This window comes from Punica granatum, chromosome 4 (assembly GCF_007655135.1).
Source record: "Punica granatum isolate Tunisia-2019 chromosome 4, ASM765513v2, whole genome shotgun sequence".
In the NCBI taxonomy this organism is placed as follows: Eukaryota; Viridiplantae; Streptophyta; class Magnoliopsida; order Myrtales; family Lythraceae; genus Punica; species Punica granatum.
In genome coordinates this window covers 30577092-30720006 of record NC_045130.1, presented here as the reverse complement: position 1 = coordinate 30720006, position 142915 = coordinate 30577092, and the positions used below count along the sequence as shown (strand labels likewise).

Sequence of the window (142915 nt, the reverse complement as noted above, 5' to 3'; positions counted from 1 at the left end):
ACTCCAAAATTAAATCGCAAAGTATCCACGAATGTCAGCTATCACTTTACAAGTCCGTGATTTACAAAATGATAAAAACGAAGCTAACTTAAACACTGAGGACCAAATGGTTACCAAGATGATCTCAAAAAGGCTTCTACACAATAAGATGGCAAGCAGAATTAGGAACTCACAAACCGCAGCATCGATCAAACAAATGATCTCAGGACTGCTTATCTTTTTCTTGAATCATTTTAGACATGGCTGGGAAAATCATTTTCAAAGGCCCACCTTGCTCTAAGTAGATGGACTAATGGACATATAAAAGCAATGAATAACATGAAGCACTAGGTTAATATTCTTTCCTCCATACAAAGATTTGTTTTACATAGTTCTTGCCAGTATATAGATAAAAATCAAGGTTAACTAAAGCAAGCACTAGTTTTCTGAACTAACAATGATTAAGGAAGCCTCATGTCATGTTCATCGTGAAATCTTTCAAAGCTACTGCAGAACGACATCTTAAAATCACTGTTATCCTTTATATGAATGTAATGGTGATAAACATTGTGATCATCAAATCCTCAACAGACGTAAACTATCACAACCATCAACTAGAGGAAAAGAGAAGAAAAGGATAAAAACACCATCAAGATTGACAAGATCATCACCTTCATGCTTGTGCATCAATCTCTTTATCCACCACCTCAGTTGTTACGCCATTTGCTTCGCCACCCTGAGCATCCTCTGTGGGAGGCTGTACTTGCTCTTCTTCAGGCAATGGCTCTTCCACATAATCATTCTCAAACGCATCAGCTGGAACCTCATATATCCTCACTTGTGGCTTAGATGGATCCTTCACCAGAACATACTTCCCTTCATTCAATTTCATGCACAGGTCAACGATAGACTTCACAATACCCCACATGTTAGATGTATTCAGATTGATCTGCGATGCAAAGTCTCTTGGCTTATACTGTTGAACAGCTAATATCACATGGTTGAAGTGGTCACGAGGGTGAACTCGAGAAACAAATCCCAGTTTCATATAGTCCGCACTAGCCAAGAGCGCCTGGGCAGTCCACTTCGCCAACTTATTTGCATTGTTCTTAAGCTCAGTAGCCAAGACAGCACCCCTTTGTGTCTCCAGCTTCTGCCTCCAGTCAACCCCAGAATATTTTGAATCAAATTCATTGAGAGCATTAAGGGTCAAGAACGATCTCTGCTTATTGACCTCATTGACACTCTGAACTTCACATCGTGCAACAAGATGCATGTCATCGTCAAGTTTCCAACGCCTGTATCTATACGCCACAGAAGCAACCTCCTCCCCCTCATTCGCAAATGGGTTAGGCTCATCAAAGGTAACCTTATCCCCATCCCTGATCAACACTTGCTGTGAGAAATTCTGGTTTATGTATGCTGCCTCGACACTCAAAGAATATGCTGAGTTGATATCCTCCTTAGCCTCAGGCAGTGGCTCCTGAGAGGTCTCATGCACAGAAAGCAAATCAAGCTGCGAGCCATCTCTCTTGTCAAAGAACAGCTTGTTCCCAACCCTCTGAATGACAATATCCCAAGAGTAAACCGACCTAGGAGCACACATCAATGTAGACAGGATAGTGTCCGTAGCAAAAACAGTGGCTTTGTCCTCGTTTGCCAAGCGCCTGATCACAGGATCATCAGTGGTAGTAACCTTGAAGAAGTTCCTATTCTTGAACCTGCATTTTCAGTGGGAAAGTATAAGCAACAAAATCGTGCCCCGATTGAATTATATTCGTCATCACAAGTTTCCCTAGAAAATGTTCTCTAATCAATATCTAAGGACAAGACAAACTTTAGCATTCGCAACTTCATCTCAATCTCAAGATGAACCTCACAGCTCAGAACCTATGTTCGCAATCCGATATATCTCTGATTAATGAATTGTATCGAGAGTATATTGCCATTTTAATTCTACGATCAACTTCAGCAAGAAATTCTCAGCACATACAAAACGAATTCGAGAACAAGGAAAAGACTGAGACTGGAAATACCTCTCGAGGCGACGCTCGTTCTTCGGCGTCACACGATCATAAGTACGATCATAGTACTCAAGAGCACCACAAAGGAGCAGGTCTTCAGGCTCTGGTACAGAGAACGACAGCTTCGAGAATGTGGAGAATGGAATCTGGTCGAGCATGTTCCACTCCGGCTGTATATCGACAGACGACTTGAAAACCGCCGCCTCCCGGCGCTGAGAATTGGCGTTGGGCCTGTTGAGGTGGTACAGCCTGTCGCGGCGAGCGCGCTCCTTCTCCGCCTCGCGCTTCCGTGCCTCCACCTCCTCGTCACGGCGCTGCGGGAGCTGGTTGCGATTCTGGTTGAATCGCCACTTGGGGCCGAACTTGGGCCGCGGTGCAGGCTTCGAGTCCACCAGGCGGAAGGTGGAGTCCTCGTCGCCGGGGCCGAAGGAGTCGTCGGCGGTGAAGTCGAAGATCGAGTCGGATCCGCCACCTTGCTTCGGATTCTTCGCCGGATGGTTCATGCTCCGGGTCCAATCAGCGATCCGGCCGAGCTTGTCCGACCGAGAGAAGGGCGCAAAGGGGACGTCGAAGGGAAGGTTGGTGGCGGTGGCCGTGGTGGCCTCCGGCGGGCCCCAACCATCGGGGTTGAACGGTACAGCGCCGACCTCGAAGCCTCCTACCATGGCCGTGCCTGAGACTCTCACGACGGATCTGATAGGGATAGAAGAAACTGAGAAGACGCAGTGCGAGAAAACCCTAAGCGCTGCACCGACTAGGGCTTTTGGACGGGGAATTCAAGTAAACTGACGATTCTGCCCCTGGGCCCATGAATGAACCTCCGAGGGCAGAAGCTATTGGATCAATAGCCCATGCGTATATCGGCCCAGCATGAGCTAGACGTGGCCCAAAGGCCTGATGTGGGCCTGCTACATGAGTCCCAACAGATATCTGTTCGTCCAATGATTCTATATCGACTGTGCTTTTTCTATTCATTAATTTCAATTTTGGCTGTATAAGAATCTATATCTATCTATTATATAAAGTTGTATCTCATCGTATTAAATTGGGTTAAAATATTAAATACTAAAATAATGTTTAAATAACTATTATAATATATAAATCTATATATATATATAAAGTTGCATCACACTCTATTAAATAGGGGTAGAATTATAAATATTTAATAAATTAGTATGTTATACAAAAATTGAATAGTATTAATTATTATTGTAATTAAAGAAATATATTCAAAAGAACCATTAAAGAAGAATTCTAATCATTCCTTGTTATTGTATAAGCAATTGCTATTTTATTAGTAAATATATATACATAATTTTAAAGATGCTAAGAATTATTAAATTTTACTTAATTAATTTTAATAATCATTATTAGCCTTATAGAAAGTTAAATTAAGTAAATTTCCAATTGAAGTGATTAGTCATTTTACAAAACTTAGTATATGAAATATGAGCAAGAAAAAGACAAATTGGGAGTACTTAATGTTAAAATTTTATAGACTCTATGACAATTATTTTTTTTATTAATTGAATTGATAATTAAGATCATTTCTATAAATTATTTTATATGAATTATTTGCTTATAGCTCTTTAATTAATATTATCTAACGTGGGTATGAAATTTATTGTATTAAAGTTTATATAAGAAATTTTATTTTATTTTCTATATGTTAATATAAACTATAAATCAATATTAATAATTGTCATAATATCTAATGTTTTATAATAAATTTTCTTTAGAAAATCCGTGCAACGCACGGGTTAAATAGTAACTTTATATATAGTATAATGTCATAAAGGTAAATGTTTAAATAAACAATTATAATTGTATTATATAATTTGGTCTAAATTAGTAAATGCATATAAATCATTACTAATTTTATTATACTAGCACATTCTTGATTTAAAATATATAATCTCAAAATTCATTTATAAAAAATAAAATTTCTTAAAATAAATAACTATTAAAAGCTTTTCGACATAATTAGTAACTAAAAGAATAATCCACTATATGCAATAATTATGTTTCAATATTGAACACTTTTTAAATAGTAATTTAAAAATCTATTTAAAAATTATTAAAAACATATGATTTGCACTTCTTCCAATTTAAGAATATATACAACTTAATAAAAATTTCAATTGTGATATCAAAAATTTTAAAAATACATCTACAAATAATCATTCTAAACAATAACTCGTTCATCACACGCACAAAACAACTAGTATTTAGATAAAGTTGTATCCTACCCTACTAAATAAGAGTAGAATAGTAAATGTCTCTATTTAATAGGGGTAGAATGGTCAATATATTAAACAATGAGTATGTTATATAGAAATTGAATTATTGTAATTAAAGAAAATATATGCAAAAGAAACATTAAAAAAGAATTCCAATCACTTATTGTTATTTTATAAGAAATTTTAATTTTTGATTAAATACGTATACATAATTTTAAAGAAATGAAGTGTTATTAAGCTTTAGCTAATTAATTTTAATAATCATTAATACCTTATAAAGTGAAATTAAATAAATCTCTCATTGAAATAATTAATCATTTTATCTAAAATTATTCAAATTTATAAAACTTAATATATGAAATTTGAGTGAGAAAAACACAATTGCGAATACATAAATGTTAAAATTTTATATACTCTATAATTATTAATCTATTTTTCATTAACTAAAGCTAGGAATTTTGTATTTTCTAGATTTTATAAATATTTTCTTATAAATTAGATTGATAATTGGGATAATGTCTATAAAATATTCTACATGAGTTATTTGCTTATTGACGCAGTGGAATTAATTGTAATTTGTTGACTCGCGATACTAGAAAACAATTTTCTATAACTTGTTGATTCTACGAATACCAGAGTATAGACATCAAACTCGAATCAGATCCGAGAATTGGGCGAAAAAGCGAGGTAGCTCCAAAACTTTATTAAAACAAATATCAATCATCTTAACCCTAGGGTTTATAACGCTTAAATAGGAATTAAAGCGTCTAAATTACACGAAAGACATAAACTTTTCCTAAAATTGTAAAAACGCCCAAATAACATAAAAATACATGTTTGAAGCCATAAACGATGTAATTCGGTCTAAATATCGTCTTTTCATGGGCGAAGGCCGTGAGTTGTGCTCCGAATGCCGTTTTCCCTCAAAACTGGATCGTCAAAACCTGTTTTTCTCAAGGTACCGATTTGCCACTTCTTCTGCCCCATCATTCTCCTATGGGTAAAGAGAATTCACCATCGAATCGTTATCGTACGAGCTATCACTTGTGTAAGGAATCAAGTGCTTCACATTAAACACATCAGCAGTACGAAATGTGGCTGGGAAGCTTAAGCCGATAAGCATTCTAATTGATCTTCTCCACGACCTCCACAGGCCCAATTTTCCTTGCCAAAAGCTTGTTGTACTCTTCAACATGATAACGATCTTTAGTAAGGATAGCCCACACAAAATCACTCACTTCAAATTCCACAAAACGTCGCTTTTTATCCGCAGCTTGCTTATACTTGGCGTTGGTTGTTGTCAAGTGATCATACATAGCTAAATGGATCTCTTGCAAGCTATTAACAAAATCTCCCTACGAAGCACTCACAGAACCGCTCGCAAGTGCTGGAAATGCTCTGCTTTGTTAGCACTATAAATCATAATATCATCGAAATAAACAACAACACACTTGCCAATGAATGGTTGCAAGGCCTGGTTCATCACACGCATAAAGATGCTTGGTGCGCTAGACAACCCAAAAGGCATCACCATCCACTCATACAATCCTTCGCGTATCTTGATAGTTGTCTTCTACTAGTCGCCGGGCCTTATTTTGTATCTGATGGTATCCACTCTTTAAATCCAATTTGGTAAACACCGTTGCACCGCTGACCTAATCAAGCAAATCATCCAATCGTGGATTTGGAAGTCTGTATCGCACCATAATTTTATTAATGGCTCGACTATCCACACACATGCGCCACGAGCCATCTTTCTTGGGTGTAAGCAAAGCTGGAACTGCGCAGGAACTTAAGCTTTCACAGACATGTCCCTTGGCCAGCAACTCCTCAACCTGCCTCATCAACTCCTCCTGCTCCCCAGGACTCATCATGTAATGGGGTCTCTTTGACAGTGCTGCTCCTAGCTCCAGGTCAATTCGGTGCTAAATATCACGCAAAGGTGGTAACCCATCAGGAAGCTCATCGGGGAAAACTTCAATAAACTCAGCCACTACGGATGCGGCTGCGGTTGGGAATCTCACTTCAGCAGCCCCTTCTTTTCCAATTAGCATATAAACTAGCTGTGACTCGCCCAACTCTTCTTCGAACCTAGCCAATGACAAGAGCTTCGTTTCTCCACCTATAGATGTCGGCTTCTCCGTCTCTTGGCTAGGCACTAGCACAATCTTTACATTCTCAAACATAAAACTGTATGAGTTAGTCCGCTCGTCATGAATTACCCGGCGGTCATACTGCCAATGCCTCCCCAACAATAAATGACATGCATCCATCGCCACTACATCACACCACACAGCATCTTTATATCTCATGCTAATAGAGAAAGAAATGAATGCACGTTGTGATAAGTTTACCTCGCCCCCTTTTTCAGCCAAGCCAGTTTATAAGGCTTAGGATGTTTTTCCGTTTTGAGGCCCAATTTTTGCACTCTCTACAAAGACAATATTCTCAAAGCTACCAGCATCAATAACAAAACGACACACCTTTTCGAGGACAGTGCACGTGGATTGGAAAATATTGTGCCTCAGCCAATTGTCGTCAGTAATCTTAGGCGTTAAGCATGAACGCCCAACAACTAGTGTTGTTCATGTGTCTCCAATCACTACTTCCTCGTCGACGACCTCCTCACAATCAAATATAAGATCTTCGAATTCCTCCACATCCTCTTCTTCGCCCTCCTCTGTGTCAACGAAGAATGTCTTTTTGCCAGCGGTTTTCCTACACTCGGATTGCCTATGACTAACCTCGCTACATCCAAAGCATCTCATCCCACTACCTGTTGGTCTATTTGTTTGGCTTGTGCTGGCAGTATTTCTGTTAGCTCCCCCTCCAAGGTGATTCACTCCGCTACTACCACCACCACCTCCAGAACAACTCGCACCACTACTGCTCCCTACACTGGAGGAATTCCCGAAATTGTTGTTGCGTCGGGACTGCTTCTTAACTTGTAGAGCCCTTTATTGTGCTGTCGAAACACTTGGTGGATCAAACATATTAACGGTGTCTTGAATCTACACCCGCAACCCTCCAATATACCTCGCTACCAATTGGTCTCTAGTCTCGTGTACCTCATTCCAGACTATAAGTTGGAAAAACTCTGTGGTATACTCATTCACCGTTCGAGTTCCTTGCCGTAAGTTTTGCAGTCGCTAGTACATCAATCTCTAAAAATTGTATGGTAGAAAACTGGCTCACAAGTGTTTTTTCATCTTCTCCCATGTCACAATTTTTGGCTTGCCCAATCTGCTTTTGGTTAATTTGACCTGTTACCACTATGTTGTGGCTCTGTCTCGCAATCTGATTGCACCAAAGGTACCCTTTTATCTTCGGGCACTCCTTTAAATTCCAAGATCTCCTCGACTGTGGCCAGCCAATCAAGAAACTCCTCGGGTTTAAGGCTGCTATGAAATTCTAGAATTTCACTACGCATCACAAACTCCCAACACCTCCTGTCATCCTCAATAGGACGCCTCCTATCATCCTCGATAGGACCCCTTTGCTGCCTACGTGGAATATCCGCAAAATAATTCTCTCACTCTGACCTATCACCAGATTCCTCCTGATCAGGGTTAGGGTTCGAATTAGGGTTTTTTCGATTCTGGTTCCCCATAAGTGCAGTCATCCTCTGTGTCGGCTGCTCCATCATACGATCTATCCTCTGATCCACGATTTGCTCCAGTCTCTGTTCTAGGTGTCGTAGGTTGTCACAGTCAAGAACATCGTCCACACAATCCCTTCTGCTGAGTGGCATGGTTGTTCAAGATCAAACCGTAGGCTCTGATACCAACTGACGCAGTGGAATTAATTGCAATCTATTGACTCGCGCACAAGTAGCAAAAACCAATCTTCTATAACCTGTTGATTCTACGAATACCAGGGAATAGACATCCAACTCGAATCGGATTCGAAAATTGGGCGAAAGAGCACGGTAGTTCCAAAACTTTATTAAAAAAAATCAATCGTCTTAACCTTAGAGTTTACAACGCTTAAATAGGAATTAAAACGCATAAATTACACGAAAGACATAAACATTTTCTAAAATTGCAAAAACGTCCAAATAACATAAAAATGTCCGTTTGAAACCCTAAACGATGGAATTCGGTCTAAATATCATCTTTTCACGGGCGAAGGGCGTGAGTTATGCTCCGGAGGCCATTTCCCTCGAAACATGATCGTCAGAACATGTTTTCCTGAAGGTATCGATTTGCCACTTCTTTTGCCGCATCAGTTATGAGCTCTAAAATTTATATTATATAACGTGGATATGAAATTTTTCGTATTACATTTTACAAAATATAAAATCATCTAAATCAATACTAATAATTGTCTTAATATTTAACATTTAATAATCAACTTTTATAATAAATTTATTTACAAAATCCGTGCAACACATGGGTTTATAAGCCTAGTCTATGTATCTATATCTATATCTATATCTATCTATGTATATCCTTTAGCCAAGTGTCATCATGAGAATTTTTGTAATAAATAATTTAAAACTCTCGTATCTTTCCTTTCTTCACATGGTCGATTTATATAGATTAGGTAGTAGGAATGTTAGAGGACATACCTTTATCCTTTTACATACTTATGTTTATGTTTATGTTTATGTTTATATTTATATCAATATATCGATATATTTGTATCATACTCTTAATAATACAAACACTAGGATATATTTCAAGAATTTCGTACTTTTTTATTAAAATGAATTTTTCAAAGTACAATATATTATTTCATTCACATTTTTTAAAGAGTTGCACATTACTTATGGAAAAACAATATTGATTTTCCTAATTATATTTGGATTGTTCTTCATTTTTTGTTTTCTATACTTCGGAATCTTCTATTTTGTTTTGCCAACTTTACAATGTCCTACAAGAAATTCTTTTATGTGGAATTATGTTTATTTTATCATATACATATTTATCAAATTGAATGTGTTAATATGCATTTATATTCTCATTGATCACTTAAAAGTTTCGTTAAAAATAAGTTTATCCTTTAATCTAGCTATACATATATCTTATTATTATAGGTTAGTGTAATTTATGACATTGTAAAATTAATAAAAAAATAAAAGCTAAAATTCTTGTGCATCGCATGGGTGTATTAATCTAGTATATATATAAAGTTGTATTCTACCCTATTAAATGGGGTTAGAATAGTAAATATAAAAATCAAATTTAATTTAATTTTTATTAAAAATTCAAAAAGAAAAGGCAAAATTTATATTTTTCTCCCACCCAATTAAATAGGGTTAGAATATAGTAAACGAAGTTGTCTCTTACACTACTCTAACCCTATTAAATGGGGTTAGAATATTAAATACCAAAATAAATTTTAAGTTATTTTTATTAAAATTTTAAAAAGAAAAGAAAATTTTATATTTATCTCCCACCCAATTACATAGGGTTGAATAGTAAATATTAAATAAAGTTTTGGTTAAATTTTATGAAAATCTTAAAAATAATAAAAAGTCAATATTTTTATTAAAATAGAGTTTACGTAAAAATTTATTAATAAGAAAACACACTAAATAAAACACGCCAACTAAAAACCCGTGAATCGCATGGACTTAAAAATCTAGTATATATATAAAGTTGTATCCACCCTAATAAATAGGGGTAGAAAGGTAAATGCCTTAATAAATAAATATGCAATATAGATTTTATGTCACAACAACAACAACAACAACAACAACAACAAATAATAATAATAATAATATTATTATTATTATTATAAATAATAAATATATCCAATAATAAATGTCATAATAAAATTAATATGCAATATAAAAATTAAATAATACTGTGTTCTTTTTATTCTTTCACAAATTCAACATTACAATCATTAATATTTTGTCTTTTTCTTTCTTTTAATAATGACATCTTACTCATATTTTTTTCTAACCATTTTTATAATCAATTTTTTAATAATAAATTCTCTATCTACTTTACATCTTTATATACATACATATATATATATATTTCTCACACATCCATATATTTTTCAACATTTGTAATAATTATTTTTTGTCTTTTCTTATTTCCCAAAATTGAGTTGAGTTGAGTTAAAATATCAACTCAAAAACCAAATACACCACAAGTATTCATAATTTTAAGGAAATTGGGAATTATTCTTAATTTCTCCACCTCGAATCTCGCGCCCAACACCTTCAACAACTCTAAGATCTGCGCTCTGATATCACTTGTTGTTTCAGGACGTCTAAACATTATCAAAATAATAAGAAATTGAGATGAAGACACCAAATATACGTGGTAGAACTCTTAAACGGAGGGAAAAATCCATGGGTAGAGCAAAGTATCCACTAGATTGAAAAATCGATGATTACAATTGAGATACTCGTGTTTCCCAAGCCTCCTCACCAACCTGAACCTAAGCAAGAAGAGTCTTACTAATCTCCCAGTTCTCTCCCTTTTTTCACTCTAAAACCCTAGAATTATAGATAAATAAACTCAAGAGAATTCCCTAAAGATCTTACCCTAACACTCTTGCAACTATCTCTCATAATGTCATGTGTTATACAAATTCTTACTCCCTATTTATAGATACAAGACTCCCGTCCTCTCGAAGATATTCTAAGGTCCCGTTAGAATATTGGCCAAATTACGTCATATATTCCATAATTTCACATTTTTTTCAAATTTATCATATACTTTTAAAATTATCAAAATTATCCTATGGTTTACATATTTTTTCCAAATCTATCTCGCCGTTATATCTTCCGTCAATATTTAACGGTCTTGCCTCTGTGGCCCTTTACCCGGGATAGATTTGAGACAATAATTAAAATCATGGGATAGAATTGGGAAAAAAAACCGTAGGATAGATTTGAGAAAAAAATTAAAACTATGGGATATATTTGGAACCTAGTTACATTTCATTAACAAAAAATATAACGCCGTGATAGATTTGGAAAAAAATGTAAACCATGAGATATTTTTGATAATTTTAAAAGCATAGAATATATTTGAAAAAAAAATGTGAAACAATGGGATAGGAGTAAAAACCCTTACAATATTTTTTTCCTTTGATATATAAATAAATTCTCCGTTTTAAATAATTTAAAGATATCCAAGAAATATTCTCAATATCCCCTAGGCATATTTCCCTCTTCAATAATTTAAAAGACTAGTGAATTTACACCTGCATTGCACGTGAAACCTTCTTTGATAAAGGATAAAATACATAATACTCGAACGACATAATATATAAGAGAAAACTATTAATATATATATATATATATATTATAAGTAAATTAATAATATCTCCTTTTGATTAGATTTGTTACCATTTCCAGTTAGAATGTTGTTCTTACTTTAAGTTTTAAACAAATAAAATAAAAAATAGTTAATAATATATATGAGAGTTGATGACAAAAAAAAACAAAAATTTGGTCTTTTTATTATTTCTAGCATGAATTTTTTTATGGAAAAAAATTACAAATTATGAGTTTTTTATCACGCCTAGGGTGCCATCACTTTTCTATCAATTTTAACGGATTTTTCTAACATGACACTACTATTATAAACATGACACATGAAAATCTACTAAGTGGACCCCATGGTATTTAAATATTAAATTAAAAATGAGAATTATTAAAGGAAGCTAATAATATTCACAAAAATATTTCATTTAATTAAACAATAAATAATATTAAATTCAACGGAAACATATATATGTATATATATTAACAATAGTATTTACATAGGTGTAAGACAAAAAAGTATACACAAAGTTAACATACTAATGAAAAATCATACTATCTAAATATGTGTATCAATTTTTGCACAATTTTACGAAATTGTCCCCATTACTTTTCACTTTATTGAAAGAAAGTAAAATTGAAAGCAATAATAAAACTACAAAATTGCTCAAATTTTAAATTCATTTATCCTATCTCACTCCCCATTAATTCACACATGGTCATCTTTCACTCTACTTTTTACTTATTTCTCTTCAACCCCACTCTATCTTTATCTCAATCTAAATTATTTTTTCTTTTCTTTCACTAAAAAAATATTTTTTTTCAATTTTCATCACAATTGTTTTTAACCTTTTAATAATAACATAACTATGTAGAATTACAAATGGTATATAATGATAAAAATACAGAGGCAACATTTTAAACTATTTTTTCATATTGCGCAGAGCTCCAATGCATAATATAGTATATGAATAATAAAAATTTGACAAGTACGATTAAAATATTGAAAACGATTTTTAAAAAATGAAATTACTGCAATTTAAAAATAATTTTTTTCAAGAAATTTTTTTCAATTGACATATTTTTTTGACTTGATCATTCATTTCAATAGAATATCCTAAAAAATTGAAGAAATGAATTTAAATTTTTAATAAAAGTTTACAAAATAATTAATAGAAATATTATTTTCACTAATAATCTTGCAATGACCCCCACAACTCAAAAGTTTAGGAAAAACCAACCTAGATAGATCGAAAAATTACGAAAATTAAGGACCTTAAGGGTCAAGTTTTAGTTTTAAAGAAAGAAAATTGGAAGGAAGTTGATCGGACCCGATTTTATGTATATAAATTTATTTTAGTAGTTCAAATTATATATTATAATTTATACTTATCAAATAAAATAAGAAAATACACCTTGGATCCCACCTAAAGCACAAGAGTAAATTTAATTTCAGTTATAAACTGATAAGTTAAATTGATAATCGATATTAGATTTATATTGGAAGCAACTTATCTCTCCCTTTTTATACATGTATCCTTGGGAAGTAAGAATGAAAATGTCCCTAGAGCTCTTGAAGGAGGACATTGATAGAATGAGACCTTCAAGCTTGAGCAACATTGTTAGTAGGGGGTGGCGGTAGGCATTACTATGATAATGGATAAAATGGTAACCGATATATGTGAACAAAAGAAAACGAATAGAATATGAATGGGGAGAGAAGAAGAAACCTAAGATAAGAGAAAATAAAAACTAATAAAAAAGAAATTAATGATATGGTATCTCGTTTCTTTGAAACTCTTCTTCTCTTTCTTTCTTTTTTATTATCCCAAATGCGTACTTTTGTATCAATAGAATCCTATAAAAAAAATTTTGATTGGGACTTTGAAAACAAATTACCGATAACATAATGTCTTAAATATTTTTTTAAATAAATTAATATAAATTTTGAGAAATTCATCAAAAGATAATTGTTTTAACCAAATGATATATGTCAGTAACTCTTCAGAAATATCCATCTATAAAATAATTTTTAAAAATTCTTAATATAAATTTTTGAAATCCATCAATACAAATGTAAATGGGAAACTGGAGAGTGGAACCTTGAGCATTTAATGGATCAGTTATTTCATATTTAATACGTATATCGGAGTGAATAATTATGGAAAAGAATATGCTATGTAGTTTTTATAGTAAAAAAGTAGGAAATGGTACCTTGAAATCGAAAACTCATAGAAAGAATAAGTATAAGTTGGTTTTTGAAACTTAAAAAAAATAAAAGGATTATAGCCGAAGAAAGAGAATACAAGAAATTTGTTTCCAACGATTAGCAAAGTCAAAAGAATAATTAAAAGGAGAAGTAATTGAAAATCAAAAGAGAAAATAGAAAATATACAAATGGGAGAGAGGGACCGTAAGCGTTGAATGGAGATATTATTTCATGTTTGATGATAATTATTAGAAAAAAAAACATGTTAGATAGTTTTTATGGTGAAAAAGTATGAAACGATGCGGGTCTAGCGGTAAGGGATACACCCAGTTTGCTAAGACATTGGTCTTGTAGAAACGGAAATTCCGGATTCAGGGGTTCTGTTATGTGCGGGCCAATATCCCGCACATCATATCGGTACACTATTTGCCTAAGGCTTGCCACTTTTATTTATTTACCCTGTGATTAGGCTGTGCTCGTCTTACCCCATTTTAACACCGTAAATTCGAGGAAAACAGTCGATTCGGACTAAGAGCCCGAGAGATGAGTAGGCCCACACATCGAGGAGTCGGTTCGCTATCCTTGCGTAACGGTTCGCCTGACCGTGATGGTCGACATCTGGCGCGAACCGAAACCGCGAAGCATTGGGTTTACTCATCTCTAGGTACGTAGATCGACTCGACCGATTCAGCACTCGGACCGTTCACTCACCGACCGGGATTCTTACATGAATAAATATACAAAATAAATCATTACATTGTTCTCTCAAATAAATAAAAATACAAATTACAATGACTGCATCCCAATCGATTCTCGTTCGATCATTATTCCACTCAGACTTACCATGTGTTTAGGAAAAACTGAAACTGAAATTAAAGCGACGCGGGCTCATGAGTCAGAGATAGGATCTGACCGGACCAACATATTTTCAAGAGGATGGAACAGTCCTCGAGATAGCCGTGGGACCGATCGAGTTCTCGGATGATTGTCTAAACTCGTTTCACGTGCCTTGATCCGAGTCATTCCCTACAAGGATACTAAATGAGTCAAGATGGTGACCCAAGGCAAGACCCCATATTGCACTCGGGTCGCGCGCACTCAGGTGTGTGGGGGCGTTGGACCCCGTGTGAATCGTATCCTAAAGGATCAGGTTCGACCCGCAAAAAAAAGACAAAAACAAACATTGAGTGTTATTATCGATTTTACGTGATTTATCAAGTTATGAATCGGGATTACTTGGCAAGCAAATTCCTACACTAAACTGAAAAACGGAACGATGTATTTGGTGTAAATCGGTCATGGATCGCCCTGGGAGGGTATGTAGCATTAGACAGTACTTTAAAGGATCTGACAGACATGATGTCTGTGGCCAGGTCTCGAATGTGTGTATTGTTTTTAAATTGTTATGTATTGTAACAATACAACTTTCACAGGTTATGACAAAAATGTGTTTTTGCCTAAAACCCGAAACCTAACCATTTGCTTACCTATTTGCCCGTGTTTGATTAAGTCGGATTTGAGATTAGTCTGTTTTTCATGTTTTGACCCGTTCTAAGCACAAACTTTGAGAAATGGGAGCACGAAACACCATAAGGGTCCCAAGATCTCTGCACATCAACTAAAATGATTCTAAAAATCACCTCAAATCAAACCAAAAACTACTAAAAACTCCTAAACTATTTAATAATGCAAATAAATTAAAAACATACTCAAACTAACCTAATCTCGATAAACTAAGCCCAATAATACCCATAAAAATTGCCGAATAACTCTATTTCCATAGAGTTATGAGCCCTCACATATGAATCTCCATGATAGCCTGCCCTGAACTCTCCTTCCCATTAGTAAGGACCATGAGGTTATCCGTAAAGTATAGATGGGTAAGTTGCATCCTCTTGCGTCTTGGATGATAACCCACTCTGCCTTCTTCAGCTGCTTTATTAAGGAGTTGAAAAGAAATTTCCATTGCCTAAAGTAAGGGGATAGGGGGTCCCCTTGTCTTACTCGTTTACCTCCTCTGAAACATCCTGCAAGATACTCGTTCATAGCCACAAAATAACAAGGAGAGGTAACCGCGCCGTCATCCAATTTTATATATTTTTGGGACAACTAATAATGCTCAAGATTAGCACAACGAGTAGTAATTCCCTTAAAATGACATTCCTAAGTGACTCGTGGGCTAACAGAAAGTTATCAGAAATGTTTCTCCCTGCTACAAAAGCAGTTTGGCTTTTGCTGACTAAAGAAGGGAGTACAACTTTCGATCTATTGGCCAACAGTTTAGTAATACACTAAAAATAATGCGTTACAACTAGATACTGGTCTATATTCTTCATGGTTTCTGCATTCAGTTTCTTGGGAAGAAGGGTGATAACTATAGAATTCACCTGCCTAGGATGACCTCAGAAGATATTAACTCCATGATTGCTTCTTGGATAGAGCTCCCCATAGTTTCCCATGCAACCTTTTAAAATTGTAATGGTGGATTTGATTTCAGAGTTAAAGTAACTTTGATTTTAATTGTGGAACATGACAAATGATTGTATAATATGTTGAGTTAAAGTTAAAGTTAAAATTTTTTACTTGGGAAATGTGTTTTTTTGTTGTGTAGTGTGTTGAATTAAAGTTCAAATTAAAATTTTTGTGATTTTAATTGCGAAACCAAATGGAGCGTAAAATTCCCACTTGGGCCTACGCGAACTTAAACCAATCTGTAAAACTCAAAAGTTTAAGATGATTTATTGCTGAATCCAAGTATCATATAAGTTTGTAGTTTCTTTCTCAATTTTTCCGTGTGAGACAACATATCTCAACACCAGCTCTCACGTTGCCCTCAACAATCGACCACGAACCAGACATCCTCTTCTATGGTCGAACGGGGTGGGGGGGTGGTGGGCAAATACTAGACTAACCTCGAGCTCCACGCTTAGGCCTATAACTAGAGGTGCATCTTTAGCTACCTCTGAACTGGACCGGGCCACCTTTGGGTCTGACTAACATAAGGCGCACTTTTGGCTACCTCAAAATCGAATTTGACATGGTGAGAGCCCGCACTTGCACGCGAAAGCGTAATAGGCCCTTATACCATGCAAAATTCTCACTTGATTCTACATAGACTTGAGCCAATCTGCAACTCAAAAGTTTAAGCTGATGTATTGCTGGACCCAAATCTCATATAAGCTTATAGTTTCTTTCTCAATTTTCTCGTACAGGATAATATATCTCAACTATTAATAAAACATTGTGCTTATTTAATAAAACTAATTCTCATTGAAACATCGGTTTATAAGAGATTGAGCCAAAGCAACTTAAGTTCTATAATTATTGGTATAATCACCCAATGTTTGTGGACATCATGAGGAAAGTATGTGGACAACAATATGATTCTACTCCCATGGGGACATTTTGCAGGAAGTTGAAAAAGATGGAGGAGGAGATTAGGAGCATAGTAGCAAAGCAGAGGCGAAGTACAGAATGTCTTGGGGTTTTGCAAAATGAACTCCATGCTATTTAGGAGTGTATTTCGGCAGAGAACATGGATGAAGAGATCTTATCTGCAGAAAAAGAAAAGAAAAAAAAAAAGAAAACCAAGGAAGTTTTGGTTGCCGAGGAAGCAAATCCTTAGACAGAAGTTGAGAGTATACTGGTTATGTTTGGGAGATGATAATACTGCATATTTCCTACGATTCTTGCAAAGCTGAACATGCCAAAAGCACTATAAAATCTCTTGTAGTTGAGAATGAGAGAAAGTTAGAGGAATTCAAAATATCAAGGATGCTGTAGCGGATATTTTACAAAGCTGCTGGGCCATGCAAATCAAGAGGTGTCCTCCAATTTAGATCAGCTAAGGGGTATTCTAAAGTATGAATTTTCAGCACCTGCTATTTAAGGTGTTGCAACAGAAATCACCATGAAGGAAATTAAGTTAGTTATGTTCTCTATCAGGAAACAAAGTGTCAGGATCCGATGGTTTTACTGTATAATAAAACTAATAATTAGTTTTATTGGCCACTGCAAACCGATGTTTCAATGAGAATTAGTTTTATTAAATAAGCAAGAACTACTTGGTCTCATCGAAAAAAAAAACAAAACAAAAGAAAACAATTTGGTGGGAAGAGTAGATAAGGGACTTGTGAAACATTATAGCAATGGAAATTATCTTACTTTTTTCAGTTCTAAGGGAGACTTATTAGTTTAATATAATTAAATAGAAATTATATCCTAACAGTTAATAAAAGGGTACGGATAGTCTCGCAATGAGTATTAAACCTGAAATATTTTAGACACCACTACGTTGCACTATCTTTGATAATAATTTTATTTTCTTTTTCAGTTAAGAAATCTTACTTTTTAGTTTTAAGTAATATTGATATGAATATGAGATACTCTTTTTTTTTTATTCGCCTATGAGAAAGGATTGTAGATGAAACATAACATCATCAGAATTTGGAGCTTCAGTGGGAGCCTCTAAGGCTTTAGACACGTAAAATATATGACATCATCAAAATTTGGTCTCAAAGAAATCTCAACTCATATGATTACTTATCAAAAAAGGGAAGTCCAAGGATAAATGTTTCTTCTTCAAGAGATAAATAAAGCATAGGGAAATGAGGGAAATTCCATCGTTAACATACTCTTCAATATGCATAATCGAGCTCTGCATTATCTGTGTAGAAAATTTTATGTAATCTCTCTGAAATTCTCGCCTCTGTGGACAGGAGTGCTGAGTCTCGAACCTGTACACGGAGATATCAGAATGTGTCTCAATCAATCAACTCAATCATAATTAAATATGTAAAGAATTAATGAAAATGATTGTCTATTTGTTTCAAAAATCATCCCCAGATTTGATTATGAGTACGACAAATATCAGGTAATTTATTGAGTTTTTTTTTCCCTCTTTAAGATTGCTAATTAAGCCATTTGATTAATACATAATCACATTTAAATGAATACATCTCAAGAAATGATAAATGGAAAGGGTTTCGCAATAGTTGGAGCTCTCTGGAGTTGATACAGTCGTGTGTCTATCATATGTAATATACTATTTTTTCTTCACAAAACAGACATAATTCGAACAAATTGCGAAAAAATTGAACTTTAGAGAGCCAAATCCGAGCTGAAAAGCACCTACTTATAGTCAAATAGCATGGCTACCCTATTTTTCATTATAGAGCTTATAACCACCAAAAATATAAAAAAAAAAAGTACGCAGAATGAATTAGAATTGAGCACTAAATTATCAAAAAAAAATATTAAAAAAAAATCTGCGCTAGTACCTCGGAATGAATCGTGGAGAAAATTCTATCACCAACAATGGAGAAGCTGCCATTGATGACTTCAGCTCCCCCTTCATGCAAAGCTCGAATGGTTTTGTTGAACAGCGACTGATAGTTATAACAACTCCTCCACCCGTTGACAAAATTTACCACAAGAGCCGATCCTGTTTGGTGAATGTCAATGTGGGGCATCGAGGACTCTGAATCCATCACCATCCCGCTTCTCATGCTCGAGTTTAGGCTTTCAATTCGAAGCAAGTTTTGTTTCTTCTCCCTCAGCTTCTCCACGTTTATCTGCAATCTCTTAATGTACTTTGCAGCTTCATCAAGTTGATCCGGGAGCGGTGCCACATCCTGCATCGAAACGTCATGATAACAATGCCAAATAATATCTAAATTGTTAATCACTTAAATTTTGGGACATAATTAGGAATGTATCAGCTGCTAAAATATATGAAATTCTTTTAAAATCATGAGAAGTTTTCTGGACTAGATTAGTCGAAGCTCATTGGGATTCCGTATACCAGATTTCACATCCAAAAAACTTTTGTTGATAGCATCTTCATTCTGCAATTAGCAGAAAACAAAAAAATTGAACAACAGTAATAACATATCATAATCATAAAATACTGATAAAATGATCGAGAGAGGATCAAGGACAATTTCGGGTGAAACCAATGTCAGATAAATTTCAACCTCCATGTTAAAGAGAAAAAACAGTATCCTTAATCATATGTTGTTTTCTCAATTCCGATATAAAATCTGAAACGAATTGTCCGACTTAGATGACATATGATAGAAAAGAGATGAGAAATTTGTTATTTTTGTAGCCGAAAGTATGTAGAAACTTAAATTATGTATGTTGCATGATAAAAGAAAGGAAGAAAAAAATAAAATCGATTAACCTCCTAACATATTAATTCAGAAATATTAAGATCCATAATAATATATTAGTAAGAGGGAGAAGAGAAAGAAAGAGACCCTCGAGCTTTGATGCGGAACAAGAGAATAGAGCTCGGAGAAGAGGGACTTCATGTGATTTCTTCGGTTTCTCTCGATTGTTTTCCGGTCAGCTCTCGACGATGAAGAAGATACGGTAGGGTTTCTTCTCTCCATATTGATCTCTCACCTAATCTAGCACACTACACTAAGAAATATAAGTAAAGAAGAGAAGCAATTTTCCACTAATTAGATACAGTCCTGAGTTTGTAAAATTGTTCGATATATGTGGTTTTGATTTCGGGGAAGCTTTAAACGTAAGAGAGGGGAGAAAAGACGACAGAACAAGGAAAAGCAAAAGTTAATAATAACACACTGGATGCTACAGCCAAAAAACAGGGGAAAAAAAAAAGAAGCAATTCCTCTTGATTTGTGGATAGCGCATATTTTGCCCTTTTCTTTTAGCGTTCCATGGGGACCAACTTTGACCATTGATTTCTCTCTGCTCTGGTGCTGATCGATGATGATTGGAAAATCCACTGTGAAGGTTGCGGCTTTAACTGTACGTCGTGCTTTTAGACGAGGTAATGGGAATCCAAATTAAGGCTCTTCTCTAATTTTCTGGAAATTTCCATGCATGCAATCGAACTATAGCTATATCATCATTTATAATTTTAACCTGAAAAACAACATTTTCTACATATATATGTACACTTTTGCATTACCACGAACTTTTTCGTCAAGAGAAGGTCGTCATGCAATTGCAAATTGAACCATTATATAAGTTTCACCTCCCCCCCCGCTCTGAAGTTTCAGCTTTCTAATTACTTTCCAATTTATAAATCATATATAGAGAAGCTTCAGTGTGAATGAGATTTTCATGAATGATTTTCCAGGTAGTTTTTCTATTGTAAAAACCAATATAAAACAATTTTAAAAACCAAATGGATGACGTAATATGTGTGACGTTCTGAGGGTGATTTACACTCAATCTCTGTTCCATCACAGGTGGCACGGTGGGACGAAAATAATATTTTTAAAAGCCAAGGCCATATATGTGAATGGGACATATGTACGATTGGTGGGAGTTAAAAGTTCTCTCCGGAAAATTATTAGTCTCTTTGCTTGCGAACCAATTTTTTGAGATCCATTCACATGCCAATGTTTCTTTCGATATGTATAGGAAATCGCTCATTCCAGTCTACCCCGTAAAAGAATTGTATTCGTAGTGCATTCACAACTGTATAAAATTTTTTGCTTGATTGAAAGACTAAATCAAAATATCCAAACCAATAACCTCCTTCACCTTATAAAATCAAAAGACTCGAGTCAATCAATTTGATCTTTGAAAGTAAGAAGTCTTGAGTCAATAGCTAATCCTAAACCACTGAAAGCATTTTACTATGCAACATACTTTCACTTTAGAGAGAGCATTAAAGATAATATTCCAATCATTGTGAAAATATAATATTTGAAATAATATCTTTAGTCTCGCTAGATATTATATTTATTTTTTTTCATATTATCAGAGTTAGGTCAAGTCTATATCTTATCTTTTATAGGTACACCTATGTGCCCATGCTCCTTGACTAATATACGGGCACCAAGATAGATATCTTCATATAGGGAAATGCCGGGTATGACCCTTGTAATAATTAGGTGAATGGATGTCCGACCAACCCAAGTTCTTTTAGTGAGGGCAATTTGCTAATATTTAGTGACGGTAACGGCTCTCATTGCATCCTTAATTTTCTGTAGTGTGTGTCCAATCATGACTCTGACCATGCTAAATGCGCGAGCTAGTTTAGATAGAAGAATCCCCCCGTCAACATCCTCACGCTACGCATGAGGGTAGGCATTTAGAAGAAAGTTCCCACATCGACCAAACGGAAAGAAACCCTCGAATTAATAACACATATAAGTTTTACCGCTCAACGATTTAAATATTTGAGATTTAGAGGCTAATGATTTTTTTAAAAATACGGTAGTTTATTTTTTCGGTGTGTACCCTGCTATCGGAAGTTCAATAGGCTCCGACTCATCCACTTCGAGCCTAAAAGTAAAGCTCTTTTAGCGAGATTTTTTTTTTCATTCATAAGACTTGAACTCGAGATTTTACTTAAGGGAAATAAGTTGTTCGGTGTGAACCCCGCTATCGGAAGTCCAATGGGCTCCGACTAATCCACTTCAAGTTTAAAAGTAAAGCTCTCTTAGCGAGATTTTTTTTTTCATTCATAAGACTTGAACTCGAGATTTTGCTTAAGGGAAATAAGTTGTTCGGTGTGAACCCCGCTATCGGAAGTCCAATGGGCTCCGACTAATCCACTTCAAGCTTAAAAGTAAAGCTCTCTTAGCATGAATTTTTTTTTTCCATTCATAAGACTTGAACTAGAGATTTTGCTTAAGGAAAATAACTTCTGAAATGCTTGAACTAACCAATATTGTAGTTTACTTTACATATATATATATATATATATATACACATATATGTATATGCATATATATGTTGTGGAGAGGAACATTTCAACAATATATATCATGGCTATAAGAAAAGGAGAAAGCCAAAGCAATGCAAGATATTCACAGAATATACATATAGAAGTCTCCCCTCGCAGTATCACTAGAAATTAAAAACTGTCAAGCCCATTTGAGACATTGCTAATTATGAAAACTAGGTGCAGTTGCAGGTGTATGAAAAATTAATAAAATATAATTTATTTGGTATTTATGGATAAATTTTTTATTTACTAAAACAATTTTTTTCAGAATGTTTTAATATTTATTTGTTCATCAGAAAAATATTTTTTTTCATTTTTCAATATAATAATTAAGCGCAATGATAATTTCGTTAAAGATATTATTTATCCAAGCTGCTAAAAAAGATCAACATATAAGCTGAGGGTTTTAAAATTTGGGCAATGTGGTGCAATCGCATCTTACATTTTGGCTTTTATATATTATAATTTGTCTATATATATATATATATAAAACTTGACTACATAGTAATAAATAGGGGTAGAATAGTAATTAACTCATTAATTCATAGTTTAATTGCTATATAGAAATTACTAAAGTATAATAATTATTATTATTGTGATTAATAATACTATGTAGTATGTAATACGAAAAAAAATTCAAAGAAGTATTAAGAAAAAGTATTCATATTTCCTGAGTAAATGAATATTCATAAATTCTTAGAAGTATTGTATAGCTAACATTATTAAAATTTAATTAAGTATTTTTTCATCGCAGTGATTGGGTCATTTTATCTAAAATTATTCAAATGCATGAAACTCATTTATGTAATGTGAAAAGAATAAAATACAAGTATATACTAATTAAAACTTTGAATATTCTATAATTATTTTTCTTTCATCAAATAAAATTAAAGATTTTGAATTTTTAGGATTTTCTTAAATTATTTTTATAGAGAGACTTATAGTAGAAACTAGAATGCTTGGGTTTATTTACGTATAGTAATTATTCACAATTTTTAAAGATGAATTTACTTCTTATGAATGGTAAGAATTTTCAATGATTAATGTCTAATTTTGAACAATAATTTCTAATATCTTAGACTTTAGATTGATTTTAAACTGTCTAGTGATGATTTTTATAATATTATTTGCAATTTTCTCATTTAAAATACATAATTTAAATTTTTTGATAATTTTTTACTAAAATTACTTTTAATAACATATACTTTAATTCTATATGTGGTATTGCATATATAATATGAGAACTTTGTTGTATTGATATAATCATTTATATTTTATTAATTATAATATTTATTTTTTAGTATATTGTTAGCATTTGTTAGACTCATTTATTACTTAGTGTAGATTGTTTTACTTATATATATAGATTGACTATTCTAACCCCAATTATTATACCCCTATTTATTTCAAAAAGTAGTTTGTTTTGCTATATATATATATAGATAGATAGATAGATATAGATATAGATATAGATATAAATATGGATATAGATATAGATAGATGATGTATATGAATTTATTACATAAATTCTTTGCTTATGGATTGAATATATATTTAAAATTGTACATTAAAGTCTACTGTGTTAAAATTTATATTATAATAATAAACTTTTTGTAGATTAATATAAACTATAAATTTATATCAATTATTATTTTCATATTCTCATTATAAAATTTTCTTCATAAAATCTGTGCAATGCACGTGTTCAATAACCTAGTTGATATATATACCAAGGAGAAGCAATTAATAGTTATTTGCAAACCAATCAACGCATATATAATTATTAGCAGTCATCAATTCTCACCAGAATCTAATATATTTAAATATTATATGTTCTTTTTACCCGTGCATTGCACGGGACTTTTACTCTAAATATAATTGTACTTACCTGATTCAAACGTTAATTGTTTTTAGTTAAATTTCAAAAAAATTATAGATAATTAAATTTTTATATAGTATATAAAATTTCTAATAGTTAAATTTAAGTATCTCAATGAATTATGATTAACTCATATATTACTATTATATTAGAGAATGAGTAGTGTTGTAATTTTTTCAGAATTATCATTTCTCCAATTAGATCAAAAATTAATATGCATTAATTTTATAATTATCATAACTTTTGTGAATATATTAAAATAATATATTTCACATCCAAATATATTTAAGCATATACATTAAAATTCTTTAAGTATAATTTATTTAAGAATGAATATTGAAAAACTAACTAAAAACGGATAAAAAACAAAAATTTATCGAAAATTTTAAGAGTGGTTATAAAAATAATTTGCAAATACATATTTAAATTTCTAACTTTTTTTTTTTAAAAAAAAGGTAAAGTGCACTGTTTCCAAATTAACCCGTTCATAAACAATGAGAGTTAAAGTCTTACACCCAATATAATATAATATAATATAATATAATATAATATATAAAACACTGTATAACATCTTTCTTTTCATCGAACTTTAACCTTTTCAAATAGGTTTATATTTCTAAGAAAACAACGACACTCTTCAGATCTTAACTTAATCATATGATGCCATATTCCTGGTAAGATCAAGAAAGGCTCAGCATGTTTAAAAGAAAAAATGTAATAATCGAAGGATAATATAAAATATTGCGACAGTGCAAAGACAACTTTAAAGTCTAAAGTGGCTTTGGGGTTCTTGAAATTTGATAGAAACTCCGCTCATCGGGGAAAAAGAATATAGAGACACTCTTTTTGCTGTCCGAATGCTCGCACGATTTTGTGGACTAAAACGTCCTATCGCAGGTATATAGAAATAAATTTTTAAGCATATTATTTATGAAAGAAGAATACCCTTTTGATGGAAACTTTACTTTCCAAGACTACTCATAGTGAATAGACACTAATTTATGAGATTCCATTGATAAAATCACACAATAACTACTCACTACTCTCTGTTTTCTTTTTTCTTTTTTTCTGAATAAAAAGCTATATCGGATTATTAATTCACTGTGACTGCCCCAACTAAAAGAACTTAAACCTACTTACTACTTTCACTCTCTCCTTTTTTTTTTTGGGGCGTAAGCCTAGTATCCGAACTCCAATTTGGTCCCGGTTACTCCAATCAAGTCGGGTCGACTACTAAGGGGTAAAACTCTCTCAGCGTAATTTTTTGCATTCACCAAGACTCGAATCCAAGATTTTACTTAAGCAGAATAAGCGTCGAACTACTTGAATCAATCAACGTTGATTTTTTTTTCCTCTCATTCTCTCCCCTCCTATTAGGGATGGATTTAGGGGGCGTCGGGAGGCAGTCTCCCCATAGACTTTGGAAAACAAATTACGAAATTTTTGTTAGAATTTGTGAAGTTTATCAATTTTTTAATAAAATTTCCTATTTTGCCCTCCTTTGACTTTATAATCGCCCCCTTGGACAAAACTCCTAGGTTCGTCCCTGCCTCCTGTCCGCTCACAACCATCCCTCCAATTCCTTTTTTCGCCTTTTTCAGCCTTTAATTCCTCCCTCTGAATATGTAATTTTTTAATGCAATCTGAATATTTAATTTTGGTTTCCCATTATAATTAATATTATAAAAAAATACACTCAAGTAAAGAATTCAAAATGAAAAATTCATTTATTTTAGTTCATTTGTATCAATTATGTGATTTACTATATATTGTGCGTAGCACGGGTCAGCATTCTAGTAAATTTAATTTTAAATAAATATTTAGACTTCAATAAAATTACAGTAATACAAATTACGTAGTGTTATAAGCGGAAGGGAGAAATTAAACTCAAAGATCGAAGGAGTAGGTTGAAAGGGAAAGAGAAAATCAACAGAATGATATACATGATAAAGTCCTATTAATCGAGGTGACAAAGAAGACAACATCCATGAACAAATGGGGCTTCAGATCTTCCCTATGAGTTAGAATCAGAGAGTGCACTAAGTGTGGAGAATTAGAAGGACTACGGAACCCAAGTTCCAAGACTACAAGGGCTCTACATCCACAGATTCCCCCAAATATTCTAATGTGAAGAACCAACTTAGGTTGGTTCAAGTGTTTGTTCCGTTTAAATAAGATTTCGGGTTCAAGTTTTTATGGAGAAAATCCACGCCGGAAGAGTTTTACACCATGAATGGACCAAACCGACTCGAGTAGATTAATCGGGGTCCAATTAGACTTTCGAATACCAAAGTTTACCTGCTTTCGATAATTGACCTCGAGTCGGGCTCTTCTTCCATGCTCGGGCAGTGGGGAAGCTAACACGAATCACTCTTTTGACTACACTCGAACATATTAGGCCTACCGTAGTGTGAGCACATGCGCATACATGCGTGGGCGTATATACACGTAACGTGTGCTCTGAAACCATATTAATAATCCATTGGGCTTATGCGGACATTGGCCCATATTCACTTAAAAACTGAAACTGATAAGTGATGGTATTCAATTCTCATATAAATCTATGGTTATTTCCTTATTTTTTTCATCTGGAGTTAACATGCTCAACTGGTGGAAACCCATTTTGCCTAGTGGCTCTTTCCCCATATCCTCACCCTCCCATTAATTTTGCCCAATAGAGATGTCTAACTTCGTTATTAAAACGACTAAATTCATTATAGAGGACTGCATTTTATGGAAAAGATGTCTATAGGTTGTTCCAAGTAATATAAAATAGCATAACTACAGTACTAAATTTGAGAGAATATTTGGTAGTCTTAATAGATTGAAGATCCATAGTCTTATCGAAGATGATATAACGTAGTAGCGCACGTCCTTACCTAATAATCAAGAGGCTCTAGGTTCGATACTTGATTGGTTAATTCGTGCCGTTATTCTCCCTCCCAACAAGTGTTCTTCCCGAGGCTCGAACTTGTGTTTTCCTCCTTATAGGAGTTAAAGCTGTTTACCACTCAATCAACACTTTATTAGTTTTGTGACCTTTATTAGTTATTAAAATTTTTATTTTATTGTACTAGACTCATAGGCCTCTTTTATAACTGAAAAAAAAACGTAATCTTACCTCAAAAATAAATAAAATGAAGTACACAATTATAAATTTTAATAGTAAATATTACTTGGTGAGACGACTTTTCATACTACGATTGTTTGTAGTGGATGGCTTATTAATGGAACACTAATTAAACTAGCGCTTAGCCGTGCAATAGACGGAGTTTTGATATATTTTATTCAATTTAAATTTGTGCTGAAGTATGTTTAAAAAACAAATATATTATAATTGAAGTGAATTCATTTAACTAAATACATTTAATAATTTCAATGGAAAGTTAAGTACAAGATCATAAAAGTAAAATACGGAAAAACATTTATGGGAAATTTAATTTTAATTATTTTACAAAATAATTTTTTAATGATTATACAGTATTTTTTTATTAAAAATTAGACATGTTTTCATAAGTTAATCAGTCACCGCATAAATTACTTTATTTTAATATTTAAATGAATATCATAATAAATAGATACATATACAGTAATAAACTTTTTTGAAATGAATCTCATTCATTCAATGTTTACATTAGAATAGTATTCGTCGATATATTATTTTTAGAAGTTTACACTCAATATTTAAATAACCTTTTATATGTAAATTTGCTATTAAAAATTATAATTTTATATTTCCATGATGAATTATAAAAAGCACAATTAAATAAATTATAATAAAAAAGAAAAATTAAATAAATTATAATACATAAAAAATTTCATTATTATATTAGCAATATAAAAACTATATATATACATATATATACAGATATATATATCTATATGCTTAAATGGCTTACTTTGAAAATGCATATGATTGCACTAGTCTTTTAAAACTAATTCACTACAAGAGTATTAGACTATTGCTACAAAATATTTTGTCCAAATATGGTTGGTATTTGTCTCCAAATGTTTCTCGTGATAATTTTTTTTTGTCACAGCTTTCGTTAGAATAAGCTCATCTTAATAAGTTTGTTGTGACAACATATTACTTTATCACAATATCATATCACATATTGTGACAAAGTTATATTTTGTAGTTATAAATCATTTTATCGTGAAAAAATGAAATGTCACAATATTAAGATGATTTCGTTGCGATAAATGCCTTTTGTTATGAAAAATCGATCTTTAATTTTCGAATGAAATATCTAGTGGTAAAATACATGACGAAATATTCGTCAAAATAACAAAATTAATAAAATTAAAAATTCGAAATTAGGAATAATTAATAATTTTTTGAAAATATTAATTTTCTAAAAATTTATAAAATTAAATTCTTCTTTTCACGAATTCTTTCGTCATAATTGACGAATTCTTTCATCATAATTATTTTATCTATAATTCATACGGTTAATTTGGCGAATGTTACATTTTATCCAATACTGTAATCATAAGCCAAATTGGAGGTACAAAATTAGTGAAAAATGAAAGCAGTACAAACATTTACAAATAGAATCAAGAGCACCAAATAGTTATTAACCTATTAATCCAAAGTTATAATATTAAAATGTCAAAGAAATTCCAAATTATAAGACTAAGAAGAGAACTACTTCTACTTGAACTTAGAAATTAAAAGAAAACATCCAATTAAAAAAAATTACCAGTCGTGACATGAAGGCTTATTTTCTTTTTTTTCAGTGAATAAAGTATTATTTTATTTGTTAAAGCAATGTACAGGATCTCATATAAATATGAATATAAGTATGGAAAATGTAATTTTCTTTTAAAGTTATATATACAACCACATTTACAGATATATCTAATAAAAACTAATTAACAACATAAAAAATCATTATTTATTAAATGAGAATTTAATATTTGAAAACTTAAACATTCAAGATTAATACATCATGAAAATTTTAAAATGCTTTAAAATATTCGCTAAATAATCACATAGTAAAAAAAGGGCAAATTACACAAAAAAACCTAAATTTTGTAAAACGTCTCAGTTTTATCCTAAATTTTATTTTGTAACAAAACAAACCATAAGTTTTCTAAATTGTCTCAAAAATGACATCCGTTATAAATTCCGTCAATTTTGCATATGTGGATTGTTAACTTCATATATAAATCAATAAACAAATAAGATAGGTTAAATAAAAAAATTCAAAATTTCAAAAAAGTCTCAATTTCATCATAATTTTGGGTTGTAATGAAAAAACCATATGTTTTTGCTCCTAAAGTTGGCCCCGGCTAGCATCTCCTCTCATGGACCATTTCTGAGAAATTTTAAAAATATGTATTTTTTTGAATTACTAATCAAAATTTGGAACAAAACTGAGACTTTTCTGCAAACTTATATTATTTTTGTAAAGAAAAGAGAATATATGTAAATTTTGTGGGTCCCGTAAAGTCCACGTAGGCAAATAGACGGCAAACTTAACAGAATGGTAACAGGAGGTCAAATCTGAGACAATTCTCAAAACATGTGTTTTTTTTTGTTACAAAACAAAATTTAGGACAAAACTGAGATATTTTACAAAACTAGGTTTTTTGTGTAATTTTCCCTAAAAAATTCAATTAAATTTAAAAATTAAATATTTGTGATTACTAAATAATATTACTAAAAGGATTTTAAAAATAAAACATTTGACATTTTTGAATGATATCATAAAAAAATGTTAAAAATAGAGACTATATTATTTAAATACCACAATTGACCAGAAAATATATATTTGAAAATTTTAAAAATTAATGCATTTAGATCGTATTATTTAAAAAAAATTAAAAACTTAAGTTTATATTTGGCAGATAACAAATATGAAAAAACAATTATGAAATTATTCTATAGATAATCACATTTTACTAGAAAGTACTTATCTATAATAAAAATTATGAATTTGTGAATACTATAAATTATCTAAAAATAAAAAAAATCAAGGATGCTTCGTAAGTAAATAATAATTCTTTTGATAAAATCATTGGTCACGAAAAATTATACTATATATTGTGAAAAATAATTTGTTGCTATTACTTGAAAAATGAGATTATCGAGACAGAATGCAGTTGTCATGATATAGCATGTCATTAGTGACACATCTTTGTCACTGTATATTCTGGTATTATATTTTGTGATAAAATTTTCGCAATGAAATAATTTTGTCATAATATTACAGCTATGAGTCAAAACGAATTGTCAGGCAAAGCAATCGTGACAAACTATTGTGACAAAATCACTTTTTGTCACTGTAAGTATATTATTTGTGACAATTTAAAATGACAAATTATTTTTCGTCCCGATTGGACAATTACTGTGACAAAATTATCTTTTATCACTATATAACTGTTTCTTCTGAAAATATTTATGTGTGGTGAGAGATTTTGTCATAATAAATGAAATTTCTTGTAACCATACCTTAATTTTGTATACGTATAGCATTTCGTTAGACGGCCATTTGATACAAAAAATCATGAAGTGGAGCACAAAAAGTTCTCTTTGGGTTAAAAAAGAGTACCATTAACTTATAATAATAATAATAATAATAATAATAATAATCAAACGTTAACTTATTGAAATGCTTGTATTTTTCGGAAAAACGTATTTGTTCTGAAACTTTAAAAGCTAATAGTAATAAATTTTATATAATTGCGGCACTTCGTCACTTGAATGGTATTAATAAAAATGCATATTGTACGAAAGGTATGTTTTTCCAATGCTTTTTTTTCATAAAAATTTCTTACCTTAGTCCAATATTTTAGTGCTTATATAAACGTGTTGTGGACAACTGTAATTAATGTAGTAGTCTATCCTAAAGCATATAATATACTAATTTCCAAATAAAGTCTTCAACGGGGGTTGGGTTGGGGGGCTTTACTAGATACTTGAATAACCGGTAATGCTTCCACCCTGTTGGATTTACTTTTGGGGATCCAACCGTGGAAGCACCCGTTGTAATGATAACAAATTTCACAACTAACGACAACCCTGAAATGGTATACATAATAGGAGTCGTTTTGCCCGCACTTTGCACATGCGCTCTCGCATCTTTATGTGAACTCAAGATTGATTGTTTTAAAAAACTAATCCACCTTTAGAGTTTGCTGACTTTTCAAAATGGTCTGTGAATGAAATAGTGAGAGAAATTTGTGAGGGTAATAGAGCAGTGGTATTTCTATTTTTATTTTTATATATTTTTCTTGAAAATAGGAGAGATTTTAGTAATTTGTGTATATGATACGTTTAATTTTAGAAAAAGTGGTGACGATTATAAAATTAATTTTTTTGTAAAATAATAGTTTTAAGATACGATGTACTTTTTGATATGCTTTTTCATTTATATAATGTGAAAACACAAGGTAATCTATAACCATTCCATTTATTTATAAAGAAACTAGACATGCTCTTTTCAAATATTACTTTCAGAAGAAATATATATATATATATATATACATAGTGCATTATAAATAATCAATTGAACAATAACAAATGGTTATAGTACATTTTAAAAAATAACAAAAGTCAAAAAGGAACTGCAGAGTGCAGCCTTAGCAGGGTGGATTGGACCCATTTTGTTCCTGAGAACGGATATATATTTTTTTTTTTTGCTAACGAGTGTGTTCAGGATGACGTACGGAGCGGATAATTACGCCAAAAGCGCTCTGATGGCTCTAAGGGGTTAGAGAACGGATCAGTTGAACAACATATACATGGAAGATGGCCAACAAAAGGACTATATATATATATATATATATATATTAAAAAGATAGACTAATAAAGTAAAAGACGTGCAAGATGAAAATTGAAAAAAAAAATGCATGTACACGATTTGAAGTTCTTTACCCATGAGTGAAAGGGGTAGGTGGGGGCAGTTGCTGCTGTTGGTTGCAAGAGATTCTAGGTGTTCTACTGTATTCTAGTCATCGTAGGAGTCAACTCAAAAAAAAAAAAACTGTTCATTACAAAATTTAAATCAATCAACCTTAAGAATTTTGGTGTTTTCATCCAATTTTCTTGGGGCGGAAAAAAAGAAAAAAAATAGAAACGCCCTTTAAATATTTGTTCATATTTGCCTCTCACAACATATACCAGCCATTAACTGCGCACTGAATATTACCGCGGAGGCTACAGTTGATCAACCGGCTAGAACAGGATATAAAAGGAGAATAGGACGGGATATCTCGCAGGTATCATTATCATAATCCAGTGTTGATATATTTCAAGACTAATGACTGGAATATGAAAGAGAAATAATCAAGATGACCTTAAAATAGAGGAAGTTATTAGTACAGTGATACAGGAAACCGACTCGGAATCAAAAGGTTTTCAGTTCGATTTTTATTAGTAGAACTTATGTGCTCTTTCATTTTGCTTTATTTTCTAGTATGCCCCTAACGGGAACGCCAATGATTTTAGCCAGGCGGTAGCACCAATGTCAGGCCTGGCAAGCCCCTCATTATGGAAAATAAATAAATAAATGTGTAACTACTAGTTGAATATTTGGAAAAAGATTCCCCAGGAGACGATAAAACTTTATGGTCACAATTAGAAGTATGGTTTTTATTTTCCTTGTCTGAATGTTGTAGAGAACAATATATATCAAAACGTGCTCTTATATGTGCCACAAGATGAATTAATTAATTAATCGCATTACTGGACAAAAAAAGCTCGAAGACAATCTTTTTCAGGATGATCAGAAGATTTGATCTGATAGCAAACGAAACGATGTCTTGTCCATGGAGTTTTGCAAAATCTTTGTTCTTGGCCAGATATAGATGCGTTTGTCGAACAAGTTGTAAATAAAACTGTATGTTTGTCAAAAGTAAAACCTCATCTTCTTGCTCGAAATTGCTTTGCGAAAGTATGTATTATGCATTTGCAAAAATCGAACCGGGTGGTTCTTAAAAAAGGTGTCTGGCTTTCTTCGAGTGCCCATCATTTTAAGTATCATCGATTTCAAATTTTATGCATATTCATGACCAAGAATGGCATAATCATTTTGTTTAGTATTGAACAAGAGAAGAACGGCTCTGGTTCGGCGTTTGGCATACCATTCATTATACGACAGGTTTGAAATAACTAATTTGTTTGATTTAGTTCTTGTTTAGGGCTGATTACTCGCTGATGAGTTTGGTCAGTTTCAGTTATCTATGCCAACTATAAACCGCCCATTAATGAATTACTTGTGATGCATTTGGCAAGTATTAATTCGGCCAAAGGTGCTGAAATTTTTTTAAGAATTTAAAAAAAAAATGATATGATGGAGATGTTATAGTAGGGTAAATTACACCGTATATCACGGGTTCTTACTTTTTCTATGAGGCAACACATTTTGCTTCAATCTCCCAAATAGTACGACAAGTTTGAATTTTTTCGTTGTATGACACTATGTCAACTTTCTATAAGAAAATGTAACGGAAAACTAATTTGGTACCATTTTCTTAACACCCTTCCACATGTGCAAGCTAAAATCGTATAAGGTGATGTCAAGTTTTCAAAATTGTGCTAGAACACGCAGAAAGGGTAAAAAAAAAATTATTTTACTTTATTTAATTCTCCAGATAAACGCAGCATTCGCATTTGCCCTCCTCCTGCACAAGTGGGATGCAATGTCTGCCTTTCATTACATTTTTTGGAGAGTTTACGTTGTGTTATATCGTGAAAAATTCAAAATTTCTGTACTACCTAATGAAATTAGGGGAAGCAAAATGTGCTACTTCATTAGTAAAAATTTAAAAAACTGTATTGTACGGTGTAATTTTCTTATTATATAGTATTGTTTGTCGCATTGAGCGGAAGAGGCTCTTTATACACCAAAAGGAAAATAAATTCCTTTAGCTGTGAAGTACTGTTTTTGTGCCTCCAATTTAACAAATTAAGTTTCTATTTGTAAAACTCTTGTTATTACTTAAATACATAGATAATTTAAATTACTACATGAACCAACGTGGACTGGTTTAGCTGTGAAGTACTGTTTTTGTATCTCCAATTTAACAAATTAAGTTTCTATTTGTAAAACTCTTGTTATTACTTAAATACACAAATAATTTAAACTACTACGTGAATCAACATGGACTAATTTAGGTGATTTGACACCTCCTCCCGTTAAGCAAGGCAGGGCAGCGAAAAGAGTTTGGAACCTAAACCCAAATTTTAAAATGAGACATTTAATCTACTTGATAAAATTACCCTTTTTATTAAAAAGTTTTTTATTTTACCTTTTTGAGTGGCGAATTTACTCATTAAAATCTCTTACTTCCTATTAGAATTCTTATGAGAAACAAAACATAATACATATATATATATATATGTACTAATTCTATTAAAACTATGTTTTGAGACAATAAAAGAATCGAACAACACAACTAGTACGGAAGTTGATTAATTTAATTGCAAAAGAAATTTTAAGTGAGTGCTTCAAGGTAATTTTATGGCTTGAATATTTATTATCATAATCCTAATCCAATGGATGCATTAATTAATATTTCACTAAGTACTTTAGAAAACTGAAAGTTACACTAAAGAGGATTTCGCCCTTTATAATAGTATAGATAACAACCTAGAAAAGAAATGGGAAAAAGTCAGATTTGGTTTTCAACCTTTAGCTCTTTTTCTATTTTAGTTCTAAACCTTTTCTTTGACTGGATTTCGTCCTCAATCTTTTCCGCATGGTATGAGTTCAATCCTTCCGTCCAAAATTTCGTCCATTTTCCCTGACTTGTATATTCTTCAAATGAGAGTGCGCTACGTGCGTGACAGATTACTGCTACTCTAAACTAGTTGTTATAGAGCAAATCCGATTCTTTTTTTTTAATCAGACCCGTAAACCGGACTAAAATATTTTCGGTTCTTTTAGAATTCCATTGGCCGCGTGAGACGATGAAAGAGAAGCAATGGCTAGAATCCTAAAAGAATCGAAAATATCTTAGTCCGGTTTACGGCTCTGATTAAAAAAAATCGGATTTGCTCTATAATAACCGGTTTAGAATAGCAGTGATCTATCACGCATGCGGCGCACTCTCATTTGATAAATATATATGTCAAGGAAATTGGACGGAATTTTGGACTGAAGGACTGAACTCATACTGCGCGAAAAAGATTGAGGACAAAATCTAACCAAAGAAAAGGTTTAGGACTAAGATAGAAAAAGAGATAAAGGTTGAGGACCAAAGTTGACCTTTTCCCAAAAAAAATATATGTAACTTGTCCTATTGAATTGGAAATGGTAAATTGCATTGGTGATCTAAAAAGTTTTACAAATGTTAATATGGTACAAAAAGTTTTTTTTGTACTTGATGGTACAAAATGTTTCAAAGTTATTTAAGTATAGTACAAACCGTCATATCGCCATTGACGTCGTCAAACTGACGCTGATGGTGCAAAACCGATTTTTGTAGGATGTTACATGATTGTGCAAAATGTTTTGAAATTGTAACTTAATAGTACAAAATGTTTTGAAATTGTAACTTAATAGTACAAAATGTTTTATGTAAATTACATGATGGTACAAAATTTACAGATTTTGTAAAAGACGGATTGACAACGTCAATGGCGAGATGACGGTTTTTTCGACTTTTTTAGATGCAAAGATGATTCCAAGAAGGAATAGACCAAGAAGAAGTTAGGGAGAAAAAATAACTTCGCCTATAAAATCTGTGATCACGGTACTATATCAATTTTCATTTGAGGTTTATCACCGAAAAAAAAAATTCATTTGAGGTTATTATAGTGGGAGCGCTCTCTTGTGAAAACTAAGCACCATCTGATTTTGACGAACGAAATAAAAAGCAACAAGATTTATCATTTGATGTTTACATCTACTATTTATGACATAAGATTTGGTGTGTGTATATATATATATATATATGCTGTTTTTCTAATTATAGGTAGAATCTTACGATTCACGATTCGATTCTACGATTCACGATTCCACGACCCTCGACCGATTCTAGGTAGAATCGCAATTCTGACAACCTTGTATTTGAAACAACTTTAAAACATTTTGTACCATCAAGGAGCAAAAAAAACTTTTTGTACCATATTGAAACATTTATAAAACTTTTTGGACCACCAGTGCAATTTACACGAATTGAAAATGAAAGATATTGTGTTTTAGTTTTGTATATTATGAAATTTTAAGGAGTAATAATAATTTTTTTTAAACGTTAAAAAAAAAGGTTGGGAATGAAAAACACAATTTCGACTATTGCTTTTATTATGTGTCATTATTTTTGATATGGTGTTATATCTTACCCCTGCTTAAAGATTTTCTAGCTCCGTCCCCATTTGCAGGACTCTCGAACTTTTCGGAATGACCTTTCAAATGTTTAACCATAAGATAGATTCCATGTGATTTTATCTTGGGTTAATCACTTAAAAAAACATGGCATTCACATTTTTTCCTAAATATAGTACGACCTTTTAAAAAAAGCACAAAAATGCACGATCTCTGCATTTTTTCTTAAATATAGCATGACTTTTGGAGAGTAATAAAGAAAGGCATGACCTTTGCACTTTTTCTTAAATACAGCACAACCTTTAAAAAATAGCACAGAAAATGCACGATGTGATTCTAGCACGTTAAAAAAGAAGATCGTGCATGAAGGACATGTCATTATGTGCTATTCTTTAAAAATCGTGTTATATTTAGGAAATAGTGTAAAGATCGTTTATTTTTGTGCTACTCTCCAAAAGTCGTATTATATTTAGGAAAAAATGCAAAGGTCCTGCCTTTATATGCTATATTTTAAAAATCGTGCTATATTTAGGAAAATGGTTAATTGTATCAATGGTCTAAGAAGTTTCATAAATATTATAGGTTGGTCCAAAATATTTTTTTGGTAACTTGTTGGTACATTAAGTTTCAAAACCGTTTCAATGTAGTACATTCCGTCATCTCGTACTTGACGCCGTTAGTTCGACGCTAACGTGGCTCACTACGTATCAGCACATTTCTGATGTGGCCGAGGTGGATTCACAGAAGGGCGCTAAAGCCCGCGAAATATGTACTATATTGTAACATTTGTAAAACTTTTTGGACTACTAGTACAATTTAACCTAAAAAAATCATATCATCATCTTCATCTTCATCTTCTTCTCTCGCCCTTCGTTGAAGAAACCCTAGATCATCATCACATCATTACCATCTCAACCATCTCCGGCTGCTCTTCAACTTCTCTCCCCGGTCTCCTTCTCCAACCTCTCCTTCCAAACTTTGATTCCAAGAGATCTCCCACCCTCGATTAACCCAACAAAAAAAAATCACAGATTATCAGAGGAAGGGAGAGAGCAAAGAAGGAAGAGGGAGCACCGACACCGATAAGCTGCCACCAGGGACCCACCTTCTTCCTTTCATCAAATCTAACTGTCTTTCCGAAAAGAATAATGTATGTCCACTCTTTCACCTCTCTCTCTCTCTCTCTCTCTCATGTCTCTCACTCTTCTCTCCCCACCCAGATCTCTCTATCCACTCTCTCTTCACTCTCTTTTCTCTCTCTATCCCTCTGTTTCAGCTTTTCCCGCAACCCCCAATTTCCCTGCATTTTGCTTCCGCCCCATCATTTCGGAGAACCTATGATTTCGATGGGTCTTTTCTCTCCCCTGATTCTTCCTCCCATTTTCTTTCCCTTTGGTCGAATTGGGCTGGAAGTTGAAAGTCGAGCAGAGGAAGACGACAGAGAAACATGGCCTAAACTCATCCCATCAATCGACCTTCTAATATCGAACTCGATCTAGCCAATCGAGCTGAATTGCCACCACGTCGTTGAGGCCCTTTCTTTGGCTGAAGCACCCCCATGTGGGTGAACTCCCTAGGGGTTAGCTGAGTCGAGGTCGAGCGATCGGGGTTGGCAGGACAAAGAGAAGAGACATAGAGGAGAGAGAACAGAGAGAGAAGGGAGAGATGGGAGAGAGAGGAGAGAAAAGAGACGGATAAGATAGAGACGAAAGAGAGAGAAGAGACGGAAGAGAGAAGAGAGAGAAAATTCCACGTCAGCGTCGAATTAACGACGTCAAACACGAGATGACGGAATATACTACATCGAAATAGTTTTGAAACTTAACGTACCAACAAGTTACTAAAAAAAAATTTTGAACTAACATGCAACCTCTATGAAACTTTTTGAACCATCAGTGTAATTAACTCTTAGAAAAAAAAAAGTACAAAAGTCGTATTTTTTTGTGATTAACCCTTTTATCTTTTCTTTTATTACGTATATTATGGATTTGTTCCCGGTTTGCTCGAGATTTCCTCACCAGCTTTGTACACCATGTAACTTATTTGGTTAGGATATAATTCTCATTTATTATTTTCCTCAGTGAGGGTAGCCTAGATCTGACTCTCTCTTTATCTGCAAGACATGCACATGTGTATATTACAGAATATTGGAATGAACGAATTGGCTTTTTGAGCTCAACAAATATTACATGTTTCAACATTCAGCTCTCTTAGCCAAGAAAAAGAAAAAAAAAATTACATTTACCTCTCCAAATTGGCGACTCCCCAGTTTCCATATCCATTGTAGGTGTCTAATTATTTCAACGTATCTGTCCATGTCTATTTTCTTTTTTGGGTAAATTTTATTCTTGTCTCAATTCATCAAATTTCATCATGCAATATCTTCAAACTTCAATTTATTTTTCTATGATAACAGAGGTTGGTATATCTAGTACGATATAAGAAAGGAGAATAAAGGAGTAAGGAAAGTTTCTTTAATAATAATTAAATCCGCAACCTATTAATTTAAATTCAAGAGCAAGTGTTTTTGCACTAAAACTTATTTTTTATCCTAATATTTAGTTTTAAAGAGATAAACATAACCTAAAACATGCCAGCGAAGTCATGTGATCATCCAATCATCATGCGAAAGATTTTTTATTATGAAACTCCTCACTTGCTAAAAAATCCAAAGGAGGCCGGAGGGGGCTTATTGGTGGAAACCCTTCCCCGCCGGTAAGGCCCCTCATCCTCTAATTGGGAGATCTCAATCCGATCTCCCTCTAGAGGGGCTCACCGGCCGATTCCCCTCCCCATTCGAGGTCGCCAACACTCCTACAACACACTGGCAACCTCGGGTAGGGAAGGATGGCGACTAACGAGGCCCACTCCTCCCCTTAATCAGGAAATAGGTCGCCAGCGAACCTGCATGATTTCTTCTTTTACACCAAAAGAAAAATATATAATTTACTAGTTGTCAACTATTTTTTGGCTCTCTAGTTTAGAAAATTTCTATTTGTAAAGTCTTTCTTGCGTAAATCTATACATAGATAGTTAAATTATTATCTATAGGAAGTATCTTTGTGATCTGAGCCAACATGACTTTCGAACCAAATTGGTTTCCGCCAATAAATCGAGTATAACTATGATTTCAACAAAAAAAAAATTACTAAGTGGAGATGATAACGCATCAGCTTTCTAATGAATCTCCCTATTTCCTTTCAATATTGATTTTATCTATGAATATATAAAAATTGCACATTTACCAACATAGATTGATTCAAGCGGTTTGACGCTTATTCTCCTTAAGTAAAGTTTCAGATTCGAGTATTGTGAATGAAGAAAAACCATGTTGTGAGAGCTTTACCCCTTAATGGATCGACGCGGCTCGAATTGAATTGATTGGAACCAGTTGGACTCTCGAATATTAGGATACACACTGAAAATAAAAAAGTTTCACCTTTCGATGAATTAATGTTAGGTTAGTCTATTATATACCGGACTCTCGAACTTTATTACATGACAGGCAAGAGAGGGAAGACCGCTCCTCCCCTAAATTAGAGATCCCAGTCCGTATTGAGATCCCCCTAGGGGAGGAGGGGGACTCAGCGGCGGTTAACCCTCTCTGTCGACTGAAGTCACAGGAGAACTTCCCGGGCATTCGCAACCTCGAAGAGGGAAACGCTGGCTGCCAACAAGGCCCTCTCCTCTCCTAATCTAGAATTAGTAAGTTCGATTGTGAAATAGTCCTAACTATAATTAGAATAATTACTAAGTTGATCAGGTGTAAATGGAAAACAAAATTATTAAGTGGAGGTGATAAAATATACATAATGAAGCTTTCTCATAAAGGCCCTAGTTCCTTTCGATGTTCATTAATAGGTGTAACGTTAGTCTTCTTACAGGACTCCCGAACTTTATCGAATTCAAATGATTAACCATATGGTAGGTGCCATGTGATTTTATCAACTCATTCAACATTCAGCTCTTAAATTGGCAAATCCCCAGTTTTCATGTCCATTATAGGTGTCGAATCACGTCAACTTAGATGTCCATGTCTCAATCTTCTTTTCTTGAATGGATTTTCTTAATGTCTCAATTAATTGATCCAATCTTGCAGATTTTTCAAACTTCAGATTTTTTCTAATTGATTACAAAGGATGCTTGTAAGTTTAGTATGACATAATTTATAAGAAAGGAAAATGATAGGAGTACGTGGAAGTATTTCTGATAGTAACCCAACCCGAAACATATTAATTCAGGCTTAATGATAGGGAGTGTAGCTAAACACTACCATTTTTCTCCTCAAATTTCATTTTAAAGAGACAAATATAATATAAGGCATGAAAGCGAAGTCGTGCAATCAGCCAATCATCATGGAAAAACATTATCGATCATGGAGCTTGTCATATTACTTATAACCTAATCTCGAAGAACTTTTAATTTTTCTTAATCATGTTATGTTCCTTTGCCCTCGACTCCACTTGCTAGGGTGTGGGGCACTCTTAATATGGTAGAATCAGGAAAAAATTAAACGTGACCAATTGGCCGAATGCTCCAAAATTTTGGGCAGCCATCTCCATGATCCATCCCATAGAGTGAAAGTAACGGGGAAAAGCTAGGGAAAAATTAATGGAAATGCCCGAGAAGATTCCCATGTAATTTCAAGAGAGAATCCACATGTAAACTTAATGGTGCATTTCTAGAAAAATATGAATCTTTGTATTATCTATACAGAAGCACTATGACGTGTTCCACGATATTTTAAGTTGACCTAATGAAATTAGCCCTAATTTTTTTCCCCTCTTTCTGAATTTATTATAATATATAAATCAATGAAATCATGCTGGTTCTTTCGGAAAGATGAATCAGTTCTTCCACACAGTCTAGTTCACATTTGCACACATTTGTAATTTGATGGCCAAGTTCACATTGCCTACAGAATCATTGTCATTTTTTATGTACCAACTGTCTGACGCGTTTATTTTAACTTTATCTTCTTTTCATACTGAGTCGCTTTTGAGATGGCGTCTGTACCCGTATAGTCTTTCTTTCTCTCATATATGAAAAAAGGGGCAAACTTTACCAGGCTGGATGATTATATTCTTATCGGGCTATGCAAAGTTAAGGAAGGTATTAATTTAGTCATTGGCTTGCATGAAACACATTGATCACTAGATTTCTCTTTACCGAATATCAAACCGAAACTTTTTGCCGTTCTTCTTATTGGAAATTTCGGATTGAGACTCCTCGAGTAATCCATTTCTTGGCCAAATGACTCTTTGGGAAGCAACCGAGAGAAAAATGTTCAAATATGTAGGTAGCAATTTTAAATTTAAATTGGAAGAATTAAGATAACGAGCAGTCAAACCCAAGTGGGCTGGGCTTCTGATAGATCCAGACAAGTGGGTCCGTCAATGAATAAGTCCGTACAAAGTAACTCCGACATAAGCCCAGCCCGTGATCTGGCTTTACTCAAACAAATGCTTAATTTGTGTTAGTCCCCTAAACTTTACCTCCCATCTCATTTAGCACCTGAAGTTTAATTTCCTATTTCCTTCAGTAATTCTAACTTACAAGTCTCTCTCAAATTGCAGATGCTTGCATATTTTTGTCCGAACCAATCGATCATGATTCATATGACTCTGACATTATATAATGTGCTTTGTAGGATCCTTTGGACCACTCATAAAGGGGTCGATAAGTTGGTTGCCTCACCCCTTCTTTTCCTTATAGTCGTGGGATCTTCTTGGTTCATATGTGAGGTAGTCTATACAGACGGAGTTCGAGCAAGAGTGAATTCCCTCCTCAATTATGATACTTAAGAGCGGATGTGATCAAGTAGTCGAGATCAAGTTCTATTTGTTGGGACTAGGGATGATCTTGGGAAAGGTTTCAAACGGCTGAATCATTCTCAAACTTAACGAGTCCCACCAGGAACAATTAATTATCCATTATAGAACCTGTTATCTGATATATCAACAACAATGATATGCATATTAACGCAAACAAAATCAACAATATGTTGCCGTTCTTACTCATCAGTAATGTTAATACCAACACAATCAACATAACTCCACTCCACAAGAGTTTCATCACATGGGTAGGCTGCATATTAATACCAACACCAATAGAATGAGAACGAGAGAGGCCGTAAAAGTAAAGTCAGTGAATTACACCCTAGATTGAATTTTTGAACGATGGGTATTATGATTCGGTAATATTTAATAAAACACTAGGGGTAATTTGGTAATATCATCCTTAAAGGGTTTGGGACGGGTTTTGAAGCAACATATCTCACCCTTCCAAAACTCACGGGTTTTGACAAAAAAAATTTAAACTATTCCCGTGACTCAACGAGTAAAACCCTTCAATTGTTATTGGACATATTTTGTCAGAATCCTGAGATTTTGTATTATGTATATAATTTTCTTGATTCTTTCGGTTTTAGCTAGAGACATTATAGGAAGTAGAATAAGATAATTTAGGAAGTTCTCTTTACTCATACATGTATATGTCAAAGAGTTTGACATATGAATAAACTGAGTGACGAGTTTCTCCAATTGTCTTCATACAATTTACATGGTATCAGAGCGGGTTTGATACCCTGGCTTGTGTAGTTGACGATGGCTGACGACGAGAAGTCCCCTAACCTCGTCAATAGGAGCAAGCAAATTCAAGTTGTTGAAGAGAGGAAACCGATGGCTGTGTTTTCTCCCTTTTTCATCAAAATGTCTAACAGCTCCGGAGCAGTCCTTGTTCCCGCTGATAAGGTTATGACAGGGGATAATTACGCAACGTGGGCAAAGGCAATCAGACGAGCATTAAAGGCCAAGAATAAGATGGGTTTTGTGGATGGAACTGTGGTGGAACCAGTTTCTTCCTCGCCTGAGTATGACCAATGGGATGTCTGCAATAATATGGTTGCTTCATGGATTTATAATTCCCTCGACAAGAAGCTGCAGGTCAGTCTAGCATATGTCAACAAGGCGCTGGACATGTGGAGGGAGTTGAAGGAACGTTACTCTCAAAGGAATGCCAGAGAGTATCAGTTGAAGAAGGAGATAAGTCGCATGGAGCAGGGTGTTGATTCTGTGATCGAGTATTACATAAGGATACAGAAACTATGGGACGAGCTTGATTAATACCTAGAAGTGACGGAATGCACCTGTGCAGAGCCTGGGGAACGAGCAAAAGAAATGGAGGTTGATAAACTTTATCAGTTTCTTATGGACTTAGATGCTGATGCTTATGGATCTGCTTGTTCGCATATATAGAATATGGAGCCAATGCCAATGTCAATAAATTTCGCCATGGTTAGTCGAGAGGAGATTCGTAGAGGAACGTCGAAGAAGATCAGCACAATGGAGGTCACGGCTTTCTCCGTGGGTAGAAGAAAAAAATTTGCCCTAAGATAAAGGCCGACTTGTGATTATTGCCAGAAGGTAGGACACATGAGGGAAACGTGTTTTAAGTTTATTAGATATCCGGAGTGGTTCCAAAATTGAATTAGAACTGGAAAGGGAAGAGCAAAGGGTCGAGTATGCAGTAGCAGCAACAACAGACAGGCAAAGCAGATCACCGGCTCTTGTTGCTCAGGCACAACCCACCTCTGGTCAAGACTCCAAAGACTTTCCCGGTCAATATGCTACTCAAAATCAAGGGTCCTCGACACCCTCTCAAGCGCTGGACTCGTTGCCATGGGGGGAGCAATTTACAAAAATCAGAATGCCTCAACTCCTTAAGGGTTTTGGTTTGATCAATCACCAAGTAGCTAGAAGGTATGCGACCTTTGTCTAATGGGATAGATTGGATTCTTGACTCTGGCGCATCCAAGCACATTACGGGAAATTGGAGATTATTACGCAATAGAAGAAGATTATCTTGATCTTTCTCTGTTACTTTATCTAACGAAGAAGTCTTTCAAGCGAATTTCGTGGGAGACTTATATTTCAGCCCTCACTTTGTTTTGCAGGGTGTTTTATTCGTCCCAGGTTTCGCTTATAATTTGACATCAATTGGGTGCTTTACGGAAGAAATGAAGTGTTCATTAACAGTTTTTCCTACATATTGTGATGTACAGGACCTCACCTCGAGGACGCTGATTGGAGCGGGTGAAATGTGTGGTGGGGTCTATCTTCTGCGGTGCATGACGTAAGAGTCAACTGCGTTGTCAATGATGACAGCATCTAATACCGAAGAGTTATGACATCGTCGTTTGGGGCGTCCATCATCAAATGTTATGAAGATGTGATCCTAGGTCACTTATGAATAAATGGGATCCGAAGTTTTGTTCGAAACAAACTCGTTTATTGTTTTCAATAAGTGAGAATAAACCTTTGGATATCTTTGATTTGGTCCATTGTGATTTCTGGAGACCTTATAGCATGACGTCTATTTCAAGTGCTCGATACTTCTTAACAATTGTTGACGATTGCAACAGAGGTGTTTGGGCGTTTTTATTGAAAGATAAGACTGAAGTTTATGATTTCCTAACTATTTTTTATAGGATGGTCTTTACACAATTTGGCCGTCTTATTAAGACTATTAGGAGTGATAATGGTAAAGAATTTGTTTGGGGACGAATACGAGAATTTTATTTGGCGAATGGGATTATTCACCAAACATCTTGTGTAGATGCTCCCCAACAAAAATGGGAGAGTAGAAAGAAAACATAGGCACATCATGAATGTTGCTCGTGCCTTGATGTTTCAAACAAGTATGCCAATTAAGTTTCGGGGTGAATGTGTATTAAGCGCGGCGTCTTGATCAATCGAACTCCTACACCTTTGTTGAATGGAAGATCGCAATACAGATTTTTGTTTGGAAAACTACCGGATTATCAATATATGCGTATTTTTGGCTCATTGTGCTTTGTTCATTATAAACCAAGAAATCATGAAAAATTTAGAGAGAGAGCAAGGATATGTGTATTTATTGGATATCCATTTGGGCAAAAGGCGTGAAGGCGTTCGATTTAGAAAAGGAAGAAGTACTTGTGATGCGGCAGAAGACGTGGCAAATCGATATCTCGGGAAAAAAAACTAAATTTCTGACAATTGGGAGTAGGCTGAGGGTATGGTCAAAAATTTGCACTTGTCGCAGTTGATCAAGCCAATGGATTTGCTCGAACTCCACGACCTTCATACCATCTATTTCCTAAAGTGGCTACTACAAGCAAAATAATAATAAAAAAAAGATCGGGACTCTGCATGGAATGAACTTTACAGTGTCGCTAAAGATGGAAAGAACGTGTATTTGAGAGATATTTGGCCATCAAATGAAGCAATCACCAAGGAGAACCCCATGTTGAACCAGTTGACTGTGGCCTCTAGCACCCTCTATTCATGGGACTCGAGCTCAACTTACATCCACAAACCACCCTACTTCAAGGGCATGTCCATGTCTTCTCCTGGATCATACCGAGTCAAGGATGCCTACTACCTCTTTAACTTCAGGGACAGCATCACAACTGATCACATCTCACAAACTGGTAGCATCCATAGGGACAATCCTGCTGCAAGATACTTGATGGAGCGTGGTGTCAACAGAATTCGAGGGCGAATTCTCTCCACCCAATGGAGAATGATGCGGCAGAAGACGTGCCAAATTGATATCTCGAGAAAAATAGGTTCTAACAACCCTATTTCGAGAGAAACGGTCTCCGGAGCAAAACTCACAGCCTTTGGCTGTGAAAAGACGAGATTTTGGCCGAATTTCGTCGTTTAGAGCCTCAACAGGCATTTTATTGTTATTTAGGTGCTTTTACAATTTTAGAAAATTTTGTTTCTTTTTATACAATTTAATTTTTTTTAAACCCTATTTAAGATTTGTGTAAGCCGTAGGGCTGGAGGAGTTTTTTTTAGATTATCAATAAAAATTGGAGCTTTCGTGCTCTTTGCCAAATTCTCGGATTTGTTCGAGTTGGATGCCAATTACCTAGGTATTCGAAGAATCAATAGGGAGTTGAAGGTCGTAGTTTCGGTATTTGTTCGCGAATCAACGGGTCTGTGACAGGTTACTCACGTGTACGCTGCGTCAACTTGTGTCTAGAGACGTAGTTTTCTTTGGGAACATGTGTCCTTTCTCTATGAGCTACTCTGAACAGCACATGAGTACGAAGGACAGAGAGCATGATGTGGTTAGAATGTGTTGGGAAAAATCCACAGGCCTATTTCGGACTCGGGTCTATCTGCAACTCAAAAGGTTAAGTCAATAAGTTGCTAAACTATTATCTCTTATAAAACTATGGATTTTTTCTTAACTTTTCCACATATGATTATCTCCAACACTCGCCCTCACCATTCTCCATATAGGAGAGAAACCGTCCCAACAATTTTCTCCCTTCTCGACTATGTGGAGGACTTTGTTGTAATCCCCGTGATACGACGGCAAGCAACACACTAGGCACAACTAACTTCGAGCCGAGCTTCCACTTCCGGACTCGGATGCCAATTGTTAAGACCTTCACTAGCCACGAGTTTCACACTCGGGCTTGGTGTGGTGGGGGTTTTCACGCATAGCGTGTGCGCTTTCTCAAGATCGTTATCTTGAGCTTTGATACCACTTGTTAGGAAAAATCCATAGGCCTATTTCGGACTCGGGTCTATCCGCAACTCAAAAGTTTAAGCGAATAAATTGCTAGATCATTGTCTCTTATAAACATATGGATTTTGTTTTAACTTTTTCATGTGAGATTACCTCCAACACCCGCTCTCACCATTCTCTATATAGAAGAGAAACCGTCCCAACAGAATGGGATAGAGTAGTTCGGGTTCAACACCAGTTGTGAATGATGCGAAACCATTAGGCCGAGATAATGCAATGGAAAAGGAAGCCCAGACACAAGCCCAAGAGTTGGAAGCTGACACAGGAGTCCAAACCAGAGAGGAGACAACGGCTAGACCGGGGGAGCAGTCAGAAGGGTTAGAATCCCAATCCAAGTCTAAGTTGGGTGCATCTGGGTCTGCATAGCCACCCGAGCTCTGCCCATTAAACGACTTCAGCAAGTTTGATTATATTTCTTCATATTCTGGTCTTGGGAATTCCAAGGATGATTCTGCTGATTCAGAACATGACATGGAGGCTAGGCCAAGAGGTAAATCGAAGAGAATACTGAAATTTCCTTCTAAATATAACGATTTTGTGTATACCGCAGCTTCTACTAATGACCCCGACATATTACCACGCGCCATCAGCTCTTCAAGTACTGTCCATCTCTTCATGCACATGCTCGTTATCATCGGTTATCAAATCTCATAAGTCATTTTTAGCGGCACTTGATAATGAAGTGAAGCCGAGAACATATTTGTAGGCTGTTAAAGATCCGAGATGGAGAGAGGCAATGGCTCAGGGAATTCGAGCTTTGGAAGATAATGAGACGTGGACAATGGAGGTATTACCATATGGGAAGAAGCTCATTGGTTGTAAATGGGTATACAAAAGTAAACGACATGCAAATGGAAGTGTGGAGCGTTTTAAAGCCATGTTGGTAGTCGAGGGCTCGAATTTCCATGAGACCTTTCCATCAGTTGCGAAACTAGTCATGGTACGGTGTTTTCTCACTATCTCATTACATATGAATTAGGAGTTTCATCAATTAGACGGTCATACTGCCTTTTTACACGGTGACTTGGAGGACGAGGTTTACATGCAACTACCACTGGGATTTCGAAGCAAAGGTTCTAATCAAGTGTATCGGTTGCGCAAGTCCATCTATGGACTTTGTCAGGCTTCACAAAAATTGGTATACGAAATTTGCTTATGCACTCACTACTTATGGTTTCGTTTAGTCTGAAGCATATCACTCTCTATTCATATATTCTCATCAGTTGCTAGCGCAGGTTTAAGCAGTATCTTGCTACTCATTTCGGTAATAAGGATTTAGGCCTACGAAAATACTTTCTTAGAATTGACGTTGCTCGTAGTCCTCGTGGGATGTTTCTATCGCAGAGAAAGTATACGCTAGATATTCTCTCTAAATCGAGTATGCTTGACTACAAGCCGACATCTTTTCCTATGGAACAACAACATCATTTGTCCGATGAAGACATTGATCTTATAGCCAATCCTGAGCAGTATCGACGTTTGGTTGGTCGTCTCATTTATTTGACGATTACTAGACCGGAATTGTATTATTATGTTCACATTCTTTCTCAATTTATGAATGCACCTCTGGTGCCACATTGGGATGCTGCACTTCAAGTACTTCGATACCTCAAGAGCAATCTGGGTCAAGGCATTCTTCTAGCAAGACCAAATCATTTACTTTTGTAGGCATATTGTGATGTGGACTGGGCGAGTTGTCATATGATTCGGAGATCCATTATAGGTTATTTTATCCCATTTGGTGGTTTCCCAATGTCCTAGATGATAAAGAAGTAGATTACCGTTCGTCGCTCTTCTATAGAGGCGGAGTACAGGTCTATGGCAGCCACTGCAGCGGAGCTACTTTGGCAACGTAATTTACTTAGTTCGTTTGGTGTTCCACACACAGGACCAATGGAGATTTTTTGTGACAACCAAGCCGCACTCTATATAGCGGCTAATCCAGTGTTTCTTAAGAGGACGAAACACATAGAAATTGATTGTTACTTTATACAGGATCATCTCAAGCGTGAAGAAATATCTACTAATCATGTTTCGAGCACACTTATAGACTGCCAACATTTTTACTAAGCCTCTTGGTCATGACAGATTCCAATATCTACTTCGCAAGTTAGGCACTCTTGACATTCATGTGCCAACTTAAGGGGGAGTATTTGACATATTTTGTCAGAATCCCGAGATTTTACATATTTTGTATTATGTATATTATTTTCTTGATTCTTTCTGTTTTAGCTAGAGATATTATAGGAAGTAGAATCAGATAATTTAGGAAATTCTCTTAGCTCATACGTGTATATGTACAAGAATTTGACTGGTGAATAAACTAAGTGATGAATTTCTCCAATTGTCTTCATAAAATTTATAATTGTCCATTATAATTAGGGTTTGGGATGGCGAAAACCAATTTACGAAAATCCATGATCATCCTTAGTAACTTGCGCTAGCAACCGTCGGCATTGTGGAGTCTTTGCCCATATCAATAATGATTTATGTCACTATGGTTTACCTCATGCGTGATTTGCTTAAGTCATATGAATCTCGCATGTGAATCTACAAGCTAGGGTTGGATTTTAGCTCACGAGCCTTGTTTGCTGTTGTATGTAGAATTTTTTTTTTCCCAAGATGTACATACTAATATTTAAAAGCTTAACATATCTCAATTATTCAATTCGAGTTGGATTATCCTATTAAAAAATAAAACTCTCATAATCGTATATTATTTTTATTTGGAAAAAAGACAAAAATCCCAATTGTGGTTTGGAGTCGAGACAATCGCACAATGTTCTTTTGTTTGGAACAATTAGCCCCATCTGGTTTGCTCCGTTAGACATTGGGGTTACGGCATTATTATTATTTTTCCATTTTCATTCATCAATTTTTAGCATTTTGGTTCTAAATCCTTTTCTTTTATCATTCATATCCAAAACTTTTCATTTTAGTCCTAAAAGAAAATCGAAAAAGAAGGAGGGGTCAAGGTCTCCAATCGGCGACCTCGACCCCTCCACCGAGGTCGTCGGTACCCACGGAGGACGCCAGTGACCTTGGTGGAGGGGTCGAGGCTGCCAATCGGCGACGTCGACCCTTCCACCTAGATCGCTGGCACCCACGGAGGACGCTGGCGACCTCGGTGGAGGGGTTGGGATCGCCGATTGGCGGCCCAACCCCGAATCGACTGAGAACCTCTGACTCGGAATCCCTAGTCGATTCAAGGTCGAGGCCTCCAATCGGCTACCCCGACCCCTCCACCGAGGTCGCCGGAGTCCTCTATGGGTACCGGCGACCTCGGTGGAGGGGGAGGGGTCGGGGTCGCCGGCGGCCCCGATCCCTCTTTCCCTTTCCATTTTCTTTCAGGGCTAAAATGAAACAAAATGAAAAGTTTAGGACATGAATGATAAAAGAAAAGGATTTAGAACTAAAATGATTAAAATACTGAAGATTAAAGACTGAAAATGGAAAAAAAATTAACGCCGTAACCTCCAATATCTAACGCAGCAAATCACATGGGAACTAATTGTCCCAAATAAAAGAACATAGTGCGATTTGTCCTGACCCTAAATTAGATGGCAAATTTTTTATCTTTTTCCCTTTTTATTTTTAACTCAAATTTAAGATTTTATTAAAAAAAAGGCACTGAACCATCAGAATTCGCGTATGATGGTTGTATTCAGGAGCATTGTATTATATTATATATTATATTTTTATATACACACAGAATTACTAATTTCCAGGGGAATGGGCCCCACAGGCCCAAATTCAGGACGCCACGTAAGGTGGAGATTCCATGCATGTAGGTCCACAACAACAGACAGGGAGCGCTAATCATTCGCCTGTAGACAAGATGGGAGCGGGCCCCAGCGAACGGATAAGCCCTCCGATTATCCTCGGTTGCTCCACGTAAGGCCCAATCACTCCATTTGCCGGTGGTCCCCACTGCCCCACTGGTTCAGGATAAGATGGATGCATCATTGCCGTTCCACCTAGCTGTATTATTTTTTCTTTTTTTTGCACTTCTTTTACTTTTCTTTTTCTTTTTTCTTTCTTGATAGTTGATATATGCAAATCTCAAGAGGTTTAGTATAAGGATTAAAAAAGAGCCCATGAATCTATTGAATTGAATTTGAAATCCCTTGACTTTTTTATCGGAGCTCTTCTAACATGATTAATCACTTCGTATGTCGTCGGAGGAGGTTTACGAAAATTCGAGAAATTAACCAAACGAAATTCAAACATCTAGAATAAGAAAAAAATTGATAAAAAAAGCTGGATGGTAATAAAGTGATACAAGTATTAATCGGAAAAATAAAATGATACGAGCTCTTATATGAAATCGGAAATTCGGATTTGGTTATTGTCTATCTCATTTCACATATACTTTTATTTCTCTTTCATTTGTCAACTATTAATTTTCCTCTTTTTTTTCCCTTATTGAAAAGGTCATAAGGACCCATCATAAAATGAATACATAGGAAAATTTCCAACCGAATATTACAAGAGTAAGATATAACAGATTATAACAGTTTATCGATTGGACAATCATAAGGAAAATAATGTGAAGAGCCACATCAAAATAAAATATATATAATTGAAAATTATCATCTTGAAACCGTTAATTCTGATCGCAACGAAAAAAATGAAAAAGATTTAGTGTCTTGAACTTATATCTGAACGTAAGATCTCATCGCAGATTATGAAATTCCACTTTCGCTGTTGATTTTCCTTGGAATGGGGAGGAAAAAGAAAATTAATAATGGGAGATAAAATACGAAATATGAATATTCGAGTATATCCAAGAGGAGGAATATAAAATGGATGCATTATTGAGTCATTTTTCGGCTCAATCTGTGGGCATTGTCGTTTGGGTCCGAACCCACGTGGACAAGATTCACATGACCTAATCAAAAGCTGCCACGTAGTAGAAACGGTCGCAGTTGCTGCATGTAAACTGAAAAGCATGTATGTGTTTAAGAAGGTGATTCGGTGCAGTGATTTTGGTATTTAATCTGAAATCAAGATATTGATTTTCGTCGTCAGGCCCTTTTGTGCTTTTTTTTTTTTCTTTTCACCTCTACCATAAAAAGGACACGTAATATTTAAGAACTTTCTTCATCCGACATGATTGAATAATGTCATAAGGTTAAGTTATGATCCCATTCTACCGACACGACATAATAAATGGAGAATTGAAATTTTAGTTCGTTTGATTTTGGAGTTGAAATTTTACTCCACTCCCCTCCACTCAAGCCTAATAGGACAAATATAATTATTGTATATATTATATGAAAAATTTATTATTAAACAATTGATTGTAATAATAATATATTAGGAAAAAAATATTTCTTTGTTTGAAAATGGAATTAAGAATAACTTAATTTAATTTTACTTTATTTTTTTTAATTTGACAACACAATTATTACTTTTTTTTAATTTTTTTTAATTTAATAATAAATTCTCTCGCATGTTTTTTATTATCTATCATTACAATTAATTTTTAGTATTAAATTCTCCAAACTATTCATTATTTTTCATTAATTCAACAGTATAATTATTAATTTTTATCTTCTTCTTCAATTTAATAATAATTTTTTTCAACTAATTTTGTCTTTATCCCATGAAATCAAATAAAATCATGATCATACTCTATTACCAAACATAGTATAGATATCATAATTTATTATCAAATGGGAGAAAAATACAAAAAAAAAGTATGTGTACATATACGTATGTAAAAATAGATGAGGAATCTATTATTAAAAAATTGATTGTAATAATGGTTAGAAAAAAGTATGTACGAGAATTTATTTTTAAATGAGAGGAAAAAAGAAAATGATAATTATGTGCGACATTTTATTTTAGTCTCAAATCTAGTAAGACGTTAGATATTCTGTCAATTCTAACGGTATTGGCTGATTAGGTATTAATGGTACCAAGTGTTGCCATATTATTCGATAAGTGGACCCTATATTTTTTATTTAATAAAAATAACTCTGAAAATTTAAGGAAAAAATAGAGGGAAAAGGTCGGCTGAAGACAAAGGGAGGAGGGGGGGTCGGCGGTGGTGGCCTTGATTGCAACCACCAACCCCCCAATTGGTGTCTATGGCCATCTCTATAATGATCGCTGACCCCGTCTTGGGGGTTGGTGGCTGCAATAGGATCACCACTGACGGAATCAAAGGAGCTCCAATTTCCAGTCTCTTTTGATTCCGACGTTGGTGCCTCGATTGTGGCCACCAGCCCTCCAATAGGAGTCGGTGGCCGTCATAGAGGTCGCCGCCGACTCCGATTGGGGGTGGTGGCCGCAATCAAGGCCACCACCGCCGGCCCTCCTCCTCCTTAGTTTCAGCTTGACCTTTCCCTCTTTTCTTTTTTTAAATTTCAGCATTATTTTTATTAAATAAAAAATGTGAGGTTCACTTATCGAATAATATGGCAATACGTGGTACCATTAATATCTAATCAACCAATACCGTTAGAATTGACAGAATATTTAACGAAGTGCTAGATTTGAGACTAAAAGAAAAAGTCGTATATTTTTATGTTATTTCCGAAATATCGTACTAAAATTAAGAATTTGAGAAAATGTCGTAATTAGCCTGTTCTTTTTCCTTCTTAGTTTCCCAAAAGTCCGAAGGGCTTGGAGTATAAAATCAAACGTATATTCCTACTCATTCTCCGTTCCATGCACTCATTTTCCAGCGACATATCAATATTCATATAGAAGTCCATGGCTAGTGCAAGAGAAAGAACTGCTCCAGTAGGTCGGTGGAACTTCAAGTTGAATTATCTTCAAAGGTTCGGGTTTTCCGAACGGTACTCGGGCATCACCGATACTTCTTCAAGCTCCAGCAGCATCGAGTTTGATTTTCTTGAAGTCGGGGATGGTAAAAGTTATCTGCATGAAACCAGCATCTCCAGCTCCGACGAGAATTATCAGCAACACGAAGTCTGGGATGAGTATGCAGAGACGGCACTTCGAGATACCAGTAGTGACGTCGAAGAAAGCAAGAAGTTCTGGGAGACGCAGCACCAGCTATTACAGGTTTGTAACCAAAGACCCAACTACTATTTCACATACGATCTCACACCGCACATGTGGCTATTTGATGTTCTGTTCTCAACTATTGCAACCATAGGAAAAGGTAGCCTTGTTGGTTGTGGTGCGATGAATTGATAAATAATAAACGGAACATACTACAAGGACTTGATTCATAAGCGGCAAATTGAGCTCAAGTCGGCAAACTTTATCGGCAGTGTATGGGTTCGAAATTCACTGGAAGTGTCTGGTTCTCATGGAGACTGGGATAAGTCATATTCAATAAGTTAAAGACATTTTGTAATCTCATTGAAAATAATAAATAAATAATGAACGTGACAACAAATTAACCTTCCCAATGACTTATTACAATCCGATGTACTTGCTTGATTTTCCTATGCATAACATGATAGAGGAGGCAATTTGGTCTTTTGTCTGGGAGTTAGAGAGATCAAATGAAACATGTCAATAGTTTGTCCTTCGCACTTACAGGCCACCCTGCGCAGAAGTAGCTCCGTGGAAGCAAAGCTTAGAAACCTCACGAAAGAAGCTTTGGAAGAAATACAAATGGCAGGCAACGGAACATGCGACTGTGGGGCTCATCGCCGCCCCACTGGTTGCCGGAATTGCCTCATGAGAGAAGTTTCTGTTCGCCTCCATAGCGCAGGTTTTGACTGTGGGGTCTGTAAATGCAGGTGGAGGAGCTCTCCCTCTACATCAGCAGGTAATATATAAACTGTATTTAACTCTGATCATGGAAGGCATGACAATCGAGACCGGCCTTAATACTATACAACATCTATATGCTCTACTTTAGACATGTCGAGTTTCTCACACTCCTAATCCATGCCTACAAGGCGAACTGCCAAATTATTGCTAGTGTTTTAACGAATAAATAAATAAATCACACCGTATATAAAAAAAAAAAAAAAAAAAAAAAAAAAAGCAGACTGTTGTCTAAAAATGACAAAATTTTCAAAGTTGGCCGAGGTGGTTTGGGGAACCGCTCTATCGGCACCATGCTCGAGACGTGAATTCCCCTTCCATTTGCTTGGTAGTTCTGCATGGAAAATCTTGAGTTTAACACAACGCAGCTTCGGTCCGGTGCATGTTTTCAAATGTAAATGACCTTTGATGGCAGTAAGTATTTTTTTTTTTTTATCTTTACTGCAATGGCCAAAATTTATACAGGAGAGCATGCATATTTGGATGTGTTATACAAGTCAAGATCCAAGAACGGGGAGGTCGTGAGGGTGATAATCAATTTGGACTTCCGGGCCGAGTTCGAGGTGGCCAGAGCGTCGGACGAATACCTTCGCTTGCTCCAGAAATTACCAGAGGTCTTTGTCGGGAAAGCAGAGAGGCTTCAGTCTGTGATCAAGATATTATGTAGGGCGGCGAAGAAGTGCATGCATGAAAAGCAGATGCACATTGGGCCGTGGAGGAAGCACGGGTACATGCAGGCGAAGTGGTTCAGTCCAAACTGCGAAAGATCGGCGAACCCTCCGACGGGGAACTCTTCTTGGCTGGTGGAATTTTATTCCACGCGGTCGGCGAGGCCGAGGGCTTCGATGCTAACGGTGGACATGCTGGAAACTTTGCCCAACAGCCATGCCAATGCGGTGCAAGTTGCCTGACATATGGTTTGCGCGTGTGTTGTTTTAATATACTATTTCTCTTGCGGTCCTTGAATTTTGTAAATAATTCCTAATGGTCAGTTTAATTGTAAACTGTGAGTACTGTTCCATTATTGTAAAAGAAATGGGGACCTAGGGATACTAATATAGCCACTACACAGTACTTGGATGGACCGAGACAAGGTTTTGATGAACTATTAGATTGCAAATTCAATGGACTAGTGTTTGGTTGATTACTTGATGTAATTTACACAAATCTGGACAAATTTGAGGTCAAGGACGAAAAGAGGTTCGACAGTACAAATTTGGAGGTCGAGAGGCTCCGTGATCGCGTTAACAGACTCAGACCAGACCCACAGACAAGGTTCGGAGTAGCTATGCTCGGAGACTGCGGTCTGGCTGTCCATGACCTTTGTCACAGAAGAGGAACTCTTCCCCCATGTTGCAGTCTCGAGATGAGATTGGCGGTTATTCTCCTCTGAATGTCCGAAAATTGACCAAATAATCACAGGACATGTCCCAAATAAGAGACACGTCCAACACGAAGAGAAACGAAGTGAAAAACTTTTTGATTGTGCCATTAGATATATCTAAATATATAGAAGCTCAATTAGTGCCAAAATCATTATCGAAACATATCTTGAAAACCGAGTTAGAGAGGTGGAGAGTTCTTCGGGATTTTTAATCAAAGACCTCATTAGGCTTATTTGTATCCCAAGGAAGCTATGTCTCAACCCTCTATCAATTTCGTGTCGGGGTGAATTAGATCAATTTGAAAAGCGCTCAAAGTTCAACAAATCAAAGTTCGTGTTCTTCACTGATCGTCTCCAATGTTGTCTCCTGACTTTGTGTTTGGTCCTGCCTTCGTCTCTGGATTGCTTATCTCGACGATATACTAAGTCTCCTAAAATTGTCGCTATAAGAAAATTTAAATATTATCCTTAATTTTTGATGAAATTACTATTACTTGTCCGTTTGCCATCTCAAGCACTACGCCCCTTTCAATTTAAGTTATGGTTCCATCCTTGCATCGGTACGTTATAAATTAGAAGAACATAAAAAAAAAAAAAATTATGTTATGCCCTTTACAATACTTAAACAATTTTCTCTGTTCACAATCAGATCTTAATCATGTAAGCACTTTAACCAAACTTACGTCTTAACTGAACTTACCTAGTACTTCTTGTAGTGCGATGCTATCCATGCGTCCCGAGTAAGCTCCCTAATTCATGTAGTGTCATGCTATCCATAGGTAACCATCGCATGGATATCAAACATCAGATTCAACATTAGATGTCCAACAAATGCTATTAATAGGATGATGATGATGATGATGATGAGTTAATCATTTCAATTTCATTTGAGAGTACCCAGATCACATTTTTCCGCAAAAGCCCATGGAAAAGGTCAGTATAGGGGGGAAAATGACCCAAAATCATCGAGGAAAGAAATTGACAATAATGGGAGCTGGGGATCCTGCAGCTCATTCTGCCCAATGGGCTCATCAGGGAAGCCCATATGAATGTAAGCCCTGTGATAATAAAGATCGAATTGGCCCAATTGACTAATAATAGAAAATAAAGAAAAAGAGAAAATTGTTGTAATTACTCTATAGATTCCCTTTTTTTTTTTCCTTTTTGCTAATTATGGCTAAAGTGTGTATATATCTCTATGTATATAGCTTGAGGGTCCAAAAAAGCTGGTGATTCTAATCAACTCTTTCGAAGCTCCAACTACATGAGGATGACCCTTCAATATTAGAAGCTCCAAAATGTGATTCTCATTAGGGTTTTAGCCCATTGGACAAAAAAAAAAAAGTCTCTTAACTCTATATACATTATCTCTAATAAATTCTTACATATATTGCGCCAAAAGATATAGTCGATGGCCGGGTTTGTGGATTTACAAACCAAGTAAATGGGTAGAAATCACATGCAACAATCTGTGATATAATATTTAGAACTTTTTAAAATACTGGCTAATTTGCATGTTACAAATTTTCCCCAAAAAATTCAATACATTAACACCCAAATGTCAATCCGCACCTATATTTTGGGTAAATTCATCTCATAGTTTAGGTCTTTTTTTCTTTTTCTTTTTTTTATCAACTTGCAGGATTTGATATATACTTTTTAATTATCAATAGATTAAAAGTCATATTCAGAAACCACATATGCCATCCAATGGAACAAAAAGGCAACCTCAAAACTCATATTACGCGTGAAAGTGTAGAAAAAGAATCTAATGCTTGATTGAGAGCTCTTCAACCCATTCTTGGTAGTTGGCTGATAACTTTCTCATAACTATCATTGAGGGATTAACCTTTTTTCCGGTTTATAGAATAACAGCACGTATATTCTTTAGAGTACACGTAACCAAAAGGATTCGTGTCATATGTGTTGAATTCGGCAGTACCGAATTCTCATTTTTGCATTTTCGCGATTTCAATAAGAACAAGGGAACAAAGGGAACCAGAGGACATTCGACGGGGATATTTTGGAGGAAAATAAGCAATTTCAAGCCGGAAATCTAAAAAAGATTGTGATGAAAGAGGAAGGGGGTAAATTAATAAAATGCCACTCATTCTCGACTTAGAACCGATTAATTCTAGTATAATTCTCATTCTCGACTTGGAATCGATTAATTCTAGTCTAATTCTAGTTATTAAGATCACGCATGCACCTCTATCCTCGATTTTCATGTTTGAGCTTCTTCTATAACTGAAAATGACTGGAATTTTAAAAGCAATATTTTTCACAAGATTTGAAATTAAATTTAACCATTTCTTAAGTAAAAGAAATGCTAATAACCTCCGTTTGTCCTCGACCTCTTGGCATTATACAACTTAAGCCCGCCTGTCGTACTGAATCTACTGATACATATGTGAATTTATCTAAACACATATTCACCGATAGGAGTTACTGCAAATTTGCTGATCGTGATACCGTTTTGATCACATAATGTAAATGTTGTAAGGCTTCATCCCTGAACAGACTACCATATTCGGATACTTGCCATACATTTTCGGGATAACTAGTAGGACTTACGCAGAATCGAAATTCCACCAAAACAACGAATTATCACTTTAAATATGATCGGGATGCTAATTCCATTTGCATCTATACAGATTTTATACACGATATCTGGCGCCCATCAAAGAGTATAGACATTTTTTCTTTTTCCTTTTGGGAGACAAAATATTCTGAAAAGCTTGCCTTCTTTAATCTTTAGGGTTAGCTTTGAAAATAAAGATTATGCACTCATAAAGTAATCTTTTGAATTCATCAAAGAGAGGAAAATGTAAATAGAGCGTACATAAGTACTTACACGCGCGGGAATGGACTGAGAGGAGCTTGAGGGGGTTTAGTTGGCCTCCCTAATTACAGATCTCTTATGAAATTTATTATATGATCTCCTAATTTTATAGTAGATTTTTCATACATATTGTCCTAATTTCGCCGATCTATCTTCCAAATCCTTGAACCGTTCCAATACATAAAACCAAATAGACTAAATTTTAATTTTAAAAGACAAAAAAAATAGGCATCTGGGTTTTGCGCAATCTTTTTTTTTTTAAAAAAAAACTCAACTCTTAATTCGGACAACAAAAACTGAAAACAAGAAATGTTTTTGGCTTCCAGTCACTACCAGCCCAATTTTATTTACCCTAAAATTCGGAGAAATTTTTGTCATAAATTGGTACTAAAGTAAACCCTTTACATGGTACTGTGTAGGGTCCCATCTCTGACATTGCACCTGCGATAATAAATGCTTCTGATACTCTCTCCCTCGTTTCCATATTGTTTTCCATGGGAAAAATAAGTGATAAGCATCAGATTGCAGAATGCGGTATCGTATAAACCGTGACGAATCGTTTTCTCTTACTTGAAATAAAAGAAATTCAAATGCCTTTCACGCAAAAAAAAAAAAAAGAAGAGGACCCATCTTCTCCAAAACCAAAACAGAGCTTGATATGGTGGAAATTTTTTACCTTGAATCTAAGGGCTTATTTGGTTTCAAGATAGTATTTTAGAATCACAATTCTAACTTTAACTCTACCCACTACAAAACAAAATAACTCATATAAAGTCAAAGAGTGGGCCCCATTTATACCACTTTTTTCCATTGTTATCAGAACCGGACCGGACCGGCCGGTTCGACCGGTCGGACCGGGAACCGGCACCAAGTCCGGTCCGGTTCGCCTAAAAACCGAAATGGCAGCTTTGAACCGGCCGGTTTTAAGTAAAATTTCATTAAACCGGCCGGTTCTATGGGTTTTTATGGGTTTCCTATTTAATGTAAAAATTGGTTGGTTGTGTAAGGATTTGAACTCACCTCTTGCTTTTCATATTAGCATACTACCAACCAAGCCACCACCACTTTTTTGTTCTTTTAATTCTACTTTTAAGTACTTATTAAAATAAAATATTTATTTTGAAGTAAGAAATATTAAATATAGATACTTTCTTATACTATTGTTATATTTCTTTAAAATCATCATACTTTTATCTTAATTATCATAATTTTTTTAATAATATGAATATTTATTTTATTTTAAATAAACGAGCGGTCCGACCCATCGAACCCCCGGTTGGACTCATAAACCCATGACCCCGTACCCTTTCCGGTTCATCATCCGGTCCGGTTCTGATAACACTGCTTTTTTCTACAACAAAACAACATAACACATACAAAGTCAAAGGTGGCCCCATTTATACCACTCAAAATCAAAATCAAAATTTGATTTTAAAATCCTACTATAAAACCAAACGCAACCTAAGGTTCTGTTTGGATTCAGAAATAAAAAATTTTAACTTTAACTTTAACTTTAACTCAACACACTACATAATAAAAATACACATTTCCCAAGTTAAAAATTTTAACTTTAACTTTAATTCAACACACTACACAATAAAAATACACGTTTCCCAAATTAAATTTATAATCACATCTCATTTGTCATTTTTCACAATCAAAATCAAAATAAAAATCAAAGTCACTTTAACTTTGAATCCAAACGCACCTTAATAACCTGGAAAAAATGAAAAATGTCGGATTATAACTCTTGGTAGAACCGGCTTTCTGTACAACCAAAAAGGCAACGGTCGATCGCAGTCCGAAAATGGCAAGGTTTCGCATATGGGATGGGGGGGAAGGGAGTGAAGTGATAGGCCATATATTTCAGCAATAAAATTTTCCCTGCCTTTCCGACAATTTAATAGCATTTGTTGCATCTCATCACATCTTCTATTCATTATTGCATTGGCATCGCATTTCCATTTCCACCTGAGGGACTTCTATATAAATGACTCCCCGATTCCTCGTCAGCGCATAATCTCAAAATCATCAAAAAAATAATAATTATTATATAAAAAACATAGAAATACACAAAAACCTACAAATCCCCAGGTTTGGTTTTGGTGCAAAAAGCTCTCGGGTTCCTCTCTTCTTGGTTCTCCAATCATTCACCGCATTCTTTCTTGATTTTTTGAAGTGCATTTTATTCAGTTGCTGTGATCTCTGTCTTTCTTTACTTGTTGGGTCACCGCTGCTTAAACCAAGATTCATTTGATTCATTGAGCCAATCAAGTTCCCAGCTTGGGGTCCCTTTGTCAGTTTGCAGTTTGATAGAATCCAAAACCTTTTTGGAGGTTTTCCCGGTGAAGTTGGGTTTTTTGAACTTTCTCTGTCGTTTGAAGCTTTGAGCATTGCCTTCTCCTCTTCCTTCCCTAAAAAGCTAAAGCCTTTTTCACTTCACTTGATTGATTCCTAAAGTTTGGAGCTTTACCCGTTAGTTTCTGGGTCGATTCGGGAGGTGGGGTTTTGATTATTTGCTGGGCTGTCTATCGTTTTCTGCTGGGAGGGGGAGTTTGATGAGAGGTGGTGTGAGTGTGGGGATTTGAGGAGGGAACATGAATGGAGGAGGGACACTGGGAATGCGCTCTGGCAGCTATGGCTCTTTACAGCAGCAGCAGAACGGCTTGTTGCCGATCCAAACGACCCCTTCGCCCCCTCTGCCGCCCCGAAAGCCCAGCAAGATTCTGAAGGACAAGGAGAAGTTGGCCCATTGGATCTTTAAATCTGCTGGCAAGAAGAAAGTAGGGATGCTGCTGCTCTGTCTCATCTCTGCAGCTGTTTTCCTCTGGGTTCTATATGTCGATACAGGTTGGAAACTGCACTCTCGTTTGTTTCTGCTCTTCTTCCATCAAGCCGAACTTGCTACTACAATGCAATATGAATTATGGGTTCGAATTGGTCGGATGGTATCGAAATGCTGTGATTCGTGTTTGAGATTCAAATACCAAGCCCTGCAATTATGTTTTGCCGGTAGACTTGATATGCATTTTGATGGCTTTGCTACACTTATAATTTCTAGCATTTAGATTAGATCTTCACCATTTCATCTTCTCATGCTGCTGAAATTTTCTGAACTTATGCTCTTTTGAAGTGGGGGTATTAAGGTCAATTTACGGTGGTGTCTTCATATTCTTATTCGGAAGCATGTGTAATGTATTATCTACCTAATGGAGGCTAAACTTACTGGCCTTGCTGAAATGTCCTGTAATTCATGAGGTGATACTGAGGAATCGAGTCAAATTGCTTTCCATCTTTGTATGCATTTAGTTTGTTCAGATATTATGGACTTTCTGCTACCTTCCTTAAGTTGTTTGAGCTCTTAGAAGATTTTCTGATTCTGTTCGACCTTCGCTTCGGCACAAATTGAATTTACTACTCGCTTGCTGAAAATGATCTGCTGCTGCTTTTCAGGTGACGGCGCACAGGAAGTGGCCCAAATGATCAAGATGAATAATGATACCTCTGATGTCAATACTTCTTTGTATAGTGCAGATGGGTTGGGCTTAAAGCGCCCTTTGCTTTTGCCTCCTCCTCCTCCTCCCTCAGTTTTTCTTGGATATACACTTCCTTCAGGGCATCCTTGTAACAATTTCACCCTACCTCCCCCTCCTGCTGACAAGAAAAGAACAGGACCTCGACGTGAGTATCTAGAAAAGTCATTCCCTTTTGCTCTGATGAAATATTGCTCTTTCTTCGGCTGACATATGTATTCTAGGCATTTAGATGGATTTGCAATGCTTGACAGTTGATTCAGTATTGCGAAAGTTTTATTCTTTTCAAGAAAGTGGAAAACATTTTCGCCTAATGTATTCACTTTCCGGATGCATGAAAGAAGTAGAAATTTTTCAAAGACGAAATCTGGAAATTTAACATAGGACCAAGCAGGGTCTGAGTATGTCCCTTCTGCTGTTAGAAAATAACACTGAGAAATATTTTCACCTTCTAGGTTCGATTTTCTTAAATTACAAGGAAATCTCAGAAAAATTTTGTGAATGTTGGGACCGAAAAAAATGATGTTGTCAATGAAAAGCCAAAAATCCATTTTCTGGAATGCTTAAAGAAAGCATGTTTCTACTCCTGCAAATGAAAAATTGAAACTATTTCCCATAACCGAACATATGTTCATGGTCCATCTTTCTATGTGTTGCAGCATGTCCTGTATGTTACCTTCCGGTAGAAGAAGCAATCGCCTTAATGCCAAAGGTTCCTTCATTTTCTCCAGTGATTAAAAATTTGACTTTCATTTATGAAGAAAATCTAAATAGGGAGACTGAGTTTGGAGGCTCAGACTTTAGTGGGTACCCTACTTTAAGGCAAAGGAACGATTCTTATGATATAAGAGAGTCGATGAGCATACACTGTGGGTATGTTGAGTATCCCTTTCTCGACATTAATGCTGTTGAATAATTTCTTTTAAGAGTTAATAGGACTGTTCTGTTGACCTGTCTCGGTGTCCTAAAAAGTTCTATGTATATGGATATGCTTATTGAGCAGATTTGTCAAAGGACCCAAGCCTGGGCTTGGGACAGGATATGACATGAATGAGATTGATCGTCTTGCCATGGAGAACTGTCACGGCGTAGTGGTTTCTTCAGCAATTTTCGGTATCTCAAAAGTTGTTCAGAGCAGATAATTATTCCTAATGATCATCAAACTTTAGTTTGACATATGTTTATTCTTCACCAGGAAACTTTGATGAGATACAACAGCCAAAGAATATTAGCGAATATTCGAAAAAGAATGTGTGCTTCTTCATGTTTGTCGATGAAGAAACTGAAGCGTATTTAAGGAAAACTAGTGCCATAGACAGTGACCGGAGGAGCGGAATATGGAGAGTCGTCGTTGTTCGCAACCTCCCATACACAGATGGTAGACGTAACGGAAAGGTTAGTTAATGTCTCCGTTCATTTGTCTGTTTCATTCAGGAGAAATAGCAAACAATTTTCCAAATTTTCATATCTTATTGACATATAAGAACTAGCAGCTTACAAAATGTCTCTTGTTCCAACATATCCAAGTCTAATCTGATGTTTTATTTCCTTACAAAGAGAAAAAATGGAAAAAGAGTTCTCCAAGATCGGACACCGCCAATTTGATATTATTTGTGGTAAGAGTTATATTGACCTGCCTTGTTATACCACTGCAGATCCCGAAACTTCTAATCCACAGGATGTTCCCAAATGCTCGGTTCTCTTTATGGATAGACGGAAAACTTGAGCTAGTTGTGGACCCATATCAGATTCTTGAAAGGTTGGTTCATGGAAAGCTCTGATTCTTTCATTCATATATGAGCTTCATGTCGAATTTCTAATAGTCTTCTGATGTTTGTTTAACCTATATTTTGGTTTTTGGAGCATATGGTTTTTTAGTACAATTCCAGTTTCCAATACATGTCCAGATCATGTTTGGATGAAGGAAAAATGATTGTTCTTTTTTCTTCCCTGATATCCCTTTCAGGTTTCTATGGAGGAAAAATGCTACCTTTGCAATTTCTCGACACTACAAACGATTCGACACTTTCACAGAGGCTGAAGCTAATAAAGCTGCAGGAAAGTACGATAACGCTTCTATCGACTTTCAGATTGAGTTCTATAAAAACGAAGGCCTGACTCCATACTCCGAGGCCAAGCTTCCCATCACAAGTGGTAGGATCAGAGTCCCGTGCTCAGCTTTCCTTTTCTAATATATACTTCATGTTTTTGTAGTTCCTCATACGAGTTTTGCTTGCAGATGTTCCCGAGGGATGCGTGATCGTTAGAGAGCACGTCCCCATCTCGAACCTATTCACCTGTCTCTGGTTCAACGAGGTGGAACGGTTCACTTCAAGGGACCAGATCAGTTTTTCGACCGTGAGGGACCAGATCATGGCGAAGACGAACTGGACCATAAACATGTTCCTGGACTGCGAGAGGCGCAACTTTGTGGTCCAGGTAATCTTTTCTAAGTTTTCTTGACAGCCTCATGTTGTGATTCGAATTAAAACTGATGCGCTGCATTTGGTCGTTCACATAGGATAGGATATATTAACGAAACAGGACTGAATTACTATATCGAAATAAAATATATATTTTTTCTTTATGCATTTTAGGAATTTTATTTATGTACATTAATTCATTTGTTATTTTGCAGAAATACCATAGGGAAGTGTTGGAGCAGAAGAAGGCCCTCTCTGCACCGGCTTTTCCTCCTCCAATGCCGCCACCACCGCCGCCCCTGTTGGCTATCGATGCGCCTATAAAACTCAAGACTGAACCACAAGACCAAAGCATTACAGGCCCGCCGGTCATTACAAGAGTCCCAGTGAGGCGGAGGAGGAACGCCCGACGGCACCGGAAAGTTGTTCCGGGTATTACAGACACCGGATCGGGATGAAACTTTTCAATTTTTTTTTTAAAACCACAAATTATATTATTTGTCCTTCCCCTTTAAAAATCTTTCTTCACGGGGCTAGGATATAATTATTGTTGAAAAAGAAAGAATTCTTTTTACATCCGAACAGAAAATATATTCTCTTTTTCGTTTTAAATTCACCACATCAGCCTCATTTGCTTTTCTCTTCTTTCATTTTTTCGGTGTATATAGAGTAAATTTTGAATAATTTCGATAAGGTAGGTATGTCAAAATCCTCGTGGAATTGCACTTCTTGTTGTGCATCACTCCACGAAATTGTTGCTGAGTTTCAATTGTTTCATACTTGTAACCAGACCCCTCTTCGTATCAATAAAATTTGATGGACTCGACGAATTTTCTTCATCATAGTTTGAGTTTCTTGGACCTTGCTCAAGCTTGTCATATGATCTGTAGGCAACTCTAGTTTGCCTCGTGGAGTGACTCCATTTTCCTCAAACTGTTCAGCGCATTGTCCCGGTTGGAAATATTGTGCCGCGCACAGATTCATTAACGAAGTCATCAATCCGACAATTCAACGAGCCTAACTCGTTACAGTCGAACTTCAAAAATTTTAGGCCCATTTGGTTTCAAAAAAAAAAATTGAGTAAATTGACAAATTGGTCATCTAGAGATGCATGTTACATTAAATCTGACCTCAAGAATTTTTTTACATCAAATTGAACATTGAGAGATTAAGTGTACATCAAATCTGACCTCAAAATTTTTTTTTACATCAAATTGAACATTGATAAATTAAGTATACATCAAATTGAACCTTCAGAGATTAAGTATATATCAAATATGACCTCAAGAAATTTTTTACATCAAATCTGACCTTCCGTAAATGGATGGAAAAATCTGATCTTGCATTCAACAGCTGATGTGACTTTGTTTGATTGTTTTATTTTATTTTTATTATTATTTCTCATTTCTATCTGGCTTAAAAAAATATTTTCTACAGTTCTCTCACTTTTCAGTCGAAGACTGGAAAAACTTCCTACTTCCGGTGTGTCCTCCTCAATCGCTAGTGCTCTCGGCGTAGACTCGCCAATCACTGTCCCCGTAATATTTCCGTCACCCTCTCTCATATTGCCTCTAGCTCTCTACGCCGAGAGCACAAGCGAATGAGGAGGACGCACTAGGAGGATAAAGTTTTTCCCGCCTCCGACTGAAAAGTGAGGGAACTGTAAGAAATACTTTTTTAAGCCAAACAAAAATGGAGAATAATAAAAAAAAATGGAAGACAACAATCAAACAATGCCATATCAGCTGTTGAATGGCATAGCATATTTTTCCATCCATTTTTTGACGGCATTCTGATGGAATGTCGGATATGATGTACACTTAATCTCTCAAGGTTCAATTTGATGTACACTTAATCTCTCAATGTTCAATTTGATGTAAAAAAAATTTTGAGGTCGGATTTGTTGTATACTTAATTTTTCAAGGTTCAATTTAATGTACACTTAATATCTCAATGTTTAATTTGATGTAAAAAATTTCTTGAGATCAGATTCGATGTAATATGCATCTCTGGATGACCAATTTGTCAATTTACTCAAAAAATCGTAACTCTGCTCCATTTAACTTCACTTATCTTCAATTCAACAACACAACTATTACTTTTTCCTTTTTTTCAATTTTTTTAACCATTCAATTCAATTTTTAATACTAAATTCTCTCAACTATTCATTACTTTTTTCACAATTCAACAATACAATTATTATTTCTCTCAACTATTCATTACTTTTAATGCTTTTTCTCATAATTCAACAATACAATCATTACAAACCAATTAAAATCAAAACTCAACTCTACTTAACTCTAAAACCAAATACAACCTAACACAATCCAAAATTTTCCACAATTTTTACCATTTGTCTAACCGCGGCCCCCCTTTTCTTCCTCCCCGTCTTCTCCTCTCTTCCTCTCCATTCTCCCAGCTCGTTTGCCTATTAGCTCAAACTGACCCCCACCTCCTCTTTGTGATTCTCGACTGCACCCCTTCTACTTCATAATCCCCATACCTCACGTGTTCATGCTCGTAATTGCCTTTTCTTCCTCCCCCTCTTCTCCATTCTTCCTCCCCATTCTTCCTGCTCATTTGACTGTTAGCTCAACCCGAACCCCACTTCATCCTTGTGATTCTCGACTGAACCCCTCTGCTTTAGAATCCTGGTACCTCTCTGCTTGTTCCTATTCGCGAATCCCTTGTTTTCCTCCCCGTCTTCTACTTTCTTCCTCTCCATGCTTCATTCAGAGCTTACTGTTATCTGAACTCGACCACCCTTCATCCTTTTGTTTCGCGACTGTCTATTCCTCCGCTCGCGCCCATCCCGTCCCCTACCCGTCCCAACTCTTCTTAAGAGCAAACAATTTTCATTTCCCACTTCCATATTGAAGTCAAGAGGTAACTTCTCCATCCAGTTTCATGTTGCTACGTCGAATTAGTTGTGGAATCTGGCAATTAGGGTTAATAGGCGTTGTTTCTTGCACTGTTCGTGTTGGTAGAAATTCGAATTTCAAGTGGATGTGCCCGTTCTGTGTTAGAAATCTTGTACTGCTCCATCGAAAGAATGTTGATGTGTAGCCTGAAATTTGGAGATGTCGAAAATGATACCCATTCTTTAAGGCATTTGTCTCACCAGAGAAAAGATAAACTTCAATAATTTTTAGTTTATACTATAATACATATTCATGGAATTGCTACTGCAAGACTGCATCAACGTTATCGATAGAACCCTTGTGGCTGCTTGTGTGCCAAAAGAGGAGAGAGTCGTTTATCGCGATCGAAATAGCGAGATTACGTAAAATGTGCTCGCTACTTGTTCGCATCAAATGATCTTCACATATATCATGACCAGATGACAGGGTTCGAGACATGACTTGATAATTCTAAGGTTGCAATTATTCCCTACACCATATGGTGGTAAGTTTTTCTTGCTCATATCGCATGTTGCATGTCAATCTCTTATATATTTCGATAAATACATGTAAGTACAGATATATATTGGTTCTACATGTGTGCTTACAGAACAATATTATCTAGTTGATGTGGGATTCCCCAATATTCCCGGTTATTTGGCTCCTTACAAAAGGGAACGGTATCACCGAAGTGACTTTAATGACGATAATCCTCCAACGACGAAGAAAGAGTTATTCAATCAGCGTCACACATTCATTCGTAATGTTATTGAACGGTGTTTTGGGATTCTAAAAAACAGGTTTAAAATATTGATATTAATGACAAACTTCAAACCGCATCGATAAAGTCAAATCGCTCTTGCGTGCTTTTATATTACAAATTTTATTTGGATTAATAATTACCACATAGGTTATTCAAGGAGTATCGTAATGCTTGGCAAGATTACGATGAATTTCGAAATCCTCCTTATCAAACTGGAATCCGAATTAAGGTAGACATGACTAGCAAGGCAATGGATATAGTACGGAATTGTATTGCAAATCACATATGGCATGCGAAAACAAAAGGACGCCGGTAAATTTGGCTTTTTATTTGTATTTTGAATGTATGTGTGCATGCTTGTATTTTCATGTTATACTGCTAATTAATAAAGTAAGGCAAATGCAATGAATGAAATTCTCCCGATTATGCAAAAAATTTCCGTACCAGTATATTCTTCTAATTGTGCAAGTAGATGATCAATTTTTCCTTCTTAACACTCAAAGGAAGGATGGAGTAAAGGGTAGATTATAATGAGATTATATGTGAGATAATATATGGAGCCCACTTTTTTGACTTGTAGTAGTAATTTATATCTTGTAGTGAGTTGAGTTAAAGTTAAGTTGAAATTTTAAAATTCAACTCTAAAATCAAACGGTATTATATCAAAACTCAAACAGAACACTCTTAATGCATATCTAAAAACTTTAGTTTATCTCAAAGATTTGTGCATCATCTCGACCTTAATCAATATATCATAATGACTTCTGTGGTCATAAACGGTTCGATTTGTCAAGGTGAATTTATTTGTGAGAGTTTTGCTTTTCAAGGCGATACGGGATGCAGCACAACGCGTGCATGGAACTAAAAAATAGTATGTCTAGGTGAGTTTTAAGGGTGAAATGTGCCACGCCATTAATGGTATAGTTAAAGGATTAATGAAGATTTGAAATTAAATTGTAAGGACTAAAGAAGGCGAAAGATTCGTGAAGAAGCTTGTTGGAACAAATGCCAGAGAAGAGGAACTAAAATTAGCATTTTCTTTTACCCAAAAAAATAAAAACAAAGAAAGCATTTTCCCAATAAAAATACTTAGAGAGAAAACAAAGAAAACGTCTTATTGCAATTTTATGTTGGGCTGCCCTTACCCCTTACTAAATACTCTGATCATTTATTCATAAAAAAAAAAAAAAAAAACTCCGATCATTGATCCAACAAAGGGTACAGCGCTGATGTTTCTATTTCGTTGCACTACGTACACGTGCCTCCCTTGTATCAAAAAAAAAATACTATGATCAATTGATACAAAAAAATACTCCGTTATGATACCTTAAAACTCACTTATTTTGGCTGCCCTTTTTGACAGCCTCACTGTCGGCCCCTTAGATTCGATTTATCCTGCCAGGTGCCATCCACCTTCGTTATATTAGCCAAGAATTAAAATCTTGATGATCATTGTCGTTGTATCCTTACCGGAGAAGACACCATAATTTCATTTCTGTGAGAGCTGCCGCCTACAAGCACATTTTCAACTGTCAGGTTCAGGTGTACTAACTTCCGATACCTCCATTCGCTCTCCTCCGTCGATCTCTCCTGCCGCATCTGTCGGCACGGTTCGATTTGCGCCACGTGTGGGATCCGACGCATGGGTTCATGTCTCCCTTTCTCTAACCCTTTCCCCTCGGTCCCACCAGGTACTTATCCTCTCGAATTGAAAATATCAGTTTGCTCCAATACTTTGCCTCTCATCTCAATCTGACCCCCCATGACATAAATCAATTCAATCTACCCTACTAGTTCGGTAATGTGTTCTCATTTACACCCAAAATTGCTAATGCTCTATCCCGAGAATCGCTTTCGGTATGTTGGCTGGCTACGAAAATTTAGACTTGCCACGAAAGATAGGTTGAACAAATGGGAATGCCTTGATACTTATTCTCCTTGCGTGTTTTGCAATGAGGAGGAAGAATGTAGGGGCATCGATTTTTTACGTGCCTCTTCTTGAAGAGAATCTGAAGGTTATTGTTGTTATGTGTGCTCCATATTCACAAGGCCCCAGGTAAACTAGTCGAGTGAGCTTGCATATTCGGTTTGAATTGGAAGAGCAAGAGGTTGGAAATCCTCATCAAAAAGTTTGTGTGGTCAATTTACATTTATCAGCTGCGGAAGAAAAGCAATCGGAGAGTTTTTTAAGGAGAGTAAATGAATAAAATTTCTCTTAGAAAGTGCATTGTTTATCTTATTAGGATGAATGTTGGCTCTTCGCCAAATTTTGCATGTAAAGTTGCACATTGTTCTATCTCGAGCGCCTTTTGTCTTTTTGAGCTCTTGTAATTTTGTGAAGAGACTCTGTCCAGTTGGCTTGTTTGAATGAGAACATGCAATTATAAATAAATAAATGCTAATGCTAATGCTAATGCTCATGGAAATGGTCACTTTGCAAATACATAACAGATGATGGTGGGTAAGAAAAACATATAGATTTTGAAATTAGAAGGAGTCAATTTGATATATTCAATTAAAAAAAAAGCATATTGAAATGAAAGAAATAAAATTGCATTCACGTTCTCATTATTAAAAGCCAACCACATAAATGAATTGAATGACATATTCAAATAAATTTCAGTAACTTATATGATTTCACATTATTTTCGAAATTATTAATATCTAATTTTCACGATGAGTAGATCATGTTGAAAAACAAAAAAAAAAAAAGAGAACTTTCGATGTTTGACTGTCACCACCTCATGCTTCAATGCTACAAACTTCCAGTTGAAATTCCTTACTCATCATCCAATATATGTCATAAAATAAGCAACAATTAAAGAATCCATGCTCATGCAATGTACCTCAGGTAACTTCTACAACAAGATATACATATACATGGAAAAGTACAACAACATACTATTAATATACACGGTTAATTAAATCGAAATCAATCTACGCAATTTTTTTATAGGCCACTAATATGCGTAATTAACGGATTCTCGGGATGTTGGAGGTTTTCTCTCGGGCTCCTATTAGAAGGCTAACTTGCGCCCTCTTTTTTCGTCACTACACGTGTCCTCCATTTGCTTGTGTGCCATTGGATCTCATCGGTCGATTAGGTTTTTTTGTAGCTCTCCGGCGCTCGCTGGGAAGGAATTTTGCCTGAATTCATGGCTGGAATAGCTCCGAATCTGCGTAATGGATTACCATAGTAGATCATGTGGATTTCATGATAGTCCCTCAAAAGTATCCATTTAACAAGAATTCTTGCTTCGATTGGCCTAATATGACATGACCCAGCAGTTTGTCAGAACTACGAACGGTCGACGGAGAGAATTATGAGGGCTGAAATTGAGATGAAAAAAAAAGGAGGGGGCCAAATCAAAATATCCCCTATCCCAAGGATTATCTACCTTGTTTGGTCCAATCTATAATATCCTATCCTTTAAAGTTGAGGATTTCCCGAAGTTGGACATCGAAGTCAAATTCTCACCCCAATAAGATCTTTCCTCTCTCTCTCTCATTCTCCATATCCTAGCACTTCTTCTACCAGTGCGGCTATGCTAAAATGCAACACATCTACATGACGATCCCGGGGCCGCCCCAATCGAACGGCGGGGCGAGCGGGTTCGCGGTGATCTGTATCCTCCACTCCCTGATCGCTATCTTCAGCGGCGGGCTGATGATGTTCCACGCCAACGGGATCTACTCCCTCTCCCACGGCATCGACACGGCGGCGAAGCTAGTCGGGTCGACCCCGCGGGACCAGCTGCTGATCCAGACGTCGGACTCCTTCGCGGGGCTGCTGCTCCTCGCGATCGGGCTGCTCCTCCTGATGGTGTCCGGCATACAGGACAGGGAGTTCCAGGCCTTCTTCGCGAAGGGGTGCACGGTGCTGCACGTCTTCGTCGCGACGTGGCGGATATCGGTGGAGCGCCGGGTCGAGGACCTCGCCTGGGACTGCGTGAGGCTCACGGTCGGGGACATCCTGCTGGCCCTGTCCTGGGTGATGTTCGTGGTCTGCACCTGGAGGGAGAAGTACGACTGACCCGTCCCGTGTGAGCATGCGTCAGGTTTGGGTGGGTCGTGACGTCATGTCCTGTACTGTGTAAAATAGTATCTGTAGATATTATTTGTGTCTGAGCAGTCAGCCTTTTTTTTCGGCCCTTTTTCCGACAATATTATCTGTCAGACATAAAACCTCAGTTTTTTCTTTTTTTGTTTTCTTTTTTTCCCTTGAATTTTGAGTTTTCTTTTTTTCTTTTTTGAATAAATATAATCGACGGATGAGGGTGTCTTTGCAAAGTAAATCTATGTAGTAGGGTGTGAGTAAATGGGAGTGAGTTGAAACTAAAAAAGAAGTTCATCCTGTGATTTTGTAGATCTTTTCGTCTTTTTTTGTAATTGTTATGTAAATTAATGAGCAATTTTCTCCGCTTTAATTTTACACATTTTATTATCTATTGGCACTCTACTCTCTTAACTTCAAGCAATCCCGAGCCCTCCAATTTAGTGCCATTGCTTTTAGTTAATCCAATGGCCATTCGAGGACGTGGTGGTCTCTTTAGTGATCTTAGAAGCTCCGGTTATATTATATGATTCAATACGTAGTTGAATTATCCGAATAATAATAAACGAATTTGGCGGAAGAAATTAGTCCTGAAAAATAGAATGATGGGACTTGACTCATATATATATATATATATATTTTGCTAACCTGGGTGTTCGGGATTCGCCCGACTAATCCCCGGGGTTCCGTGAATTCCCGGCGACACACGGAGCGGGTAATTACGTCAAAGGCGCTCCGGTGGCCCCAAGGGGATTCGAATCCGGATCTCGAAACAAATTTGGGTGCACATTAACCACTAGGTTAAATCCCTTGAAATTTGACTCAGATATAATTGCTTTTATCCTTTTGCATTCTTCTGTTGTACTTGAAAGCCTAAAGAATATATTGTGGCCCATATTGGTATTCACGATCTTACAATCACAAGTCGAAAATATATTTAAAAAGAAATATGAGTTCGTAAGAGGGAAGGATATTACCGACTAACAACTTAAACTTTTGGGTTAAGATGAGTTTAATTGCATACAGATCCAATGAAACTTTAATAATTAAATTGTTAAATTCTAAAATCTAAGTTAATATTGTGCAATATAAGTTCTGAAATTGAAACATCGAAAATATATTATAATTTTACACGAATAAGTACAACAAAATTGAATTGTTTTTCGAGCAATATGGGAAATGCCTTTTGTTCTATGAAGGGGTCTTGATTAAGAAAATCAAATTATGCAAAACAAGCTGTGCCTGTCGAAAGGGAAAACGTGCATCAGTGTAGAGCAAAAACAATATCTCCAAGATCTCTTAAGTTGATATGATATATGTGCTTTATTTAATCTATTTGCTACAAACCACAGTTATTATATACGGCATGTATCATTCATCAATCAGTCTGGATATTTCGATGATACACGTGAACACCAAAATGATACTACAAAAATAATATCATTTTAGATCAAATCCATCATCGTGAGCAAATTAAATCATGATGATATATCATTCTATTTTCCGTCATGTACTGTCGAGATGTTCATATGTACGACCGGAATATTCAAATGTGTTATAGATCGTGTAACGGAATTATAAAAATACTGAAGAAATAAACCAATGAATTAATATTTTCTTCAGAACATTTTGGATTATGATTTTCAATTTGATGAATATGTCCTTGGACGTCTCTACGTGCTCCCGTGACATTTTTCATCATCATCATCATTATTATTATATTAAAAAGGATACTCGTTGGTTCAATACAAGAAAATTTAAATTTAAATAAAGAGACACAGGTGAAAATCAAACCTGAAAAATGTTAATTATTAGGTGGGAACGTGTGCTACCCATTATGCTCTCATTTTGGCATTCTCTCTTACTAATTAATTTATAATAATTTTCTGACCCCAGATTAAAAAAAGAGGCAAGTTGCCTTCACCCTTCAGTGAATAATATATCATTTCATCAGGTTCAAAGCACCACAAAAATGTTTGTTATTACGCCCTCTCACCAAATATCACATTATTCAATCTGGTAATATGTGTTCTTTATTGTTATATCATATTCATAGATCTCATTCTGTATATTCAATATATATACTCGGTGCAGGGTCCATCTGCTTCGAGAAGGCAGAGTGCCGGATCTTACGATATCTTGATAGTTACAAAATCGGAAAATCAATTTTCAATCAGATCATAATTAGGAAAAAAAAAAAGTTGCCTTGACTGAATAATATATTATATCATCAGGTTCAAAGCACCACAAAATGTTTGTTATCATATGCCCCCTCGCCACATATTGCATTATTCTACTTTTCGATACGTGTTGTTTATTGTTATATATCATATTCGTAGATCTCCTTCTGTATATTCGATATATACTGGGAGTGGGGTCCATTTGCTTCAAGGAGAAAGCATGCCGGATCTTGCGATATCCGATACGATAGTTACAAAATCGGTAGGTTAATGGAAACCATTTTGAATCAGCTCATATGGTTATATATAATTTTGAAGAAAATCAAATTTGCATATCGTTCTGCCAAACCCGCACCCACCTTCCCATAGCCATCACTGGAGTTGGCGATAGATTCATCCGGCTCCCCAGGGATGGTCGGACCTTCCAACAACGTCAGTGGCAGCGACCGAAGCTCCCAATTCGGGGTCGACCAATCATAACCTTGGTCGATCACACAACAGTTTGGCTATGATTTCAAGTAAGGTTTGCAGGAAGATGACCCCGAGACAACGAAAATTTTGAACGATATAATCTCCATTGTCTCCTCAAAGTAATGATTGTAAAGGATGAAAAGGTTTCCCTCTTATATGACGATTTATGGATGAGATAAATGGCATGAAACATGAAAGACCATGTCTCCATCTAAATGCAATCCGAGGATGGGAAAACATTCGATAGCTGCAGAAGTTTCATACTACTAAATCAATGCACCTACTGCATCAAGTCAACAGAGTTGTAAATCATCGCTTTCTTTTGCCTGTCCAAATCCTTCTCTAACCAGCCCATAGTTAACACTTACCATCAACATAGTTAACACTTACCATCAACCGTGTCAGTGAAGAACATACAGGATTTAAGTCGGTACAATCTGAAAAAGATAGCACAAGAGCCGCACTTTGACCAGCCAGAGAAAATCAGGTGGCAATTTACTAACTCTACGGGATGATCGATCTACATAATTAACAAGCCACTCCCCTCAGGCACTCTCATCTTAGGGGCATTTTCTCTGTATGTATGAAGCCCCATGCTCCTCATACCTGCATGTACATTACACAAAAAGAATTGGAAAAAAGGAAGCCCAATACCATTAAAAGATGTAGCAATCACAGGTTCGTGAAAATTTCACTGCAAATGAAGGCAACTAGAGAATGCGAGAACTGCATAAGTGCAAGTATCAAACTTACTCAGACTTTGAGAACCACATCTGCTGGAATGAACCGAGAGATGCCAATATACTTCCTCCAATCCAAACACTAGCATACGAAAAAGGGATCCAGAATGTTATATGAAACTTAAAATTTTCGGGAACCTTATTGCATAAAAATCTCCGGAGTGTGTTCTATCCAGACTACCTGTATCTTCGTTCTGTTGTGTTTCCACTGGCCAGCACTTTGACTCTAGCAGCTTGAGGAGATTCCTAGACATGAAAGTTCATAGTATTTTCATAAGATTTCTAGACTTAAATTTTTCAGTCACGATAGAAGTGGAAAAAATTATAATAATTCTACTTGGTTTAGAGTAACATTACCTCCAGCAAGTCCTTCTCAAGACGTTCCTTCAACTGTTGCATTGATGCGGTGCCACCAGCAAGCTTTGAACCGATGATGAAAGAACATCAGACTCAATACATTACGTCATGAAACAAGAGATGCATGCAATCAGAGGATCAATTTACTTTGCGTATTCCAACTAGCTTGAGTTTAGGGATGGAAGTTTGGGAAAATGCCTTGACTATTCCCTATTAGGAAACTATACTCGGAATTTTCAACACTGGAAACAATATATGAATAGACAAGAATTCCCAGCAAGTAAATTGAAAAAGTTTACTCAAACATATCAAGCTGGGAATATGACACATTATAAACGAACTCTTCATAAATATCAACTTGTAATTTCCGCACTGGAATGAATTCAAGTACAAAGCAATAGAAAGAGTAACATCTACAAAAAGAGGATGGTAAGGCAACGAAAGGAAAGAAGACAATTATTTGGTCTTTAGGAATCATACCAGTATGCTACTAAAAAGTTCTCTCCTGATGTCCACATCACACTTATTGATGCTCTCAATAATCTGCATGCATAAAGAAGATTAGGGAAAGTGCTTCACTTAAGCTTAAAGCGAGTCTCAAATGAAAATCAACAAAGAAAGGAGATTCACCATCTGTGATAACCCACGAGCTGAGGGACCAACCTCTGAAAAATTCTCCATACCAGGTATTATCTGACATAAGAAAAAGGAGCTCAATTTGAATTGGCAAACTAAGAGACATAATCAATATAGCATCGATAATCATGTTCAAGAAGTTGGGAAACAAAGTACAGAAAATCTGAATCAAGCAAACGTGCTGCCTAGTGGCACTACCTGAGCCAAGGATGGATTGAACAGAATGTCAGGTATCTTAAATCTATCAGCCCCGATTTCAATTGTTCTGCATTCAAAACAAAATGCAGATCAAAACTTTTGCAATGTCACTTCTATGACTATCCACAAGAAATCAAAGCAAATGCAGTCCCAAAATTCCTGATGAAATTCTCAATGCATGGTGAAGTTCCTGTACAGAGTCTAAAGAGAACTCACTGGCCATCAGGTAACTCATACGAAGTCATAGGAATGTTGGCATATGCAGTTTCTGTTTAGAGAAACAGATTAGAATAATTATAAGCCACAACGTTATGAGTTAAATTAAATACCTTAAAAAATATACATATATATATATATATATATATAAGCATAGTTAGGTAGAACAAATGATGGATGTGTTTGCATGAGACATCGAGAGAGCAATACCATCATAAGGAGTATCAGGTGCTCGACAAACAGATTCTTTGATATCACTAGCAATCAGCCTCTGTCACAAACGAGACAGCATTTGAACAAGAGATATATCAAAGAAGAGAAAGGAAACATTTGAAAAAGAAACAGTGAATAGAATAAGACCTGCGAATACAGTTTGTAGCTCTCTGTTGTATTTGGCAAATCGAGATCTACTGTCTACAAAACCAAAGGAAGCAAAGAGATAAACAATCTCAGATGGAACCAGAAGAGATCCCAAGACCGATTATTACCCAAGGAATCAAGATAAAAGCAGAGTAAAAAACCATAAACCTAAACAAACTGAATGTTGTAAGAGAAACTGTCGAAGCACAAAATGATGCCAACAATATGACCGTCTCATTAACATAAAATCAACCTGAAACACTCCTGGACGTATCTCCTTTCTCTTGAAAGAGTATCTGGGTTTTATCTGCAGCATCAAATGTACAGAACTTTTCACATGCTGTGGAGATCGCTGAAGAGCTATATAGCAATGGAGGAGAACCGTGACAATTATACCTTGATGCCCTTGCTTTCCAAGCTCTTCATCAAGCAATCGGTTAGAAATTCTCCTCCAATCGGAGAAGAAGCAACAGCCTAGAGTAGCAAAGATAGAAAAAGAGATAAGAAAAAGGATTCCAAGTATGAATGATTTGGCAATTCATATTTTTGGTTGGCTTACACAAAAAAATCGGGATACCTTTTGAAGAACATAACCATCATGTACTGGGGCAACTGTAGTCGATCCTCCACCACTGTATAAACAGGGAACTGAACATCGTAAAGCAAGGATAAGGGATAATGCAAAAGAAGTGATAAATTGATACATCACTAAACATGGCCATGTGGAAGGGGAGAGAAACCCATAACTTGGAAGTAATAACCCTTACCAGTCGACAACCAGTGATGTAGCACGTCCAGATGCAAATGAAGTGAGGACCTGGCCAAAGAAGAAACCTTCAATGAGATGCCTCGGACAATCACATGATGATTGATCTAAAATAAAACTCATAAGAAAATTGTCCAGTATAGATTTTTCTCAAACAGCATGGAGCAAGATGGCATACCGCATTCTTGGCCAAAAATAATGCAGGAATCTTGTACTTTTCGAACATAAGCTCCACTGCCCTGTCAGATCCTAAAACGTCATACTCAACCATTATAAAAAGTATTCTCTAATCTACAAAACATATATTTGAGCAATTAAGCGTCACAAATCATGGAGGCAATCAGCCTATACTAACAGAAAAATTTTGAAGCCACGAATAGGATAAATAACAAACCTCATCTTTTTCAAATCTCAATAGACTTATCAATTAGTCAAAAGACCTTCCATTTTCCAAGATGTCCCCAAAGAACAACAGAATTTAATTGCTTGATCTTCATAAAACGTGATGTTTTTTCAAATTATAAAATGCCGAGGCCAAAATATAGTGGTTGTACTAAGTATGCATAGACAATGTGAAATCACCTCTCCCTTTGCTGCTGAGTGTTAGAAGATGGTTCCGCAAGGAGCATTGGATGTTCTTTAGGATCAATTAATAGGCATTCCCTAAAAAATAAGGAAACTTGTTATAGTGGGAGCAATATACATTATCATAGACCAATGGCCCTCTTGGTATGAATGAAATGAAAAATAATTTAGATGGGACAACAAACAAGATACAATGTTATAGAAAGGCACTCTTTCATCTTACCACACCAGACAAGGCATAAATCAGGGAAGAACCCAAGTTATGATGAGAATTCCTCAAGTTATGATAAGAAAGTACAGGAAGGCATTGCTAGTTTTCACCACAAGGCAAAAATGACATTTGGTACTTGAACTGAATTATTCAGTTGCCAATATTTCATCTGTCTCAAAAGTCATGATATACGCATCTAAGAATTCCAATTACCTGAAAGCATGATCCCATATACTATCGACAATATCCCAATCAGCAACTATTCCATCCTTAAAGGGAGATATGACCTGATGAAGAAATGGGTGACCAGTAAAATCAGTTGCACGAAAACGGGTGAAATAGTTAAGGGGCTTTGTGCCTATCCTTTTCATGGGAGCCAATTGGCATACCTAAGATGTAATCTCTGAAATAAGATGTATTATCTGAAATTCCTCCATAAATGAAATTTCATCCTATAGAGAAAGTATCTCAAATTGCACCCAATGTTGATATCTAATTTTAGGTGTTGCAGAGAATATAGACGATGCTAACCTCCATGTGATCCCGACGGAAACCAAGGGATTGAGATCCTACATACAACTTGCGCTTTCCTTTCTTTTCACTTTCAGGGGTTTTCATGCCCTTTGCATCCCCAGCTGAACCAGAGTTAGCATCTGTAGTTGCAGGCTCGTCAACCTCCATTTGATCGATGGATCCAACAACCTCAAAAGACAAAAACGTTGCTCATCAACAAAGTAATCCCAACTATGACTCTATCCAGCGTAGAGGAGAGTAATAAATCACTTCTTATGATAAGCAACAACATCATCAGGCGAGTGTGCACCCCATGTATCAAAAGCTGAACAAGACGTTTGACAGTTTGCACTTGCTCAAAAATGCATAGAGTGACACAGAATAGCCTTATGACTGGTCTGTAAAATAAATTCCTCCACAATTCTCACCTTTAGAGAACCTTGTAGTCGCAAAACCAAAAGTTATATGATCCCGTATGACTACTTATCCAGAAAGGAAGACACTTCATTCGACCTCATCACAAATAAGGAGCAAGCTTGTTGCATTATGCAGTTTCTGCGTGTTCTTCTATATAACACTTAGGCCTCTGTGAAAATGATCGCATTCGTATTGGTTTCAACACCATCCCCAGTTCCTTTCGCGACGAATGCCAAGATAACATTCACAAAAAGTGATATCTAAGCTAATCTATTCACAATGCTGCGCTTTCTTGCAACTGGACAGAGTTTTTCTAGCTAAGAGGCAGTGATCCTAACTACATAAACTCAAATTCTCCTAAAGAATTTAAAAGGGAAAAAAAAAGAAGATACAATTACAAAGAACTCACAGAGGGGAAAACAGCCTTGGGAGCATCTTCACCGGCGTAACCAGCTTTGCAGGTGTGAGAGCCCAAGTCGACAACTATAGCCGATACTTCGTCTGCACAGGTATACAAAAAGAGTCCCAAATTAAGTGGCTTTCGAGCAAGAAACCCATGGAAGCAAAACAGAAGTGCCTGTCGCGAGCTTCGAGTTGACCGAGTGCAGAGTCCAGTGTGCTGCTCACCTCCTCCGTACATGGTTGCAGGCTTAGGGTTTAGAGACTGGTGCACGAGGGAAGAAGACCCGGTTAGGGTTTTAGCGCCTTCGGGGAAAGAAGGAGAGCTGAGTCGAAGCCGAGCGCTGTGACCTCAAACAAACGGAGGTTTTGGTTTTGGGTTATGTCTTTGAAAACTCGGTCACAGTTTCGGAGCTTCGGTTTATCGGCCGCTGCCGGGCACTGGTGGAGTCCAACGGTCCGATGAGGAAACTCCCCCTTTTCTTTTAGGCAAATTACATAAAAGAAAAACATAACTTTTGCAAAACGCCTCTTTTTTTTATCATAAATCTTACTTTGTAATAAAAAAAAATCATATATTTTGACAATCGTCTTAAATTTGACATCCGTTAATATTTCTGTCTATTTACCTACGTGAACTTTATGGGACACACCAAATTTACACATCATTTGATCATCTTATATTTTCTTTACAAAAATCATCTAAATTTTCTTAAAAGTCTCAATTTTGTTCTAGATTTTGATTTGTAATTTAAAAAAATACATGTCAGCACTTCATTTTGATCCACCGACTCCAAGAGAGAACATCAACAGCATTCCTAACTATAACCCGGAAATTATTACAGAAGAAGACTGAGCAAATCCCGAGTTACTATTCACAGTCGGGTCAGCCATGTCAACCGAATGGCCCCGGGAGCGATGCATGGGGGATCGTAGCAAGAGGAAAATTCAAAATCGACAACCTAGCATGATCACAACGAGGAGGGACAAAATTGTCATTTCTGTCATCCACCAGTAGAAAGTAACCCGGCTATGAATAGTAACCCGGGGTTTACTGGGTCTTCTTCTGTAATAGTTTTTTAGTTGTAGTCAGGAATGTTGTTGATGTTCTTTCCTGGAGCTGGTGGACCAAAATGGAGTGCTAACATGTATTTTTTTAAATTTCAAATCAAAATCTAGAACAAAACTAGTAGATGTGTTTGGTTTTAGAGTTGAATTGAATTGAATTTTGATTTTAATTGGGTTGTAATAATTGTGTTGTTGAATTATGAAAAAAAGTGTGAAAAAGTAATGAATAGTTAATAGAATTTAATATTAAAAATTGAATTGAGTATAATAGAGTTGTATATGGGTTTATGTATGAGGCCCACCTTTTTTACTTTGAAAAAAAAAATTGTTGCGTAATGAGTAGAGTTAAAGTCAGAGTTAAAATCTTATGGTGCATTTGATTTCAGAGTTAAAGTAACTTTGATTCTGATTGTGCAGTATGTTGAGTTAAAGTTAAAGTTAAAATTTTTGACTTAGGAAATGTGTATTTTTGTTGTGTAGTGTGTTGAGTTAAAGTTAAAGTTAAAATTTTTGTGATGTTAACTGCGAAACCAAACGAAGCATTAAAATCCGATTGCGAAACTAAACAGTGTTGACTTTTATAAAAATTTAGGTTATTTTTGTAAAGAAAAGAGAAGATGATCAAATGATGTGTAAATTTGGTGGGTCCCATAAAGTCCGTGTAGGCAAATAGATAGAAATCTTAACGGAATAGTAACGAAGGCCAAATCCGAGACGATTATTAAAACATGTGATTTTTTTGTTACAAAATAAAATTTAAGACAAAAACCAGATGTTTCACCAAAGTTAGGTTTTTTTGTGTAATTTTTCTTTACTTTTAATATACATATCCGAGAAGTCATTCACCATTTTACTCATAATTTCTTATAAAACATGGATGTCAATCTTTTTTATTACCATATCACGTGGCTTCACCGAATTCTCAAATATATCATATACTTTAAAAATTATTCAAAATATCCAATGATTTACATTTGGTTCCAAATTTATTGCGTCTTTATATCTTCCGTCAACATTTAACGATGTTACCGACATGGAACATAAGTGGATCCATTATTGCCACTGTGGTCCTTTATCCGGAATCGATTTGAGAAAAAATTAAAATCATAGGATAGATTTGAGAAAAAATTAAAATCATGAGATAGATTTGAAAAAAATTAAAATCATGGGATAGTTTTAAAGTCTACTTACATTTTATTAACGAATAAATTGACGGAGGTATAAATTTGGAATCAAATGTAAACCATAAGATATTTTGAGTAATTTTTAAAACATATAATAGATTTGAGAATTCGGTAAAACTATAACATATATGATGTAATAACTTCTTTTTTTTATAAAAGCAGAATTTCTCATAATTGTTAAAGTGAACGCTTTGCGATAAAGTATAATTAGGGAAACTGAAAAAGGTGCAGATGCGGTTCCTCGTAGCGAAAGAATTTCAGATCTTTTGAATAATGTTAATAATTCTCAGCCTAAGATAAAATTCAAAAAGAAAATGTTGTTAAGGTGTCCTTCCCCAACAAAGACAATTGGAAAGCAAAGATCATGTCATGTACCATGTTCTCGAACTTTGTTTTCTTCTCAATTGATGAGGAAAAAAACTTGAGTAATGAGCAATATCAGATTCCACTCGTTGTAGCTTACGACTTCTTCTTTTTTTTTTGATGAATAAAAAAGTCGGGAGGGGGAGACTAGTGTAGCAACCCTCTCTGGAGATCAGAGGGGCTCCACAGCCACCATGAAATGTTTCATTCGCTCGATTGGGTAAAGGGCACGGTGAGACATGGCCCACCTAAGTCACCATGGCCCCACCAAAGTGCACAGTGGACCAGAACAGCTCCCATACGATAGAGGACAATGGTCTACTAACGCAAGTGCCTTCGTGTTTAAGTCGAGTTTCAACCCCTTAACCTCCCCTTTGGAAGACGAAGTCCTTTACCAACTGGGCTACCACCTCGGTGGTGTTGTAGCTTACAACTTCGAGGATAATATAAGAGCATCTATTTAAAGCAACTTAATTGTCAGAACTCTTATATACGAGAAAGTTTTGCAAGTAACGATTATATATAACGGAATTCACGTGGTAAAATCACAAAACACTTATACCTACTTTATATATATATATATGTATTTAATTGGGTTGTAATGATTGTATTGTTGAATTATGAGAAAACGTGTGAAAAAGTAATAAATAGTTGAGATAAAGTAATGATTGTGTTGTTGAATTGTGAAAAAAAAAATTAAGAGAATTTAGTATTAAAAATTGAATTGAATGGTTAAAAAATTGAAGAAAAACGAAAAAGAAATAATTATATTGTTGAATTGAAGATAAGTGGAATATAATTTAAAATAAACTCTAAAACAAAACAAAGCTTAAAATTTCTACGTTTGTGATATTTTTAAAAATCAATAAAAATTTGAATACTCTAGAAGGTTGTGAATTTGCCACCATGAGATAGCATTGTACCACTAATCTTATTCATGGTCAATTTATGATTTGAATATCTCTTACAATTTTCCATTAGCATGACAAGATGCCTACATGCGCATATGAAGAAAAAGAAAAATGAAATAATCAAGCAGAAGTATTCAATTTGATGCGAGGTTACCAAAAAATGTACAAATTCAAATAAAAAAAGAAAAGTATAACAATGAAACGCCCTCTCAAAAGTACACATGTAATAGTAAAAATGTATAGCATTTGACAGAACACTAAGTCGAACCTTATGATTTCAAATGGGGTACTTACTGGGTGGACTTGTATCAACCAACTATGAAAAAGTCACAGGGTGAATACGTGAGAATAATGCGAAAGTATTATAAAAGAATAGGTGGGAGGAGAGGAGAGAAAAATAGAGAGAGGCTATGAGTAGATAGAGAGATTTATGCAGACCAAAAAATTATGGAGAGAAAGTACTGTTTGGCTTAAAATTTTTTTTTTATAATTCAAGAACACAATCATTACAAATCAATTAAAACAAAAATTCAACTCAACTCAACTTTAATACTAAATATAAAAACTCGTAATAAAGTTCGAGGATACATTTACTTTTAGAGAATTATTTTTTTTCCTTCGTTCTTTTCTTTTCCATCTCCATATTCACTTCTGCTAAGAATATAAACATATATATATAATTGGGGCTATTTCCACCCCATTTTGGCTAATCTACTCCAATTGTTATCCATTGTACCAAAATGTCCTCATAGCACATTAATTTCTCTAATTAAATATGGATAGACTCCTCAAATTACTATATAATGCATTAAACTTACCCATCTACAACTCTTTTCTCATTTACTCTGACTTGCCCATCATATTATTTAAAAGATTCCATATTCTTCTATAATGAATTTAGAAAAAAATTGTTATCTCTAAATACAAAATATATTTTCTCTAGTATACTATTACTTGGTTAGATATATTAATAACACGGTAAAATATTTATATCTACAAAATTAAATATTTACTTAAAAGTAGAAAAAGTAATATCTAGTACATGTGTTGCCCTTATGACACGGTGTTCTTGCTCCAAGGAAGATAACTAACAGCGATGTATTCAATGTTATATTTTTCGTCATGTAATCGTAAATTCATAAATATTATTTAAATTGATATCTCAAAAGTTAAAAAGATTATGATCTAACAAAACGAAAATTGAAAAGCATAACAATATGAGTATAACTATATAAATCTATTATTTGGAAAAGCACAAACTCATTACTTATATAATTTTTCCTAAAAAAATAAACATCAATGAAAATAAAAGAATCTCAATCAATATAAAAAAACCAATAAGTTTAAATACATATTTTTATTAATTGATGTTGTGTTTTTATATTTGTTATGAAAATCATTTTATTTGAATATGAATAGTTGCTTCTTTTTTACCTTTTTATTTTTAATGAAAATTAAATGGACAATGGAATACTGAATATATGGGATTTCGGGTTATATGGGTAATATTATATTTTTTGCCTATTTAGTGTACAAAATTTAAAAATATCTCTAAAATTATATTTTTTGCTTATATAGTGTACAAAAGTAAAAAAATATCTATAAAATAATTTTGAAGCAGTGGATATTTAGAGTAAATAGAGGAAAATTGTTCAAATGGAAAGTAAGTTGTATGCATTTAATTAAGTATTGGAGAGATGAAAATTTAGAGAGTGATTTCAGGGGCCTTTATCTGCCTATTGTAATTAATAAGTATTGGGGGCATTTTAGTAAGATGAACAAAAGGGGGTCGATTAGCCAAAAAAGGGGTGGAAATATGTTTACCAATTTCATTCAGAAAGTAATGCATGTCTATGGATTTGCATGTGTAATATGTGATACATAGGGTATAAAAAGATATATATTATTTTTCAAATTATTTGATAAATAATAATAATAGTAGTTTACTGTTACTATTAGCTGGTTTTTGCTCATTCAATAAATCATGAAATTACAAAGGGAAAAGGTCAAATTTGGTCCTTAACATTTAGCTATTTTTTTATGTTAGTCCTAAACCTTTTCTTTGGCTGGATTTTGTCATCAATTTTTTCCGCGCAGTATGAGTTTAGTCCTTCCATCCAAAATTCCGTCCATTTTCCGTGACATGTATATTTGTCAAATGAGAGTGCGCAACAGATCATTGCTACTCTAAACCGGTTGTTATAGAACAAATCCGATTCTTTTTTTAATCAGACCCATAAACCGGACAAAGATATTTTCTGTTCTTTTAGAATTCTAGCCATCTGTCGATGCATGAGACGATGAAAGAAAAGCGATGACTGGAATCCTAAAAGAACTGGAAATATCTTAGTCCAATTAACGAATCTGATTAAAAAAAGAATCGTATTTACTCCATAATAACCGGTTAAGAATAACGGCGATCTATCGCGCACGTGGCGTACTCTCATTTGACGAATATACATCTTAGGAAAATGGACGGAATTTTGGACGAAAGGACTGAACTCATATTGCGCAAAAAAGATTGAGAACGAAATCCAGCCAAAGAAAAGGTTTAGGACTAAGATAGAAAAGAGCTAAAGGTTGAGGACCAAATTTGACATTCTCCCAATTACAAATCACTATATCAACGCAACAACATAAATAAATTAAAAGAAAAACACATAAACTCAAATTATTTATATATATATATATATATATTGTGCATGACCCGATATCCAAAAATCCAATGGAGCCCTAATTAATTCAGGTTTGACCAAATTAACCCATTAAGAGGTAAACCTCTTCTAGTTGTGGATTTTCTCCATTCACGATACTCAAATCCGAGACTTTATTTATAAAAAAACAAACGTCGAACCACTATTGGTTATAATAGTATGTTGTTCAAGATAAGGAAAATAATATTAATACCTTCATTTAGTGGGATTTATTATGATGACTAATTGTTACCATGACAATGTGGTACTTTATATTAAAAACTTATATCCAAACGCATAGTACTTTGAAAATCTAGCGTTTGTTTTATCTTTTAGGATCCAAGAAATACGTGTTTGAATAGAAGTACCACACTTTTCAATACAAAGTATCATTGTCGTGGTGACAGATTGTAACCCTATAACCCTCAATTACTTAAAAACAATAAAATAAAAAGTACTAACTCTCCTCCATATGGCCCATTATCGAGCCAAATTTCCAAAAAATGGCAGGTCGAAAAAGAAGATATGGGCAAATGTTTTGGTGGTCAAAATGCAGTGAATAGAACAGATAATTGTACTAGGAGGAACGATGTTACGGTTGTCATGGGAGTCCAGGGCGCATTGTTTCGGCTGTCATGAGACTCTGCAATGTGTTCGGTCCACTTCAAATGGGCTAAAAGTAATATCACCGGAAAACAAAAAGGGTTTAAACTAACACTCTATTTGGATTGAGGGATTTGGAAGATTTCGGAGAGGGAGAGGTTTAGAGGTGTTGTAAATCCCTCCCATAATCTTGTTTGAGAAAATTTTATAAGGGTTTTCGAGGGGTTTGAAACATCTCTAAACCCTTCAAATTGGGAGGTTTGATACATTTTTGTACATCTATTTATTAAAATAATAATAATTTAACAATTCGATCCCAAAACAAATCCAAGATAACAAAAACAATTCAAACAAATCCCTCCAAACTCCTTAATCAGTATTGTCAAATTCCGCCAAATAGTCTTGGATTCCACCTGTTAGCAATGGTGGTTGGCATCAAGCCACTATGTTGCTCAAACTCTCTCTCCCCGACGGATCCCTTCTCTCTTCAATCTCTCTCCCTCATGACTGGGGTGCCTCAACGCCATCATTACCATTCTTTCTATGAACAACATGAGGTTTCTCATCAATCTCGAAAACAAGATTATGAGGGAATAATACCGATTTGCGTTCAACCATTCCAGGGGAATTGATCTGCACGGTCTTCTAATTTCAATTTGGTTTGATATCATGGTTAGTATTTCCTCTACAGTACGCCACTTACTGCAAAACCGAAATGTGTTTGGATTTACTTATCCAAGTAGTTAGGCCCACAAAAAAAAAAACCTGGAGCAGAAAGTCAATGTCACAATGCTGTAAAGCTTACAATGAAGTGTGCAAGGAAACAAATTTCGAAATTATATATTGTCTCAAGATCGCAAACAATCTTCATTCAGTCCAGCACGATTTAGAAATACTGGCCGCCACTTGCTTTTCCTCCTTCCTCGCAAACCATCTAAATAATATCACCAACAGCCATCTCTTCCCCTATTCTTCCCTACAAAGTAGAAACTTCCCTTTGAGCGCATTACTCAATTCTCTAGCCTTCCTTTTCTCTTCTTCCTTACACTACCTCTGTATGATCTTATGCCGTGTGCTTTTTTTAATTATCCCTCCACTCTCTACATATTTCGCCAAACGTCACACATTTGTGTGGGTGGAGGGGTGTGAGAAGTCTTAATATTAATTCACATTTGTGTATGTCTCTTTGCCACTTTAATTTTCTCAAGAGCCAAATAGGTCGCTTCGCATGTAATCAGAGGCGAAAGGGTGTATTGGGAGAAACATATATTAGAAATTAGCAATTTAGGTTTATTGAAAAGGCATAAATGGTAGTTACAAGTGCAAAAGCATGGTTGTTAATCGTAAGCGCGTGTGGAAACATTTTGATTAGTATAGACTTTTGATATAGAGTTATTTTTTGGTATATGAGTCTTTTTTGAAGGGTCACGTAGCAGCAATCTCTTGTATCTAACAAGGGTACTTTAGGAATACGAAAAATCGAAAAACATTTAGATGAGCTTCACTCTTTTCTAAGGGTTATAGAAGATTATAAAATATAACTACATGAAAATACGCGATGTATAGGGTATAAATTTATATGAAAAGGTACATGTGATTATCTGTTATAATTGAAAGGACACATAATAATTTAACCAAAAAAAAGGAGACACATAAAAGGATATGAATGCATGTTTTTTAACAATTACTTGATATTTTTAGAAAGTAAAAATTGAGAGACATTTCAAGGAGTTTCACACTAATATATATGTTAGTTATATACATGTAGACAAAATTTATATCAAAAAGGCACAATCAGGAGTCATACGTGTGAAAAAAAAAAGGAGTAAGGAGTTCCCACTTGAAAAGGCATTTCAATTATAGTAATTCATATGTAACAAAAAACAAAATATATGTCCATATACATTGAAAGGAAAAATAAACATTTTAAAAAATGTCCATGTACATTGAAGGGCAGAATTGAAATTTTATAAAATTGAGAAATACTTTTGTGAGTTTCACACTTTTATATATGTTAGTAATTATTAATTATTATTATAGTTATAGATTATAGATTATAGATAGATATAGATATAGATAACTAGTCAAAAGGCCACGTGCGTTGCACGTGCTATTAAGTTATATATTATAATTTCCTTTAAAATGGTAATGTATTACCATGAATCCATGATACATTAATACTTGTGATAATGTATTCCACTTGGATTATGGCATGTACATGATAAGTCATGCAAGGTTTACTGAAACGAAGCATGACAGTTAGCAGAGCGTAAAATAAACAAAATGATGAGCGTAGAAGTGTTGCAAAGTACAAGGTAGTGGTGTAATGGTTATCAAGCTTACTCTCATGTGGTTTAGTAACACCAAAGTCCTAAATTCAAATCCCCTCTAGTGCACAGTCAAAAACAATTACTAGTTGTGTGCCCTTTGGCTTGGGCATGAGGGACACACCGGCTTCTATAAATTATACTAGGCCTTGGTGGTGTAAATAGGATTAAGTGCACATTTTCTCAACAAATGATGTTAAATATCATTTCTCCAATTATCAAGGGAGGTTATTGCATTTTACCCTTATTTTTATAATTTTGTTTCATTTGAAATGGGTATAACAACCCTTTGAACCATGGGCCTTTTTCCCCTCTAATTTAACTAGATGATACATGCGATTTGCTCAATAACATTCCTATGTGGAAGTCGATTTTAGATAAAGTGAGGTCTAGCTCACCTCATGGAAAGGTAAAACTCTCTCTTTGGATGCACATCTTACCTTGTTAAAATCCGTTCTCTGCAGTCCTCCTTTTGTACTACTTTTCTATCTTTATTGTTCCAAAGTATGTTGCTTCTAATTTTTAGAAGATTTTCAGATCTTTTCTTTGGGGGTTGAGGCTGATTCAAAAAAGATGTGTTTAGCAAAATGGGAACTTGATTCTTTGCTCAAAGAAAGTGGGGGTGCGGATGTTGATTTTGTGCTTAACAAGAATACAATAATGTTAGCTAAATGGTTTTGGAGATTTGGATCAGAGGGTGATTTACTATGGAAAAAAGGTTATTTGCAACATCCACCACTTATCTCCCTCTTCTTGGCTTTTCTTACAATGTATATTCTCCTCTAGAAGTCCTTAGTCTTCTATCATTAGAACATGCTCCATGGATCCTTTCGTTCATCAAATCTTGTCTTCCAATATTTCAATAACAGTTGAAAATGGTCAAAGTACGCTATTTTGGTCTGATCCATGGATCATGAATGAGCCTCTTAAATCTAATTTTCAAAGACTTTTCTCAATTTCTATTGATAAAGATGCTCTTATTCATGAAAAGGCTTTGTGAGATTACTCGGGTTAGCATTGGTGTTTCTGATGGTGATAAGATTTATTTGAATGAGAGTTAGAATTACTGGATGGTCTAATTTCTCTGCTTGACTCCTGCAAATTATACAAAGGATGCTTTGACAAGATCATTTGGAAACCCACTATTGATGGTGAATTCACTGTGAAGTCTCTTTGTAGACTTTTATCAACTCCATCTCAGCAGGTGGACTGGGCCCCCTCGTATTCTATTGCATGGTCTGGATTAGCTCCTCTAAAGGTAGAATTCTTTACTTGGCTAGCTTTCCACAAGAAGATCAACACAAAATTACCTTGAACCATACTAGTTGCCCTTTCTGCACTTCTGAATCACAAACAACAAACCATTTGCTTCTTCATTGCACCTTTTCTTGGAAAGTTTGGTGCCATTTTATATCGTGGTGGGGTTCTTCTTGGTGTTAAGCTGAAGATCTACCATCTTTCTTTCTCTAATGGTCTTAATTGATGTGGGAAAGTTTTAGAGGAAGGTATGGTCTATGTTGTCCTATATTATCGTTTTGTCCCTCTGGCTTGTGAGGAATGATGTTATTTTTAAAGCAAAGGAAGCTGATTTCACGGTCTTTGGAGATTATTTTCCTTCGTCTACTAACTTGGGTTAAGGCCATCCAGGATGACTTTACATATTCAACTTCAGATATTGCTCGTTCATTAAAAGGTATCTTGTAGATGGTCGAATAGCAAATACATGCGCCCTCATATCTCTTGGTCTGCTCCTCCTACAAGTTGGATCAAATGGAACACCGATGGATCTTCTCTTGGGAAACCCGGTCCGTCTAGTATCGGAGGTGTTCTTAGAAAGTCCGAGGGTTGTATTATGTGCATGTTCTCTTCCTCTTTGGGCATAATTGATTCAAATCAAGCAGAGCTTATGGCAATAAGGAAAATTCTTCAAGTTTCTTCATTGAATCCCGCACTCTTCGTCTCTTCTCTCGTAATCGAATCTCACTCTAAAAATGTGGTTTCTTGGATTAATAAGTCATCAGGCTTCCTGTGGAGATATAAGAGTTTCTTCATAGACATTCACTTGTTCTCCTTTCACCTTGCTCAAGTTCGATACCAACATTATCCAAGGGAATCGAACACCTTCGCGGATTGGTTACCTAAATCTAGGGCCAATAGAGTTTTGAATTTTGTTGCTTGGATGCAACACAGATCTTTTCATTGTAATTGCTTCATGTTAACTTTTGTTGTTATGTTTAACCTATGAGATCCTTGATCTTTTTGTTGTACTCTATAATATTTTCTTAATTGAAATTTTAGATGAGTTATCAAAAAAACATTTCTTTCATAACCAAATATAATTAATCAATACATACGACACGAATAAATAAAAATATAAAAATAAAAATAAATGCTTACTCTAAGTCTTTTAAGAATGCAAATAACATATATATAGTAAATATACCTTAAATAAACATCATGCATGGGTAAATTTCTATTAAAATACTAATAAAGCAAATAGAAATAATAATAATATATATAGTATAAAACGAATTTTCAAATTCACCATTTATAGCTCCTGGTTCGCGGATGCCTCATTGGTTAAAGTTGCTAAACCCCGGATTAGTTCAAGCGGTTTAATATATATATTTTTAAAACAAGGTCTTTGGTTTGAAATCCTTATGAATGAAGAAAATTCACACTAGAAGAACTTTACCTCTTAATAGGTCGACCCGACTTGACTTGATTAGTCGATGCCCAATTAAACTTCCGGATACCAGAATTCATACCGAAAAGATTTGCTAACGCCCCTGGTCACGAACTACAATTGGGCTTGGAAAAGTAAAACAATCATGCGCATCCTCTACTTTGTCTAGCTGGGACTCACGGAGAGAATTGCGACACATGCCCTTCTTCGAACATTAGGGCATGCATAGCCTCTCTATTCCCCAAGTTGGAGAACAAGTCAAAATTTTCACTAATCCATTGTGAGCTTGACTTCGTCTAAATTCTAATGATGATTCCAAATTTCTATGGAGATGATTTGCCTTAGCTGAAGAAATCAATTATAGATTAGATTCTTTCTCAACAAATATACAGAATATCGAAAAAATTGATTATGTTTTGGATTCCACGGTGATTTTTGGACGAACCATATGCCCCCCTCCCACAACAAGCAATTAGGTCTCTAGTTAATTTAATCATTAATAAATTTTTTTCACTTAATAAGTCAAATTATTATCTTTTTTTTGGGAAAATTACGTCATATATCCCATTATTTCACTTTTTTTTTTCAAATCTATCATATACTTTTAAAATTATTAAAAATATCTCATGGTTTATATTTTTTCCAAATCTATCATAACGTTATATTTTCCATCAACATTTAACGGTCTTGCCACCGTGACCCCTTTATCCGGAATACATTTGAGAAAAAAATTAAAACTATGGGATAGATTTGAGAAAAAATTAAAATCATGGGATAGATTTGGAGCTTACTTACGTTTCATTAACGGAAAATATAATGTCGGGATAAATTTGAAAAAAAATATAAACCATTGAATATTTTTTATAATTTTAAAAGCACATGATAGATTTGAAAAAAAAAGTGAAACCATGAGGGGGATAAAAATCCTTTTTTTCTTTTACTTACCAAACAAACTTAATTCATTTAAAGTTATTAAACGCGTCCATTTTTTATTATATAATATAAGGGATGTCCATGGTTCTAGTATCCATTTTATTTTAATTTCTCAAAATCTTGAATGCCCTCGCCGTCAACTTAAAGATCTACAGCTAGATTAACATGACCCAGAGTAAGCATCCATTCCTAGGTCAGTTTTGATCTTATTTCAGTTAGCCAAGTTCGAAATCAAACCTTGGTAGCACCAAAATAGTTTAGTAGATAAGGTAAAATTACTAAACATTGATTTATTTTGTATTTTGAGAAATAGCTCACGAGAAAAATGACTCGAAGAAGGAGTATCATCATTTTTGAAAATCAATTAACCTAATTAGATGCGGTATAATTGGATCAGTTTTGAAGGCCATCACACAAATTTAATTAAGTGGGAAGTAAACACGTTTGTCGCGTTATCGCATCTGCACTCTAATACCATGACAAATTTTGGTAAAACTACAATCGGTCAATTTTATTAGATACGGTGTAAAAAGTTATTTATTACTCAATAGAATCAAATCGAAGGTAACTAAATAATATTCCTCCTAAAAATGAGGGTAATGGGGGCTAATATGTTTTCTGGTCTTTAGTACAGGTGGTGAGAACAAACAAATGAAAATTGAGGGGCAAAATAGCAATTCAGAAAATTACGCCTCGCAATTGCAAACGCAGTCGATTAAACCCTCCAAAACCCTATTCCCCTAACGAAATCAGAGAGAACCACTGAATCTCATCAATGGGGAGCCGGCGTTGCCTCCACGCGCTCACGCGCCGCACGGCGGCCCTCCTCTCCTCCGCTCCACCGCCCCAGAGGCTCGAACCTCTCCGTCTCTATGGTCCCTCTATTTTGAGAACCACAATGCCGTCTCCCGAAACACCAATCTCTTACCCTGAGCCCTCTCCGTGCGCTCGCTTTTGCCATGCGCGCCTATTCAGCTCCGGTAGCAGGGACAGCGATTCCGATGGCGAAGGGGAGGAAGGGAGCGAGAGCGAGGACGATTGCCCGTCGAACGTGATGAGAGTGTACTCTCCGGAGGAGAAGGAAGCAGAGGCTGCTGCCATCGGATACAAAGTCGTTGGACCGCTGCAGGAGTCGGATCAGTTGTTCAAGCCGTACGAGCCTGTATTTGCTGTTGTTCAGGTTTGGTGATCGATTGGTGATCCTGCGCTTCCATTTGAGAAATGTAAACTTTTACGAATTGATTTGAGGTGTTTTAATGTGTAGATTGGTTCGCACCAGTTCAAGGTGAGCAATGGCGACAGCATCTTCACGGAGAGCCTCAAGTTCTGCAATGTCAATGACAAGGTAGGTCGCTCTCTCTCACAGGATTGCACCCGACTAGATAGATTAGAAGCCTCCATTGCGTAAAATTGTCGAGTTTTGTTGATGATGTAGAAATGGATTATCTTTGAATGTAATAAGAAGCCTCGATAATTAGATTCATGTGGAAATGCATCCGAATTTCTGTGAAACTACTGGTCGGTTGGCGAGTCTGATTAAATATGCCTTGAAAGATTTTCGATTGTGTATGTTTCCATTTTCCTGCCTTGATTTTTGGAATAGTTTAGACTCTTATTACGAGTACAAATTTCACTATGGTGTCTTGCTGCCTACTAAGAATTATCAGTTAACTACCAGCTCTTAAGCTTGAAATTTTCTGGAGCACTGGTGCCTTTTTGCTTGTCGTTCCCGATTCCCTATACCGGAGTTGCTGTTTCAAGTAAACATATTCAGTATATTTGCGAGTAATGATCTCTTTACAATGTCTCCATGCTATGTTTTAATTTAAGTCTCAGAGAAAAGTAGCTTTGGAAAGTTTGTATCATTTTCTGAGAAAAATTTTGTGAAGTTATCTGTTTGTCAGTAACGTGTGTCCGTGGTGTCGACTGTTTTGCACGTATTCCTAATCATAAACAACCATGGTTCTAAAGTTTACCTCCAATTGCCAGATTTTGCCTCATAGCTACTACCTGCACCATCTGGAAGTTTTTTCCACCTAGTGGTAGTATTTATGTTCCCATGTTTGACTGCTGCAGCTGATCTTGAACAAAGTTCTATTACTTGGCTCGACGACTCAGACAATAGTCGGCAGGCCCACAGTTCCAACTGCAACTGTCCATGCAGTTGTTGAGGAGCATGTAAGTTTCACGTATAGTGCAGATTGTCTTCTTGTTGCTTTTGAGCTACAAAATTATATTGTAAGAATTTGTTATGTCGTTATTGTTTGACATTAGAAATTGAAGGAAAGAGCAATGCATTAGCTCCTTGTCTCAGTAGTGTGGTTATCTTTCTAGCCTATATCATGATAGAAGGAGCAGATGAGGACTAATTCTCTTCTATATTTCTGTCTTTTTAGGCATTAGATGCAAAAGTAATTATATTTAAGAAAAAGAGAAGGAAGAACTACCGAAGAACTAAGGGACACCGGCAGGTACGCCATCAGTCTGGATGCTGAAAGTCTACTGCCATTTGTATTTTTCCCTCCTAACTGATTGTTCTGAACTTTCAGGAACTGACCAAGTTAAGGATAACTGACATTCAAGGAATCGAGAAACCTCAAACCACTGAACCTGTGAAGCCTGTGAAGGCAGCTGTCAAGAAGCCCGAGAAGGTTGCAGTCGCTGCTTGAGGATCGCCTCCTGTTGGACATAATGAGGCAATAACAATCTCCATCCCGTAGTCTGGTATGATCTGACACCAAATGATGAGCCTCCGTTGCCAGTACTATGAGGGTACGATATCAGTGTGCACCGTCAAGCATGTGTTGTAGGATGGTGGTGTGAACTGTCAAGGGCCCGGTATCGGTCTGAAATTCTTTCTCTTCTATCTAGTATTTGCAATTTTGAGCAAATTTCGAATAGAAACATCTCTGAGTCTGATGAAGCCGTATCTGTTTATTTCCTCGTCTACTTTTCCTTCAACCTTGTGGTGATCAGATACCAGGTTGCCCTTCATATGTAAGGAGAAAGTTTAAGTAGGTGATTAAGACCTGCGTAGCTTCAGAATAGAAAGTCTATGTACAATAAGTTAAGAGGAATTCTTCCTTTTCGAGTGAGTATCTTTGGGATTGTTCGGTCTATGGCAACTGTTTCTCTTCCAACCAACTAATGTATGTGACTTCGAACGGAAATGGTTTTCTTGATTTCAGTTCATCAGTCCTATCGGCTTAATTGAGAGCGTATTCGTTTCTTTTTTTTGGTGTGAACCCCGGTATATGGAAAATTCAATTGGGCCTCGACTAAGATAAAGTTCTTTCAACGTGAATTTCTGTTCATCAGTCCCATCGGCTTAATTGAGAGCGTATTCGCTTCTCTATACAAATTAGTTGTGATTCATTAAATGGCGTGATGAAAATAAGCCTTCTTGAGGCAGTCCTTGCACATTTTCAGGCAAGTATGATGGATACATCTTTATGCCATTCAAGGGCAATGATTTAATTTTTGTCTTAAATGCCGTCACTTGAAAGTGTTATTTACAGTTGCACCGAGTAATTACCGCGTTACTTATTCTATACTGGACTTCCATGAATAGAGGTGTGAACATCCAATCCATTCTATATGCATGCAGATGAGATCAGTCTACTCCGGGACCGACCATCACCACCGTTATGTATCGTCTAGAGTGGTCGGGTCACGATCTTTTTGGTTAAACTCGATTGGAGGGTAGTTGACTAATGGAGAAGTACTGAATACAAAAATTGCGAATTGAGACGATTAGGTAAAAGTATTTTTGAAGACTTATTCAGTCAAATCGTACTCGAAATTACAAATAGTCCCCTTCCACACGGCCCACCAGGCTCTCGAAGTCTCTGCAATTAAAGAACAGAACATGTCATTGCTACGAATTGTAGTTACACTTGGGACCGGTTCGTTTCATTTAGAGAACTTCTGGGTATCTTTTTATGATTTCGACAAAAACGGAGGACTAACTGTTGCAAATTACAAAAGTCCTCGCCTGCAAAATCTGAGAATGAAATCTTCATACCTGAGTCGAATCTCTTTCCGGCGACTCGGCGCCATCGAAAACTCCCTCGCACGTATAGACGAAGCTTCGAAAACGGCTACAATGGCTGCCACCTTTGAGATTCCCCACATCCCCTTTTCTTCTTCCTCGTAGTCCTCTCCCACCATAGCTGAGCCATTCCCATTGTGTCTGTGTTTCTCCTCTCTGCCCCACGTCAATGGAGCTCGGTCGGAGACCCGATCGAGCCTCAATGGGTAACGTTTCATCACCAAGTCCCCTTCTTTTAGCTTTGATCATCCTCCTCGCAATCCCGGCGGCCACATCGAGGATCGCGGTATCCAATTTCGAGGAGTTCTACGCCCAGCACTGCGAGCAGACCCTCCCCAAGTCGACCCTGATCACGTCCGAGAAGGCGATCCCCAGCAGCGAGTTGACTCATTCGCTCGGGGTTTACTTCTCCGCATCGTCCTCGGCCGTCAACTCCCTCACCGCGGCGTCGTTCCAGCCTCAATGGGGCGTCAAGACCGAGAACCCTGGGCAGTTGAAGCTCAGGGGGAGCCTGCTTCTGATGGACCCTGCTGTGATGGGGTTGAATTCCGTGAACTCGACTGCTCGCCGGGGGCTGCAGAGGACCTTCCGAGTTCGCGGCCCGAGATTCTCTTCCAGACCGTCAAGGCCAAGGTTCAATCTTTTCGGGTACTGGTCGCAGCCCAAGGGGAAGCTCTGTATGGTAGGCTCAAGCTTGTTTCACGAGGATGGCGGTCCGCTGAAGTCCCTCGATGCAGTCTTTAAGCTCAATTTTCCGACTAAACCGAGCATTAATGATAGCTTGATTACTGGCGCTTTAGAAAGTTTGAGTAGTGATGATGCTTTGAATCATCCTTATGTTCCTGTTTCTTTGTTGGGTCTGAGTAAAAGTGCAGAGTATGAGTACACACTGATTAAGAAAGAGGGCGGAGAGAGCGGGAAAGGCATTTTTAGTGAATTCGATGATGGTGGCGGAGAGAATTTGTCACTCGAGAAGTTACGTCAAGACGTGTGCTCGCTGTTCAGGTGGAATTCCGCTTTTGAGTTGGAGTATGGGAGTGCTTGTGAGGCTTCTCGTAATTGCAATCCGATCGGTACTGATGTCCAGTTGTTGCCTACTGCTGTTATATTGAAAGAGATTCGGTGCTCGGACCAGGGAAAGTTGCAGATGTTATTGAAGTTTCGAAGCTCCAACAACTTCTACTACAATGTTGATTACTATGGTTTTGATCCTAGCACTGCGTTAATTGGGGAAGGGGAGTGGGACGGGAAGGAGAACCGGCTATGCCTTGATGTGTGTCGGTTTCTGAACTTTTCGGATTCTTTAGCCAGCGCTTTTGTTGGAGATTGCTCGATTAAGCTGTGCCTGAGGGTTTCTGCAACCATCTCCATAAGGAGCAGGAGTCCATTATCAGGTCAGATTTGGAGCAGTAAGACAAAGAACGATCCCAGTTTCTTTGAGAAAGTCCATCTTCAGGTTTCTGGCATGACCTTCCCGGGCGTGAAATATGAGTATACTATGATGGAGCGTGTGAGAAATTCCTGTGTGAATTTTAAGAATGCAAAACAGAAGGGGAAGACTTATCCTGATTGGAGCTCACGCGATATGATGTTTGACTTGTCTGTGAGAGATAGCAAGGGAAATGTCGCGCGTGGCTACTCAGCCCCGCTATCTGTTGGTGATCAGCATTATCAGTGGTCTTATTATGGGGGACATTTTTTTCCTGGAACAAACCGAACAGTGAGTGCAGTGCCCGTTCAGCTGAATACAACCCAAGGCACTTTGCAGAATATCAGTTACACATTGAGCTTCAGGGTCCCAGCTAATTCTAAGTTTAGCATTGGTGCTGGAGATGATCGCTCAGCAAAACTTTTCGAGATTTTTTCGGAAGGAGTATATGATAGAGAGGTCGGGTCTTTGTGCATGATAGGGTGTTTGCAGGCTGCACGGAGTAATCAAACTGTGAAGAGAAGGAATGCCATTGATTGTGAAATTCGGGTGACCGTTCAGTTCCCCCCCTTGAAGGCAAAATCAGGTGAGAAAATCAAAGGTTCAATCGAGAGCCTTAGGGAGAAGTCTGATCCTCTCTACTTCAACCGTCTCGAGGTGTCCTCCAGTTCGATTTATTTTGGCCAAGCGGCAGAATCCATTTGGAGAATGGATCTCGAGATCATTATGCTTCTTGTTTCCAATTCTCTCACGTGCATCTTCCTCAGCTTGCAGCTCTTCCACGTGAAGAAACAACCAGAAGTGCTTCCTTTCATATCTATCGTGATGCTCATAGTCCTCACTTTGGGTCTTATGATCCCTCTCCTGTTAAACTTTGAAGCCCTTTTCACCGGAAACACCACTCAGAAGAATGCTGTCCTCAACAGCGCTGGGGGTTGGCTGGAAGCAAAGGAAGTGATAGTGAGGGTGGTGACAATGGTGGCTTTCCTTTTACAGCTCCGTCTTCTCCAGTTGACTTGGTCTGCAAGAAATGCCGAGGAAACCCGAACGGTTTTATGGGTCTCCGAGAAAAAGGTCCTATATGTGTCTTTTCCACTCTACCTTAGTGGCGGCTTGATCGCTCTCTTGGTTTACCTGTGGAAGAATTCCCACTTGGGCACATCCTCCCGATTAGCCCGAAAAGGACTATGGCTACACAAACGACTCAGGTACCAGCAGGTCTCACTATGGGGACACCTCAAATCTTATGCGGGCTTAGTACTCGACGGGTTTCTCCTCCCTCAGATACTCTTCAACCTCTTCTTCGACTCAAGGGAGAAACCTCTTGCTTCTTCCTTTTACATGGGGACCACAATTGTTAGGCTCCTGCCTCACGCATATGATCTCATCAGGGCCCACATCTCCCCATGGTACCTCGACTTATCGTACATCTATGCAAACCATAGGATGGATTTCTACTCCACTGCCTGGGACATCATCATTCCTTGTGGTGGGTTGCTGTTTGCGGTTCTTGTGTTCTTGCAGCAGCGGTTTGGAGGTAGGTGCATTCTCCCGAAAAGGATTAGAGGTTCCAATGTATACGAAAAGGTTCCTTCGATTAGCAATGATGAATTATAGAGTTCTGAGTCTATGTATTGAGAACCTTCGATAGTTGGGGATGTCGAAACAGTTGAAAATTTTATCGTTTTACTGCTGCCATAGAGTTTAATCCTTTAATCTAAACTCTTTACAGATTACACGTTACAAAAGTTGCAATTCCAGTTTGCCTCTCTGTTTCAGAATTTGTCTCCGTTACAGATCATGACCCGATTTCGAGTTATCGCCCACCGGCTACATCGGGCTATCTTCGCTTGTTGACTGATAATCATTTTCGATTGTGTAGAAAGAATCATCTAGTGAACACTCTGTAGAGCAAAATCAGGCTCACTGTCAATCCAATAGTAAATTCATTACCAATAGTCTAGACACGAGCATGACCCATTCTTAAAATGATGGAATCGAAGCTTGTCCCGGACTATGATTTCTCTCTCGGCAACAATCGATATAAACTTAAATGCCGAGTGACAATCTTCACACATGCGGAGATTTTTCACAATCCTAATTGTTGCTCCGCCTTGGGTCTTCAAAAGCCCGAACGCTATCGCTAGCTTCTCGCTGTGAAATCTAAGGGCATAGTCCCTCTCTTCCCCTTCCAATTCGTGCATCAAAGAATCACTCAGCGGAGTATAGCCCTTCTCCCTGCACTTTGACATCAGCTCGTCTAAAAATTCGTAAATTTTGCCGGTCTCGGGATGAGACTTATCTCCCATGCTAAACAGATAGGTCTCTTGACCGACCTCCACCGTGGTATAGCCGACCTGCTTCTTTAGCCCTCTATTGATCATCAAGTTCCGGACCACCTGGACCCTGTCCCGCCTTCCTGCCAAGGCATAGATGTTCGAGAGCATCACATAATGCCCGGGATTCTCAGGCTCGGCTTCCAGGAGATGCTCTGCGACCATTACTCCAAGATCGAAATCTTTATGCATCTTGCAGGCTCCAAGTATTGCAGTCCAGACAGCAAGCGGAGTATCCCCAGGAATTGATTCTTTGATGAACCGATAGGCCTCATTCAAAAGACCAGCTCGCCCGAGCATATCAACCATGCAGACATAGTGCTCAATTATAGGCTCCAGGGCGTAATCATGCTTCATGCTCGAGAAAGCCCGACGCCCTTCGTTTACTAGCCCGGCATGGGCACAGGCAGTTAATACTGCCACAAAAGTGATCTTATTAGGTCGGGGCCCATGAGTTCGCATTTGGCTGAAAAGTTCGATCGCCTGGTGTCCATAACCGCTAGTTGCATATGCAGAAATCATCGCAGTCCACGCAATAACATTCTTCTTACCCACCGAATCGAAAACTTCTCGTGACTTGTTGACACTCCCGCACCTTGCATACATGTTGATCAAAGAAGTCCCCAACACCACATCCACATCAAGCCCCTTCCTCTCCACATAATCATGAACCCAACTCCCCAAGCCCAAATCCCCCAATTGGGCACAAGCCGACAGCACTCCAACAAAAGTCGCGGAGTCGGGCTCAAAACCTGAACCCCTCATCGAGTTAAAAACATTGATCGCTTCTTTAGCAAGCCCGTTTTGCTCGTAACCAGAAATCATCGAATTCCAAGCGACAATGCTTCTCTCAGGCATTTGATCAAACACCCTGCGCGCAGCCCCTATGTCCCCGCATTTGCTATAGAACGCCACCAGAGCAGACTGAACGAAGCAGTCCGAGCCATACCCATGTGCCAAAACATGGGCGTGGACGCTCATCCCGAGGCTTAAAGCCGATAAGTCGGCGCAGGACTTGATGACAGAAGTGAAGCTGTAGTTCGATGGGGGGAGGTTGGAGAGGACCATCCTGCGGTAGAACAGGAGGGCATCGTTGGGGAAGTTGGACTTGGAGGAGAAGGTGATGAGGGAGTTGAGGAGGAACGAGTCGGGGTCTGGGACGGTGAGGAAAAGCTTGCGGGCATACGACATCGAGCCTGTGGAGAGGGCGAGGGTGATGAGCTTGGTGAGGAGGGACCGGGTCTGGTGGGACCCGATGACTACGAGGTGGGCGTGGGCTTGTTGGAGTTGCTTGAGCCGTGGCCCTGCCCGAAGGAGGGCCGTGTAGGCCGGGGAGTGGGGGCGGGGCTGGAGGTCTCGCTTGGCTTCCATTAGAATTTGCCATCAACAGAAGACTGATGAGAGAGATATGGAGGGAAAGTGGGATGTTTGAATGACAGCCCAATTCTTATATACCATCCTTGCCATCAAAGAAGACATCTTTTATGCAGATAAGGTCGCAATCTCGGAATACAAAATCTCTCAACCGTATGGTGTGTTTGATTTTAGAATTTAAAGTTGAGTTTTGATTTTAATTAAGTTGTAATAATTTTATTGTTGAATTATGAGAAAAAATAATGAATAGTTAAGAGAAAATGATGATTGTGTAATAATTATGTTGTTGAATTGTTAAAAAAGTTGCATGTGAGTTTATATATAGGGGGTCACCTTTTTTAATTGAAAGAGTTTGATTTTTTATTATGTAGTGAGTAGAGTTAGAGTTAAAGTTAAAATTTTAAAATCAGATTGCAAAATCAAACGGGATAAAATATTTACTTACCAATCAAAGTCATAAAAATTTTAAGTTAAACAAAACGTTGTAATACATAATGAAAATTTAGGGGCCGTTTGGATTCAGAGTTAAAGTTACTTTGATTTTGATTTTGATTTTGATTGTGGAAAATGACAAATGAGATATGATTATAAATTTGACTTGGGAAATGTGTGTTTTTGTTGTGTAGTGTGTTGAGTTAAAGTTAAAGTTAAAATTTTTAAATTGGAAAATGTGTATTTTCGATATGAACCTTGATATCCGAAAACCCAATTAATTCCCGACTAACCAATCAAACGAGATCGGTCCATTAAGAAATAAATCTCTCCTTATATGAATTTTCTACATTCACAATGACTCGAATCCGAAACTTTGTTTAAATAAAACAATCACCAAACCACTTGAACGAATCCACGTTGGTAGGCCCCATTCATTTTCCTTTAGGTAGTTACTTTCCTGCTTTCACCTCTCTATATATATAGTGTATGGAGAAAAGAACTGCCAATTGAGCATCCAAAACTCCAATTATTTACATAACTTTACATTTCCGAGTAATATCGAGAATAGTCTATCGGGAAAGGACTGAATGGCATCCCTTGTGTTGCAGAAATATGCAAAGAGTGTTCACAGATCATCAGGAAATACAAATCCACTAGCAGAGGAGACTCTAAAAATGGATCTTTAATGAAGTAATCCGTAGCTACTTCACAGCTTCTGGACTTTGACTTCTCAGTCATCTCCAGTCTGCTAGTAAATGTAGTAGTAATCGCTATACATGTGGGCAGTCATGTTTAAGGCCTGGAGCATTGCTTCTCCTTTGGTGTTGAAGTTGAAAATGGAGATCCCGCCATTGTTGATATCTACTGCCCGGAACCTGATGAGCCCAAAGAAGGAATTCAGGAGGAGTCGTTCCCAAAAAAAACAAAAACATGTTCCTCATTGCCAAGAAGATATAGCATTGCTGACAGACTAGAAACTACGGAAAACATCAAAACAAGAGCTACCTTTTTAGATGTCAATTTTTAATGTGCTAGTGTTTTAGCTGAAACAAGGACATAATGCACATAAACATTCTTTAGTTCGTGGCTCCTCAGAAGTCGAGGACACAGAGGTCTGAGGTCATATCCTGTCCCAATAAGGTCAGTGGTATGTACGTGGCCTATTCCGTAACTTTGACATTAGGCTGTACTAGCAAAATAATTGAGAATTATCAAATGCCGTGTTCATTATCTGTTCTAGATTATTGCGACTGATGAAGGAAAAACACAGGCCCCTGCAGGTAAGATGGGGAATACTGAGTAGGGCGGGCATTATTTAGTTTCAAGTATCCCTACTCAAATAACCTGTCAAACAAAGTGAAAGTTGGAAACGGAAAACAACTATGGACGAATATTATGCACCTCTCGGGTCCAAGACCAAGAGATGTGCAGACCAATGCTCTCAGCATTGATTTGTGAGTCACGACCAAGAAGTCCTTTCCCTGGTGAAAAGAGCAAGCGTTAATCATCAATCACCTCAAATGAAGAACATAGACACGGATCGTTGCAATAACAACTTGATAAGGTAGAAGAGCTAACAGGTGAGATCAAGATTTCCCTCCAAGCCTCCCTTGCTGTTCCCCACAGCTTCTGAACAGGGTAAACTCCGTTCACACTGAAGTTAGATGGGTCCTCCCTCCATGTCGTGTACTCTCTCGGATATATCGCCCGAGCTTCAGCTGCCTCCAAATTCTGAATTTGATTTAGTACATATAGAGTAATAAAAGAAAACAAGAAGACTAGGCGCATTGCGTTCGTGTTTAGGTTTTCCTTTTCAGTTTTTCATTTTCTTGTGTTTTCCATGTTATGTCCTCTGATTAGCTTTCTCAATTTGAACATAGAGCTGAAAAATTTTCTGTGGGCAAACGAGCCCCCTGACGCCTAACTACTTCGTCGGAGGTTGGTGTTTGCTCTAAAAAAGTGTGGTATTTCACAGGCAACTTTCAACTGTGGAAACCATTGAAATGCAAAAAAGGAGGCGAATTGTGAGATCCACACATTACGCATGTGGAAGAAGAGAACAGACCATTTTTCATGCCTTCAAGGAAAAACAAATGAGCCTCCTTAAGCGAATCGAGAAAAACCAGTGGCTCTTCCCTCCCTTTCCATATGACTTCAGCAGTTGACTGCACCAGAGACTTGAATAAGAAACTGATATACATACATTTCAAAAAGAAGGAAACGGAACCCAAAAAAAAAAAAAAGAAGAAGAAGAAGAAAATCAACAGACTAAAGAGAACCTTTGCCCGAGATATTGGACTCGAGAAGCACTGATCAAAATGTCTATTCGACAAGGCTACCTTGCACCTCTCGGCTTGCATCACTCCAGTTTCAGTCAACACAGAGAGGTTCGAGCTTCCCTGTAACATTATAGTTAAGACATGTTGGATGTCCCAAGCTAAGCACATTCCAATAAGTTTTACGATAAATGATAAGCTATTGAACAGCGCCTCATATATCACTGGTATGCCTTCTTACAAGCATAATATATTTTTGAAAAATCAGCCACTTCGATAGTATCAACCCACAGGTTTCAGTCCCAAGTTATGTTTCCATATGCTGCGACCGAGAAATTATCTATTGACCATCTTTATGGTGAGAAGATACAAACCTGAACTCTACTTTCTTCGTTCCAAGAGCTAAGCCCGTGCCTTACAAGAGTGACCTTCTTCGGACATTCCAACATTTTCTCCGTAAGCGATGTGGTTGCGCTCAAGAAATCATAAGAACCACCGGTTAAAGGAGGCTCGGCCCCCTCAGTTTCTGCACCAAACGAAACCACAATTAACCTTCTTCAGCCTGAAACTTAACAGATTCAGCAAGTCCTTGATCAAGGTTTATCATGCCCTCATTCACCCGTAAGATCAAAAGCATGATCAGGGCAAATTCCCAAATTTCACACAGAGTTGTTTTTGGGTTTAGGAAACTCAATCAAGAGACACAGATTATTCAAACTATGATGAGAATGATACCTACATTAAACTCTATCTTCACTATCGGGTATGATACAATCCTCTTCTCGACGATTTTAGTGGCATCGCAACTCATAAGATTCTCTCTTTGGCCAAGTTATGAAATTTGAGCATCAAAAAGTATTTTCAACACTCGTTGCAGATTTTGTTAAACTAAAATGAGAACAAAAATTACACTAAACTCTCTCTTCGCTATCCAATACGATCCTCTTCTCTGCAAATTTAGTCGAATGCAGCTCGTATAATTGTCTCTGCGGCCAAGTTATGAAATTTAAGCATAAAAGGGTATGCTCAAACTTGAACCACCGAGCTTTCGATAAGTAAACAAGAAATTCTCAGAACCCATTTCTTCTCTAATCCAATACTGCGGCATAACCTGAAAATAAGCGATTGGCTGCGTCGTTCGTTATCACCGCAGAAATGGCGAGATTAAGAGCTAAAGTTATCAACACACCGGTGGCTAAGGACATGCGAGGACTGGAAGCAGAGCAGTGCACGGGAAGGGGTCCTGAAGAACGCCATTGGAGGAGGAGCTTCTTGGGCCGCTCGAGATTGGAGAAAGAGGTAAAAGCCGAGGGAAAAATATTGGTGGAAGCGACGAGTCCACAGATCATCTTCTTGCGGTTCGGGGGGTGATGGGGGAAAGAACTGAGAGACTGAGCAGCAGCAGCAGCTGTTAAGGCGCTTGGGAGAGGAGCAGTGGAAATGGAGGTGGAAGCGGATGGATGGATGGATGGATGGATGTGCTTTGTCGAAAGCAGAGAAGTCCTCGCCTTGTCTGAAATATCTCCTTGAGGGTGTTTTACAGGAAAAAATAAAAAACCCACCTTCGTGGGATTAAGAAAGTGATTGATTTTAGAATTGAGTTAAATTGAATTTTGATTTTAATTAATTTGTAATGATTATATTGTTGAATTATGAGAAAAAGTGTAAGAAAGTAATGAGCAATTGAAATAAAGTAATGGTTAAGTAATGATTGTGTTATTGAATTATGAAAAATGTAATAAATAGTTAAGAGAATTTATTATTAAAAATTGAATTGAATAGTTAAAAAAATTTTAAAAATAGGGAAAGTAATAATTGTATTGTTGAATTGAAAATAAGTGGAATTGAGCTAAGTTGAAGAAAATAATTTTCTAAATGTTCGAATCTAGCGTGTGTTTTAAAAATTTTCTATAAATAAATAAATACATGTGTTTATTTGTCGTTTCAACTCTAGCACGTAATACATTTTCATTAATTTTGGACAGAAAATAATGATATGGCAACTTAAGTTACGAATCAAAAGTCGGGTTCGCCCTATGCAGTTTCCTATTTCCTCTTATTCATCCAGCTGAGTCACTCTTCTAAAACATAATCTATTATAATTAGACAAAAACCCAAGCGTATACGCGGTGGTGGATATAATAAAATCATTGATGACCAATTCTAAAAATACAAATATACGATATAATCATGAAAATATATGTGAAAAATGGAATCTCTTCCCGCGAGTGATTCCCTCCTAATAGGCAATTCGATCTGTGAAATTTTTATCATTTTTTTACTGAGCATGTGACTGAAATTCAACAATTAACTAAACCTTAAAAATTCATTTTAAAACATACCAATACATATGCATAATAAAGGAATATACATTAATAATGTCAACAATTAACTCAATTTGTTTTTACAATGTTTGTTAAATGATGTAACTACTATATATATGCAAACTAGTGTTCAATACCATGCGTTACGAGGGTTTGTGTTCATATATTTATATTTTCTACGGATAATAATGATCATAGTTTAAGATATTAATTTACTTATTAGTATTATTATTATTGAAAATAAAAGTTATGAATAATCAATTTTCAAAAGTAATTTTCAATAGAGTTGTATGAATGTTATTGAATAGTTCAATTATAATTTTATAATCAATGCTCTTATTATGTCTTGTAAATTTATTTAAATTTTTTCACAATTTTAGTTTGTGTTATGTATAATTATATTATTTTATATATTTTTATTCTTTTATGTTATTCTTCAAATTTAAGGAATCTTCTTGCTGGATAAAGATTGTTATTGTTCTATATAATATTATTTTTTTCAATTTATATAATCTTCCTTCGTGGGTAAAGATTTTTATTATTCTATATAACGAGACATTATATATACGTATATCAACTCTGTTTTTTATACATACTTTTTTTATATATTTCTTATTGTTTTAGAATTTATTAAAAGGTAATCATTTCTATGATTCATTATTCATATTTTTAAAATGTTAAATTTTAGTATTTTTCAATATGCTCGTACATATATATGTTTGGTTTTTATGATAAATTATATATATACTTCATTAATTTTTGTCCAAAAATTTTTATTTTTCATGTTAAATTATGTATATACACGTTAATTTTATTTTTCGTTTCTTTGTTATTCCTCCTAAAAATTTCTGTCCATAGTTTTTCTTTCTTAATTTATAGCACTTTGTTATTTAATGATTAATTACTTACTATTTACATTTTGTATTTGACCAGAAATTATTTTCCTTTTATTTTCAAATTTATTCAATTTCGAAGGAATTTTATTTCCTTTTATAAGGATTTATTTCAATTACTTACTATTTCCTTTTATTCGACCGGACTTACTATTTTTTTCGTTTCTTTATTACTTACTATTTCCTTTTATTTTTTTAGTTGCGTTTTCAATTGTAAGGTCGGCATTTATTCTTCGTTTTTTCTAATCGATCATAATTTTTTTCCTTTTCTATTTTCCAATTTATTCAAATCGGAAAGTGGCAATTTATTATTTCTTTCTTTGTTATTCATCCAAAAAACTTATTATATATAACTGATAATTGTAAGATAAACATTTATTATTCGTGCATTTATTGTTTGGTTTTTCTAATTGATCATAATTTTTTCCTTTTCTATTTTCTAATTTATTCAAATTGGAAGGTGGCAATTTATTTATTGTTTCTTTGTTATTCCTTCAAAAAAATTCCGTCCAAAGTTTGTTTTCTTAATTAATAGCACTTTGTCATGTAATAATTAGGTACTTACTGTTTACTTTTTGTATTTGACCAGAAATTATTTTCCTTTTATTTTCAAATTTATTCAATTTCGAAGGACTTTTATTTCATTTTATAAGGACTTATTTTAATTACTTACTATTTCCTTTTATTTGACTGGACTTACCTTTTTTTTTCATTTCTTTTTTACTCACTATTTCCTTTTATTTTTTTAGTTGAGCTTTCATTTTTAAGGTGGGCATTTATTCTTCGTACATTTATTGTTCGTTCTTTCTAATCGATCATAAAACTTTTCTCCTTTTCTATTTTCCAATTTATTCAAATCGGAATGCGGCAATTTGTTCTTTGTTTCTTTGTTATTCGTCAAAAAAAATTTTGTCCATAGTTTATCTTTTAAAAATAATAGCACTTTCTTATTTAATGATTAATTACTTATTTTTTACTTTTTCTACAAGAAAATCATTTTCCTTTTATTTTCAAATTTATTCTATTTGGAAGGCGAGCATTTATTTATTTATTTTTATTTTTTATAAGGCAGTCAATTATTATTTCCCTTTAAAGAGTAAAACATGTTTTTATTTTCCATAAAATTCCTTTCTTATATTTTATGAAATTGGCAATTTAGAATTGGTTGATTTTCTTTCTTAATTAATAACACTTTGACGTTTAATGATTAAATACTTTCTTTTGACTATTTGTAATAGATCTGAAATTCTTTTATTTTTTATAAGGCAATCAATTATTCTTTCCCTTGAAAAAGTAAAACATGCTTTTATTTTCTATAAAATTCCTCTCTTATATATGATGAAATGGATAGTTTAGAAATTAGAATTGATTGATTTTCTTTTTAATTAATAACACTTTGATATTTAATGATTAAATACTTTCATTTTACTATTTGTAATAGATCGGAAAGTATTTTCCTTTTTATTTTCAAATTTGTTCAATTTGAAAGGTGAGCATTTATTTTTTCGTCCCTTTATTTTCTATAAGGCAATCATTTAGTTATTTCCATTGAAAGAGGGCAGATTGAAGTTGGTTTGTCAATTAAAGCTTAATTACTTACTATGTACCTTTATTTTCATATTTATTCAATCTGAGAGGACTTTTATTTCGTTTTATAAGGATTTTTATTTTAATTACTTATTATTTCTTTTTATTCGACCGAACTTACTATTTTATATTGCATTCATTTATTTTCCTTTTATTTTCAAAGTTATTCAAACTATAGTTTGTACGAGAGGTACATTTTTTATGCACCCATTTTACTGCATTTATTATGCATTCATTTTATACACCCAAGTTAAAGTAAGAGAGCTACATTTCTTAAACACTCATGTTAATTTGCAATTAATTTCTTTTATAGCAGTTATTGTGCACTCATTTTTATTATATTTGTTATGCACCCATTTTATACATTCAAGTGAATTTTAGTAATATGTAGATGGGAAATTCAATTTCCTCCTAAAAATGTTAGAAGGAAATTCCTTCATATGCCTCTGAATTATAAACTACATCTGCTTTTTTTGCTTTAACTAGATATAAGCCTGAGTGTTGCTCGGATGCCTGAAATATTAATAAAAATCACCGGTTCTACCATTGGATGATGGTTCTTCCTGCTTTGATTGTTTTATTCCAAGTTCCTTCTCTCTCATGATAAAACCCATTGATTATATAAAATAATCTATATATTTTTTATATTGTCAATGCATTGCACTCGATGGTTCCTCTTAAAAAATATGTCTTGAGATCTCTTGGTATCTAAATACTATGAGTATAGATAGATATGGAATGACAAATACATCAACCTCCCCATCAAGAATTAAATTCTCCAGGCAGTCAAAAGGAAGATCAATTACGAATTGAAGGTTTTACTCTCTCTATCAAGTGGAATTCGGTTCTCAGCAATGGAAGTCTCGTACACCTATTTTCTCTTTATCTATTAAAATCTAAGCACGCGTGCCTTCTTTGTAACTAAGAAAAAAAAATAAAAGTATCACCTCAGAAAAAAGAATGAACAAATAAAAAAGGCGATATATAGAATATCAAATAGACTAAAAGATAGCATTATTTCCAAGTACGACGGATATTCTTTTTCAGTGATTTCACATATATGTGCGCTCATTTGCAGAAATTAAAGACATCTATATTATAAAAACATCTATGCAAAAGCTACTTAAATCTACCATATAAAGATTTTCACATACAAATTCTATAGTATAGAAAAAAAAAAGAGTAATATTATCAAAAGAAGTGCAATCATATATACCTGCCCTTATAAATTTGCCATAGAATAGAAACCGGACTTCTGGATGATATACCGAGGTATCATATGCATGTAAAACAAATAGAGAGCAAAATTAGTAATTACAAGTGTGATTCGATAATATATAAATTGAACATGTCTAAAATTATTAGATACGAAAAAGGAGTAGTATCAGCAGCGATGAAGAAGCTGATAAGTACAAATTCTCGCACATAGAAAACTAGCTCATAGAAAAAATTCCACATAATATCTTCCTCAAGACATCCTTCACTATTCTATCTATCATTCCATGCATTGGTTCCATTACTAAAGGATGCATTTACCAGGATAAAACAATTTAGAAACAAAATCAGTATGCTAACTTTGGAAAAAGAGAACGTATAAAAATGTACTTATAACTAATGAACCCATAATTAAAGGGTTTTTATCAAATCCCCTTTATAATTTGATTTCGTAGCTAGAGATGCTAACCATGCATCTGGGTGGAAAAATTGGAAGAGAAAGAACTGGCCAAGGTATTTGAATGGAGCTCTTCTTCTCCGTTACATGAGATTTGGAGATGGAGAAGATCTAAAGAACATCGCTGTGAGGGAAAAAAGAAAAAAGAAAAAAGAAAAAAAAGAGTGATGTGTGTGGGATTGCACATAACATGAATATATTTAATGGAATCGTAATTCATTATACCACACGCTTGCCCTCGAAAAATACATTGAGTCTTCTCGATATCCTAAATTCAGATAATATACATAGACGTGATTTGTGAATTATGGAAATGGACAAATTACGTGAACTATCAATCAAGAAATTAATTTATGGGGTAGTTCAAAGGTCGATAAATCACGAGTTGAGAGCTTTAAAAAGCGAAGTCGTTAAGTAGTGACGAATGTAACCGCGTAACTTGGAGGCTGCAGCCACGACACTCCGGGGCAGATGAGGGCTGCAGCCGCGGGTCCAAGAGGCTGCAACCGCGAGCCTCAGTTGCAGAGTGAGCAGTTGCTTGTTGGGAGCTACATGGAGCCGGTTTTCTCTTAATTTTCAGCCCGATTTCAACTTTGTTCCACCTCTCTTGATCTCATTTAAGACCTATATATCTCTTCCATGTATTCTCTTGTTATTAAGACCACATTTTACACACTCTGAGGGAGGAAAGGAAGAGAGGGTCAGGGTTCTTGTGAATTTGAGGCTTAGTCTTCTTCGGATCTTAATCGAGCCTGTAAGTTGTAATCTCCTGATCTTCTAGTGGATCTTCTCCGTGCTTTTGTGCCATGAATGTTTCCTGCTTCGGGTTTTACCACGTAAACCTCGGTGCGTCTTACTTCTCCTTCCATTTTCTCCTCTACTTTGTTGCTTGCTCGTGTTTGTGATTCCCGATCTTGGGTTGTTTTCGCAATATTGTCTCAACAAAAGGTAATCAGACACCGTCAAAGGAATGTATAACCGAATGATGTGGCCACTCTTTCTTTTTGTCGGAATTCCGACATGCAAAAGTTAAATGAGATGATTACTTGTTGAAGGCATCAACTTGTGATAAAAGGGAGTGGAAGTATAAGAGATCTTCCAAAAAATTGTCATATGGCAAGAAGCTTTCAATTTCTTCCGGCCATGTGTACATGAATCGGATCACATGACAACAGACTAATAACTACATGATCAACTATTACATGTCTTTGGGACTTATGATTTTGTTTTCGGTTTCTGGGTCGCATGAGTAATCAGTTCCTGCAGAAAGCGAACGTATCAAATGATGATTAGTCAGCCTTCAAATGAGGTTTGAAGATTATTTGCAAGTTCCAAGTGTGGAAAAGGAATGTTTACCTTAGAGCATCGAACATGATTGTGATGCAAGTTCGAGGAATTCACAATGGTCTCCCATTTGGTCTCGTGAGAGAATAGCTTGGGGCTCTGCTTCTTTGGGGTAAACGGACTTCGTGAAGGAATTGAAGGCAGTGTACAGTATAACCACGACCCAAACGGAGATCTGAGAAGCGGCGGCAGAGAATTAGAATTGAAGTCACCTTTTTCGTCTCCTTTCAAATTCTGATAATTGCTTAATATCAGGTCTCCGTTGGTGAATGAATATGAATTTTCTGAGGATTTCAGTTCTTGAGAAATAGAATGTTCAGACAACGCTTCTCTTGTTTCTGTTCTCTTCAATGGAGTTTTGACTTCGGCTTCATGCCCCACCCACACCTCTTGATCGGAAAAATTTTAATTCGAGTATGAAATTCTTGCAACATTTATGCTATCCACATATATTGTCTTCTCTACTCCAAATGAAGTTTGTAGCACCTGATCTTTTCGAGCTTTGAAATAAAAACTTGAGCTAAATCGGTTGAATGCCTGTAGGAAGATAGCAAACCTCTCATAGGTTGGAGCTCACATGACAAATTAAAAGGACGAGACCTACTAGCAAAAGGCTTGCCTCAGACCCCAGTTAGAGTTTATAAGATATTGAGTTCAATAACCTACCTACTCTAACTTTTAGTTGAACATAGGCCCAATCGCTTACGTGTCCAATATATATTTTACATGGTATTGAGCATTAGATCTTGGCATAGTTTAGAGCTTCTATTGCATAGAGTGTCCGCGAGTCCGAGCTTGACCGGATGCTCTCGGCAATCCCAGTTCAGCCCAAATAATATCATACGTCAACATTACAAAATTCACTTTTCCATCGTCAATGATATTTAATATTGACAATTTTCTATGTGGATTCACTTTTTTTTATAGGTACTAGTTTATGGGATCCGTACGTTGCACTAATTTTATAAAGAAAATTTTATTATAAAAGTTTAAATATGAAAACAATAATTGATTTGAATTTATAATTTATATTAACATGTAAAAAGTTATGTAGTAAATTCAAATTTATAATAGAAGAATATATATTAAATATATATATATATATATATAGTTCTTAAGCAAGGAATTCATGTAATATATACATCATTGCAATTATCAAATTAATTTCCAAGAAAAGTTAATCTAACATTTAAATAATTTTAGATATGATCGTTAGTTTTATTTTATGAATGAATAAGAACCTTACAGTTTATCACAATTTTTAAACTTCATTATTTGCTTGTGTACCTTCATAATAACTGATATTCCATAAATTTGAACACTTTTAGATGAAATAACCCCGTCCCTTGAATGTGAGTTTTACTTAATTAAGCTATTATAAGATTAGGTATAATGCTTAAATTTTCTTTTTAAATTAATTTTAAGTTTACATAGGTATAAATGATTATTTATTTTCTTAAATTATGAATATATTTATTTGTTAACGATATGATAATAAGCGATTGAAATATTTTTCCCACGTTTTTGAATATTTTCTTTATAACATATATAACATATTAACATATGAATTAGTAAGTATGTTAGCATTTTACCCATATATTATTTGATATTTTCTTTTCTACCCAATTAATGCATTTGTTGAAATATTTTCTCTATAATATATATAATTATTATTAACATATGAATTAGTAAGTATTTTACTACTTTACCCCTATATTGTTTTGACATTTTCTTTTCTACTTCTATTTAATGCATTAGTTATTTTCTTAAGATGAATATATTTTTATCTGATAACGATATGATAATAAACGAATGAAGTATTTCTCATACATTTTTAAATATTTTCTTTATAATATATACTAGACTCATGATCTTTACTCATTTATTACGATAATACATGAAATTAATATTCAATTATGAATTTTTAAAAAAGTAATGGATATATATCACTTCTAATTAATTAGACTTTTTAAATTACAATATAATGCAAATGATAAAATTATAATCATATGTAAATAATAAATAAATTTCTCAAGTACTTATTTATCTGTAAGAAAAAAAGTGACGTTTGAGCCCAACAGAGAGGAGAGAAAAAGTAGGGGACATGAGAGCGAGTGGGTAAAATGCGAAAGCAAATGTTAGACAAAAGGTAGTTTCTCATTTTATAACATTATAGGTTATAGATATAGTAGATTAACATATGAATTAGTAAGGGTTTTACCACTTTACCCCTATATTACTTTGACATTTTCTTTTCCACTCCTATTTAATGCACTAGTTAAATAAAGATACATACATACATATATCCACATATATATATATATATGATATATATTGGGGAAATGAAAAAAAAGTTTAACGAGACTATGTTATGTGCCATCCCAAGATTAACAAGGTAGTGCCATGTGTTAAGCCCTCAACTCTCTATTTATACAAGTTTCAGTAATCTTCTCTACCATGTTTAATGCATTAGTAATTAATGCACAAGTAAATAAATTGATTTATATGTATAATAAATTTATATCAATCCAATTTACTGAAATTATTTTCATTTTCTAATTCTCGATTTAACAAATAAAGTTACTCTACTGGAATATCTTGGAACTTTTACGGTGCGTTTGGTTTTAAAGTTAAAGTAACTTTGATTTTGATTTTAATTTTGATTGTAGAAAAGGACAAATGAGATGAGATTATAAATTTGACTTGGAAAACGTATGTTTTTGTTGTATAGTGTGTTGAGTTAAAGTTAAAGTTAAAATTTTTAACTTGGGAAATGTGTGTTTTTGTTGTGTAGTGTGTTGAGTTAAAGTTAAAGTTAAAGTTAAAATTTTTTTATTGGGAATCCAAACAGAAAGTTCCTATGCAAATATTAAATGCAGTTAAAAAATAAAGAAATAGTACAAATGAATTGATTTAAGAGTTCGTACAATTTAGTAATAATATACCTTTTAGGATTCGATTAACTAAAAGTATTTTCTTTTCCAATTTTTAATTCAATAAATGCTTTATTATATTCTTGAAACTGTAATAGGGTTTTTAATTAAAAAAAGTCTATGAAAATATTTTTCAAAAACGTTCACACAAGTAATCTTAGATATTTGAAATTATAAGGGGATTTGGAATATTCAAAAACTATTACAAGTTCTATGTTAATATTAAATACACTTAGAAATTAAAATGATGGTAAAAGTATTTATTTATTTAAAATTTCATAATATGAATGGAATAAATTTAGTCTCTCTTTTTATTAAATTTACTTAAAGTTAAAACATTGAAATTCTATGAGTAATTTATTATTGTATAAAGGATATAAATGCAAATAATTTATTTAATTTCGATATTGAAAATTAAGAGTTTTTTAAGGAACTAAAAGGACTTAATTGATTACTTTAATCTTGATTAAAATAATTTTATTCATGTGGTTTTATTAATTTTCTTTTTAAAATATTTAAATTAATGCTTTTTAAGTGAATAATACAGTTTTTATGTAAATAAAGTATTTAATAGAGCAAATCTAATATGATGAATTTAACATTATTTGTTCATCGTTATTTTGACGATTATCAAAGAGTTAATTCTACAATTATATACTAATAAATATTTTTTAAGACTATGTATAATAAATTATACGAATTTCTACCACGAATAATACTTTTGTGCACGCGCGAGTGAAATTGCTAGTTTATTGATATATGGTTACATATTTATGTTTTACATGTACATAATATGTGTATGTGGGTGTTAAGTGTGTCCTTTGTCTCAAGGTTATGTAATTCATTTAGTTTATGGGGGTGATTATTGTTATCTCTATTTACCCTCCTCCTAGAGGATTTTGTAATCCTGAATTTTATTAATAAAATGTGCTCTTCTTATAAAGAAAAACATATACATATATACCAAACGATATTAATCCTTTCTCTCCATTTTGCAATTATATATATTTTATGTTTCTATAACATTAAATACCCCTTTGCAGTCTATAGTTGATTTTATGGGGATTAAGTTAATGAAAATAAATGGTGTCAAAGTTTAGCATTGATAGAGATATAAAAATATATAATGATAATTTACTCGACATTTTATACTATTAGAAATTTACAATCACAATATGCTAACTTGATATACAAAATGATTGATATTAAAATTGGCGATCACAATAATATGTTCTAACAAGATATGCAGATGATTAATATTGTGAACAAATTGTATGAACGCAGTAGTTATTTATATAAGGTACCGGAGATTGTAATTGACATTAATATATACTATCCCCTGCAACATTTTATTATAGAGGAAGGATAAAAAAGAGACATTATTGTACTTTCATTTTTGTTATTACTTATTATGAGAAATCTACTTCTTCTTTTATATTGTAAAGCTGACAACCTCTTCTACAATTTTTTATTCTCATCTTATTCATACAAATGAGCCAAGGGAGCAAAATATTCCCTATGGGGTTGCATTTTATAGTTAATTCACATCATGTACTTCAAGATGATACATCCGCTTCTAGCTGTTCAGTTGCATGTTTGCAAGTAACATTGGTAGTTGTAGGCGTTTTTATATTTTATATAATTGCCACGGTTTATGACATGCATCAACGCCATGATACTTTAATTTCACCCGAGCTTCATATCACCCATTGTGCATCTACTTTTTGGGAATAAGAAGCTGGTGGTACCTTTAGTTCTTGTATGATTTTCTGTAAGAGAGTTCCAAAAAGTATTTTGACGACCACAGTTACTTCAGACTTTCGTTGCACGAAAAAGGAACAAATAAGTATCTTATCTTATTTACATTTTACACATATATTAATTATGAAATGTATACAGAATCTATATCATCTATATCTACATGTATATTGTATATCTATGTCTGTAATATCTATATCTATATATATCAATCTAAATCTATCTATCTATGCTTCTCTCTATTTATCTATATATACTTTTATATATATATATATATATATGATTACAAAAGAGATTTATGGACTAATACAAAGAATATAAGTAGAAAGCTAAATAAAGGGCACGAGCAGTCCCACGGTGAAAGTCAAACCTAAAACCTTACCAAGTGAAGGCGTGTGCCCACTAGTTCACTACACTATATCATATTTCTCTATATATCTTCATTACTTATACGTGAGAAGAATAATAATATGTCTAACTTTCCTTTTTTGATGTTACCCTTACTATATACATGCTTGGCTTTATAAAACAAAATTAAAGACAAAATAGATAAGTAAAATAAAGAAAATAACTTCCCATTAATTCAACTTTATTATCCATCTCACTTCTACTATTTTTTTCTTTCCTCTTTCACCTCTCCCTTTTTGCTTAACGTCCATTTCTTCCTTTCAACAAAAAAAAAAAAGAAAAAAGAAAAAAGAAAAAAGAAAAGAAGAAGCCATTTCTCCCAAACCCTTTTTTGTTCAATTAGGTACTCTATTATTTATATTATTCTTTTATCTTTTCTTTGATTATCATATTAAAAAAAGTCACTTATTAGAGGCATTGTACTTATTCCTTTTTAGTAGTGACGGTAATTTTACTATTAATTTTTTTAAAAAAATTCCTGTGCATGCATGGGATATGTATTAGTCTATAAAAACATAATAAAAACATATGAACTTGCATACTTTTAAACAACGCGGGCAGAATATGAAAGTTTTTCGTACTCTCACAAATTTAAATATTAACATTACTTTATTAATTTATTTTGTTTTATTATATAGTTTATTTTCCTGTAACAAATAAAATAAGAAAAAGAAAGAAATTTCGTAAAAAGGAAAACGAAATAATCGGTCCTATAGTTTTTTTTTTATGCTCGATCCCCTCGTTACCTTCCTCATAAAAAAAAGAATAATAATGTGTGATAGATTTGAGACGAGATCAAAAGTTTATGATTTATTGGGCGATTCTAAATTAAAAACAAATATATAATTTAATTCATAAATAAAGGCAAACAAAATAATCTGTCTGATCATTTTTTTCTTTATGTGCTCGGTCCCCTTTGTCACCTTCCTTATAAAAAAAATGATTACTACTTTAATATTACGTGATAGATATGAGACGGGGTAGAAAGTTCATGATTTTCTAGGTAATTTATCATAATATTTATTTTTTCTGTCATGGTCTATAGAAAAAAAAACATATATTTATCAGCGTAGACACTAAAAAAAGAAGTTCAACATTACAACAAGAAACTTCATTAGTAGATTAGCGAGTATAAAACTCAACTCGCATTGTGTTGTACACCTGTGACATAACACGGTCAACAATTTACTAGTTACAATAATAATATATATTTACTTGTACATATGTGTTTTAAAAAAAAAAAAGGTGTGACCGTTCTCTCTTTCGTGGGCCTGGGCCTTGGCCCATTGCACCCGTCGATGCTGAACCGACATCCCTCCCCGCCCGGCCGAGAGACCGCGCCTATAAATACTCCCTCTTGCATTCGATCGCAGCAATTTTGTCGACGCTCCGCTCGTTATACTCAGACCTTCTCCTTCATCGGACCCGGAGACCCCTCTTGTCTCTCTCAGCGCCCGAGCACGAAGAAGAAATTTTTTTTTAAAAAAAAAAATTGAAAAAACAGCACATCGATGGACATTGAAATTGTACTGGGTTGGTGATTTTTCCGACGGTCGGTAAGGTTTAGCTGAATTCTTGGAACTAGGGTTTTCGTCTGGGAGCTTGGAGGGGGGGCGCTCGGCGGGCCATGGAGGACGACCAGGAGTACGACCAGCAGTACTACGGCGACGAGGAGGATGACGAGATCACGCAGGAGGACGCCTGGGCCGTCATCTCGGCCTACTTCGAGGAGAAGGGGCTGGTGCGGCAGCAGCTCGATTCCTTCGACGAGTTCATTCAGAACACTATGCAGGAAATAGTTGACCAGTCGGCGGAAATCGAGATTCGGCCCGAGTCGCAGCACAACCCGGGTCACCAGTCCGATTTCGCCGAGGTCGGTTTTACGTTTGGAACTTCCTAGTTTCCTGCAGCAAGAAAGCGGGCCGAGTGAATTTTATCTGTTATAGTAATTTGATAGGAAGTTGTTCTTGTTTGGCTGATCGAAGTTGGGTGGGAGTTAAATCCTGTTGGGAGGACTTAGATGAACTAACCGTTCGGTCTGGGCTGTCAATGCAAATGTCCTGGTAGCATAATCTAGTAACTTTATGGAGCTGAAGAAGAAAGCTGTTCTTCCTTGTTGGTTCATGAGCATGTACTTTGGTTGTCAGGAAGTTTTCTGGGCCAAACTTAAGTCTTTCTTGATCCTCTTACTGTGATTTATAATTAAATGAAATTTCGGTGAGCAGGCCGGTAGCTTCTCTTTGTTTCTTCGGATGAGGTTTGACTAGAAACGGTGCAATGACACTATCAGGAGAATTCCTTTCGGGAAAATAGTTATAATCGAGGTCTCTGGACTGTTTTTTCCTGTGACATAGCTTACTGCTAGATGCTCCCGAATGCTCAACTATAAAGAGCAATCATGCATCTATGCCTAACTTAACCTTGCAGTGAGCAAAATGGTTTTTAATAAGTCTTGGAAGGAAGTCAAAATTCTTACTTATTGAATGCTGCGGCGGATATTTCCCCCCTGCCTAGCAGGATTTGTGTACTTAATTTTCAGGCTTGCTCACTTGTTGGGTGATAGTGGCTTCATGACTGCATCATTTGCTAGCTCCGACCGCATGTTTTTAAATTTTCTTGCGCTCTCTGTCCAGAAATGTCAAATTTTCAATAAAGTTTCAAATTTCAAAATTAAATTATCTGATTTGATTTTAGTCCAGTTCATCTTTTTGGTTTTTTCAGTGCCATGAATTTTCTTGGTCAGCTTTTTTATCTTGGAGATGTGATTACCGAATACATGAAAGTCTGTTTTTTTCCTTCTTCGCATATTATTTGTAATCTGTTTCAAATTCTGTTTTGAAGTAGTACTGTTTGCTTGGCAATGTTTATTTGAGGTGGTTGATCTTGAGTTTAATGCGATTTCTTTGACCTGCAGACAATTTACAAAATTAGATTTGGTCAAATATATTTGAGTAAGCCAATGATGACTGAATCGGATGGAGAAACCGCAACACTATTTCCCAAAGCTGCAAGGTTGAGGAATCTTACATACTCGGCTCCCCTGTATGTTGATGTATCTATGAGAGTAATAAAGAAAGGACATGACGGGGAAGAACTCACTGAGCCACAAGACTTGGCGAAGGTCTTCATTGGCAAGGTGGGTAGTAGTATATATTGCACAATATGTCTTTTGGTCAGAGTATATAGATCGTCTTTCTGTACAAGAAATTATTTTTGAAATGACAGTTTATAGATTTAGTTTTTGAGTCTGTTGTGCAACTCACTTAAATGCTGCATACTGCAGGTTCCTATAATGCTTCGATCAAGTTATTGCACATTGTACCAGAACTCAGAAAAGGACTTGACAGAGCTAGGAGAATGCCCATACGACCAAGGTGGTTATTTTATTATCAATGGAAGTGAAAAGGTTTTGATTGCTCAGGAGAAAATGAGCACCAACCATGTTTATGTGTTCAAGAAAAGGCAACCAAATAAGTATGCCTATGTGGCGGAGGTCCGTTCTATGGCGGAATCGCAGAATAGGCCACCTAGTACAATGTTTGTGAGGATGCTTTCTCGGACTAGTGCCAAAGGGGTAAGGCAAAATGAGTTGCCACCTGCACAGACATCTTCTAATTTATCTCTCAGTTGAGTTGGAGGGGAGATATATACTATCTTCACTTCCTCCGCAGACCTAGTTTATTGATTTTTTATGTTGTAATGTATCTTGAATTGTAAATCAATTGCAGGGATCTTCGGGCCAATACATCCGGGCCACTTTACCGTATATCCGAACTGAAATCCCCATTATAATTGTGTTCCGAGCTTTGGGTTTTGTCGCTGACAAGGACATACTGGAGCACATTTGTTATGACTTTTCTGACACTCAAATGATGGAACTGCTTCGTCCTTCTCTCGAGGAAGCGTTTGTCATTCAAAATCAACAGGTAATGTGCGGTGGATGTGATTTCTACACTTCCCTAAAGTTGGATTTTGAGGCTAGTAGAATGATTTTGCATTCTCTCTTCCTCTGCAGGTTGCACTAGACTACATAGGAAAAAGAGGAGCAACTGTTGGTGTAACCCGGGAAAAACGTATAAAGTAAGTTATTTCTACAGAGCCAAGTGTTTCTTAGAGCAAGCATGTCTGGTGCTTTCTAGTGCTCATCGCTAGTTTTGTGTGCATCCTTTGGCAGGTATGCAAAGGAGATCCTTCAAAAAGAAATGCTTCCTCATGTTGGTGTTGGGGAGTACTGTGAAACAAAGAAAGCCTACTATTTTGGGTATGTATTCTCTCTTCTGAATACATTTCATTGTTCATTTATAATAATTTTTGGGTATAATTTTCCCCTTTTTGAACCTTTTTGCTGCTGTTTACACCAGATATATCATTCATCGACTTCTACTATGTGCCCTTGGACGAAGGGCGGAAGATGATAGGGATCACTATGGCAACAAGAGGCTGGATCTTGCAGGCCCTTTACTCGGAGGCCTTTTTAGAATGGTGTGGCTCGTTTCTCGTTTGTGTTGGTTGGTAAACTGGGTTGCCTTTCTGCAACATACATTTTCAAGTTTTTTTTTTTTTTTGTGGCTGCAGCTCTTCAGAAAATTAACAAGGGATGTGAGAGCTTATGTCCAGAAGGTTAAACACTACAATCCTGTTTTTGTCGAGTGTGCTTTATCAATCTTTTGGTATGCTGGCTGATCTTTATGCACGGTACAGTGTGTTGACAATGGAAAGGATGTCAACCTGCAATTTGCTATTAAGGCGAAGACCATTACAAGTGGTCTCAAATACTCACTTGCCACTGGAAACTGGGGGCAAGCGAATGCTGCTGGCACAAGAGCAGGAGTGTCACAGGTATATTGAAATGTATTTTGCTTGTTATACGGTGTGCAATTTCACAGTAACTTCTATAGTTTCTAGGGGTAGAGTCTCTCTCTCTCTCTCCCCCCCTCTTCTCCAAGCCCCCCTACCCCCCCTCCTCCTCTTTTGGTGGAGAGGGATGAGGCTGGGTCACATCTATCATCCAGTGATATGTTTTGTGACTTCTAAATTTGTTTTTTTAATGTTATAAATGTGCCTTTATTAAATACAGGTGCTGAATCGTTTGACATATGCCTCCACACTTTCACACTTGAGAAGACTAAATTCTCCAATTGGGCGCGAAGGTAACCAAGTAGCTTCAATGCTGGATGGGATTTACTTTATAATTTTAAGTTTTGATGTTTTATTCATAGGATAACAAGTATGCATCTTAATCTCGTTCTTGGCCATTGGAACACCTGCCATTTTTCGCTTCTTTTTCTCCCATAGTTTGTGACAGAGGATTCTCTTAATAGGTAAATTGGCAAAACCAAGGCAGTTGCACAATTCGCAATGGGGAATGATGTGTCCTGCTGAAACTCCTGAAGGACAAGTGAGTATCAGGCATTGATGCTATCAAATCGTTATTTTGATTTCATTTGTTTCTTTTTTGCCGGTTGCTTTATGGAGATCATTATAATCATTGTTATGTGGTGATTACATCTCTCATTTGGCTATTGTTGCATCAGGCTTGTGGACTGGTGAAGAATTTGGCCCTGATGGTTTATATAACAGTTGGATCAGCAGCGTATCCTATACTAGAATTTTTAGAAGAGTGGGGCACAGAAAATTTTGAGGTGCATACAATTTTTAGATTTATACAGATTTTCTTTGGCCGTGCATTAGTTTCTGTCTAAACATAGTTCTATGTTAGGAAATATCTCCCGTGGTTATTCCCCAAGCTACGAAGATCTTTGTCAATGGTTGCTGGGTGGGCATCCATCGGGAGCCTGATATGTTGGTGACAACCTTACGGCGGTTGAGGAGACGGGTTAGTATACTTGTAAATGAAGTGCTTTGTTTGTCAATTCATATGCAAACAAAAAACTTCCGGTAGAATTCTCTAAGACCATTTCACATGAATAAACTGGTTTTTCATACATTGGTCATATTCATGCAGCATCAGCCCTGATTCTCATGCTTCCACGGTGTTTGATTTTTTGGGTTCGGCAGTTCTTTTGTTTCTTCATTTTTGAGTTGATAATCTCTGATTATGATAATTTCTTTGTTCAATGAATTCTTGCTTTTTGAGCAAAGAATGACTATTTCTCAAAGAGAAACCTCCTGACAAAGGTTTCCTCTTGTTCTTTTGGCTATCGAGGAAAAATGTACTTTCTGTCTTGTTAAATTTGATCTGATATATATCTGTTTTGAAATAATTTCCAAAAGAATGAGTGGCTTTTCCATTGGCTCTTGTTTTAAAAAAGTAAGGATCTCAGATTGTGTAACGTCTCTGATTATTGGTGTCTATATGCTCAGGTTGATGTCAACACAGAAGTTGGGGTGGTTAGAGATATCCGTTTAAAAGAGCTGCGGATATATACTGATTATGGCCGGTGCAGTCGTCCACTTTTCATTGTCGAGAAGCAAAGACTTCTAATTAGGAAGAAGCATATACATGCATTACAGCAGAGAGTATGTTGATTAAAACTCTTGAGATTTGTCTGGAAGTTCTTAGGCTATGTTTGGGAGGAAGGGATTTGGAGGGAGAGGGAGGAAGATGGAGGGAAATGGAGGGATTTGTATGGAAAATTTCATATAAATCCCACCATCTCCCTCTCTCTCCCCTCCCCCCCTCCCAAACACACCCTTAATTTTGGTACTAAAAGTCATGCTTATTCTTCCTACTCTACAGGAAAGCCCAGAAGAGGGTGGATGGCACGATTTGGTGGCTAAAGGATTTATAGAGTACATTGATACTGAGGAAGAAGAAACCACTATGATATCGATGACCATTAATGTAAGTAAATGGTTAATTTTGAAACCTCCTTTAAGTCTGATTAACTTTGTCCATAGATTGCTGCGGACACGGAAAAGATTGATGGGAGCTGCAGTTGTCAAAAATTGTGATTTGCACAAAGTCTAGTGGAGTCTCTTGAAACTTGGTTTACTGTGGACAAAAAACATGTTCAGCCATTTATCTGCTGCTGGTGAACGTTCTTATTTGCCTTGTAATATTCTCTTCCAGGACCTTGTGCAAGCTAGGCTTAACCCAGAGGAGGCATATTCTGAAACTTATACCCATTGTGAGATCCACCCTTCACTGATCCTTGGTGTTTGTGCTTCAATTATACCATTTCCTGATCATAATCAGGTAATTCTTTTAGTACAAGTAAACTTGACTGATTAATATGGTTTACGGTGTCATCAATATTTACTTCTTGTTTTTTTTTTAATGAAACAGTCCCCTCGTAATACGTATCAATCGGCAATGGGCAAGCAAGCCATGGGAATCTATGTGACCAATTACCAGTTTCGAATGGTGCTCACTTCTACATCTTTCATTAAATTTCCTTTTAATCTGTTAATTGATCGCGTACAGGCATTCTCTAACCACTTTGCTATTCTCTTTCAGGATACCCTGGCATATGTGTTATATTACCCTCAAAAGCCCCTTGTCACCACACGGGCCATGGAACATCTTCACTTTAGGCAACTTCCTGCTGGCATTGTGAGCATCTAATTCTGAATTATAAATACCTGATTTTCTTTGGTAAGAGTCTGTCTCCACTTTTCCTTATGTCTCTGTAATTACGCAGAATGCTATTGTCGCAATTGCCTGCTACTCTGGGTACAATCAAGAAGATTCTGTCATCATGAACCAGTCATCAATTGATCGTGGTTTTTTCCGGTCTTTATTTTTCCGTTCATATAGGTAAGAAAACCACTCAGTATGCTGGTCTCCTACTTGTTCAGCTTTTCGACATTTGCATTTCATGTTTTCAGTGGTTTGCTCTAACTTTACTGCACAGGGATGAGGAGAAAAAGATGGGGACACTTGTCAAGGAAGATTTTGGGCGTCCTGATAGAGCAAATACGATGGTAATTCATGAAGTTTCAGATTCTTTTGCCTGGTATTGTGTCCTGCTATTTAATTTATAGGCATAGTTAAACTAAGGGTTTGTTTCATATTTACAGGGCATGCGGCATGGTTCATATGATAAGCTGGATGATGATGGTCTTGCTCCTCCCGTGAGTATACAAGGACTTCTCCCAACGAAATATACACAAATAGGATGATTTATTTCCATTTGATGTTTTTGCTTCTAGTTTCACTTTGACAGCTAATCCTACTCATCTCTAATTCTTAGGGTACAAGGGTCTCGGGTGAGGATGTAATTATTGGAAAGACAACTCCAATTGCACAAGACGAAGCTCAGGGACAAGCTTCCCGTTATACAAGGCGAGATCACAGCATAAGCTTGCGCCACAGCGAGACAGGGATAGTCGATCAAGTAAGTTTCTTGGACTAATATGAGATTTTGGGGTTTACGTTGGTCTATTGGATTAGAGCCATTCATTCTATAATTTTAGCTTGTAAATTCATGATTGCTTTAACTCTTTGGCTATGAAGAGAATTGGCTTCTCTTGTATTAACACATAAAGTGTGGTGGATTGATATTCTTAGCTGTGAAAACATGACATATCTGTCTTCTAGAAAGGGGAAGAGAATTTACTTTGACTAGAGATCCAAATAGAAACCAAAATTTTTTTCGTAATAATTTGATTTTGTGTGCAGGTCCTGCTGACAACAAATGCTGATGGATTGAGGTTCGTCAAAGTGAGAGTGAGATCAGTAAGGATACCTCAAATTGGAGATAAATTTAGCAGTAGGCATGGGCAGAAAGGAACAGTCGGCATGACCTACACTCAAGAAGACATGCCATGGACAGTTGAAGGCATAACTCCTGATATTATTGTGAACCCCCATGCTATACCTTCTCGAATGACGATCGGCCAGCTTATTGAGTGTATCATGGGGAAGGTTGCTGCACACATGGGGAAGGAGGGAGATGCAACTCCTTTTACAGATGTCACTGTAAGTTCTTTCTATGCCATTACGGTTTAGATATATGGGTTCGCTCCTATTCATGCCATTGAAGGCCAACTACCCCTCCTTTTATTTTTAAAGTAGAAAAGGGCAACAATTGGAAACTTGTTCCAGTTTTTTTTTTTTTTTTTCCATTTCAATACTGATTTTGGAATCGGTATGAATTTTGTTTTGGTAATTGATAGGTGGATAACATCAGCAAGGCTCTTCACAAGTGTGGGTACCAAATGCGTGGATTTGAGACCATGTACAATGGCCACACAGGACGGAGACTCAGTGCTATGATATTCCTGGGGCCTACCTATTACCAGAGACTGAAACACATGGTCGATGACAAGATCCATTCCCGTGGACGTGGGCCTGTGCAGATCCTCACAAGGCAGCCTGCAGAGGGACGGTCCCGTGATGGTGGGCTTCGGTTTGGTGAGATGGAGAGAGACTGCATGATTGCACATGGTGCTGCCCACTTTCTCAAGGAGAGGTTGTTTGATCAGAGTGATGCCTACAGAGTTCATGTTTGTGAGCGTTGTGGGTTGATAGCTATTGCAAACCTTAAGAAGAACTCGTTCGAGTGCAGAGGTTGCAAGAATAAGACCGACATTGTTCAGGTGCTTATCCTTTTGCTGAAGTCTTATATTTTGAGAGCAAATTTTATATATTTGGCTGGAAAAGAGTGTTTGATTACATTGTTCAGGCCTGATTCTGAAATCTTTCGAGGACATCATCCAATTGCTGATTGTCTAAGTTCTTTTTTTTTTTCCCCGACTTGGTTTAATGATTTTCTTCAGGTTCACATTCCTTATGCCTGCAAGTTGTTATTCCAAGAGCTAATGGCCATGGCAATAGCCCCAAGAATGCTCACAAAAGACATCAAACCCGTGAAAGATCAAAAGAAGAGAGGGGCCTGAGGTAAATATACTCAGCGAGCATTCTTCAAGATTTGATGATGGACTCATGCAAGTCATTTTCTGAAGGTCACTGCAGGAGCTGGGAGAAGTAAAAATTGAAAGGGCCCTCATCTGGCACTTTTATTTTTCTTTTCTATCTTGTAATTCACAAGAAGTGGCTCCTGCAAAGGGGGACGAGACTGGCCGCAGCACGTGGAGCCTTTATCGCTTCGATGAATAGTATCTGCGATGGCTGAAGAGTAAAACCATGGGGAGCCATATTTTTCGTGCACTGCTAGTTCGATGACTCCGAGGATTTGTGCAGAAGGAGCCTTTGTGGTTTTCCGAATATTTTCTGAGGGGGAGATTGACGGGCAAATAGTTGTAATTGGTTCTTTGCCTGTAATAGCCTATGATGTAATGTAACTATGGTTTTTGGGACTTTAACTGCAAATGTAAACGGTCTCTTTTTGTAGCTGATGATCAGGGAAATGGATTTTCTATATTTGTACACGTGCGTGTGAAATTAGAACTCGATGTTACTTGCAGTTGTGTCTGGAACTCCTTTTCTCGTTCGCATTCTAGTTGTAATTGGTTTCTACGCACGAAGAGGATCCGGAATTTGGCATCAACTCTACGTTACCCTTGCATGTGTGAGGTTTCCTCACCTAGCCTGAAGTTCTCCCGTTAGCAAATTTTTCCATCCACTGAAACAGAAAGAACGTCAATTTCTAATCTGTCTTTCGATTGTTGGGGGGAAGGTGGAATGAAATTTTTCATCGAAACAGGAAGAATGTAAGGGTGGATTTGGATTCAGAATTAAAGTAACTTTGATTTTGATTTTGATTTTGATTGTGGAAAAAGACAAATGAGATATGATTATAAATTTGACTTGAGAAACGTATGTTTTTGTTGTATAGTGTGTCGAGTTAAAGTTAAAGTTAAAATTTTTTATTTGGAAAATGTGTTTTTGTTGTGTAGTGTGTTGAGTTAAAGTTAAAGTTAAAATTAAATTTTTATTGCTGAATCCAAACATGGTTTCCCTCCATTTTCTTAAGGGATAAAATTCTGTTTGGTGCCTCTTAAAGGGAAGATTTTGTAAAGGCCAATTATAGACCGTCACGTCCCAAGTTGTTGAATGTTTATCAACGACGAATTTATTATTTAATAAGAAATTTATTATTTTTAAATATAATAAGATATTTATTAAATAATATGAAACTTATTACAAGACATTATTTTGAATTTTATTATTTTGAATTTTATTATTTTGAATATAACAAAACTAAATAGCAAGAAACATTTTTTTCGGGACCTTCCTAAAAAATACTTTAGAGTGCGTTTGATAAGTGAAAATCTATCATATTTTTAAGAATGTGAATTATTTTCGTTGGGATCCACTACATTCCCAATTTGGTTAGGTCTTGGTAATCCAGATTCCCACCTTCACATTTCCACGGGAGTGGTAAGATTCCCACCTCTTTGGTGAGAATCTACATTACCGATAACTACTTTCCCGGTAAACTACCAAACAGACTCTAAAAGGGGCTCTGTATCCTAAGCGCTCCTTTCTTTTAATTCAAATAAAAAAGTAAATAGTTGGTTCTCAAAATAATTATTAATTAAAATTATGCCAGAGAAATCAATTAAAAAACAAGGAAAATTGAAAACCAAGGCCAATGTTCATTCTTCGATAATCGGTCTCCTTTATGGTTTGGTTTCCTATTTGGTTTTGGTGATAAAATATTAGGTGAGAGTAACACGTATATTGTGACGTGCGATCGTGCGCGAAGTTTATTCTTTTATTTTATTAACTTTTGATTGGAACTAGCACATGCCATGTTAAAGTGTTAATAGGTGTGCACGGTTATTCGATATCAGTTGGAACGAGTAGGGTCCTGATAACTTCAATTAAAAATAGGGTAGGATCTTGATAGTAATTTAAAAAATTGGTGAAAATCGATTCCTATTTGAATTGCAAAATATTGGGTACCCAAAGCGGAATCGATGCCCCAGACTTTTTTTCTTTTAAAGAATAATTTCGTATTTTCATAATCCTCTATTTGCAATGTCAGAAACTACGTAATCTTAAGGAGAGCTTATTTTGTTATGTCTACTAATGCTTACTTAGGAGAGCTACATAATCCATTTTTGCTGAATAGCTATGAAATCCTTTAGTTGCTTATTTGCCTTTTTGTTTTCTACATAATCCTCAGTAGAGCTATAATCCTTTAGTTCTGTGAATGGATATATGAGATATGATTAATCTATGTCGACATTCATCTATTTTGCGTGATTACAGATGATATCTTTTTTATTTTATTTATATCATTAATTGTGTTTGAGAAGAAAAAAAAAAGAAAACGTTACAGGTTCCAACATGGTACTCGAAATTTGTGATATAATATAAGTTTCATATAGGTTCTGGCTCAGCTTTCAACATGGTAGAATTCGGTTCCAAAATCTTGGAACATGCTCCTTGCAAGGTTGGATCCAAATACCATGAAAAAGACGAGGTACTCGGACCTGCACACCCCTAGTATCCCATAATATTTTCTCGGTTTTGGACCATTTGGTTTGGTTCGAAAATATCATAAAATCGAGTTTATTACGGGTGTGTGGGTCCGGGTACCTTGTTTTTTTCACGATACCCGAACCCCACCTTGTAAGGAACATGTTTCAAGATTTTGAAATCGAACTCAACCCTGTTGAATCCTGTGGAACCTATAAATTTTTTGTGTTGCTAAATAAAATCGAAAATGTCTCATTCATAATCAGTAATAATACAAACCAGAATGTCGACATAAATTTCATTTTTTTAATTAGTGATTATATTTTTTAAATATAATAATATCTAAATATAACTATATATATATATATAATGGGAGAAATTACTATCCAAGTTCGTGTTTCGATTTCGGTTTTGAGTACCTTATATGCAAGAACCGAAATTGAAATCGGAATCGGTTTTCACCGGTTCTGTATTTTACTACACGGACCATATCATATTTTCAATACGAGCTACCCGAACTCTACCCTAACGGGTAGAATCCGACCGATTCCGGATATATTCTGTATCTGTGCACACCCCTAGAGTCTATGTATTTAATTTTTATTATTTTTCCTTGAAATTTTTGTTGTAAAAGCAAAAAATGACCTCATGTAGGGCAGGTTTGTAATTATTTGGAAAAGCTGGGGCCTAGCTCAAAAGTTCAAAAATTGCTGAGGGAAGGGAAGGGAAGGCCGGAGGCGGAGAAAGCGGAAGCAGCGAAGACTGAGAAGAGAGTGAGGAGTGAAGAGGAGAACACAGCACATCACAAGAACAGGACTTGTGAACTGAAGACCAGAGCATGGAGATTACGGAAGAAGTGAGAGCCATGATCGAGGGCGATGAAGCGGTGGAACAACGACTGAGAGAGGGAATCGGGAGCGAGGAGCCGGTGGAGGAAGGGAACGGCGAAAACCAATGCAAGCAATCGGCGGAAGAGCGGCAGGTAGAAGACGGAATCCAGAGAGAGGAATTGGCGGAGGAAGTGGAGATGAACAACAGGTATGAGAGCAATGGAGTGGTCGAACAAGTGAGGAGCGGAATCGAGGGTACTGAATCGATTGATGAAAAGATTAATAACGGGAAGAAGAGCCATGGAGTTGTAAATGAAGTGAGAAGCGTAGTCGAGGGCGAGGAATCTGTGGAAGAAGAGATTAACGGTAACGAGAGCAATGGAGTGGGAGAGGAAGTGAGAGATAGAACGGAGAGCGACGAATCAGTGGAAAGACCGGTGGAAAGAATGGAGACGGATGAAGCTATGGAAGAAGGCGACAAGGAGAGAATGAAGGCTGATAGAGAGGCAGAAGAAGATAAAGGCAGAATGAAGAGCAGTGGACTGGAGGAAGAGGAGAAGGAAAGAATCGGCTCCGCGGAATTGGCAGAAGACAATGAGGAGAGAATTGTGATCGGCGAAGCAGTGGATGGAGAGAGAGGCCAAAGGGAAAGCAACGAATTGGTGGAAGAAGAGAGGGGGAGAGTCGAGTCTGCGGAACTGGTGGAAGAAGAAAAGGGAAGAATGGAGACCGATGAAGTGGTGGCAGAAATGGAGAACAACGAGTTGGAAGCTGTGCAAGATGAAAGGACGGAAAGAATCGAGCCCCATGAACCGGTGCAGGAAGAAAGGAGGGAAAGAGTCGAGCAGGATGAATCCATGGAAGAGTTGAGGGACAAGGTGGAGGGTGAGGTAATGGTGCAACAAGAAAGAGTAATGGAAGCTAAGATTGAACCGCGGGAAGAAGAGGAAGAAGAAGGTCTGCAATTGGGATCTTTAGTTGCACCACTGCCTCAATCAACAAACCCGCCATTGTCTACAATAGAGATAGCTGTGAAGGAAGAAGAACAGGTGGAAGCAGTGGAGGAGAAGGTGAAGGAGGAGGAGCAGGACAATGTCGAAGGAATGGCGATGGAGGAAGTGGCAAGGGTTGACAATCAAACGGAACTGAAGGTGGAGCCACGAGAAGAAGAAGGGAAAGGGGGTCTGCCACCAGGATTTGTTATGGCACCACCCTTTCAATCTGCCGAGTCGTCACTTTATTTGACAAAAGTAACGGTGAAGGAAGAAGTAGTGGGGGAGGAAGACGTAAAGATGAAAGTAGAGGAGGTGGACGGTGATGAGGACGATGAAGGTCTGCCTCCAGGGTATCAACTGCCCCCCACACAGGCTGGTGTGCTACCACCTGCTGCGAAATCATTTTCACCACCACAACCACCATTATCACAGCACCTGCTGCCACCAGTGCCAGAGGCACCCCGGCCTCCTACTCGGCCTCCTGCTCCAGCTTATGGTCAGTTTTTATGGTTGAATTTTCCGTTTTCTGGGATAACTAGTGCCTAGGCAATAAGCTATTGAAACCTCTTTGCATTGAAAATGGTCCTATGAAAGTGTTCGCTGTTGTTTTGCTTCGAGTATCTACCACTGCTCTGCTTAATGGGGAAATGCTAAACACAGTTGCTTCCAACGAACTTGCAATATGTAGTTGTAATCTCTCTTAGATGCAAGTGCCGTCTAATGTACTTTTCCAAGTTTGTTCTAGAGCCTCTTCTTAGTTTTCACTTTCCTAAACGCCATCTGTAGTAAGTTCCGACCAGTATTGACATGATCCATCACTTCGCATTTTTCTTGCATTCGACTTTGTCTAGGTTACGGATGAGGACTAGCTAAATAGCTTTGATTGGCTTTAATATTTTCTCGCTGTAGTTGCAAGAAATTGCTGAGGTTTTCATGCTGATAGCTATAATTTTAGCTATAATTGACATATTCTGCTCCCTTGCCAGAAGGTGCTATCTGTTCTCATAGTTAGTGCAAATGATAATGAGGAACTGATCAAATAACATAATTAGCTATATCTTGCCATTTAATGGAATGTCTCACAATGCTTTACTGGCACAACTGTGATGCAGAGATGGCTCAGATGGTTTGTGGTTCTTGTCGGCGGTTACTTTCATATATAAGAGGAGCCAGATATGTACAATGCTCTTGTTGCCAGACCGTTAATTTTGTATTAGAAGGTTTCTCTCTTCATCTTTGTATTATTTTATCAAACTGATTAGGAGTTCATATTATTTGTTTTACGACACTTTGAAGGATCTTTTCATTTTAGCAATAGCACGAACGCTGTCTAGATGGGGAAGTGGGGGGGAATGAGTTCGTCTTCCATTTCAGTTAAAAAATTATAAAGTTTTCAGACCTTGCTTCGGCATAAGAATGCTAGTCACAGTAATTTCTTAATTCGAGTGACTGAAGAAGCTGGTTGTGCCAAATGCCAATCAAATCCGTTGCATCAGTGCTTAAAGCCGATTTTCTGTAATTTGAAATTTCAAGATAGTCTGGACATTATCTGTTCTTGGCTTTTAAAATATGAAATGCATAGTCGTAGATTAGGCTGTGGGGAGAAAGAGGCATGTTGAGGAAGAGACTGGAGGAATGTCGTATTAATTTGTTGTCACATGCTCTATTGATTTAAATTTAACAATAAGCCCAATGGCATTTGCCATATTCTGCCTTTTCATGCCTCAGCCTGCCCTCGACTGTGGTTACAGACTCATCCTCTGCTTGCTTTTTATTCTCGAAAATTTTGTTGGTGTTTTCTAGTATGATTGAAGTGACCATTTTATGGGGAGACAGAGAAATGCATCATTGCTCTCGATCTAGAAAAGTGAAGTGGATTGAGACTATAAGTTGTTTGTAATATTACCGATTCTGGTCAATCCCTTTATTGTTTGCACATAAATATTTTTTCTTGCTGAAATCGGCTGATCCTTTTTTATTTTTCTTCGTTCCCGGACTTCTGCCAGAGCACCAGGTTGGACAGGTCAAGTGCAGCAGTTGTGCAGTTTTGCTTATGTACCCATATGGTGCTCCATCAGTTAAATGTTCCTCCTGCCATTTTGTGACAGAAATTGGGGTATGTTACCTCTTCTTTTATTGCATGACTAATCTCGAGTTCTCTTGCTCTCCCACTCACTCCGAGAGAGGAAGGAAGTGAATCAGAGTTTAAGCCATGAAACCTTACTCTTCACGATGTGAGAGATCTTGAATAATACGATTTACGTAGATCTTGATGGGAGGAAATAAGTGCAAGTTTCTCCGCTAAAACAATACTAATTGGGTTTTATATTTGGCTGAAGAGCCTCAATTTGAGTGATTCTCGCTCACTGCTTCTCATAAATTTTGAACAAGGCGTGTATATTAATGTAGTTTAGTATGTTTCCACAGGATCACAATAAGAGACCTCGATGGTCCGTTCAACAGGGGCGAGCTCCTCCACCTTCCGGTACTGTTGCTTGAAGTGCATCCATCAATTGGCACATTTGTAGGTGCTGCACCACAATTGCCTTGTACATCTTTATCTACAAACTGAGGGATGTAAGGTAAAATAGGAGCAACTGAGAAATGATAGATCCCTATATATAATCAGCCAGCCGAAATGCAGTGTTTCTGCTAATTAATTACCATCTTCACCAAGATCTTATCTTCGGTTTATGATGAATAGGTCCCTTTCCTTCTCGATTAATGCTAACCTCCTCTCTGTTCCATTATACATGAAGAGTATTTCTCATCGGACTGGAAAATAGAAATTATCTGCTATAAGATTGGTTTTGATATCAATGAATAAGAAAAGATGAAAAATGTTATTGATCAGTAAATTGGTCCAGAATGTTATCTATTTTACACGCCACTCACATGATATAAGAAGGCAGTGTTGTGTGTCTGAGTCCAATGATAGTTTTGCTGATGTGATATTATCCATTTCCACCCTCATCTCGAATCTCTGGAATGGTGAAATGGTTTGCATAACATCATACCTTTTACCGGACGAGCTTCATTAATTTTCGCAGGTGGAACTGTCTCAAGACATTTCGTTTCATTTGGAATCTGTTTAAATGGCAATTCAAAGGTAAGGGTATTGCATCTGTAGCTGGGCCATCATATCTGCTGCTGTTGCATCAAAAACTTTCCTCGCCTTGAAGTCATATTTTTTGGGTGCCGGAAAACCACCTATAATGCTACTTCCGATCCATTAATATCGGGTAGTATCTTCCATGTCAAATTCGGCTTTCAGGGGCATCTCGATGGCGAGAGATGAGGTCCGATCGTTTAAAACTCGACCCAACACTAACTGATCATCTAAACCAGGAAATTGCCTCCGCTGACGGGTCATTTGTGCATGTGTGCTGACGTTCGTCTCTGTAGAATGTCGGAGTCATGGGTGGGGTTGACAATTTTGACAGAAATGCCTCTGCTAACGGAAGTCATTTGAGCATCGACCAACACATTTGCTCATGTGAAAGGACGTTTTTCTTTTTCCGAATATAAGGGGGTTTCATCAGCCTACCACGAGAATAGTAAAATCGAAATAGAGGGACACGTGATGTTTCATTGATGAGAATCGAATTCGAAATCTAAAGTTTTCAAGGCGACGATTTGTGCCACTACAATAAACTTTTCTCTCGTGTAAAATGATGTTTGACAACGCTATTCGGATGGTAGGTTGGTCGAAGTAAAGAAAGAATGCAGCAACAGCAGAGAACATGAGTTTTTTAACGAGGTAGCGGACTGGGTGAAAAGGGAAATACCTGAAGATCGCCTCCCTGACCCATGAACAGATAATTCTCGAGGCTTAGGCTTACGTGAATCTCTAATCAACTTGTTAATGTCTTTTTTCTTTTTTCTTGTTCTTTGTTTTCTAAATATCTACTGGGAAGACGAATTTAATAAATTGTTCGTGATTGCAGCTTACTGTAGTTTAAATGAAACGGTAGTTTATTTGGAAATAAGATTTTATGAATTTTCCAATCACCTCCATCTGTTTGGATGGGTCTTGTCTTCTAGAAGGACCCCCTTTTTAATCTCATAATAGATTATAGATTATAGATAGATCATGTGGTCCAATCTAATTTGCCAAAAAAGACATTGTTTACGTCCCAAAAATTGTTCCTTCATACGCCCATTTCATGATTGAAACTATTCAATGGTCTTTTTCCCTATTCTTTTGGTAAAATCAAGTCCACGAGTACTTACTTTTTGATTTTTTTTTTCTCTAGAAGGGTATGGTTCATCTAGACTTGACGATGCTCAATTGTAAATAAGATTTATTCAAATGAAGGGAGAAAATTATCCCATTGGAGATTTAGATCTCGAGATTGTAAATCTAACCGATATGTACAAACAATCTCATCCACAGCCACAAGCATGGTAGGTGTGCAATCCGGCCCCAATGGGCTGCACTCATACGCATGCACAAGTTCATGCCTCAATAAATTAGGATTTTCGCCGCATCTTTTGCCTCATTTTCTCTTTGCTTGTATTGTTTTCTTACCCTCTCATAATGAATCGCAATCACTTTCTTCTAGAAGGACGATTATTATGAACCATATAGCAAACGATCACGCACCGACCCAGAGACAGGGGGATAGAGAGGAGAGGGGAAAACAAGGAAATTTGACATGTACCATATTTAATTGAGTGGGGAGTTGCCCATCACTCTTATCTTGGTGGACCTCAGCTCCATTATTACCTTGTGTTAATTAGCTTATCTGGCATTCTCCTATGGGATCCTATCTTGAAGACGAAAGTTTGATACCGTACTATTAACGTGAACTGGTTTAAGCGATTTGACGCTTATTTTCTTTAAGTAAGATCTTTAGTTCGACTTTTGTGAACGGAAAAAATCAACGCTGGTGGAGCTTTACCCACTTAGTGAATCGACCAGATTCGACTGAATTAGTCGGGGTCTATTAAATTTTCGAATACCAGAGTTCATATTGAAAAAAGTTTGATACTCTACTCGAATATATAGAAGAAGTGCTTGGGTTTAGGGTCGTAGGTGGTCTAATTGCCACTAGATGATCTTCCCTTTCCAATCACGAAACACACCCCTATCCGATAAGTGGATCCTGTGCCGACATGACGGAGACCTAGTCATTGATATTCCATTTTACGCTTTAAAGGAATCAATCAAATAGATCAAAGGATATTCGTGAGACATTTTTAAATGATACAACGGTAACGGACCGCGATTTTTAAATAGTCTCTTCAAGTTATTATAGATATATATATACTCCTTAACCACTTCAATAAAATTTCATCATCGTCAGCAATATGTTCGACATCTGAACCAAGAACGAGACTTATTGTAGATGGGACTAGGTCCTACAGCCAGATCTGTCCCAGTGGAGCCTCCAGTCGGCCATCCTGAGGCTTTAGGATACTATATTAGGGGCAAGGCCATGCTTCACGTTCTGTTCAAGAACATATAAACACGTGCTTCTGACAAGAGAAAAAATGTTGCTCCAATAAGATGTTAAGCATTCTTATCTGTACGCACAGCTTTTAATGGGCACATGAATCTCAGTGATTCGACTAGGAAATTCAAGAGTGGGGTTGGTCTACGATATATACATGACATTGAAGAAGTATGCGGGGTACAAGCAAGTATTTATATATTTGTTTCAATTAAATTATTTGATCTCAAGTAATTTAGTTATTTTCTACGTAATTTACTTGAATTATAAGTAAAAATTACTTGAAGTTTATTCAAGTAAATATATCTATGAAATGTACACACATTTCAAGTGCGTGTATCATAAGATTTTTCTTAAGAGCAAGCAGGTTCCGACACAGTATAAGTTCTCATCCTAGTTTCAAACATATAAAATAACCTCCTAAGGGGATAAATAATAATAAAATTTGTAATGCGCCATCTATTTGTAAATGCGAGCCCAGTGATAATAATTGATTAATTTTTTAAAAAAAGAATATCAGCTTTGAAGTTTAAAGACTAGAAAATATAGCACTTCCCTAATTTCGTGGTCTAGAAATCAGAACAACAGGGAAAGTGTACAGTTGTGAAAAGTGGTGGAGAGGTCACCCCGCCGTCACCATTGGAGCCAGCCAAGCATATTGGTATTCATACCAAACAGATAGAAATCAGGAGGTGTGGTGCACCTGTCAAGCTGCACCAGATGTTATGTGCAGTACAAAGTTTCAAATCTGCTTGAATTATATCGGAACAAGCTAATATTTGAGGGAGAATTAATTAATCTCGATTGATTATGTTTCACCGGGAAAATGAAGAAAAAATGATAAACAAGAAAAATGAAAAAAAGTGAAAAAGAAAAAGAAAATTGTGTGCATGATGCTCTGTTGGCCTCTGCACAAGTAAGGCTTAATTTAAAAATTAAAAAGGGGCTTTATAATTTTTTATATAGTAAAAAAATTATTAAAAATTAAAAGACATACTTTCAAATAATTATGCTTAGGGATCTATATATATAAGTAAAATTTACTTGGGTGCATAACAAATGAGATTTTACATATAATAAATGCATAAAAGAAAATTTTAAAAAATAGAAAATGAAAATTACAAAACAAAGATAATAATTTAAAATTTTAATAAATGCAATTAATGAATGTAAATCTCCTACTCACTATATAATATTTAACGGAAAATGAAAAAAATATTTAATAAATGTAATTAAAAGAATATGGAAAAAAATTAAAAATAAATAATAATTAAAATATTTAATAAATGCAATTAAGTGTACCTAAATTTCTTTCTATATACAATTAAGAGGAAATTTTTGTTGTAATTCCTTAATTATATATAAGTGATAAATGCAGTGTTATCAGAACCGAACATGACATCGAATCGGTCGAGGTATGGGTTCATGGGTTTATGGGTTCAACCAGGGGTTCGATGGGTTAAACCGCTCGTTTAATTATAAAATAAATAAATATTTAATATTCTAAGAAAATAATATGAAATACAATAAAATAAAAATAGTAATAAAATTTCAGATGCTCTAGCAGTGGAAACAACTCTAGATTTGGCAAAACAACGAGCATGAAAGCAGCTCCAGATTTGGAAGCAGCTTCAGATTAGGAAAAAAGCCACAAAACAACGAGCTCTGCTATTCTAACAAGGATGGAGGTTCATGAAAGCTGCAGAATTTGGTTGACAAACATGAGTTATAAGACCACAACAACCTCAGCACACAAGTGTTTAACCTTCACAGTTCATTCACACAACTCACACGTAAATCACAGTTCAACATCACAAGAGATAAATTACTATTGCTTCAAAAATCCAACAAGGACTAATTAATAGTCAATATCGTCAGAAATTCCATGCACTCCAATATCCACCATAATTTCCACAAATATTGTCTTCAGCTGCAACATGATTTGGTCCTTCATGAACTTCAAGCAATGGATTATCTTGAACTCAGTCATTGACATTCCCTCCATCAATATTATCTTCAGCCCAATCACTCATATCAAGATCTTCCAAATTCAAATTCAACAAATCTATATAAGGAATATAACTTCTTCAAAATGAAATGAAAATATATAACCTATCATGAAAATAGTCGGAATGAAATAAGAATATTTAGTACCATCACTTCTATTTTCTTAAATACACATTTGCAAATCTCGTCTAAATGTTCGCAATTCTTCATTTGATAGGTCCGGCGGCTCATCCTTTAGTACCTAAGTAGAATAGGAAGCAAACTTTTCGAAGTCAATTGGGTCATAATTTTTACCCTTGAAGTAGTTCCTGCAAAACAAGCATATCTTGTAGACTTACATGTTGCAAGTTGTAATAGATCATCAAAGCAAAGCAAATATCTAAATATGAGAAACAATATCTAGTAAACTAAGAAAGAAAAAATGGAGAGAAGCAAATCTATGTACCTTTGTTGCAACTTCAAATTATAATGGACATAAACAAGGTCATTCAACCGTTGATGCTCAAGTTGGTTCATTTTCTCAGAATGAACATGATCAAACAAACTCCAATTCCACTCACAACCCGAGGCAGCACTAGTTTGGTTTAAAACACGAATAGCCAACTTTTGTAAATTTGGTGCACTCGAGCCATACCACATACACTACTCATCTAGACATAAATAAAGAAAATAAGAATAAGAAAATGAACAAACTCTAATAAATTAGGAAATAATGATTGAAAAATGAAAATACTAGTGTTTAGAACATACCCGGAGCCATTACGATGCGATCGGATACTGCGGATACTCGTTCAAAATCACCTTCAGCATTTTTAAAAATCTTCATTTGGCTTGTTAATTTTGTCTGCAATGAGGGCTTCCCATAGAAATATCTCTCTATGACATCCAACAAACCGGAAACCGTTCCTCTATTCTTCTCTATCTCGGTCAAGTCATACTGATTTTTGGGATTCAACCAATACCCAACAGCATGCAAGTTCTTGTGCAGTTGCCTATCCCATTGAGCATGAAGAATGTTGATATACGGCTCAATCTTCTTCTTTCTCCTATCAAATCCTTTCAACATCTCTTATCTAACTTTGTACATTGCTTTAAGCGGAAATACCATAGCAGGCCTTTCATCATTATCAACAATACGTAACACACGAACAAGAGGTTCACTAATCTACACTATGCCTGCACATTCAGGCTATAAAGAATCCACAAATAACAGTTTCACAAATTCTTTTGCTCTATTTTCCTTTGCATGGTTTGAACTAGTCCACTCACTAGATGTTGCCATAGCCCTCAAAGCATTATGTTGTGCCAAAATACTCCTTAATGCAATGAAATTAGTGGTAAAACGAGTTGGAGCAGGGCGTAGAATTTCTCATCCACCAGTATATTTTCTCATCAGATTTAATGCAAAGTAATGATTATAGATATACTTAGTAATTTTCTTAGCATGAGTCACAATATCATTCACCTTGTCCAACTTACCAATATCACTGAAAATTAAATTAATGCAATGAGCCATACAATGAGACCAAAATATCATCTTGAACTCCTGCTCCAACAAGCGACCAACAGCCACATAATTAACAGCATTATCAGTCACAAAGTGAACAACATTCTCTTGACTAACAAATAGGACCACCTCTCTGAATAATTTGTAAAGCATCTCCCCAGTTTTCGAAGTATCCGAAGTATCAACAAACTTCAAGAAAACAATTCTCTTAGGATAATAAACTAAAAAGTTAATCAAAGTTCTCTTGCATTGGTCTGTCTATCCATTTGCCATTATTGTGCAGCCCGTCTCTTTCTAAATAGGTCGGTAGCTATTGACATACTTTCTCACATCCTCAACATTTTTTGTCAATAAGTATCCCGGAAGATCATGAAAGCCCGGACCTTTATAACCTGCCCCCATGCTAGCAATGGCATTGATTGCTTGCTGGTAATAAGGAGAATTAATCGTATTAAACAGTATACTTGTGGCCGGCATCTACTTAGAAATGGCAAGATCACAATTCTCAGTGACTTCTTTGCTTTGCAAAACACTCTTGAGTGTCCTTTGAGCTCCCAGTTGTTCTCGGTTGGAAATACGAATTGATTTTCATCTTGTTTGGCATCGCTGCTTTGAGTAACTTGAGTTGCCTTCTCTTTTACTTTTGAATGAAGAGGTGCAATTTTTACTATCTCATCATCATGCTCGGAGGTTTGAGCATATGGGTTTTCCTCATCTAACATATCACGCTTCCTTTTATTTTCCATCATGTGCCCAACCAGATGTTCTTGAATTTCAAATCGAATAGGATCTGGTACCTTGTGACAGGCCTCTGCATTCCCTTTTAATCCCGCCAAATGTTGTTTAAACTGATTTATACCACCATCGGAGAGAACTTTTGAGCAGTACAAGCATAGCATGCCCTTCCTTCCATTTGCTGACGGTACTTCCTTGCAATGTGCCCATGCCGGATCATATTTTCCTCTATTTATGGCTTTTAGAGTAGAAGAACTGGGGGTGGATTCTCTAGTAGATGGCGTAGGAGTAGGTGTGTTGTTGTTGTTGGCACCAGCAAAATTCATTGTCTAGCTAGTAGCCTATAACGATGAAAAAAAATATATTTCAAGCTCCATATTAAGAAAAGCAGGGCAATAAAGACCAATAAAGGGTGACTGAGCAATAGCTCAAAAGAGTAAATACCATTAAAGGGCAGCATAAGCAAAACCAACCACCAATGCCTCTATAATAGCAAGTCACCGTGCATTTAATTCTCAGCAAAACCAACCATCAATGCCTCAGAATTCAGCAACAGCAAGTCACCGTGCATTTCAATTTTCATTTTCAGCGAAACCAACCAACCAATGCCTCAGGAGCAACAGCAAGTCACCGTGCATTTCAATCTTCATTTTTAG

General features: G+C 36.0%; 13 protein-coding genes across 15 annotated transcripts in view; 7 read left to right on the top strand and 6 right to left on the bottom strand.

Moving 5' to 3' along the window:
• Positions 1-2738, bottom strand: part of LOC116203592 (eukaryotic translation initiation factor 3 subunit D) — a 3208-nt gene extending 470 nt beyond the window's left edge. Inside the window, exons 1-2 of the mRNA XM_031535390.1 lie at positions 2016-2738; positions 651-1700 (exon numbers count right to left, since the gene is read on the bottom strand). Coding sequence (XP_031391250.1) covers positions 653-1700; positions 2016-2668 — 1701 coding nt within the window. The 5' untranslated portion in view covers positions 2669-2738 and the 3' untranslated portion in view covers positions 651-652. The remainder of the gene's footprint in view (positions 1-650; positions 1701-2015) is intronic.
• Positions 2739-18202: 15464 nt separating this feature from the next.
• On the bottom strand, positions 18203-20299 carry LOC116205467 (transcription factor bHLH162-like). Its single transcript, XM_031538086.1, has 3 exons — positions 19944-20299; positions 18963-19316; positions 18203-18419 (listed from the first exon to the last, which is right to left on the bottom strand). The coding sequence occupies exons 1-3, from the start codon at positions 20076-20078 to the stop codon at positions 18321-18323; spliced, it is 588 nt and encodes a 195-aa protein (XP_031393946.1). The 5' UTR covers positions 20079-20299; the 3' UTR covers positions 18203-18320.
• Positions 20300-53793: 33494 nt separating this feature from the next.
• Positions 53794-56045, top strand: LOC116202590. The gene is made up of 3 exons (XM_031534189.1): positions 53794-54178; positions 54665-54896; positions 55364-56045. The coding sequence occupies exons 1-3, from the start codon at positions 53864-53866 to the stop codon at positions 55807-55809; spliced, it is 993 nt and encodes a 330-aa protein (XP_031390049.1). The 5' UTR covers positions 53794-53863; the 3' UTR covers positions 55810-56045.
• A 5014-nt stretch (positions 56046-61059) lies between these two features.
• LOC116205125 lies at positions 61060-65924 on the top strand. Its single transcript, XM_031537617.1, has 9 exons — positions 61060-61974; positions 62578-62805; positions 63317-63530; positions 63661-63770; positions 63853-64052; positions 64313-64416; positions 64624-64811; positions 64897-65096; positions 65296-65924. The coding sequence occupies exons 1-9, from the start codon at positions 61722-61724 to the stop codon at positions 65536-65538; spliced, it is 1740 nt and encodes a 579-aa protein (XP_031393477.1). The 5' UTR covers positions 61060-61721; the 3' UTR covers positions 65539-65924.
• A 6387-nt stretch (positions 65925-72311) lies between these two features.
• On the top strand, positions 72312-72776 carry LOC116204313. Its single transcript, XM_031536403.1, has one exon. The coding sequence runs from the start codon at positions 72312-72314 to the stop codon at positions 72774-72776; it is 465 nt and encodes a 154-aa protein (XP_031392263.1).
• A 2857-nt stretch (positions 72777-75633) lies between these two features.
• On the bottom strand, positions 75634-81321 carry LOC116206161 (actin-related protein 4-like). Of its 2 annotated transcripts, XM_031538951.1 has the most exons (20): positions 81075-81317; positions 80857-80948; positions 80049-80219; positions 79731-79804; positions 79304-79384; positions 78900-78960; positions 78723-78772; positions 78533-78587; positions 78352-78429; positions 78209-78262; positions 77956-78009; positions 77806-77866; positions 77596-77647; positions 77380-77446; positions 77176-77238; positions 77026-77088; positions 76546-76608; positions 76370-76434; positions 76202-76270; positions 75634-76054 (listed from the first exon to the last, which is right to left on the bottom strand). In XM_031538951.1, exons 1-20 carry the CDS (start codon positions 81085-81087, stop codon positions 76009-76011), a joined length of 1332 nt encoding a protein of 443 aa, XP_031394811.1. In that variant the 5' UTR covers positions 81088-81317; the 3' UTR covers positions 75634-76008. The 2 variants fall into 2 exon arrangements, with proteins under 2 accessions (XP_031394811.1, XP_031394812.1); XM_031538952.1 differs by lacking the exons at positions 75634-76054; positions 76202-76270; positions 76370-76434; ... (6 more) ...; positions 77956-78009; positions 78209-78262 and having other exon boundaries at positions 78362-78429; positions 78533-78603; positions 81075-81321.
• Positions 81322-94342: 13021 nt separating this feature from the next.
• On the top strand, positions 94343-96801 carry LOC116206400 (50S ribosomal protein L21, mitochondrial). The gene is made up of 5 exons (XM_031539268.1): positions 94343-94794; positions 94879-94959; positions 95691-95792; positions 96011-96085; positions 96164-96801. The coding sequence occupies exons 1-5, from the start codon at positions 94390-94392 to the stop codon at positions 96281-96283; spliced, it is 783 nt and encodes a 260-aa protein (XP_031395128.1). The 5' UTR covers positions 94343-94389; the 3' UTR covers positions 96284-96801.
• Positions 96802-97629: 828 nt separating this feature from the next.
• LOC116203708 lies at positions 97630-100857 on the top strand. The gene has a single exon (XM_031535586.1). It carries the CDS (start codon positions 97835-97837, stop codon positions 100709-100711), a length of 2877 nt encoding a protein of 958 aa, XP_031391446.1. The 5' UTR covers positions 97630-97834; the 3' UTR covers positions 100712-100857.
• Positions 100858-100999: 142 nt separating this feature from the next.
• On the bottom strand, positions 101000-102898 carry LOC116203709 (pentatricopeptide repeat-containing protein At2g33760). Its single transcript, XM_031535587.1, has one exon. The coding sequence runs from the start codon at positions 102799-102801 to the stop codon at positions 101044-101046; it is 1758 nt and encodes a 585-aa protein (XP_031391447.1). The 5' UTR covers positions 102802-102898; the 3' UTR covers positions 101000-101043.
• A 781-nt stretch (positions 102899-103679) lies between these two features.
• Positions 103680-107034, bottom strand: LOC116206332 (probable 2-carboxy-D-arabinitol-1-phosphatase). Its single transcript, XM_031539163.1, has 7 exons — positions 106705-107034; positions 105890-106041; positions 105519-105638; positions 105305-105404; positions 104818-104957; positions 104641-104720; positions 103680-104114 (listed from the first exon to the last, which is right to left on the bottom strand). Exons 1-7 carry the CDS (start codon positions 106862-106864, stop codon positions 103988-103990), a joined length of 879 nt encoding a protein of 292 aa, XP_031395023.1. The 5' UTR covers positions 106865-107034; the 3' UTR covers positions 103680-103987.
• A 12780-nt stretch (positions 107035-119814) lies between these two features.
• Positions 119815-128765, top strand: LOC116202519 (DNA-directed RNA polymerase II subunit RPB2). Of its 2 annotated transcripts, XM_031534096.1 has the most exons (26): positions 119815-120307; positions 121349-121570; positions 121718-122008; positions 122163-122360; positions 122450-122514; positions 122609-122695; positions 122796-122916; positions 123010-123054; positions 123136-123273; positions 123512-123584; positions 123756-123832; positions 123969-124076; positions 124154-124270; positions 124759-124914; positions 125135-125239; positions 125468-125593; positions 125684-125761; positions 125855-125950; positions 126039-126154; positions 126252-126321; positions 126418-126471; positions 126591-126734; positions 127019-127318; positions 127516-127938; positions 128119-128239; positions 128305-128765. In XM_031534096.1, exons 1-25 carry the CDS (start codon positions 120062-120064, stop codon positions 128236-128238), a joined length of 3576 nt encoding a protein of 1191 aa, XP_031389956.1. In that variant the 5' UTR covers positions 119815-120061; the 3' UTR covers position 128239; positions 128305-128765. The 2 variants fall into 2 exon arrangements, with proteins under 2 accessions (XP_031389956.1, XP_031389955.1); XM_031534095.1 differs by having other exon boundaries at positions 128119-128765.
• A 2686-nt stretch (positions 128766-131451) lies between these two features.
• On the top strand, positions 131452-135405 carry LOC116202522 (golgin subfamily A member 6-like protein 22). Its single transcript, XM_031534102.1, has 4 exons — positions 131452-133050; positions 133667-133774; positions 134561-134670; positions 134982-135405. Exons 1-4 carry the CDS (start codon positions 131568-131570, stop codon positions 135051-135053), a joined length of 1773 nt encoding a protein of 590 aa, XP_031389962.1. The 5' UTR covers positions 131452-131567; the 3' UTR covers positions 135054-135405.
• Positions 135406-141182: 5777 nt separating this feature from the next.
• LOC116204312 lies at positions 141183-142585 on the bottom strand. The gene is made up of 4 exons (XM_031536402.1): positions 142193-142585; positions 141847-141950; positions 141536-141657; positions 141183-141193 (listed from the first exon to the last, which is right to left on the bottom strand). The coding sequence occupies exons 1-4, from the start codon at positions 142583-142585 to the stop codon at positions 141183-141185; spliced, it is 630 nt and encodes a 209-aa protein (XP_031392262.1).
• Between the last annotated feature and the right edge of the window lie 330 nt (positions 142586-142915).

Excerpts from the sequence above, each read along its gene's own strand:
- LOC116205467 (XM_031538086.1), bottom strand. The coding sequence starts at position 20,078 with ATGGAGAGAAGAAACCCTACCGTATCTTCTTCATCGTCGAGAGCTGAC. Across the intron at positions 19,317-19,943 it reads TTCCGCATCAAAGCTCGAGG|GATGTGGCACCGCTCCCGGA; the intron begins GTCTCTTTCTTT and ends GTTTCGATGCAG. Across the intron at positions 18,420-18,962 it reads TCTCCACGATTCATTCCGAG|GTTCGAGACTCAGCACTCCT; the intron begins GTACTAGCGCAG and ends CTCCGTGTACAG.
- LOC116202590 (XM_031534189.1), top strand. The coding sequence starts at position 53,864 with ATGGCTAGTGCAAGAGAAAGAACTGCTCCAGTAGGTCGGTGGAACTTC. Across the intron at positions 54,179-54,664 it reads CGCAGCACCAGCTATTACAG|GCCACCCTGCGCAGAAGTAG; the intron begins GTTTGTAACCAA and ends TCGCACTTACAG. Across the intron at positions 54,897-55,363 it reads CTCTCCCTCTACATCAGCAG|GAGAGCATGCATATTTGGAT; the intron begins GTAATATATAAA and ends AAATTTATACAG.
- LOC116205125 (XM_031537617.1), top strand. The coding sequence starts at position 61,722 with ATGAATGGAGGAGGGACACTGGGAATGCGCTCTGGCAGCTATGGCTCT. Across the intron at positions 61,975-62,577 it reads GGTTCTATATGTCGATACAG|GTGACGGCGCACAGGAAGTG; the intron begins GTTGGAAACTGC and ends GCTGCTTTTCAG. Across the intron at positions 64,812-64,896 it reads CAAGCTTCCCATCACAAGTG|ATGTTCCCGAGGGATGCGTG; the intron begins GTAGGATCAGAG and ends TTTTGCTTGCAG.
- LOC116204313 (XM_031536403.1), top strand. The coding sequence starts at position 72,312 with ATGACGATCCCGGGGCCGCCCCAATCGAACGGCGGGGCGAGCGGGTTC.
- LOC116206161 (XM_031538951.1), bottom strand. Across the intron at positions 78,588-78,722 it reads ACATCACTGGTTGTCGACTG|TGGTGGAGGATCGACTACAG; the intron begins GTAAGGGTTATT and ends CTGTTTATACAG. Across the intron at positions 76,435-76,545 it reads TTGAGAAGGACTTGCTGGAG|GAATCTCCTCAAGCTGCTAG; the intron begins GTAATGTTACTC and ends TTTCATGTCTAG.
- LOC116206400 (XM_031539268.1), top strand. The coding sequence starts at position 94,390 with ATGGGGAGCCGGCGTTGCCTCCACGCGCTCACGCGCCGCACGGCGGCC. Across the intron at positions 94,960-95,690 it reads TCTGCAATGTCAATGACAAG|CTGATCTTGAACAAAGTTCT; the intron begins GTAGGTCGCTCT and ends TGACTGCTGCAG. Across the intron at positions 95,793-96,010 it reads ATGCAGTTGTTGAGGAGCAT|GCATTAGATGCAAAAGTAAT; the intron begins GTAAGTTTCACG and ends CTGTCTTTTTAG.
- LOC116203708 (XM_031535586.1), top strand. The coding sequence starts at position 97,835 with ATGGAGCTCGGTCGGAGACCCGATCGAGCCTCAATGGGTAACGTTTCA.
- LOC116203709 (XM_031535587.1), bottom strand. The coding sequence starts at position 102,801 with ATGGAAGCCAAGCGAGACCTCCAGCCCCGCCCCCACTCCCCGGCCTAC.
- LOC116206332 (XM_031539163.1), bottom strand. The coding sequence starts at position 106,864 with ATGATCTGTGGACTCGTCGCTTCCACCAATATTTTTCCCTCGGCTTTT. Across the intron at positions 106,042-106,704 it reads TCGCATGTCCTTAGCCACCG|AAACTGAGGGGGCCGAGCCT; the intron begins GTGTGTTGATAA and ends CGTTTGGTGCAG. Across the intron at positions 104,958-105,304 it reads CCTTGAAGGCATGAAAAATG|CTGAAGCTCGGGCGATATAT; the intron begins GTCTGTTCTCTT and ends ATTTGGAGGCAG.
- LOC116202519 (XM_031534096.1), top strand. The coding sequence starts at position 120,062 with ATGGAGGACGACCAGGAGTACGACCAGCAGTACTACGGCGACGAGGAG. Across the intron at positions 122,696-122,795 it reads AAGAAAGCCTACTATTTTGG|ATATATCATTCATCGACTTC; the intron begins GTATGTATTCTC and ends TGTTTACACCAG. Across the intron at positions 122,917-123,009 it reads TCGGAGGCCTTTTTAGAATG|CTCTTCAGAAAATTAACAAG; the intron begins GTGTGGCTCGTT and ends TTGTGGCTGCAG.
- LOC116202522 (XM_031534102.1), top strand. The coding sequence starts at position 131,568 with ATGGAGATTACGGAAGAAGTGAGAGCCATGATCGAGGGCGATGAAGCG. Across the intron at positions 133,051-133,666 it reads GCCTCCTGCTCCAGCTTATG|AGATGGCTCAGATGGTTTGT; the intron begins GTCAGTTTTTAT and ends ACTGTGATGCAG. Across the intron at positions 134,671-134,981 it reads ATTTTGTGACAGAAATTGGG|GATCACAATAAGAGACCTCG; the intron begins GTATGTTACCTC and ends ATGTTTCCACAG.
- LOC116204312 (XM_031536402.1), bottom strand. The coding sequence starts at position 142,585 with ATGAATTTTGCTGGTGCCAACAACAACAACACACCTACTCCTACGCCA. Across the intron at positions 141,951-142,192 it reads CCGAGCATGATGATGAGATA|CAAGCAATCAATGCCATTGC; the intron begins GTAAAAATTGCA and ends CCTTATTACCAG. Across the intron at positions 141,658-141,846 it reads AATGTTGAGGATGTGAGAAA|AGAGGTGGTCCTATTTGTTA; the intron begins GTATGTCAATAG and ends CAAATTATTCAG.